The 127,356-nt window shown below is 44.9% G+C and overlaps 3 protein-coding genes, 1 long non-coding RNA gene, 1 other non-coding gene and 2 pseudogenes across 25 annotated transcripts; 3 read left to right on the top strand and 4 right to left on the bottom strand.

Moving 5' to 3' along the window:
* Window positions 1–6,857: 6,857 nt before the first annotated feature.
* Window positions 6,858–10,409, bottom strand: TLE7 (TLE family member 7). The gene is made up of 9 exons (XM_060132266.1): window positions 10,102–10,409; window positions 9,957–9,979; window positions 9,734–9,792; window positions 9,026–9,238; window positions 8,677–8,918; window positions 8,337–8,478; window positions 8,034–8,187; window positions 7,406–7,479; window positions 6,858–7,093 (listed from the first exon to the last, which is right to left on the bottom strand). Exons 1-9 carry the CDS (start codon window positions 10,407–10,409, stop codon window positions 6,989–6,991), a joined length of 1,320 nt encoding a protein of 439 aa, XP_059988249.1. The 3' UTR covers window positions 6,858–6,988.
* An 11,790-nt stretch (window positions 10,410–22,199) lies between these two features.
* On the bottom strand, window positions 22,200–36,205 carry ZNF23 (zinc finger protein 23). Of its 6 annotated transcripts, XM_060130894.1 has the most exons (6): window positions 36,189–36,205; window positions 35,669–35,778; window positions 30,548–30,612; window positions 28,184–28,310; window positions 27,433–27,546; window positions 22,200–24,502 (listed from the first exon to the last, which is right to left on the bottom strand). In XM_060130894.1, the coding sequence occupies exons 3-6, from the start codon at window positions 30,578–30,580 to the stop codon at window positions 22,701–22,703; spliced, it is 2,076 nt and encodes a 691-aa protein (XP_059986877.1). In that variant the 5' UTR covers window positions 30,581–30,612; window positions 35,669–35,778; window positions 36,189–36,205; the 3' UTR covers window positions 22,200–22,700. The 6 variants fall into 6 exon arrangements, with proteins under 6 accessions (XP_059986877.1, XP_059986876.1, XP_059986878.1 ...); XM_060130893.1 differs by lacking the exon at window positions 36,189–36,205 and having other exon boundaries at window positions 35,669–36,115; XM_060130895.1 differs by lacking the exon at window positions 36,189–36,205 and having other exon boundaries at window positions 28,184–28,361; window positions 30,479–30,612; window positions 35,669–36,113.
* A 93-nt stretch (window positions 36,206–36,298) lies between these two features.
* Window positions 36,299–40,433, top strand: LOC132509642 (uncharacterized). The gene is made up of 3 exons (XR_009537094.1): window positions 36,299–36,590; window positions 37,747–37,908; window positions 40,137–40,433. It is a non-coding gene; the product is annotated as an uncharacterized LOC132509642 (long non-coding RNA).
* Window positions 40,434–60,526: 20,093 nt separating this feature from the next.
* Window positions 60,527–117,516, bottom strand: ZNF19 (zinc finger protein 19). 16 transcript variants are annotated; one of them, XR_009537083.1, is made up of 14 exons: window positions 117,308–117,516; window positions 116,685–116,749; window positions 104,478–104,630; window positions 102,277–102,341; window positions 99,167–99,293; window positions 98,482–98,595; window positions 94,036–95,125; window positions 89,207–89,326; window positions 83,961–84,104; window positions 80,349–80,419; window positions 79,438–79,572; window positions 72,822–72,919; window positions 70,184–70,250; window positions 67,195–69,678 (listed from the first exon to the last, which is right to left on the bottom strand). XR_009537083.1 is itself a non-coding variant. In XM_060130899.1 (7 exons), the coding sequence occupies exons 4-7, from the start codon at window positions 102,307–102,309 to the stop codon at window positions 94,032–94,034; spliced, it is 1,368 nt and encodes a 455-aa protein (XP_059986882.1). In that variant the 5' UTR covers window positions 102,310–102,341; window positions 104,478–104,630; window positions 116,685–116,749; window positions 117,308–117,516. The 16 variants fall into 16 exon arrangements, 1 of the variants encoding a protein (XP_059986882.1); XR_009537082.1 differs by lacking the exon at window positions 72,822–72,919 and having other exon boundaries at window positions 67,196–69,678; window positions 104,478–104,645; XR_009537079.1 differs by lacking the exon at window positions 72,822–72,919 and having other exon boundaries at window positions 67,196–69,678.
* Window positions 70,697–73,413, top strand: LOC132509637 (protein enabled homolog; annotated as a pseudogene).
* Window positions 112,178–112,256, bottom strand: LOC132510535 (U6atac minor spliceosomal RNA; annotated as a pseudogene).
* Window positions 117,517–121,702: 4,186 nt separating the features above from the next.
* Window positions 121,703–121,809, top strand: LOC132510539 (U6 spliceosomal RNA). Its single transcript, XR_009537343.1, has one exon. It is a non-coding gene; the product is annotated as a U6 spliceosomal RNA (small nuclear RNA).
* The last annotated feature ends 5,547 nt before the right edge of the window (window positions 121,810–127,356 follow it).

Raw genomic sequence — 127,356 nt, 5'->3', positions numbered from 1 at the left:
AAGCAGTTTTTCCTCTCACTGCATCCTTGAAGTCACTGGCTCAAGAAACACCCAGATAGAGATGGCTTTTCATGTATGAGGCACTGGGATGGGTGCGTGGGGACAGAATCTGAGAAGGTGACCCTGCCTATCTACATGGAGGTTATGATGTGTTGGGTGTCTCAGACACAATCTGTGGTGAGCAGAGAGCTGGAATGGGACGGGGAGGCAGGGGAGGACCAGACGCCAACTAAAGAATGGAGGGTGGGACTCATGGGCATCACACCTGAGTTAAGTGTGAAGAGGAAAGGATTTCAGGACTGAAGATGATGGTACAAAATTCCCGGGGAAAGAGGGAAAACAGGGCCAGGGCCTCCCCGCATGTTCCCTGGTGCCTGCCCTTCCCCTCAGCCCCTCACTGCCCAGCCACCAATGTCCGACTCTTTACAAAGCTCCCTCTCCTGCTGCACCTGCCTCTTCCATAAGTCCTCCCCTACCCGGCCTTGATCACATCTCCTGCAGTCACTCAATCCCAAGCCTGAACCCTCAGATCTTCTGGTCCTTTGTAGGCCTGTCTACAGAGAAATCTCTATGGTAATCAATCAATAAGCTAAAACTAGTTCTTGTGTACCTGCTGCAGAGGATCCAGAAAATTCCAAACCAACCTCTGCCCCAAAGAAAAAGAAATCATCTCAGGGGAAGAGTAGAGGTGCAAGGAAGTGATGGAGAGCTGAACATTCTCTGCTAGTTCTGGGCAGCTGTGCAAGGGGAGCCCAGGCCGGAGGGACTTTGGGGGTGACTGACATCGGATTAGGAGGCGTGGGTAGGTGGCAGGAAGGCAGCAGCAGAGGCTGGGAGGCAGGAAGGCCCTGGGTGGGTCTGCAGGTCAGCGCATAGCCTGACTCATCCGGCTGAGAGGCTAAGGGGTAGCCTTATCGGCCGAATATTTCCCCAAAGCCACTGAGGAGCCACTCAAGACTGGGACACCTTGAAAAGTGTGTTTACAGAGATTCCTGGAACAAACCGTGTCCTTTGCTCTGCAGCTTCTCAAGGTGGCGGGGGTGGTAGGAGGGAGCTCTGGCGACACAGCTCTCACAGCCCCTGAGAACCTGTCCCTCTGGGGGAGCTGTCTGTCCTGCAGCCAGTTTCTTCCTCCAGTTCTCAGGGCAGAATTTGTACCACCCCAGGATGACCGGGAGGGGAAGCCACAAGGTCAAGGCTGGGTAGTGGCTGAGATAGAAGAGATGCCAAGCCCTGACCCCGTGCAGTGCTCTTTGCTCACTGCACAAGCCCCCTCCAGCACTGAGTCTAGGCAGGAGGTGTCAGCAGAGAGTGGCTTGGGGGTGGGGTCCAGAACCTCCCCAAGCATGCTTCTGAAAATGGTGTTTCCAGGGGTGGCTCAGATCCTGCCTGTGGGTCACAGAGCGCTGAGTCAAGGGAGGAGACAGAACTGACATACAGGGAACAATTGACCACAGGATGCAATACTATCACTAAGTGCCCTAGGAAATCAGAACAGGAAGGGGGAACCAAGAGATGACCTGAAACCTGTGTCCAACTGAGCACCAAACCCCTGAAAGGGGCAAGTGGGGAAAAGGGGCTAGACCCACCAGATATGAAAATACATTGTTTCCCCGGTGGAAACAAGACTTCCACAAGAATTCCACAAAAAGAATAAGCTGCCCAGTCCAAGGTAGTAATCCTACCCCATAATAATCGTTGGACACATGGGAGCGGGTACTGATTCGTTTGTAGTCATCCCTTCCGGGCATCAGCAACAGAAATTCCCCTGAAGAAGTAAGGAAGGAATGCTTTCTTAGAGATAGTTATATGTTCTGCTCATCTGTCCATTCATCCATTCATCCATCCACCCTGCATTCTTATGAAAAGATCTAAAACCTTGCTGCTACTCCTCTGCCCTTCAAAATGCGACGCCCTATATGTAATAAGGAAACAAACAGAACCACAAGGTTGAATAAACGACTAAGATAGCAAGTCCAAGACAACCATAGTTTCTCCCTCCGTTTTCCAACGGAATTCACATTCAAGAGTCTTCTGGAATCTTCTCTCCCTTCTCCTACCTCACCTCTACGCCCAATCCCGGACCAGGGCCTGGCAAGTTCACGCCCCCAACTGCTCTGCGCCCCTCTCTCCTCTCTCCTCCTCCTCTCCCCACCTGCCCGCGCCCCAGGGCCCTTCCCACCATTCAGGGGCACCCTCGATGCCCACCTGCAGCCGCTGTCGCCCCCTCCAGCCTTCGTCCACCCGCCGTTTGTCAGCAATACGAGTCTGAGCTCACGCACCGCGCGCTCAAGCGACGGTGGCCGTCTGGGCGGACGCCCTCGGCTCAGACAGCCGCTCGCGCCGCCTCCTCCGTGCGCTTCGCGTCCCTGCTGCCCGGCCTCGCGCCGAAGCCGGGCGCGTGCCTTCCGGGTTCCCTCGGCGCCTGCGCCCTCGCCTGGCCCTAGCGTGTTCTGCCCCGCCTCCTCCTGTTCACCCAGCAGAACCCCACCGGCCGCGCCCCTTCCCAATCCCGTCCCCCGGCACGAGCTGCTGCACGAGCCCACGTCCTCCCCGGGACCCGCTGCGCTCCCGGCAGGCGCGGTCCACCCTCCCACCGCAAGACGGCGCCTCTCGCCGAAGAGCGATCCTCCTTCCCCACGTGTCCGGGGACCTGCCGGATTTCTGCCGGGAGACGCTGACACTTGGGAGGCGGCTTGGCCAGAGGAATGGGCTGCAGGCACTTTCCCTTTATTGATAAGGAAGACTTTTTCTATATTTGCCTTCTTGGTGCAGTGGGAAGCGCGTCAGTCTCATAATCTGAAGGTCTTGAGTTCGAGCGTTTTGCTGCCATTCACAGAAAATAATCTGCATTCTGGGATGGTGTTTACAGAGGCGCCGCGGGGCCCAGCATGTAAAGGGAATTCCACGTGCTGCCAGAGGACATAAGTAAATGCTTAGGTCCACACAGAGCCCATTCAACCGCAAGCCACGGCCACGAGGGACGATCATTGTCCCCTCTACCATAATAATAAGATAAAAACCCGTAAATGTGAAAACGTGCGGCATCGGCGCGACTGCGAGGAAATGGACACTGCGCTGCTGAGTGGTTCAATTCCTCTCGCAACATCCGTGAAAAATCTCGGTCTCCGAGAACACTTCCGATCTCCTTTTTCCCCAGCTTCCTCTACTTGAAGCAAGGCCGTGTCTCCACGTTCTTTTTCGGCTGTCTCCGGAGACTGTAACCTCGCTCCAGTCCAGACCCAGCTTTCAAGACCGGCTGCCAGTGCCGGTCCCCTACGTGGCCCCGGAAAGCAAGGTGGGGCGACATTGATGAGCCGGGAATGGCCAAGCTCTAACTATAGCTTTAGCTGAATCCTTCAGTTTATGATTATTCAGTTTACAATAGCTTCCAGTTACTTCGTGATTTAGCCTCTACTAATTATTTAGAAATATATTTCTTAATTTCCAAAATAGGGAAATTTCTAGTTTTCTATTATTTATTTCTATCTTAATTGCATCATGGTCGTAGAATATATTCTGTAAGAATTAAATACTCTGAAATTTATGGCTCAGTATTTGGTCAGGTTTTGTGTTTCTTTGTTATTATATAATTTTATTTATACTAGATTAATATCAAATTAAACAATATACTATTAATAATGAGTTAATAATAAAACTATGTCAATTATAAATATAAATAATAAAATTTATTAAACTTATATTATTATATATTATTATACTCTATTATTCCAGTATTTTTCCTCTATTAGTTTGGAAGCTGTACCTTTGTTTCATATTCTTTTAGTAATTAATCTTGAAATTACAACACTACTTGATTTATCAAGACTACTATTAATTTGGAGTTTTGCCTTCTTTCCAGAAAAAAAAAAATTTACAGTTGTTTTACTTTATCATTTCCAGTTATTACCCTCCCAACTTACATTTGTTTCCAATTCTCTTGGGTATATATCTAGGAATCGAATTGCTGGGTCACATGGTAACTCTATGTTTAGCACTTTGAAAAGCTACCAAACTGTTTTTCAAAGTGGCTGCGATGTGTTTTACAATCCCACCAGCAAGGTATGGGGGTTCCAATTTCTCCATGTCCTCAGCAACACTTGTTATTGTCTGTCCTTTTTATTCTAGCCATCCTAGCACATGTGAAGTGACATCTCACTGAGGGTTTGGTTTGCATTTCCCTCATGATGTTGAACATCCTTTCCTGTGCTTATTGCCATTTGTATACCTTCTTTTTTTTTTTTTTTTTTTTTTGCGGTACGCGGGCCTCTCACTGTTGTGGCCTCATCCGTTGTGGAGCACAGGCTCCGGACGCGCAGGCTCAGCGGCCATGGCTCACGGGCCCAGCCGCTCCGCGGCATGTGGGATCTTCCCGGACCGGGGCACGAACTCGTGTGCCCTGCATTGGCAGGCGGACTCTCAACCACTGCGCCACCAGGGAAGCCCTGTATACCTTCTTTATAGAAATGTCTATTCAAATCCTCTGCCCTTTTAAAAATTGGTTTACTTGTCTTTTAGTGTTGAGTTATAAGACTTCTTTACACCTTTTGGATATAAATCCCTTACCAGAAATATTTTTGCAAATGTTTTCTCCCCTTCTGCGGGCTTTCTTTTCACTTTGTTGATGGTTTCTTTCGAAGCATTCATTTTTTAAATTTTTTTATTTTTATTTTTTATTTTTTGCGGTACGCGAGCCTCTCACTGCTGTGGCCTCTCCCGTTGCGGAGCACAGGCTCAGCAGCCATGGCTCACGGGCCTAGCCGCTCCGCGGCATATGGGATCCTCCCGGACCGGGGCACGAACCCGTGTCCCCTGCATCGGCAGGCGGACTCTCAACCACTGCGCCACCAGGGAAGCCCCGAAGCACTCATTTTTGACAAGCCTTATTTTTGAAGAAATAAACATTGCAGATAGAGTTGAAGCTCCCTTTATATCCTTTTATGATCCAATTTCTCTACCTCTGTCTCCATAGTTTACCACCATTGTGAATTTGATCTTTATAATTCCCTACATTTAAAAAAAAAAGTGTGTAAAATACACATAACATAAAATTTATCATCTTAACCATTTTAAAGTATACAGGTCAGTGACATTAAGCACATCCACACTGTTGTGCAACCATCACCACCATCCATCTCCAGAACTTTGTTCATCTTGCAAAACTAAGACTCTGTACCCATTAATCTTCCATTTCCCCCTCCCCTCAGCCCCTTGTAACCACCATTCTACTGCCTGTCTCTGTGTATGACCTCTCTTAAGTACCTCATATGAGTGGAATACAGTATTATCCTTTTGTGTCTGACTTATTTCACTTAGCATGTCTTCAAATTTCATCCATGTTGTAGCAAGTGTCAGAATTTCCTTCCTTTCAAAGGCTGAATAATATTCCATTATATATATTTTATATATATAACAATATCACATTTTGTTTATCCATTCATCCATCGATGGACACTTGTTATAGAGACACTGGGAGTCCATTTGTTACTATAGCCCAGTAGGATAGACCTACTGTTGGACTCTACCGTCTGTATTATATTTTTCAATGGATGCTAAATAAATATATCATTTAGAGACACGCTGGCTACAGGAGTCAGCAAACTACAGTCAGCAGACCAAATCTGGCCCACTGCTTGTTTTCATAAATAAAGTTTTATTGGCACACAGTTGCATTCACTTACCTGTTGCCTATAGCAGCTTTCATGCTACAGCAGCAGAGTTGAGTAATTGGGACGAAGACCACAGGGCAAAGCCTAAAATATTTACTATCTGGCCCTTTAAGTAAAAGTTTGCTATTTCCAGGGCTATAGTAACAAATAGGCTCCAACATGTATAACAATTCGAATACAAGTTTCTCTCCCATGAAATAACCCAAAGGGGGAAGTTTTTCTCCACGTGTGATTTGTGGACACGGGATGCTTCCATCTCATTGTTTTGCAATCCCCTCGGGCCTTCACATCACTTGCCTGGAGCTGGTCTAAGGGGACAGAGAGCCTGGAGGGGACACCCCACTCCTTTAGCATTGGCCCAGAAAGGAGACACATTCTTCATTCATGATCCATCAGCAAGAACTAGGACCCAATAATATCTCAATGCAAAAGATGGTACATTTTGTCCCTGGCTTTGTGCCTCTTCCGGTGAACTCTAAGCGACAAACGTTAGTGGACAGCTAGCTGTCTCAGCCATGCCAACACCAAGCAAAGAGGCGGGAGGATGGAAAAGCCCAGAAAGCAGGCCTATATGGCTTGGTTCAGGGAGCTGGGGCTTTTTCAGCCTGGCAAAGGCCAGACAAAATATCACACCCACCAACGTGAGGAAGTTGCCCGGAAACAGAGACAGGCAGCTTTTGACCGGCACAAAATGCCAGAATTAGGATCGGGACTTTGAAAGCCTCAGATAAAGCGAGGTTTCACGAAGTAGGTAGTTAAGAGGACAGCTCTTCCTGGGATATGGTTAGACCAGTGACTGGAGTCTTGACCTGCGTCAAGAGTTGGGTGTTGTTGGTCTACCAACACGCTGATACAATCTGAAAGTTTGTACAGGGACATACGTTGCTTCTTGAGCTTTCTTAAGAGTCCAAGAATTCCAGAAAAGTTATAAACGAAACTAAGTCTGGTCTAAAATTCCTTCCCCAACCTGGAATTTGCTGAAAGGGGGCATAAGCAACCCATCACGATGAGTTTGTTGTTTGAAAGAACTGACCGGGTATCCAAGCCATTTTGGTTTTTGCTTTTCCATTTTATCAATTACAAAATAAAGAAATCAGTGGTAGAAAAAATAACAAAGGAAAAAATCCCTAAGTTACATAATAAAAACCTGGAGAACAGGCCAGGTGTGTGCTGGGTGGGAGGGGAATGGACAGATGACCGGCCAGGGAGGAGAAGGTGGGGCTGTGGGAGGTGTTAGAGTTGCCTGGCACCCCGAGATCACCCTCCGAGCACGCTGGTCTTCTTTGGGTCTTCACCAGCAGGACCGTGGCTTGCAAGTTTCAATACAAGAGCTGGTAAACAGTGGCACTGTTCTTGGAGCCCGTGACCAGGTACTGGTTGTCGGAAGACACATCACAACATAGGATGTCTGTAGACTCCTCTACCTGGAGGGAAAGAGAGGCCACAGAGGAATGATATGCAGGGGCCAGACTGGGGCCAGAGATGCACACTTCACGCAGGTCTGTTTCAGGGCTCCGTGTAGACCTGAGGCCCAGTCTGGAGACCGGGCCAGGTTCAGGGCTCAAGGTGGAGCCCAGGAGTTCCTAGGACCTTGAGTCCTTGTTCCCTCGATGTACTCAATGGCCCTGTTTGCCATCTCAGAGGTACTTTCCAGCACTATTTCTGGGGCCCGACCAACTGGGAGCTGGGGCTGGAAGCTCCAGCTGCCTGGGTTTGGGCACGCCTCCATCCAGTACCTGAAACAATCTTTGTAGAGAAGGTGCAGCTATGCAGCGGATCGACTCATCCAGTGTGGACACAAAATAGCTCCCTGGCGAAGGAAAGACAGATGGAGGGGCCAGAGGCCAAGCCTGCCTTCCAGTCCCAGCTCTCTGCTCCCGACTAGACCAGGGAAAGGATCACTCCTTCTCTGCCTCAGTTTCCCCATCTATACAACTCAGAGACATGACCCAAACCATTCCCTCATCTGCCCGCTTCCTCCTGCCACTCCCGGGATTGTGGTGAGGGGCAATGAACAACTGGACAGCCACATGGGGCTTCAAGCATCTTCTGTCTGCCGATGTCTTTGGGCTGTGGTTCCACATAAGAAGCTACCATTACAGACAGAGCCAGAAAAGGAGAGGGGGTGAGCAGCAAAAGAAGGGAGGAAAGGTAGTCAGGCTGGCAGGGGAGAAACACCGGTGACAGGAGGAAGCAGAGGTGAGGGCAGTGGGAAGGTGGCCCCGGACCTTGGCCTGGCCAGTGCTGGGGCTGGAAAGGGGGGAATTAAGAGCCTGAAATAAGGCTGGGCCCAGACTCTACAGGTGAGTAGATGCCTTGTCAGGTGACAGGGCACCCAGAGGTGTCCCCTGCCTGCTCACTCACCACAGGAGGAAAACTTGAGATTGTGGTGGTAGACATATTTCTGCAGGACAGCCTTAAACTTCTCCCTCCGGTGTGTGTGCAGGATTACGATGTCACTCATTCTCAGGCCCACCAACAGCCACTCCTCACTGGGGTCGTGGGCAATGCTGAGGATCTGTTTGGAAGGAGGTTTGGGGTCAGCGCACAAAGCTGCCAGAGCCATCTTTCGTGGCCACCTCTTCAAACTCGGACTCTGCTCCTGCGGGCACCGACTCCCAGTCCCCAGGGGGACTGCACTCAGCACAGCCGCAGCCGTCCGGGCACCTCATGCTGTAAATCGTGTTGCTGCAGCCTCTGGTAGTTCCTCAGGTCCCAGGAATACAGTCTGGTGTCTTCACCTCCCGTCCAGAACTTATTGCCCGTGATGTCCACACATCGGGACCCGTACATGGGGACTTCGTGCTTCCTGGCGGGAAAACAACTCAGAGGTTCATGCACTGCTTGGACCCTCAGAAGTTTCGGGCCCAGGAAGCCCCTAGATACGTAGCCCAAATGCGTCCTCCACACCAACTCACCTAGTCCTACTGCAGAGGAGAGAGTGAGGTCGGAAAAGAGGCCCAGGCTTCCCCAAGGCCTCACCGTCCAGCCCTCCCCCAGGTCATACCTGATCAAGATTTGGTTCTGCAAATCCCAAATCTCAACAAATCCTTTGAAACAAGCCAAGCAGATCTGGGCGTTGGAGGAGACAGCCAGGGAATAGCACATGGGGCCTGTGGAGGCCAGCTGTGCTCTGATGCGAGGGGTGGGCGCCAGGTCCCAGAGAGTCAGGGTCTGGGACAGACCCCCCGTGATCAGGCTTTGCTCATCAGGGGACAGCTTGCAGGTGAGGACACAGTTCTGACGGTCCTGTAGGAATGGGTGACATTCTCAAATCATCTCCTGGAAGCATGGGCTCCAAGTATTAGGACACAGGTCACATCTAGGCTCCCTGAGCCTTCTGCATGACCCCTCACCTGTAAGTTCAGCTGGGCCTGGGGGGCGTGGTCCCAGGCATGCAGGGCACTCTCATCCCACACCCTGATGTAGCCATGGCCGCACGTGTACACGTGGTGAGTAGAGCTGCTGATGGCCAGGGAGTGGACTTTCTTTCCATGGCGGAGTTTGCCAACCTTCCAGGACTTATGTGGGGTCATCTGCCTGACCACCACTTCATCTGGAACGGGAGGCTGGGGTGCCCATGAAAGGGTCACAGCCTTGACCTGTCCTCATCCATGGGGGACAGCCTTCCCTGTCCTCTGACTCGATTCCTGACCCTGCATCCAACAGCTCCTCTCTGACCCTCAGGCGGGACTGTGTCCTCAGCTGGGGTCCCCAGACCACTGACATCCTTCTGCACTAGCCCAGGATGGCCTCCCTCATAAACAGGCCACATTTTGAGACACTTCTGAGTATAAGCAATGAGAGCAGAGCCTGGCTCAGAGTCTCCTAGGATGTAGCTCTAAAAGTGACCCTGTCAGCTGAGGCCCTACACACTGGTGATGGGAGGAGGGTAGCTTGGGTCCAAAGAAGCAGCAAGTCCAGTGCACCCACCACCTATGGGAGAGAGAGTGAGGATGTGGACACACCGCATGCCCTCACCTTCTTCCTACGGGCTTCTTGTTCCAGGGGTAACAGGAAGGGAAAGATGCCATGTTTAAAAAAAAAAAAAAAAAGACACTTACAATTGCTCTGAGGAATGACAAGACTTCTTCACTGGGACGAGGTGAAGGACAAGGCTGACCTGTAGGGAGACACCAGCGGCCAACCACTCAGAGAGAGGAGGTCTGGCAGCAACAGCGTCACGGGATCCAGGGAGAAGACTGCTCTCTCCACCCAGCAGCTCGTTCCAGGTCTCCCATCCAATGCCCAGCCATGCCTGCCCGCACCGTCCCAGCTGGGACTTACCGACCTCGGATCCTGGTGGGGAGCTGTGACACACAGAGGAGAGAGGGAGGAGTCAGGGCATGAGATGGATGGAGAGCTCTGTGTCAGGATCCCTCTCCCCGAGACAGTTCGCTCCCCCCACCAGTCTTGTTCAGGCGAGACCTACCTGAGGCCAGGCTCTGCTTCTTCTGATTCTGCCTCGGAGAGCTGAGTGGCCTGCAGCTCAGATCTGTCCAGGGCCTGGGGGGCCCACTGCTGTGGGCTCACACAGCTCATCTCCTGATAAGCCAGGTCATGCTGCCTCGGGGAGCATGGGAGCTGCTCGGGGGGACCACACGCTTCGCCCAGCTGGGACTGTGCATGGTGCTCGTGCTGGGAGGAAATGCCAGGGCTCTCGGGCACATTCCTCCTCTTCTCTGGTTCATCATAAATTGTGAGTATACTGAACGAGGCCTCTTCCTTCTCTTCACTCATGGTCTTTGATCGATGAAGTACCTAAGCTACCAGGTTCGAGGGCTTAGAGGAATGAGCCCGTCACTCAGATCCTGGGTTTCCAATTCGTCCCGATGCCCTGTAGCAAGAGAGAGAAAAGATGCTGACATGCAGACACAATGTTCCAGGTCTACTGAGAAGGCTCAGAGAACACTCCTCTGGGGGAGAGGATTCAAAAGATTGGTCACCAACTAACTTGTGATACTACATGTTGGCAGCAATGGTGTTGAGGGTAAAATTTCACACGCACGTTTTGAGATGTTAGTACCAGGTAAGTTATGTTTTTCCTTCTAGACACACAGACTGCATTTCCCATCCTCTAAAATCAAATTCACCCTTTAATCTGACCGTATACTTTTCAAATGAGGGCTCACCCCCAACCCCTGCCACAAGTAAAATAAACAAGAGGTGGGACTTCCCTGGTGGTGTAGTGGCTAAGACTCCAAGCTCCCAATGCAGGGGGCCCGGGTTCGATCCCTGGTCAGGGAACTAGATCCCACATGCATGCCACAACTAAGAGTTCACATACCACAACTAAGGAGACCACATGCCACAACTGCCTGCCGCAACTAAGACCCCATGCAACCAAATAAATAAATATTAAAAAAAAAAGAAGAATGGCTAACTTTTAAAAAAATAAATTTATTTATTTATTTTCAGCTGCGTTGGGTCTTCGTTGCTGCACGTGGGCTTTCTCTAGTTGTGGCGAGCAGGGGCTACTCTTCGTTGTGATGCACGGGCTTCTCACTGCAGCGGCTTCTCTTGTTGCAGAGCACAGCTCTAGGCACGTGGGCTTCAGTAGTTGTGGCATGCGGGCTTAGTTGCTCCATGGCATGTGGGATCTTCCCAGACCAGAGCTCGAGCCCGTGTCCCCTGCCTTGGCAGGCGGATTCTTAACCACTGTGCCACCAGGGAAGCCCCTAGAATGGCTATTAAGAAAGAAAAAGAAACAGGAGGGCAACAGGAAACTGCACACACATGGCAGTGTCTCTTGCCACCCTGCCCCACGTACCCCCCAGAGGGGAACGCATGGAAGAACTCAGCGGTCCTGCAAACAAGACGTTCCCTTTGGATGGGGCAAGGCTGCAGAATGATGAAGAGTCTGGCTGGTGGTGACTTAATCTTTCCCATCCTAGGGGATAATTCTGAGAACTGAATGGAGTCATGCGTGTAGAACACTCATAATTATATCAGGCCAGTGGCAAACACTCAATACATGGCAGAGAGTGCGTTTACTTGGAGGCTGTGCCAGGGGCCAGAGCTTTGAGGATTTAAGGCAGACCAAATGCCTTCCTTCAGGCTGCCCAACAGCTATCCCCAGAAGGCCCTGAGGAGACCCAGTGCTCCATTCTCAGGACGTATTAGCAGCTCCAGGGAGAAGACGATGTGCAAGGCTGGGGAGAAGATCCTCCAACTGGAACCAATGCCTTGAAGACCAGGCTCAATCCTTGGCTCTCAGACACCCGGGGGTACCCAGGCTGCCTGCCCTTGGCAAGATGTGAGGGCAGCTATATGGCCAGACTCCACTCCTCCTGACACTTGGAGGTCTCACTGTGTCTTTGGCCCTGAACCAAATACTTTACATAGTTGGTCCCATTTCATCCACACAACTGTGTGCGCCACATTTTACAGGTTTTAAACACTGAAGCTCTGAGCAGGTGAGCAAATAGCTAGAAAGCACAGAGAAGAGGTTCAAATTCTGCCCTGTCTGGTTCTCAGCAGTCTGCTTCCTACTTCCCCAACAGAGGGAGGAAGGCAATATCCACCACAGTGACAATGCAGCTACCCTCTGACCCAGCACTTCCACTTGCAGGAATTTATCCTAAAGGTGCCCTCAGATAAAAATCCATGTCTAAACGGAAGCATCACAGCATCGCTTACGACAGTAGATGACAAACCCAAAGTCCACAAGAAGGGCCTGGGGAGATAAGTCACAGTATATGCATGAAGTGGAATATGACACAACTGTTAAAAATAACAAGGACACTTACATCTGGACATGGAAAATCCCAAGGTCAGTTAATGGGGGAGGGGTGGATTCAATGCACATAATGCACAGATTTGCTGTAAAAAGATGGAAATTAGAACCTACCTTTGCATATGTTTGTATGCACATAAGAAATTAAGAAGGGCATTGCCCTTGGGAATAGAAATGGGCAAGTAGGAAAGAGGAATGGGAGGAAGATTTGTCACTGCAGAACTTGGGATAGTTTTTGCATATCTGTGGCTATTTAAACCTAAATTAAAATTGTTGGGCCATGAGCCTTTTTCTTCAACCAAGTCCTTTCTTTGTCATCTTCCCCCAACTGACAATTTGGGGTCCTCATGATTCTTAGTTACTTGTTTAAATAATTTAGCAAATTGGCCCAGACACGCAGCAGTCTCCTTGAACTGGGACCCCGGGGCTGCCTCGGCCCCGGGGAGGGTGAAAGCGCGGAGGACACACATTCCCAGCCCAGGGTGAAGAGGATGGGCAAAGAGAGATGGGCAGCAGCCCAGGCTCACGTGTGGGTAAACCTTAAAGACAGGGAGGCCATTTAACCAGGATTCCATGGGTGAGGGGGACTTCATCCTAAGAATAAGACAAGGCTTTCTAGAAAGTGTACAAGGAAGAGTCAGTATCACCGATTCCCCTCTCCACTCTACCCTCAGAGCTGGGAACACAGGCAACGCTTCTTTCTCAAGCTTCAACACAAAATGCTAGGGCTGGGGTCCACCCTGCCAGCAAGACGAGCACTCACCAGTCCCCCACAGCATGCAACTCATGGCAGTGAGACGAGCACTCACCAGTCCCCCACAGCATGCAACTCACCTCTGAAGGCAGGTCAGACCCTGGAGATGGGAGGTCAGAACTGCGCCCAGCTAGTGCGCTGGGAAGACCTTCCTCCAGCCCCGGTCCGCCCTCCCACACCCAGGTACTGCCCCTTCCCCTGCAGTGCTGCTACTTTACACTAATTGATAATCAAGCCCTGGGTCAGAACCTGGGTCAGGTGCAGGGCCCTGAATGGCTCATCAATTACCGGGCGTGGCCTCAGCCAGCACCCGCCGCGCAGCCACTTGCGGGGCTGCCAGTTCTGATAACACTTGAGTCCTGGGATAAGACGGGGTGTACCAAGTAAATTCACAGCAGGAGGCCAGGTGGAGTGAGACATTTTTCAGGGGATGAGTCTTTGGGTTGGATTCTGGGCGCCCCACAAGAGCCAGTGTTTGTGCAAAGATGGGGAGTCGGGTTGAGCTGCACCCAAGAGCAGTTTCAAAGTCTCATCTCCAGGTGAATCCCCTTTGCTTGGGGAGGCCGGCTCAGTCATCTCTCATCTCTCACCAGTGTCTCTGAAAGGGAAGACCAGCGAAGACTTTCTTCTCTGCGGTGGCCTCATCGTGATTCTTACATTGCAGCACTCGGAACTCCCTGGAGGGCTTGTTAGAACAGAGCGCTGGGCCCACCCCCAGGAGATTCTTTTTCTGTGGGTCTGGGGTGGGGTCTGAGACTTGGTATCTCTGGCAACCTCCCCGATGAGGGTGACACTGGGGCTGCTGGTCTGGGGACCCCATTGGAGAAGCACTCTGTCTGGTGGTCCCTTTCTGGCAGGAGAGGAAGGGGTGGTGAGGCCAGATCCTCTCCTGCTCTGCTCCCCTCATTCACCTCCGGCCACTGGCCACCCCTCCCACTGAACGCACTCTTTTTCTGTTTTTTCTCACTCATCGGCTTCCTTCTTTTGAAGCAGAAGTTCTGAACTGGCTGCTGCTTAGAAAGAAATCTTTTACCACCCCTGACCTCCAATCTCTAAAGCTCTCTGTCTCTCCCTTTCTCTCTCCCCCTTCCTGTACACAGCCCTTGTCCCCAAAACTGTAATGGCTGCCTAGGGCCTTCCAGACAATGCCTGTATTTAAGATCCATCCCCATCCAGCGTGTTCTCACTTTTCCTGTGATTATACCCTAACTTGACCCCCAATGTACTTGACTGTACATTTCCACCCTCATGCTGTTCCCTCATCCAGAAATGCTGTTCCCTGCCCATTCATGTATTAAATATGTGCTCCCATATACTCTGAGCAATGTACCACGTCCTGTGCACAGTGTCAGAGATCAGCCTAACACCTGGCCCAAGTCCTTGGGGAGCTTCAATCTGAGAGGAGGGAATAGGGGTTGGCGGTGGTCTTGATATATATACACGTAACCCCCCATCTGATACATGATCCACTTTTGGAAAATTCTCTCTTTTTTCATTCCCATAGGAAACACAACAATGTGGGATACCGGCATGGATTTGATCCCCAATTTAGAAATATGAGAATTAATTTAGGGTGTCAGAAACTCAGAGAGACTTGTCCAAGATCTCACTAAACAGGTGGAAAAGCCAGGATCCAAATCCAGGCCTATATGATGTTTACAAGGAAGTCTGTGGGAAAGTGGGTTGAATCGTAGAAGCTCTTTCTCTATGCTGGATATGAACCTTTTGTCAGCTGTGCAGACTGTGTATGTCTCTACCATTCTGTGGCTGGCTTTCTAACTCTTTTAATGGTGTCTTTAGATGAGCAGAAGTTCTCGATTTTTTTTTTTTTTTTTTTAGCAAAAAAAGTTCTCAATTTTAATTCAATCCAGTTTATCTTTTCTTTTAAGGTTCGTTATTTTAGAATCCTGTTTAGGAAATATTTGCTGCCCCCAATGTCATGATGTTGTGCTCTTTTATTTCTTCTAGCAGCTTCTCTATTTTACCTTTCACATCTAGATCTATGAAATTTAGGAACTTGGCACTATCTAGAAAGGGTTGCAGGGAACACAGAGGGTCCAGGACCGAGGCCTGGGCCTCTCTCAATGGGAGGCAATGGGTGCAGGGGCGAGGAGCCCGGCCCTTCTGTCAAACTGTCATGATTTGAAACCCAGGCCTGTCACTTCCAAGCAGCATGAGTTTTGACAGCTTGCCAGCCTGTGCCTCAGTTTTCTCATCTATAAAATGGAGATGAGGATCTTAGATTCCTCCTCAAGCTGTGGTCAGACCTGGAGGTTAACAGGGCTTTGATGCTGTCAGGCTTCAAGTCAATGCTCATTCAGGGTTAGCAATTCTTAGGAGACTGAGGAAGAGGAAAGAAAGAGAGAGGTGAGAGAGGTCAGTGGGGGAACCTAGTGGTCAGCAAGGCAGCCCGCGGAGAAGAGGGTTTGTAGAAGGGGCCTAGGGTCTGGAGCATAATCCAGAGAGCATTGTCAGGCACTGGACATGCATTTTCTGCATTATCACAGCCCACTCTCAGAGCTGACCCAGGAGGGAGGTTTACACTGAAGCAAACTAAGGCTCAGAAAGCTTAAGTAACCTGCTCAGGACGGCACAGCAAGGAAGGGCTGGAGTTAGGGTTTGAGGCCAGGTCCTCACAACCCCACACAGCCCTCCACCAGGCTGCAGGGAGACAGAGGAGGACGACAGGAACAGGGGGCCACCTGGGTGCAGCAGCCCGGAGGGGTGCTTTCTGGGCACTCTTAGGCCAGACGCTAGATTGCTAAGAGTTGAATTAGATGCTGATAAGAATAGAAGTCGGGGTGCAGAGAACTCAACTGAGACATTCGGACAAAAGAAAAAATGGGGCAGCCTGAGGGGTTACAGGGTCAAGGAGAACAGTGGTTCTGAAACTCAAGACGCAAGTTAAAGTAACCTGGGTGCTTTAAAAGTACCCATGCGCAGGTAGCTGTGTGCCCCCCTTTCCCATTTAATTAGTAGGGATGCAGCCTGGGCATGGGGATTTTTCAGACCTCCTGCTGTGATTCCAATTCCAAAGCTAAGGTTGGAATCTCCGAAGCAGAGGGTTTTGTAGGGAAGGAAATAGGGCAGAAGGTAGAGATAAGTGGTGGGAGATACTGCAGAGGCTGGGAACGGAGGGACAGAAGTGACAAAGGAAGATTCCTGAGGTGCTGGGGATGGCTGAAGTCCAGGGCACAGAAGAGGGAATTTAAGATGGAAAGGAATTTAAAACCCAGATGTGGAAAGATAATATGGACTTATTGTCCCTCAACCATGTCTGTGGATGAAGGCGCTGGCTTGAGCCCAGGCTGTGCGTGGATGAGAGTCAGGTGCATATGGCCAAGTGGCAGGACCAAAATGTCTGAACCAGGGTGGAGGAACTTCCAGGCAGAGGAAGCAGACTGGGGCCAGGTGGGCAATCAAACACATCTACGCATCTACCCACGAGCCCATCACCTTTCCCTCCAAGTGACCAGTCTGCACTGTGTTTTACTGAGATCCAGGCTGTGCTGGGCTCTGAGGATTCAAGGCTGAGCCTACAGACCTGACCTTGACCCTTGTGGGTTTCAGCCTTTGAAACTGACAGTTGAACTGGCAATTACAAATCAGAGGGGAAAGTGCCATGATGAGGGAGGGAGGGCGTGATGGGGGAGCACAGAGAAGGGGCACAGAACCCTGACGTGAAAGGTTATGGGGAGCCAGGGAGGTCTGAGACATGATGGATGGGAGGCCTTAGTGGGGGAGGGGCAGAGGAGAGCACAGGAAGATGTTCTAGGCAGAGGGAACAGCAGGTGCAAGGGTTTGCAGAAGTGTCTTTTAAAGAGTTTTCTAAAGGCTGGAGAACAGAGGGTGTGTGTTTTAGGGGCAGGGAGGGCAGGGATGTGTGCTGTATCTAGGGAGAGTGGGTGGGAGGGCACTGAGGGGTTCTGAACTAGGGGAGACATGATCAGACTTGTGTTTTATAAGGACTCAGCCTACTCTTCAGTGTAAAGATTGGAGGAGGGGGCAAGTCTGAGAAACCAGTTAAAAGAGAAGATGCTCAACATCAGTAATCATTAGGAAAATATAAACCAAAACCACAATGAGGTACCACTTCACACCCACTAGGATGGATGTAACAACAACAAAACTACAAAAAATAATAAATGTTGGTAAGGATGTGGAGAAATTGGAACCCTCACACATGGCTGACAGGAATGTAAAACGGTGCAGCCACTGTGGAAAACGGTTTGGCAGCTCCTCAAAAAGTTAAACATAGAATTACAGTATGACCCAGCAATTCCACTCCTAGGTATATACCTAAAAGAACTGAAAATAGAGGCTCAGATTTTTCTACACCAATTTCACAGCAGCATTATTTACAATAGCCAACAGGTGCAAACAACCCAAGTGTCCATCAACGGATGGATGGATAAACAAGAAGTGGTATGTCTATACAATGGAATGTTAGTCACCAATAAAAACAAATGGAGGACAGATATATGCTACAACATGGATGAACCTTGAAAACATTACGCTATGAAAAAAGCTAGACACAACTGCTCCATATCGTATGAGGCCATTTACATGAAGTACCCAGAACAGGCAAATCCACAGAGAGAGAAAGCAGATGAGTTGTTTCCAGGGGGTGGAAGGCAGTGGGTATGGGGAGTAACTGCTTAATGGGCATGGGGCTCCTCTTAGGGTGATAAAAAAGTTCTGAACCTAGATAGTGGTGATGGGTGCACAACATTGTGAATCTACGTTCTGCCACTGGGTTGTACACTTTAAAACAGGTAAAATGGTAAATTTTACGTTATGTGTATTTTACCACAATTAAAAAACAAACAAAAACAGACATCGTGTCAATGAGTTGGAGGCCTTGCAAGTCCCAGTAGCATTTTTTCCTTCTTCCTCTTTATCCACCAAACCCCAGACAGTTTAGCTGGTGGTTTTCTTACCTTTGCTTTCTCAGGAGAAGAACCAATCATATGCAGGTACCCCTGCCGAGACCCTGGCCAGCTATAGTCAAATGGGCAGGGGCTTGCGCGCCCTCTGGTGGGCAATCGGAGAGCAACCCAATTCTAACTTGACCGTAAGACGTTTGTGCTCACAGCCCAGTGCACTCGATGGTTGTGCTCAGGATACTGCTCTCCCACTCCAGAATTTCTCTTTCTTCACTAGAGCCCCCGGAGAATTGACCTGGGCGCCTGTTGTGAATGAAAATGTATAAACCATATAAACACAGGCAAAAAAACACTTCTTCCCTTACTAATTCACTGACATCATCCGCTCAGAAATTATTCCCAAGCAAGTTCCGGCCTGGCCCAATGCGCTACCCCCAATGCCTTTGCGGTCCACAAGGCGAGCCGGTAAACCAGCAGCTCCAAGTAGAGAAGGCAGAGAGTGGTAAAGACTAGACGGAGGTGAGAGCAGAAAGCTGGCGGAGGACCCAGAGCAGGGGACCCAATGCCAACCGAGGAGACCAGGGAGGCCAGCGAAGGGTAGGTGGCCTTTGTCTGAGCTCAATCTGAAGGGGGAGGGGGAGAGTTCTCCGGGTATACAGGACACTCCTCATTGTTCCCCTGGTTCCTGCGCTTCCTCTCTCTTCCTCCCTCCCTGTCATGAGGAGCCTCCAACTCACCACTCCTTCCCAGGAGCCCTTCCCAGGAAAGCAGGGTGGCGGGTCCCACCTCCCCGATCTTGTACGGTTCTTCCTACCCAGCTCGTGCCCGCGGCCTGGCTATCGAACGCTTGCATTCTGAATCCTGCGTTCCACTTTCCATTCTGGATCGACCTCTTACCTCCCAAGGGACGTTTAAGCAAAGCCCCTGGCCTTCACTCCCAGGGGCCCGCTGGCAACTGCCCCCTCCTCGCAGCAGCTGTACATATGTGCATTTACAATATAGACCTCTAAGCAAGATTTCATGGGTGATGGGGGAGGGGAGTAGGCTGTGCTGCTTTTAAGAAAAGTTTGCAATGCGTTGTGTGCGTTCTTCTGACTGGCCTTCAGGGCACGGGGTCCCGGCCGCAGGCCGGCTCCGCGCGGTCAGGGATCCCTGCAGTCCTCCAGGGCCTCTAAGACCGTGTCCACCACCACCCACCCCCGCCACCCCGCGGATCCACAGGAGATTTTCCGCGGAGAGGTCAAACCGGCTGCCCCAGGACTCCGCGCGCGCGACACTCCGCGGGATCAGAGCAGGGAGAGCCGGCCCGCGCCGAGGGGACCCGGGCAGCCTCGCGGTCGTTTTCTTCCCGCCCTGCAGTGAGCGGACCGGCCGTCAGGGGCAGCAGGGGGCCCAGGCTGGCGGCCAGTGCCTCGTAATGGCTTCTCACGCCCACAGCGCCGGCCTCAGGGCCCTGAACGCGCAGGCCCGGCCTCCCCACTCCGTCTCACCTCGAGGCCAAAACGGGGTCCCAGGGCGAGAAGGCGTGCGCCCAAGGCCGGCGGGGAGGGAGGCGGCAGGTAGAGGCCGCCACCCGTCTGCCAGTGCCGCGCGCCTGTGGCCCAGGGCGGGGGTGGGGGGTGGAACCCAGGGCCTCGGGTCCCCGCCTGGAGCACATGGGCCCTGAGCGCCCGGGCCACGCACGGCTGACAGACGCGCCAAATCTGTGGCAGGACGATCCCTTACCGTGGCGGGCTGAGGAAACCAGCCGGAAGAGGCGCGTGCGGCTGCGCTTCCGGGAGGGCTTCTTGGAGGCTGGCTCGGGCTGAGCGTGGGTGGGATTTCAGTGGCCGGGAGGAGGTGGGGGCCACGCTTCAGGAGCACTGGAACCTCCCAGGCTCTGCCTGCGCGTTCACGGGCTGGCGAGCGGTGGGAGGGAAAGCCAGAGCCGGAGGGCCGGTCAGGCCGCGGGCAGCCCAGGAGCAGGCGCAAAACGCAGGGCCCCGCAAAGGGGGCTCAGACCAGGCGGAAGCCTCAGGAGCCACGTGAGGTGTTGGATTTGCTGAGACCACGTGGTCTGTGGTGTGAATGGGGCCCGAGAGCAGGCGGAAGGGGCTGCGGGGAGCTCGCCGAGGGGAGATGTGGCCGAGGTTCCCCCATCTCAGGTTCCCTGGGACTTGGCAAACCCCGGCCCGTGGAAGGGCGTGCAAATGTTCAACTGAATTGAATGGACTGTGTTAAGGGAAGGGGTGTCCTCAGTTCCTTGTCAGGAGAAAGGATAGCATACAGGGTGGGGCTGTGGTCTGGGGAGAATGGAGACCTAAGAGGCAGAGAGGACAGAAGAGCGTCCAGGTGCCTCTCCTCAGAACTTCCAGACCCATCACCAGGAGAGGGCTGCCAGCCCAGGGAGAGCTGTCCTGAGTCTCTCGTCCCCGCACATGACACCCAAGCCCTGTCTCCACCCACCCACGGACCCTCCCAGCTGTGTTTGGACCTCTCTCACCAGGCTGCCTGGCCCTGCCGGGGCCCCGCAGCAGCCGCGTTTTCCACTGAGCTTGTTTCCCCTCCTGACCTGGACAGGGCAGGACCAGATGTTCTCTGAGGCCCCTTCCAGGGTGATAGGCCAGGGTGGGAGGATGCCCTGTGCTGCAGGGACAGAACATGCTGACCTGGACTGAGGGAGAAACTTGCTTTAATCCTGACCCTTCCAGGCTCATGGCTCCCTTTCAGAAAAGAGGTGCCTTTGTGAGGGGAAAAGGGTATCCAGAGCCACGGCTTCTCTTTGTTCTTCCTCATAAGGCCTCCACTGAATCCAGGCAGCTCTTGGCTGGAGTAGTGAACATCAAGACTACAGGGTGTCAGGAATCCTGGGCCATGGGACCACATGACTTCATGAGAGTTTGCAGGTATCTTCCTTCTTCACCCTCGTATCCTTGGGATCTGAACAGAAGGACCTGCTGTGGACAGTAACAAAGCTACAGAGAGGGAGAAGACCCTCAGGGACCGACTGGGTGAGAAGGGTGTTGAGCCCTGGGACTAGCCCCCACCCTGCACTGAGAAAGAGCCTGAGACCCAGAGGCCAAGGTCACACAGGACATTGGTGGCAGATCTGGAACATCTGGTCCTGTCCTCAGTGGTTCTCAGCCCTCCTAGAGTCCCTGCCTTGGTCCTGCCACAGCAAATAAACTGCCAAACCCCACTGGGAGCCAGGACAGCAGGACTTCCAGTCCCCATCTTCCCTGTCACATCTGGAGACCATCTGGAGGTGATTCATGATCTAGGAAGGTTGGGGTAAGCCATGGCCTTCTGACCTCTCCTCTGGCTTGGGTAATGGACCACCTCAGCCACTGATTTGCTGTGTGACCAGGGGCAGTGCCATCCGTCTCTGGTCTTCAGTTTCTCTATAAGTAAATGAAGGACTTGGACCCCATGGCCCAGGGCACTTCTGGGTCTCTTTGTATGGTCTGGAGCTGCTCACAGGAGCAGGGCCAGATGGTCAGGGGGAAGGACTCTGCTCCCTCCTCTCTGTTCTGGGGGCTCCAGGATCTGCCTCCACCCATATGCAGGTGGGGTGGGGGGAATGTCACTTACACAATGGCCCTGGACACTCTGCTGAGGTCCTATACCATATCAGTAGCTTTCTGACAGGAGTGGCTCCTTTGAGGTACACAAGACAGCATTCCCAGCCAACACGGGCCTCCCGAGCTACAGAGAGCACAACAGCAGGTATGGGGAAAGGGGTGCTGTGGGGATACGCTGTGCATCTATAAGAGGGTCTCTGTGTTTGTCTTGTCAGTGGGAAAGAGGTTGGAGGGCTTCCTATGTGTGACTGTATGCTTGTTTTAAATTTTTACTCCTTAGAGTACTACTGAGACTGAACATCTTCCTTTATTAGTCATTTTTATATCTTCTTAAAAGCTGCTTGCTATTGTCATTTAATTTTCTCATAATTTAAGACCTCTTTGTATGATACTTTTATATCACAAATTTTACAAAGGTATTTCCACTTTTTGTGCTTTATCTTTTAAACTTATTTGGGGTTATTTAAAACAAAAACATAAATATTTCATTTTGAAGTCAATTTATCAATATTTTCCCTCAGGTTGGTTTCTGGCTTTCATCTGATGCTTAGAAAGCTTTTCTCCATAGCATGAAAATAAAAAGATTTACTCATATTTTTTCCTTAAGGAACTCTTTATTGTTTTTCCTCTTTACAAAAGTGATGCATGCTTGTTGTCAAAAGTAAAAGGGCAATAAATTAATTTAGGTAGGTAGTATCTTTATGAGTTTTTCTATCTAAGAACAAGGTATCACTCTCTCTTCCCCCATTTATTTAACTTTCCTTTTGTACCCCTCAGCAGAGATTTATAATTTCTCCACATAGGTCCTAGTAAGTTTATATCTAGAAAATCAACTTTTCTTGATGCTGTTGGGAATGGGATATTTTCTTTCATTATATTTTCTATTGGTTGTTGGTATAAAACAAACTACTTATTTTTGGATGTTATTTTAAAACTGGTTGTCATTCTTGATCTAAAATTGAATAAAATGGAAAAGATTTGTTTCCTTGTGAAGACTCTGCCATATCCATTTCTCTCTCAGGGTTTTCCACCAGCGTGAATCTGAGGATACTTGATCTAGTTCAGCATTAACCTTCACAGTTTTCTACATCCTTATTAGGATTTTCCTTCACTATGGACACTCTGATGCTGACTAAGTTGGAAGCTAAACCTGAAGGCTTTCCCACACACATTACACACATAGGGTTTCTTCCAAGTATGGACAGTCTGATGTATAATACAGTCAGAACTATAGCTGAAGCCTTTGCCACACTCCACACATCTGAAGGGTTTCTCCCCAGTGTGGCTTCTCTGATGCCGAATTAAATGGGCATTAACATGGAAGGCTTTTCCACACTCCTTACATTGAAAGGGTTTCTCTCCAGTATGGATTCTCTGATGTACAATATAGTCAGAACTACAGCTAAATGCTTTCTCACATTCCATACATTTGAATGGTTTCTCCCCAGTGTGTATTCTCTGATGCCTAGTTAGTTTGGCATTGATGCTGAAGGCTTTCCCACATTCCTTACACTGATAAGGTTTTTCTCCAGTGTGGATTCGATGATGATCAAGTAGGTTTCTTTTAGAAGTAAAACATTTCCCACACTCATTACATTCAAAGGGCTTCTCCCCAGTGTGAATCCTCTGGTGCTGCATTAGTTTTGCATTAACGTTGAAGGCCTTTCCACACTCATTACACTCATAGGGCTTCTCCCCTGTGTGGATTCTCAGATGCTGCCGAAGCTGGGAGTTACACCTGAAGGCTTTCCCACACTCTTTACACTCATAGGGTTTCTCACCCGTGTGGATTCTCTGGTGCTGGATTAACTTCCCTTTGACGCCAAAGGCTTTTCCACATTCAGTACACTCATAGGGTTTCTCCCCTGTGTGAATTCTTTGATGCTGAATGAGTTTTGCATTATTACTAAAGGCTTTTCCACACTCCTTACACTGATAGGGTCTCTCTCCAGTGTGGATGCTCTGATGCTGCCTAAGCTGGGAGCTGCACCTGAAGCCTTTCCCACACTCATTACATTCATAAGGTTTCTCTCCAGTGTGGATCCTCTGATGTTGAATTAATTTTGCATTAACATTGAAAGCTTTCCCACAGTCATTACACTCGTAAGGTTTCTCTCCAGTGTGGACTCTCTGATGTGTGATATATGCAGAACTGCAGCTAAAGCCATTCCCACACTCCTTGCACTGATAGGGCCTCTCTCCTGTATGGATTCTCTGATGCCTACTCAGACTCCCATTAACGCTGAAGGCTTTTCCACACACCTTACACTGATAGGGCTTCTCCCCACTGTGGATAGTCTGATGTGTGATATAATGGGAACTGTAACTGAAGCTTTTTCCACACTCTACACATTTGAAGGGCTTCTCCCCACTGTGAAGTCTTTGATGCCAAATTAATTTTGCATTAACGCTAAAGGCTTTGCCACACTCCTTATGCTGATGGGGCTTCTCCCCAGTGTAGCTATCTTGATCCTGATTAAGTTGAGAGTTACACCTAAAGCTTTCCACTAATTCTTCACATTTGAAAGGTCTTTCCCCAGAATTAATTATTTCATGTTGAATAAGTTTTGTGTCAAAGCTGAAGGCTTTCTCCAATCCTGTACACTCAGGGGACTGCTCTCCAGTGGAGATGGTATGACACTGATTCAAGTTTGGACTTTGCCTAAAGAAACACTCCTCCATGGGGCTTATATTGTCTTTCACTGTCCCATCAATGACACTCCTGTTTTCTTTCTCCATACTTCCTACTGAGTGGACTTCCTGCTGTTTCTCTAGAATATAAGTTTCTGAAAAGTCTGTTTCCTGGGAAGAGCTCCTTTGAAGTTCAAATGATGTATTATGTTTTTCTTCATACATTTCCTCTGTCAAATTATTGTCAGTCTGGATATCAATATTTACTATAAAAAACAGAAAACATAAAATATCATGTAAGAACCATGTTAGAAAAAAAAAGAACTGTGATAGAAAGAAAAAAGGATCAGGGTAATCAAGGGTGGGGGGGCTCTTTAAAATCACCAGACTAGGTCAGAGAATCTAACGTTCATCATAAGGTGGAATAACATGCAGCTGTTATAAAATGAAATAAATCTATATGTACTGACATGAAAAGATGTCAAAGACACACTGTTAAGTGGAAAAACAAGTTGAGAAATGGTATGTAGAGTATCTTCCATTTGTGCAAAGGAGAGTAAAAAGGGCTGACATAAACACATATATTTGAATATGCCTAGAAAACTACTGCAAGAATACACAAGAAACTGAGCAAACTGGCACAGGAAGTTTGGGAGACTTCCCCACTGCTCCCACTTTATGCACTTTTTATACTGTTTTGAGCATGTACCAATATTACAAATTTTAAAGTAATGATTTTAAAAGATCACCAGTCTCTAAACCAATAACCAGTAACAAGAAGGTTAAAAGTGACAGCAGTGGAACAAAATTCTAGGTCTTATCTGCCAGATCAGCATTCTTTCCATCACACCATACTTTACTACACTCTTCAGTTTCTATTAATAAAAATGGAAACTGCTTAAGAAGGAGAAGGCACAGAATCCAACAACATGTGGCAACAAGGGATGGCAGGTATTAGCACTAGGAAGCAAATGGGAACAAATCTTGTTTATTTTCTTAGAACTTAAACTCTAGGCTTTCCAAAACTTCTCCTTTAACTCCTTTTTTCTCTACTTCAGAAAGACTTGGTTCAGGCCCATTTGATCCCTTTGATCCCATCTCTTCCCACCCCTCCACAACACTGCAGCATTCTCCTTGCCTTTCCTTCTACCTCTTCCCTCAATCCTAAAATTGGTCACTCCCTAAAATTCTTTCTGTAATCTTATTAGTCTTTCTATAATCCCATAGTCCTAGTAGAACCAATGATCTCTACATTTATTCTCAAATTTCTCAAAATTGGCCCCAAAATGCTTCCTTTATTTTTTCACCTCTCATCTCTCCTCAGCCACATGTAATATGCCCCCTACCCCAGTATTTCATTATAATTGTCCTCAACAGACCCAAATGACCTGGACTTCCCTAGCAACCATTTTCAAAATAATATTGGTCTTTTCCTGATTATAGAAATAATATTCATCTGTAGTATCAGAAACTTACAAAGAAAAAAATTCAAATTACCTGGAAAATTTTTTTAAAAAATCAACTCTGCTGACATGGGTCTTGTGCCCTGTGATTTCCCCTTCTTCCTACCTAGAACCCATTTGATTCCTGACCCCAATTAACCTACATACACTGACTAGATGAATGTTTCTATCCTCACCTGACATCACGATGGGTTGTTCAAAGACTTCAGGACTGTTTGTTGCCTACAGAATGAAATCCAGACTTCTTTGACTAAGAATCTCCACAATATCACTTTCATCCCCCTCTATATGTCAAGCACTTTAAGCTCTCCATTTCCAAAACATGTCTTCCTTGGTCAGTGAACATCTGGTTGAATGATTACAAGGAACAAAAAGCCACTGAAACCATCTTTTAAAAAAAGAGGATTCATCAAAAGGATGCAAGAGTATCTTATGGACCCCAAAGGCAGGAAGTAAAGCTGGGCCTCATGGGAGATGGGAAATCACCTGGCAGCTACTCTGCGTGAGCCAATGAGAACCTCACTATTCAAGAGTGGTCTGGGAACCAGAATCACTGGCATTACCTGGGAACTTAACAGAAATGCAGAAACTTGGCCCTGCCCCAAACTAACTGAATGACAATCTGCACATCTGCAAGATGCCCAGGTGATGCATTTGTTCATATTTTGAGAAGCACCAAATTGATAGCATTACTTCCTCCCACCTTATTTCCTAGAGCTTATTATATATAGCTTTCTCCCCCCCAAATAATAATAATAATAGTAATAATAATAATAAAAACAGAATTTAACTGAGCACACACTATAAGCTAGGCACTTGGTACATGTTATCTCATTTTATCATCAAACCTAGCACCATTACCTCATTTTGTAATTATTATTCCATTTTCAAGGGTGAGAACACTAACTCTTAGAGAATACAGATAACTGACCTGCTCAAAGTCACACAACTAGGAAGTAGCACAGTTGGGATTGGAACTCAGAAAGTCTACTCCAAAGTCTAAGTAAAAAGACTTTTAATTCTGTACCCTTCACATTAAGTGGACAGTGCTTAGAAAGTAGCAAGGACCCAAAAAAAGTACTGAATCCATTCATTTTGTCTGAGAAAGGTAGAATTCCAAAATTAGGATTGAAAATAATTACAATAAAGCATTTGAAAAAAGATCTCTTCTTGGAATTAGAAAGAAATAGCAAACTATGAAAATAGTCAGAAAGGTCTCAACTGTTGCTATCTCTAGAAATCATCAAAAATTATTTAAATGGGGCTTCCCTGGTGGCGCAGTGGTTAAGAATCCACCTGCCAATGTAGGGGATACAGGTTCGAGCCCTGGTCTGGGAGGATCCCACATGCCGAGGAGCAACTAGGCCCGTGTGCCACAGCTACTGAGCCTGAGCTCTGGAGCCTGCAAGCCACAACTACTGAGCCCATGTGCCAAAATTACTGAAGCCCGTGTGCCTAGAGCCTGTGCTCCACAACAAGAGAAGCCACCTTAGTGAGAGGCCTGTGCACCGCAGCCAAGAGTGGCCTCCACTCTCTGCGACTAAAAAAAAGAAAGCCTGCATGCAGCAACAAGGGCCCAACGCAGCCAAAAATTAATTAATTAATTAAAAAAAATTTAAATGTTACTCTGTACGGTTAGCCAATAAATGTGGCACGCTTATATGTTGCTAAAGCTGACTTTCTTCCTAAAGGATTACTTTTTCCAGCATAATGGGCAATGAGTGCCTCCTTACCAGTCCAGAGGCCCTGGGGGCCTGTGCCTGTTCCAGAGGCCAGTGGAGATGGGCCCTCCAGCTCACCTCCTCCCTCCAGCTGTGAGATCACAGTAGGTTTGAGAAGGGGAAATCCTGTTTTGGGGAAAGGAAATAGGAAAGATAGGTGAATGATCTCCCACAGCTGATTTCCTAAACCTCTTCTCAGATTGTGTCAGCAATGGGGAGGGAAGGAAAGAGCCCCAGAGGGTCCCGTGCCTAAGAACTATGGGAAAGTGGCGGGGGGGTGGGAGGAAGAGGCTTGAGAAGATGCGGGAGGAGTTGGGGAGGGCCCAGACTGTGAGACCTCATGCAGGGCAAACAGGGAGATTCTGCCTAAAGGGATAGGTACCATTTTTTGACCAGGGTCTAAAATATTACAAGTACACCGAGATCCTTGGAAACACTCAAGATATCCAGGTAGGGTGAGGGGGAACCTGAAGGTAATGCTGTAGAACAGGAAGTTACTTTTTTTCCACGCTGTGTCCAAAACACAGCCTCTATCGGGTGGATCAAGAGTGCACAACAGTCCCAGTAAAGTCCTATATTGGCCCAAAAAGGGCTTGTGGTTCACCCTTCCCAGCAACCCCGGGTCTAGGGGATTAGGAATCTGCCCCTGAGGTTCCCACTCAGTGAAGGATTACCAGAGGCCCCACCTGCAACCAGTAAGGGGAAAGGAAGCCAGGAAACCCTAATCAGCAGAGTCTGAGTCCCCGGGGGAGAAAGGCCTTACCCAGGGAGGCCACATTCCCATAATTCTCCAGCATCACATCCCTGTACAGAGCCCTCTGTGCAGGGGACAGGCCATCCCACTCCGTCTGGGTGAAGTACACAGCCACGTCCTCAAAGGTCACCGACTTCTGAAACAACAGGTTCCTGCTGCCCTAGGGGCCAATTCCATGGCTCATGCCCTAGGTGAGGGGCAGAGGGCAGTATGAGGGCTTGAGGAGGGGCTTGTGAAGAGCACAAAATTAATAACAGGGGGAAAGATTTGAGAAAAACACTTGGAAGGTAAAGCGTGGAATATCTGACCTGGCTCACAGCAGAGAAACCTCATGCCATATTTCACACTTACAAAGGATGACATAAGTTGAGATGAAAGAAAAACACCTCCCATGACCAAGTTCCCCTAACGCAACTGCTTTCTTTCAGTCAGGCCATGCCCTCACTGGCGGAAGTAGCTCTGGGCCCACCCACAGGCTTTCCCACTTCCTCGCCCTCGCCCTCACCCTCAAACCTCAAGCCGCGCCCAAAGAACAGCCATGGCTTCCATCTCACCCAGCCCCACCTGATTTCTATCATGGACCCCCTACAAAAGGCTGCATAGCCTCTGCTCCAGCGCCTTCAGCAGAGGAAGCTCAGCGCTGCCCAGATCGGCTGGGCACCGTGGAGGTGGAGGGAGGGGTGAGAGCAGGCAGCCCATCCTGCTCGCAAATGGCTCTCGCCAAAAACCCATTTTCTGTTACCCTCTCCCAGTCAAGCCTCATCCTGTCCAACTTCACCCAAGACTTCACTGTCTCTCCAAGGAGGTTTGGGAAAGAAGGGAGGTCAGCCATCTTTTCAGCCGCTCCTCTGCATCACTCGGCGCTCGGCACTCAGCACAGGCTCCACCATCAGGGCTGATGGCCGAGCCGCTCCCAGGCCCACCTCCTCCCCTCCGGGCAGCTGCCACTTCTGGCTGCCCTCGCTCTACCCACCTCGGCCTTCTGTAACAACCTTGGGGACACACTGGCAGCGAGTTGCCTCTCAACTGCTCTCTGCCAGGACCTGTCTTGCTTGATTCTACGGGCCTCCACCCATCAACAATTCTAGTCCAACTTGTGGGCACTTCTGTGAGTCATTCATCGTGTGACTTGGATAAGACAAGAAATTCTTGGTACAAAATTAAATGCCTTCGCTGTCGCCCACCATCCCCTTTTAGCCCACGACTGGTGCCTCCTCCTTAATTCAAACCTCAGCTGGTGTCACCCACCACCATCCGCGAAGGAAAGAAACCTGGGGATTCGTTCCTGACTCCTCCCTCCCCCTTACGCCACCCCAATCTTTTGACTCTTCCTCCTAGAGATTTTTATGTTAAGCATTACTTGAATTGGGTCTCCCTCTTTAGCAACTACTTGCCTTAATGAAGCCTATGTCACCTAGACCAATAGGACTCTTTCTGAAGTGGTCACCTTGCTTTTAAACCTCCCCTCAAAATTAGTCCCCACACAGGCATCAGAAACCTGACCTCGTTAACTTCACTGGCTCCACAGGTGTCATAGGGCTGAACAGTTAAGTCACACAATGACAAGTCACTTCACTCCCCTTTGCCTTTGTTTCTTTTGTGGTAGAATGAACGCAATACAGCGCCTATCTCCCAGGGCGTCTGTCAGGACTGAGTGATACATGTAAAGTGCTTAGTATGGTGCCTGCGGCGTAGTAAGCCTCAAATGGTGTAACTGGAGTTACTGTGACTATGATTATTCCCAAACTGTAGCCCATGGAGGTCCCTGGATGAGCATCAGTGGGGTCCATGAAATCCCTGAAATCGTTTGGAAATTTTCGTTTGCATGTTATTCTGGGGAGAGGATCCAGAGCTCTTATCAGAGACCTAAAGCCTGGCCACTGCACCCCAAGCCCTGAAAGCCTCCCCAGGACACAATGAGACACAGGACTTCCTGTCTTTTTTCCCTCCCTTGATCCCACTCTCCTTATGTCCCCTTCCCCTGGAATTAGAGGCGAAGCCATTCTTTATGTGGATCTGGTCCTGCTAGTCCTCTTTATCTACACCCCCCTCCCTGGAATCCTAGTCCCCTGCTATCTTCTTCCATTCATGGGCAGCTTCCATGTCTCTCATTCACCAAAGCCCTCTGCTGGGGGAGCAAAGCAAACTGGTGTGCAGAAGACTATATTTCTGCCTTCCAGACACTTCTGTCTTGCCTGTCCTGGTCTCTGGCCCCTATCCCTCCATATCATCGCTCTTCCCACAAGCTCCAGTCTGGCAGGCAGAAGCATGGAGGGCCCCTCCAGCTTTCATAGGAAGGCTCACCAGATTCCCTTCTCAGTTTTCTTCAATGTGAAACTGCTCAGAGGAAGAGCTGAAGGACCCACAGCTCACCTGGGGCCAGGCTGTCAGAAGCATGGCTGCCATCACCTGGTCTCCCTCTCAGAGAAGGACTGGAGCTGAGGGAAAACAGGGGGACAGATGTGAGACAAGCCACCCCCACCACGAACAATACAGCCCCTCACAGAAGATCTGAGATGCACGCAGCCAGCATCCAGACAGAAGTGCAAGCAGGAGCTGCCATGGGAAGAAAGGAGCGATCTGTTCACTGGCTCTGTGCCCAGGGCTCCTCCTGGCCATGACACTGACACTGACTGCCACGGACCCTAGGATTTTTACAATTCTGGACACATATCATACACACACACGAGTGTGCATGAAATGCAGGTAGAGTCTAAAGAATAATAAAACAAAGACTCGTGTAGCAACACGATGCTCTAAACGAGCATCCCTCTCTATTATACTGCAAGAGAAGCCAGCTGGACGGGCTGCAGCCCCAGCACATAGGCCTGAGTCAGGCCCCAGGGAGGCACCTCCTGGAGAAAGGGACAGCTGCTCCCTCCCATATGCCCGTTCCCTCACACAGCTGACTGCCCTCAAGAGTCCTGATACCTCTGTAGAGATCTTGGGAGGTTAGGCTCCTGCCCGGCCCAGGTTTACTGTGAGGAAGCTAGGCCACAAGTGAGGTACCGGATGGCTCCTCATACCTTCCAGCCTTCTGATGGCAAAGAAGCCAAGGCTTCAGCTGCCTGAGAGGGGGTCACTATAGCATCCCGTCCCTGGTCCCATGACCCGGCACTCCTTGTTCATTGTATTCAAGACCACATGGACCGGTTATTTTCTAATTTTTAGTGCTCCCAAAGTCAGTCTTGAAATTTTATATTTTCCTAAAATATTGTCTATATCTTCCAGAATTTAAACCTGAGTGTAGAATTATGGGAAACAGTGGCTCATGATTTTTTTCATTTCCTCCATACCTTGAGGTATACCTTGCTTTTCCTACTTCTTCTTTGAATATATATGCTCTCTAGACCTTTTAGCCTTAGTTAATGTTATGGACTGAATGTGTCCCCCCAAAATTCGTATGTTGGAGCCCTAATTTCCAATGTGACTGTATTTGGAGACAGCACCCATGAGGAGGTAATAAGGTTAAACAAGGTAATAATCTGATAGGGCGGGTACCCTAGTAAGAAGAGGAAGAGTCTTCCAGAGCTGTCTCTGCTGTGAGGACACAGTGAAGGCAGCCACCTGCAGCCTCACCAAGAACCACATCGTCTGGTACCTTGATCTTAGACTTCCAGCCTCCAGAACCGTGAGAAATAAATTTCTGTTGTTTAAGCCAGACAGTGTATATTTTGTTATGGCAGCCCAAGCAGACTAATAACATTAGGCTGAACCATGGTTTATCTAGTTTAATGTTTTATTTTCAAAAAACTAGCTTTTCTATTTAGAACACCACTCCCTTTTCTACCTGTTTGTTTGGTTTTATAAAATTAATTAACTTATTTATTTAGTTTTGGCTGCGCTGGGTCTTCGTTGTTGCGCTCAAGCTTTCTCTAGTTGCGGTAAGCAGAGGCTACTCTTCGTTGCGGTGCGTGGGCTTCTCCTTGTGGTGGCTTCTCTTGTTGTGGAGCACGGGCCCTAGGCACACAGGTTTCAGTAGTTGTGGCACACAGGCTCAGTAGTTGTGGCTCACAGGCTCTAGAGCACAGGCTCAGTAGTTGTGGCGCATAGGCTTAATTGCTCCGCGGCATGTGGGATCTTCTCAGACCAGGGCTCAAACCCGTGTCCCCTGCATTGGCAGGCGGATTCTTAACCACTGTGCCACCAGGGAAGCCCCCTCTACTTGTTTTAAATTAAGCTCTGCTTTTTAAAATTTGTTTTTTAGCTCTGTAAGAGACACCTTATGTACCTCACCAAATCCTCTTGTCCACTCTTAGTCCAGTTCCAGAGGCTTTGACCAGCTCTGCACAAGTACAACCTACAAATGCCTCCTCCAGGGTCTACACCACACATGCCTGGCTCCTGCCCTAGGGCTTCTCTGTCCTGTGTGGGACATCTGCGGACACCTGCTGGGTCCTGAAGGATAGGGGAGTTAATGCCTGTGATGCTACCACTGACCAACAGGAGACAGAGGTCAGTGGATAAACGTTTCCCCCTTTAGTCCTCCATGTGGGCAGCCATGAGATTCCAAGGCTCCTCAAAGATCCTGCAAGTCAGAGCACCAGTCGCCTGTGGAGGGGCCAGCCTGACAGCACATCCTTGTATTGGCTGTCCCTCCTTCTCCATTGCACTCTCCTTGTCTTTCACTCTGCCCCTGGGACTACATTCCCAAATAAACTGCCCGCACACAAATCTCTGTCCTATGTTCTGCTTTCGGGGGAAGCTAGACTACAAAAAGCTTTTTTCTACCTTCTTGAGGCTACATGATTCATTCATTTTCATTCTTGCTGTGTAGCAATCTAAACCTATAAATGTTCCTCTGAATACATTATTCCCTACATTCCAGAGGCTTTTCATATTTCATGTTTTAATTACTATTTTATAACTCGTCAGCAACTGTGTTTTGTCTCTGGACAAAGAACTGTTCAGGATAATTTGTTGTTGTTAATTTATTCTCTGGCTTTATTGCATGGTGTTTAAGTAACCTGATCTATTTACTTCTGCTTTACAGATTTTTAAAGGTTTTCTTTTGTGGCTACAGTGTCCATTTTAAAAATATTCCATGGATGCTTAAAAAGAAAACTTATTCCAACATGGATGGACCTAGAGATTATCATACTAAGTGACGTAAGTCAGAAAGAGAAAGACAAATACCATATTATATCACTTATATGTGGAATCTAAAGTATGACACAAATGAATTTATCTGTGAAAGAGAAACACAGACATAGAAAACAGATTTGTGGTTGCCAAGGGGGAGGGCGGTGGGGGAGGGATGGACTGGGAGTTTGGGACTAGGAGATGCAAACTATTATATGTAGAATGGATAAACAACAAGGTCCTACTTTATAGCACAGGGACCTATATTCAATATCCTGTGATAAACCATAATGGAAAAGAATATGAAAAAGAATGTGTGTATATATATGTGCATATACCTATATAAATGAATTACTTTTGTGTACAGTAGAAATTAACACAACATTGTAAATCAACTATACTCCAATAAAATAAATTAAAAAAAGAAAACTTATCCTGTGATGGAAGAACATATAATCTATCTGAATCTAATAAATCAACTCTACCAACTTTATTATATAGATTTTTCTCCATAACCCATGATTACTTTTACCTAATTGTTTAGAGAGCCAGTAAAGAGTGAACTCTCACAAAACACTGAGCCCTTATGTATCATGGGAAAAGCCTTTCAAATCTTTAAGAAATGAATAATTCTAACACTATTTAAACTGTAGCAGAGAACAGCAAAATAAGTTTCCCAGACCTTTTTATGATGCCAGCAAAATATGGATACAAAAACCATAAACTAGTATCATTTATGAATACTGATGCAAAAATCCTAAATATTGAGGACTAGACTCCAGTAGTTCCTTAATGTGACATATCATGACTAAGAGGGATCATCCTATGAATGCAAGTAAAGTTCAATATTAGCACAGATTGTACTTTCCACATTAATAAATCAAAGAAAAACATACTCTCCATCTCAGTGGATGTCAAAGGTGTTGGATAAATTCAATATTCATGCCTAAATTTTAAAACTTATACCCTAGGGAAACTCTCATATGTAGGTGATATACATACAAAATTATTATCAGCAGTATTTTAATAGCAAAAAATTGGAAACAACTCACATGTCCACTGAGAATACACAAATAAGCTGTCATGCCATTTTTACAATGGAACATTACCCAGTAGCAAAAACGAATGACTCACAGCTACACACAAAATATGGATGAATTTAGGAACATTAATATTGAGTTATGCAAGTCCCAGAAGACTACAGACACCATGATGCCATCTTCATAAAGCTCAAAAACAAAATTAATCATATTATTTACATAATATGATTTACATACACATATCATTACATACACAATTGTGTATTTACATACACAATCATATTATTTACATACACATGTATATATGATAAAATTATTTTTAAAAATATGATTAACACAAATATGATATGTGTTATCAAAAATATGATTAACACAAAATTCAAGAGAGTTGTTACCTCTAGGGGTGAGAATGTGGGAACTGGGTTGGGGAGGAGCACACAGATGCAGCCGTATGGGCAGTGCTCTTCTTAATGGTGTGGTGTGTTTAATGCGTGCTCACATTACCACTATGCTCCATAAATGCCATGCTAGATGCATAACATTTAAAATATACATACTTATCTCTATGATATGAAATGATTTTCAGTGTGCAAAAGGTAGTGTGCTATCTTCTGTGTAAGAAAAAAAGGGAGTATAAGAAAATACATGTGTATCTGGTGATTTGTGCAAAAAGAAACAGAAGGAAAAACAAGAAACTAAGGAGAATAGGGGCCTCAGGTGTGGATGGGAAGTAGGTGAAAGGAAGCTGGGAACTGAAACAGGATGGAAGGAAACAGTGCAGAAGGGATGGGGAGGAAATGATACTTCCCTGTGCCTTTTTGTTCTGACTTTCATAACCACAGTAATGTTTCACATATCTATACCTGTATCTATCTATCTATCTATACATATGTATAAAAATCAACCAACCAGAATGGGATGGGGGGGTGACGACGTCCAAAAAATACAAACAACAGTAAATAAGCCTAACTATACCACAGCATAACCACAGTGAAGTGATGGGAAAGAAAAGAACTAAGTAACTCTGCAAAACAGTATTTTAACTAAATTCTCTAAGGCTAAAAAGACCTGTAGCCAAAGACTTCTTGAGGTTGCATGATTTTTAAAATCTATTTTCATTCTTTCCTATTTGGCAATTAAAACCTATAAGGCCACAAAATTTCCTCTGAATACACTACTAGCCACACTTCATGTTTTCGTTACTGTTTTATAGTATTTTTTTTTTGTAAACTTGCTTTCATGACGGTATGAATGAGTCATTCTGGAACTTTTTGTGTATTCTAGGACTAAGCAAATCAGTATATTCTACATTGTAGAAATCATTCCCAGGTCATTGTCATCCCACCGCCCAAGAGAAGTTGGGCCGGGTTACCTTTTGGAACTGACACGGCTCCTGCAGACAGTGCCCTCAAAAGTCGGGCTTCTTCTGTAGCCTGGAGGGGCTCTGCTTTTTCTGCTCCCCCACTGGCCTCGATTCACACCCTGAGTTAGGAGGGCGGGGCGCAAACAGTCCATACTTGAAATGCATTAAACGTGCAGGTAAAAGCCCCTGCACGACCTCATTATGTCAAAAGACTCATATCACCTCAGGCCGCTTCACCCCTGCAAATATTCTAACCCCCGGCTGCTCCAACACAAGTTCCCAAAAGGCGAGCAGCATCTTCCCCAAAGTGCTAAATGCTCGGGGCTTCGTGGCTGTGGCAGTAACCCGGGCTTCGCCTTCCACGAGAAAGAACGTCATCGGCCACCAAGTCCAAAGCGGGAGTCGAGGAGGGGAGAAGAGGACCCCTCCGGCAGGAAACCCACCGCCAACGCAGGGGGAAGGAGCGTCCCTGCCGCACCCAGAGCCTCGGAACCAGGCACCGCCCCCGCCTCCCGCAGCCCGTACTCACCTCCAAAGCGGGCTGCTCGGCGGCGGGCGGCCGGAAGTGCGTCACCAGGCCCCGGCCGAGCCTCTCTAGGAGCAGCTTCGCTCCTTCTCGGCGGTGCTCTGGCCCCGCCCCCTGCAACCGAAGCCCTGGTACTCCGAAGCCTGGCACCCTTCTCCCCGATGCGGGTCGCAACGAGGAAGCAGTTGCTCCTTGCGGTGAGCTAGGGAAGACAAGAATGCGGCGAGCACTGGGCCCAAACCAGGGGTGGCGCCGGGGATTTGTATCTTAGTAAAGCTGCCGTGCAACCAGATTTGGGAGTTTCCGGACTGGACGCCTGGATCGCATGCTGTCAAACCCAAGTCCCCCTTTCTGGAACAAATATTTCCTAATGACCAGCATACTCTCCTGTCATGAAACTCATAGGTAATGGCTTAGAAGATCATAGACAGTATAAACAACCTGCATTATAAAAAGTAATGTTAAAAAAAAAGTAATGTTATGTGCTAACATTTATGTAATAAAGGAGAAATAAAAGGAAAATTATAATTTAAAATATATATTTCAGAACGTATAGGTTTGGTCGTGACTGGTAGAGGAGACCTAATAAGTGGTCAGATCATTTGCTCTACACATAGAAAGTGCCTGAATGCCACAGTGCTGTATCTCATATTGGTATTTCAAAAATCACAAGTTGTTATCCAAAATGGTGAGCACAGGGACTTCCCTGGCGGTCCAGTGGTTAGAACTCAGCGCATCCAAGCTGCAGGGGGCACGGCACGGATTTGATCCCTGGTCCAGGAAGTAAGATCCTGCAAGATGGGCATAAATGGAAAAAAAAAAAAATGGTGATCACAGAATCTTCTCTTGATTATACAGTAGTTATATTTCTGGAGACTCAGTTATGTTAAAACTGTGCAAAGATACACTGCGTTCATCTTGATTTTTTTTAAAAAAAGTTCTAGATTCAGGTAATTTATAAACAGTTTTTACCTATGTGAATGTTCAGCAAGACATATGAAAGTCTGTGAAAACTTTTTCAATAGACAGGTCTGTCTTGTGCATTGCAGGATTTGTGGTACTCCTGGCTCCCATCCAACACCCCCAAATCTTGTGACAAAAATGGCCCCGTAAAATTCCAAAATGAGGCCTGGGGGAGGGGGACAGCACCAAAAGCCACTGGATTGACCACCCTTAAGTTCCCTCCCAACCGTGACCGAGCTGGCCCTTGTTCTTTCAGCTCTGATCCCTCAGTGCTGCTGTACTGGAAGGTGGCCAGCCCTCACTCTCTTCCAGCCTCTTAGCACTCCCATTCTCCTCTCAACTTCAGCCCCACTTGCTGAACATGCTGTTCTCTAAACCTAGAATGTACTTCCCATTCTCACCTTCTGTCTTGACTGTTACTTGAAGCCTCAGCTCATATCCCATTTACCGTGGGAAGCTAGTCTTCCCTGACCACCCAGAATAAGGCAGGTCCCCAGTCACATGCCAACATCACCCTGTACTTTTCAGTACATGGCACATGTGTAATTATTCAATGGTGACAGTTTATTTAAATCTCTGTTTTCTCTCATCCCTCCAGGGAGCAGGAACTATATCTATCTTGTTCAACACCATTGTCCTCAGCTAGAACACAAGGCCTGGCACAAAGGAGGTGTACGATAAACGTTGGTTGCTGACATAATCCAAAGGCTTCAGTCCCAACTCCTGGGTAGAAGCTTTCTTTATTTCTGTGCCACTAGAGGTAGGATACGTCTTATGCCTGGGATCATGACACTGACCAGGAACTCATCTCTGCTTTGCCCTGACTCTGATCATCACTGTTGCCCAAAATGAGCACTTTACATGGCTCATCTCCTTCAGATGGGAAAGTGGTCTCATGATTGGGCACAGCGATAGCTGGGGATTACATTGCTCTTGGCAAGAACTGCTGTTTCCACTTCTTCCTAGATTCACAAAGCAGACCTTTAGCTAGGAATGAGGACTCGTCTAAAGAAATAAGGAATTAGATCACAGTGTCACAGAAATGATGGCCCCAAGTGTTGGATCATAAACCAGTTGCCTAATTTTACACACAAAAAATAAGTCCTCCTAAATAATCATGAATCTTCTACTACTAAGAGTGCTAGGACAGGTGCATGCCAAGTTTCTAAGGCTCTACAGAAGGCCTGCAGAGGCAGAGACCACTCCTCGTTTGCCAGCCTCTGTTCTTCCCTAACAGAATCTCTAGCAAGGCAAAGACAGTCCAGAAAAAATAACACACTTCCCAGCCCCCTTTATAGCAAAGTGTGGACATGTGAGTAACTTCTGGCAAATGGGCTGTAAGAAAAAGCAATGCTTTGGTCTTAAAGAGTCGAGGCATGCTCTCCCTTGCCCCTCAGCCAGGGAATGCTGGCAGGGGTGTGAGCATCTTGGACTATGAATGAGGATGTGGTCCCTGAAGATGACAGAGCAGCCAGAAGGAAGAGTCATGGAGCTGCTATATCAGCCCTAGCAGCCCAAATCCTAGCTAATACCCTTAGAAATAAGGACTGGTGAAAAGAATCACACAATAGTTCAGTGTTCTGCAAGTCCATCTCTATACTGGGCCTATAGCCACTTTTTTTCACACTCAGATCTAAGGCTTATTCTCCTGGACCCTCTGTCCTCGAAATCCCAGGGCTTCCCCAGAGCCCTTCCTCCCTGCCTGCTAGGGGAAACTGACGGTCTTCTCACATTAAAAAATCTCTTTTGGTGTTTCCAGTTTTAAGATGACAGAGTAAAGATGGTTCTGCCTGTGTCTCCTCTTGAAAATTGTGGGAAAGAAATAAGAGCCTGGTTGGGGTTCATTCCAAGAGTTCAAGGATGTTTCAATATTATAAAATCTTCCTTTATTTATTGATATTGTGAATTAACTTAGCAGATCATTCAACTTACTATGTGGAGAAATATAGTCACATGCCCGGTTTTATGTCAGGTCCCCTGGCTTTACATCAGGTGCCCCAACTTTATGTCATGTGCCCTGGTTGGTGTTTTTTGTTTCTTGTTTTTTTAAATAAAACTATTATTATTTGTGGTTAACCAGAATATGTAGATGAAAAAAATAGTCAAAAGGATCTACATACAAGCTAATAGAATTAGTAAATTATTTTAGCTAGGTAGGTCCCTGGGTAGATCAATAAACAAAAATTGTATTTCCATGTACTTACAACAAAAGAATTTGCAAATGAATTTGAAAATGAATTCCATTGTAAGAGCATGAAAAAATATTAAATACCTAAGCATATAAGTATATCCCCCTTATCTGTGGAGGATATATTTTAAGACCCCCCCAGTGGATGCCTGAAATTAAGGATAGTACTGGACACTATGTATAAAGTTTTTCCTATACATACATACTTATGATAAAGTTTAGCTTATAAATTAGTCACAGTAAGAGATTAACAACAATAACTAATAGTAAAATAGAACAATTATAACAATATACTGTAATAAAAGTTATGTGAAAGTGCCCTCTCTCTCTAAATATTTTATTATACAAATTTAATGCCTTTTCCATCTTTTAAGTAAGCACTTATCACACACTGTGGCCGTATCTTTTGCAGCTTGAGGTTCAGCAAAACTAGCACAAATTTCTTTTTCTTTCTTCACAATTTCATAGAACATTTGTTCTTACTAGATGTTAGCAACCTCAGCATAGGATTTTTTTTTTCCTTTACTAAGTCAAGAGCTCTCACCTTTTCACTTAAAGGAAGAACTTTATGGCTTCTCTTTGACATATCCGAATTGCCAGCATCTCTACTCTTGCACTTTGGGGCCATTATTAAGTAAAATAAGGCTTCCTTGAACACAAGCACTGTGATGCTGTAGTAACCAAGCAGGACCTATGGGGTCTTCCCCGGAAAGACCCCTCCCCCCGAGTCCTCTGCTTTGGGTCCTCTGTGAAGTACCTAGCTAACAGTATCTGACGCACATTCCCGAGTTGTTTTACAGATGCTAAAACCACCACTAAATGGATGAAGTTAACTACTTGATGACCATGATGAGCACGTAGCCCCCAGACTGACAGGAGCCTCAGTATTGATAATGTTAACCCCTGTGACACCGCCCTCTTACCTCACATCAACCAATCAGAGAATTGTGTCCGAGCTGATCACCTACCCTGGGATTCCCCTTCCTCAACTTGCCTTTTAAAATGCTCCCTGAAACCCACGGAGGAGTTCAGGTGTTTTTGAACATTAGCTGTCCTGGACTCCTTGTCTGATGCCTTACAATAAACACTACACTTTCCTTCACCATAACCCGGTGTCAAGTAGATTGGTTTTACTGTCCGTGGGCAAGTGGACCCAAGTGTGGTTCAGTAACACAGTGACAGTCGATTTGATAACTATGACGGCTGCTAGCTGAATAACGGCTGGGACAGAGCAGAGGGCGTGAGATTTCATCACGCTACTCAGAAAGGCTCACAATTTAAAATTTATGGATTGTTTATTTCTGGAATTTTCCATTTAATATTTTCAGACTGCGGTTTGGTGCTCTGGTTTTGCATAAATCTCGTCTGTATTACTTAAAATGGCTCAGCATCCTGAAAATTGACCCTGGTGAATTTTAGGGTTTAACTTGCTAGCCACTTGATCTCAAATCCCTGGATTGACGTTGAGTGTCTCCTAATAGTCTGCAGTCATGTGTCAGTTTTATATTGAAGCAAACATCAAACGTCACTTAGTTATGGTATTTGGAGCTTGCTTACTCATAGCATTAAAAATAATTTCAGAGAACTTAACTGAAAATAATAAGACACTACCAAATAAAAATAAATCATGACTAGCTTGTTACCAGGGAAATAAAAATATGGGTCTATAAAACTGAGGCTGGGGCTTCCCTGGTGGCGCAGTGGTTGAGAGTCCGCCTGCCGATGCAGGGGACACGGGTTCGTGCCCCGGTCTGGGAAGATCCCACATGCCGCGGAGCGGCTGGGCCTGTGGGCCATGGCCGCTGAGCCTGCGCGTCCGGAGCCTGTGCTCTGCAACGGGAGAGGCCACAATAGTGAGAGGCCTCCTTACCGCAAAAAAAAAAAAAAAAAAACTGAGGCTGCCTCCAGGGGACACCTCTACACCACCTGGCTCTGGCCTATGCTTTCAGCCCCACAGCACTGTTTATATTTGCAAGTTTTAAAATCTTCTGCCTGAGGGTCTGGCTTCCAATCAGCCTGAATCTAGGTTCTGACTGAGATTCCCCAGCTTTGGAACACCGACTGGTCTTAGCACACCCTCATCTACTACGAGCTATTGAAAATAAAATAGGCTGCTTGGACAATCACTGAGGTTTGAGAGACAACAAGAGTGAGGCAGGATTGAACGGTCAGGCCCATCTCCTGCAGGAGGCCACTGCTTTAAGTCTGGCTGCTTTATCTAATGCATAGAAACCAACAGAGAGTCAAGCAAAACGAAGAAACAAAAGAATATGTTCCAAACAAAAGAACAAGACAAAACCTCAGAACCAAACCTTAATGAAGGTACTTATTGGACTGAAATAGACCTGTTCAAAACACAAAAAATTATTGAAGCACAAGCATTTGTGTGGTTCTGGATTAGATACTAATTTGGACAACCAGCTATAAAACACATAATTGGAACATTTGGAAATTTTATATCATGTTTCAGGTATTAGGTGAGATAAAATTTATTGATGTGTAGAGACCAAGATAGTCAACTGAAAAAAGCATATTATTGTACAATGTGTATGATCTCTATAGTTAAAAATATAATATTACAGAGGTTTATTAGGGCAGTGAAAATGCTGTCTATGATACTGTCATGGTGGATACATGTCATTATACATTTGTCCAAACCCATAGAATGTACAACACCCAGAACAGACTCTAATGTAAAGTATGGATTTTGGTTGATAATGATGTGTCAATGTAGATTCATTAGCTGTAACAAATGTGCAAAATCTCTGTTTCTTCTCAATTTTTCTGTGAACCTAAAACTGCTCAAAAAAATCCTTTAAAAATATAGATACATAAACTTCCCTGGTGGTGCAGTGGTTGAGAATCCGCATGCCAATGCAGGGGACACGGGTTCGATATCTGGTTCGGGAAGATCCCACATGCCACAGAGCAACTAAGCCCATGGGCCACAACTACTGAGCCTGCACTCTAGAGCCCATGTGCCACAACTACTGAGCCCCTGTGCTACAACTACTGAAGCCCGTGCACCTAGAGCCCGTGCTCCACAGCAAGAGAAGCCACTGCAATAAGAAGCCTGCGCACCACGACAAAGAGTAGCCCCGACTCACCGCAACTAGAGAAAGCCCGCACACAGCAATGAAGACCCAATGCAGCCAAAAATAAATAAATAAAATAAATAAATTTATTAAAAAAAGAAAAAGAAAAGAAAACGGACCAGAAGAACTGTTCCCATGCACAATGGATGGCGTCTGTGAAAAGAAACACCTGTTTATTTGGATGCTATTTCTTTATCAAGGTGCTTATTCACTGATCCTTCTTCTAGGAAGCATGCTAAACATATTATGCCAACATATTACATCAGCACAGGAGCTGAGAAGCCAGTTGAACGTTTCTCTGACCAAAAATATCACATTTTCAAGGCAAACATCTCACCTGTGTGTGGGAAGAGGTGGGACTCTGCTTCCAGGCGATACCTATGTATTTTAGTTTGCTTGGGCTGAATTTACAAATACCACAGGCTGGGTGGCTTCCACAAAGAAGTTTTTCTCTCAAGTCTGGAAGCTGGAAGTCTGAGATCAAGGTGTCAGAAGGGTTGGGGAATTCCCTGGCAGTCCAGTGGTTAGGACTCTTCGCTTCCACTGCAGGGGCCACGAATTCGATCCCTGATCAGGAACTACGATCCCACATGCCACGTGGCATGGCCAAAAAAAAAAAGGTGTCAGCAGGGTTGATTTCTTCTGAGGTCCCTCTCCTTGGCTCGAAGATGGCAACCTTCTCCCTGTATCCTAACATGGTCTTTTCTCTGTACATGCCTGTGTCCTAATTTCTTCTTCTTAATTGAGTTAGGACCCATCCCAATGACCTCATTTTAAGTAAATTACACCTTTTAAAGCCCTATCTCCAAATACAGTCACATTCTGAGGTACTGGGGGTTAAGATTTCAACATGTGAATTTTAGGAGATCTAATTCGGATCATAAGACTGTTTGGATACTCATGCTTCCTCATCTCTCTACCATATTCTGAGCAGATTGGGTATTTTGCAGCCAAGACATCAATCACAGTAGTCCCATTTCTCAGAAGCCACATGAATGACTTACAAAGCTGACGATTTTCTGCTGAAAGCCAGAAGACCTAAGGAGAGAAAGATTTTGACTACAAAATAAAGATCTCAGTTTTCTAAGCTCTTATGTGACATAAATATGAATTGAGAAAATACCCCAAACTAGAATCATAATAACAGGAATAATAGTGACCCTCACAGGGGACCAGAGGATGTCCTGACTGTGACGATGACATCCAGTGGTCAGATAACAGGATGTGATGACATTCTGAGTGTGACCTCGGGGGCTACAGGTTAGAGGACAGGATGTGAGGATGTCCTGGGTGTGACCAAGGTGTATGAATGTCCCCTCCCTCCTGTCACAGCCCAGGTCTGAATGTCCCTCCTCCCGTCACAGCCCAGGGTCTGTGTGTCCCCTCCCTCCCGTCACAGCCAAGGGTCTGAGTGTCCCCTCCCTTCTGTCACAGCCCATTGCCTTTCGACAATATTGAAGGTGACCTAAGGTCCAGAAATCCCCTCACCCTCTGAGTCTGGGAAATGGCTTCCTGAAAAGACCCCTCCCCACAAAGACTCTGCTGAGACTCAGGAGCCCCCCTTTCCTGACCAGGCCACACAGACCCAGTCCCTCCCCGGGCTCATCAGCCAGGAGCTGACCCGCTCCTTCCCAGGATCTGTGAGAACAAGGGCTGGTGACCCACGCGTCCCCCTCCTCCCCGGCCCGAACTGCAGCCGCCGGGTCAGAAGCCCTGCTCAGGGCACCTCCTGAGTCGGGGTCCTTGATCCATGTGCCGTCAGGCCACATTTCGTGCCAACCCCTCGCCTGGGTCTTTATACTTGTGTTTATTTACTCCTCTCCACGGAGAAACCGCCTTTGCCCCAACTCTCCAGATGCTTCCAGACCTTGTCTCTTTTCCTCCAGATTATCAGTCTCAAGAGTTACCTGTCACCACTCACAGTCCCTGCAGAGCCCAGAGATTTCTCCTTGAAGGAAAGGTTCTGGAGAAATCGGAGGGTTAAATAAGGAGTGCAGCCATTTCCCACCTGGTGCTGATGCCCAAGAGGGTGAAGAGAATGAGTGTTTTGTTAACGCAAGTTATTGTGTCCGACACACAGTGAGGTCAAACAAACTGAAACATTGGAGTTTGGAGCAGAGAAAGGTTTATTGCAAGGCCATGCAAGGAGTCGAGGCGGCTCACGTCCCCCAAAGCCTCAAGCTCCCGGGAGGGTTTGGCGAAGCATTTTTAAAGCCCAGGGGGTGGGGTGGGGTGGGGTCGGGTTGCAGGGTGTGTGGTCAGCTTGTGCACAGTTCTCTGATTGGCTGATGGTGAGGTAGCAGGGCGGCGCCACAGGGCTAACATTATCAGTCCTTAGGCTCCAGATGGCCTGGGGCTACGTGCTCATGGTCATCAAGTAGTACTTCCACCTGGTGGGGGGGGTGGGTTTCACATCTGTGAAACAACTCAGGAAATGTGCATCAAATACTATTATCTAAGGACTTCAGAGAGGAAATAAAGCAGAGGATACGGCGGAAGGCCTGTCCCGGGAAGGCCCCATAGCGTCCTGCTCCGTTACATTTTCTCGCTAGAATTTTAAAATCCTCCAAGTAATAGATCATTTGGGAGCATCCTGTGTCTTCCTGTTCATTCTAAGAGAATGTCCCTCTTGAATTTTAAGAGGGGGGGAAATTCTTTATCTCATAAATATGCGGAGTGGGAGATCCACTTATAAAATATTATCAAGGTCACTGCAAAGGTTTCCAAAAAACCAGGACACAGCGCCCGGTGCTCAGACACTGGCTAAGAGGTTCCCGCCTGGATCCTCAGGCACGTCGGACGGCGGGGCAGTCACGACCCTCCTCCCACACGTGGGCCTCTTCAAGCGGGCCCAGATTAGCCAATGGCAGGCAGCTGGCTACATTTGCGAACGAGAGAAAACTCCTCAGCAGCCTGGGACCACCCCTGGGCGTGGCCTAAGGAGCCTGGTCCAAGCCAAAAGCTCGTCTGCGGAGCAACGCGCTGCGTCAGGAGCTCCTCTGGTCCGGCGTGTGGCAGGAAACTGTGAGTCGAAAGGAGAAGTGTTTGAGGGGGGGTCTGGGGGGAGCTTTCTCCTGAAAATAACTTCTGCTTCCACTCCTGCCGCCGACTTGGTGTTTGGTCTCCAACAAGCCCCTTTCCCCCTTGGCCTGGGTTTTCTTACCTGTGGAGAAATGCGTTAGATGCCGGCTTATTGAGTTTCCTCTGAGTTTGAGGTGCTCCTGCGAAACCCCCCCAGCCCCACGGCCCCTCCTTCCCACTCAGGCACCTATTGGTTTGGGGTTCTCAGTTGATGCAATTTTAATAGGTTTCCATCATTTCCTGAGGGAAAAATGGGAGGGAGGGTGGTTTGTTGCAGAGACGGATCTCACTGCACCTGGGAAGGCGGGACACTCATTTCCCCTTTATCTCTAATGATAACCCTCCACTTTCATCAGCAGGTGAGTGAATGTGGCTTCTTCCCAATCATGGTACAAAATGTATAATTTCTTCTAATGAAATTTGATTTTAATGAGAGACTAGATCATAGGAGAGAGTAATTATTTAGATGGTATGCACGTGCCAGGTTAATTTTAAATCAGCTTTTAGATCAGTCTGAGTTATTCAATTAAGTGTTTTTGACTAGCGATTTCAATAGTTGTATTAGCACAATGCCTGGCAATGTAATTGCTTTTAAGATCCTGATCATTGTGACATCAAAGTCAGTGCCTGGGCTCTTTCTCTGGGCTGGTTTAAGTGTGTGTGTGAGAGTAGAGTGTGTGAGAGTGTGCACACACACGCTGGGGGGAGGCTCTTTCTCCTGATTTTTCCCCCCTACATTAGGACTTGTTTATTTTATATTTAGTAGTTTGTATCTGCTACTCCCCAACTCCTAATTTATCCTTCCCCTCCCTTTCCCCTTTGGCAACTGTAAGTTTGTTCTCTATGGTTGTGAGTCTGTTTCTTTTTTGTAAGTTCCTTGTGCCATATTTTAAATTCCATATATAAGTGACATCATATGGTATTTGTTTTTCTCTTTCTGACTTACTTCACTTAGTATGATAATCTTTAGGTCCATCCATGTTGCTGCAAATGGCATTATTTCATTCTTTTTTATGACTGATATTCCATAGTAGATATATACCACATCTTTATCCATTCCTCTGTTGATGGACATTTAGGTTGCTTGCATGACTTGCCTTTTGTAACTAGTGCTGCTATGAACTTTGGGGTACATGTATCTTTTCAAATTAGAGTTTTCTCCGGATCTATGGGGTTGGCAGAACCCCAAGGACGTGCAGAGAGGAGGGGTTCATTACCGGGCTCCTCTGACTCTCCGGCCCAAATTGCCTCGCCTCGTAGAGGCGACATAGGTCTGCCTTCAGCACCTGATGGGGCACTTCTAGCCTGGCCAGGTGGCCCACTGGCCGGACAGCCTAACAGGCTTTCTGCGGTCTGACTGCCCTTTGTTTCTCTAGAGGCAGAACTCTAGACCCAGAAATACCTGGCTTCACTCTTGGGCTTGGAGTTTTCAAGCTGCAGGCCTGCGTGGGTTTTGGCATCTGGAAAATGGTGCTGGGGGTCGTGAATACGGAGCATGTAAAAACCGTGGTGTTTTGGTGCGCAGGCTGTGCTCATCCCTGTGCCCGTTCCCTTGAGAGTTCTCCGCAAACTTCCTTCTCCCTTGCCGTCTGAGCCTCTTTCTCCTGTCCCTGTTAGCACAAGTTCATGTGCCTGATGCACAGTGAGGCCAAAGAAACCGAAACGGAGTTTGGAGCAGAGAAGAAGGGTGTATTGTAGGGCTGTGCAAGGAGACGTGGCTCATGCCCCCCAAAACCCCGAGGTCCCCGAAGAGTTTCAGCAAAGCATTTTTTTTGTTTTGTTTTTATTGCGGTACGCGGGCCTCTCACCGTTGTGGCCTCTCCCGTTGCGGAGCTACAGGCTCCGGACGCGCAGGCTCAGCGGCCATGGCTCACGGGCCCAGCTGCTCCGCGGCATGTGGGATCTTCCCGGACCGGGGCACGAACCCGCGTCCCCAGCATCGGCAGGCGGACTCTCAACCACTGCGCCACCAGGGAAGCCCTCAGCAAAGCATTTTTAAAAGCCAGGTGAGGGAGGGGTGGATCAAATGGTATGTGATCAGCTTGTGCACAGTTCTCTGGCTGATGGTGAGGTAGCAGGGTGGTGTCACAGGGGTTAACATTATCAAGGCTTAGGCTCCCGGAGGCCTGGGGCTATGTGCTCATGGTCATCAAGTAGTTCTTCCACCTGGTGGTGGTGGGCGGGGCCGGGGGTTCAGATCTGCAAAACTCAGGAAATGTGCATTAAATACTATCATCTAAGGACTTCAGAGAGGAGCTAAAGCAGAGGATACGGGGGAAGGCCTGTCTCAGAAAGGCCCCATAGGGTCCTACATCCCCACACTCCTCCCCACAGCAGAAGGTTCTCACTTATCCGTCTGTTGAACAATCACTGATAGCCTCTATGCCAAAAGCTATGTTAGGCCCTGGAATCAACAGGAAGTTCCAGTTTTTGAACTCCTCCAACTTTTGTAGGATTGAGGGGCAGGCGTGGCATGAATCAAGGTTAGGTGACAATAAAGCCTGGGAAATTGATATAAACAAAGCCTGTGGTAGTGCCGTAAAGCACGGTCAGGTGCTGTAAAGCAGCGCCAGGTGATGTAAACCAGGGTCGGATGACGCAAAACCCGGGAAATTGATGTAAACAAAGCCTGGGGGTTGTGCCGTAAAGCAGGGTCACCGGCCGTAAACGTTGGGTAATTGACGTAAAAGAAGCCTTGGGGAAGTGCCGTAAATCACAGGTGAGGTAATGCTTGGCACCTGACCAAGCTGGTCTCCTGCTGCAAACCTGGGCACGTGACGTATGAATTGGGATATATGAATACCCCAATTATAACCCAAATCCAAAACTTTACATAATGTTTAGTGCATAGTTTATGGGGATTAAATACATCATTTATGTCAGACGTTACATTCCAACTTGAGGGATCAGATTTCTTTAATAGATACCTGCACAGGCCTTTTGTCCAAGTCCAGACACCAGTATTCATTAGGAAGAAGTTCAGTGGCAGAGAAGAAAGGACACTGGGAATTAGGATATTTGTGTCCTGATCTTGGCACTGCCCCTGGGAAATTGGCATCAATCTTGTGTCTCTGTTTCTTAAGCCGTTAAACAAGGCAATTGGACTACATCTGTATTACTCAGGGTGCTCTAAAAACCGTCTTTGTAACAGCGCTTCTGGGGTCAGGAAACTTGTTAAAAAAAAAAAAACCTGCTTACTCCATGGGGTTTTCAAGCTATAATATAAGAATTCCCTGGATGTCCAGTGGTTAGGACTCTGCTGTCACTGCCAAGGGCCCGGGTTCAGTCTCTGGTCAGGGAACTAAACTCCCACAAGCCGCGATTGATGGCAAAAAAAAACAAACCAACGCCCCCCCCAAAGTATAATATTAAAGTTTATATAGATAATATCTAAGAGATATAGTATATTATGTACATGACATAAGAATTTTAACATGATAAATATTAAAGTTTATCTATAGTATTTATTATATATTGTGATATGCATTCTATTAATATTGTAAAATGTGTAAAACTGAATTTTAGCAACCACGAGGCTCTGAGAAGTCTGTGGGGTCAGAAAAACAACAACGAGCCATAGATAGTGTTGACTACAGACCCTCTCTTCTGAGAAAGCTGTTAGCATCACATAGGCCACCTGGAGGATACTGGATTTGATGAGTGTAATATCCTCTCTACCTCCAACATGCTATGGATATCTTTAGAAAGATCTGGCTTTGGTGAAATGCAACAATGGCTTATCTTTCAGGAGGCTGAGGTGCTTTGTCTTTTTATCTCAAACTGTGCAAACAGTGAGGAGACCTGGAATGTTCAGAGTACACAGTGACGATAGGGAGACTGGTGAGCCTCCTTTTGTTTTCTTCATAGACAACAGCGGCACCGTCGATAGCATCTTCTTTGGCTGTTAGGAAGGCTGCATCAATTCAGGTGTAATCTGCCCTTTCCAATTTTATTTTGACTCTTTGATTTGACGAGGGTGTTGTAATGCGAAGTTTTGTGTTAAAATAGAGAACACATTTAAGTCTTCGGAGGGAGTAGTGGCTCCCTTTCTCCACTTCTCAGCTCCTGGTCCCTGCGGAGAGGATCCGTGGACCCTCCAGCTGGGCAGTGCTGTCCCCACAATGACGTCCCTTCTTGAGTTGGGGATTTGCTCCCTGTGTTGCTCTTGGGGCAGGTCAGCTCTGGGAGGTGGCTCCTCCCACACCCTCACAGGAGTGGGAGGTTCACATCCAATCACGGCGCAGGAGTTTTTCGGCAAGTGCCGGGGGACTGGCAGACAGGCGGAGCTGCAGCCGGAAACTCTCCGATGTCAGCTGTCGTGGTGAGTACCGCCTGCCTGTCTCAGTTCAGAGGCTCGAGATGGGGCGGTGGTGAAGGGTGGTCCGTGTTCCCCTCGGGTCCAGACTCCTCCTTCCTTTCTGAGACCCAGGGGCTGGAGGGGCAGCAGGAGAGCATGGAGGGCGGCGTGGGGGGTGGGGGCCGGGGGGAAGCCTCCACTCGCAGGCTCCGGTGTTCCCAGCGTAGAGGGTAGGAGACCCGCTGGGTCAGAGCCGCTGAGCCGGCAGGAGCCCCTGGACAGTGGCTCACAGGGGGCGTTGACAAGCCCACTGTCCGCTGGGCCGCTAACCTAGTCGGTAGGACAGGTCTGGGTCAGGCAGGAACTGGTAGGCTGAGGCCTCCTTTCCTGTCCTTATGCTGCGGGGACAGGGCCATCCAATCTGGGCAGGTGGGTGTGGGTGAGCATCTGGGGAGCCCACTGAACGTTCAGGGGGTCTGATGAGTACTTGATTGGCCCAGTGAGCATCTTGGGAGCCCGCTGAGTGTTTGGGGAGACTGGTGAACATTTGGGGGGCCCAGTGAGTGTGCAGGAGGCCTGGTGACCATTCGGGGAGACTGCTGAGTGTTCGAGGGCCCGCAGAGTATTCTGGGGGCCTGGAGATTGGGGAGCCCACTGAGCATTCAGGGGCCTGGTGAGCATTCAGGGGGCTGGTGAGCATTTGGGGGGGCCTGGCGAGCACTTGGGGAGCCCGCTGAGCATTCCTGGGGCCCTGGCGAGCATTTGGGGAGCCTGCTGAGCATTCCGGGGGGCTGGTGAGCGCTTGGGGAGCCCGCTGAGCATTCCGGGGGGCCTGGTGAGCATTTGGGGAGCCCGCTGAGCGTCCGGGGGCCCAGGTGAGGAGGACGATGGGAACTCCAGGGGGTTTGCCAGCAGAGAGCACGCCCATCCATTCCTTTACCTGAGAGCTATTTCCTGAGTGTCTACTCTGTGCCAGCCACCACCTGCAGGTGAGCGTGGTCACAGAAGGAGCCTTCCTGCCATGGTCACAGGTTGGCGGCTCAGATGTCTCACCTGGCCATCCAGGAGGGTCAGCGGGACTGGGCCCTTAGCTCATCTCGCACCCGCTGCATTTTGTGAAAGTGTCTCCTTGTGCCCACCTGAGCCCCATGTTGACTGAGGAGGCAGAGGGTGGAGTGGATCCAGCTGAGGAAGTGCTGGGTGGGGAAGGCATCGGGGTGTGCGGGGGGCACCTGGCCTACTCCCAGGGGTGCTGTCCCAGGGCTTGAGGTTGGGGCTGCACCTGGGGAGTGGGGATCGCCTGGCCGGTTCTGGGATTGCGCTACTGCTGAGCACACCTGAATCTGTACTTGGAAACTGGAGAGCTGGGGTCTGCGGTCGAGGGAGAGGGTGGGTAACTCACACCTGTGCACCTGGGAGGAGGTGAGTGCCTGGCAGGTGCAGGATTGGTGTCCACGGGGATGGGACGATTTTCTTCCCACCATGGACAAACCCATGACCTTCTCAGGTGGGGGCAAATGGGAGGATGAGGGACTTGTTACAAAGTGACCCAGATTCTGATGAAACTGGGGGATGTGGGACAGGAAGGAACATGACACTCAGTACTCAAGTGACCTGAATTATGGGGAGAGGCCTGGGGACATGGGGACAGGAGTTGGCAAGACACCCTGAGTGTCGTGTGACTTGTGTTTGGGGAGAGGTCTCCTCTGTGATGGGGATGCAGACACACACCTACAGGTGTCCCCACAGTGGTGACACAGACACACAGGTGCCCTACATGATGGGGGACATACATCCACAGGCGCCTCTGCACCACCCACGCCTGGGGCCTGCAATAAGTGTTTTGCTTTATGTCATCCTTGCAGTCCCTTTAGGCCTATAAAATAAAATCAAGTCTGGGTTAGAAAGGAGACTTTCATTTCAAAAGAATTATTGCGAGGAGGAAGGGGGACTATAACAAGGGGATGAGAGTGTGCTAGTAGGGGGAGGGACTATTACAACAGAGGGGGACCATTGTAGAGAGGGCCTATTACAATAGAGGCAGCACTATTTCTGTAGAGAGGGAACTCTTACCATAGAGGGGGCACTATTACAATAGAGGACGACTGTTGCTGTTGAGAGGGAGCTATTATAGTATCTATCTAGTATCTATCACTGTAGAGGGGGGACTATTACTGTACAGAGGCTACTATTATAGAGGAGGACTATTACTGCAGAGGGGGGACTATGATAATAGAGCAGCATTGTAACTAGAGGGGGGACTGTTACTAGAGAGTGGAGTCTTTAACAGTAGAGGAGCACTGTTACTGTAGAGGGGGGATATAACAATAGGGGAGGACTATTGCCGTAGAGGGGGGACTATGACTACAGAGGGAATTCCTGGCAAGGTCTGGAAGCATCTGGAGAGTTGGGGCAAAGGCGGTTTCTCCGTGGAGAGGAGTAAATAAACACAAGTATAAAGGCCCAGGCGAGGGGTTGGCACAAAAGGTGGCCTGACGGCACGTGGATCAAGGACCCCGACTCAGGAGGTGCCCTGAGCACGGCTTCTGACCTGGCGGCTGCAGTTTGGGCCAGGGAGGAGGGAGACACGTGGGTCACCAGCCCTTGCTCTGACAGATCCTGGGAAGGAGCGGGTCAGCTCCTGGCTGATGAGCCCGGGGAGGGACTGGGTCTGTGTGGCCTGGTCAGGAAAGGGGGGCTCCTGAGTCTCAGCAGAGTCTTTGTGGGGAGGGGTCTTTTCAGGAAGCCATTTCCCAGACACAGAGGGTGAGGGGATTTCTGGACCTTTAGGTCACCTTCAATATTGTCGAAAGGCAATGGGCTGTGACAGGAGGAAGGGGACATCCAGACCCTGGATTGTGGCGGGAGGGGACACTCAGACCCTGGGCTGTGACAGGTGGAGGGACACTCAGACCTGGGCTGTGACAGGAGGGAGGGGACATTCCACAAACCATTTACTCTGGACCCAGCATGAAACCATAGTGTGATGTGCATCACAGGTGGCGTTGGGGCAGACCCACTGAGAGGCTGCAGAGGCAGAAGAGTCTCACCCTTCGAGCAGCTGTCCCAGATAAACAATCACTGTTGTCTTGATAATGACAAGACATTTGTGTTTGGAGCCAGGCCCCACTGGACTCGGGCCTCTCCTCCCAGGAGCAGGGAGACGGGGTTTCCTCCTCCATCACATTTCAGACACACGCCCACGTCTGCAGGAAACATTCTGAGCTGTGGTAGTGTCAGAGGTGTGTTCTGCCTTTAAAAGATGTGCACACGCTTCAAAGAGACAGAGAAGGAATTCCCACACTTTCTAAAGTAAATGTCCTACAAAAGCAGAAGGGAGTCTTCCTTTATTCTCCAGGGAAATTAAGCCCCGTGGTTTGGATTTGGATTTGCTGTACACTGCCTACTGTGCGTCCCGGGTGGACTGTGTAGGAACCGAGTTCCTCAGCCTTCTTTGCAAGTTCATCTGCACTGTGGCTGGATGTTTTTTGTTCTGTCTCAATGTAGATGAGGCCCCAGGAATTATTTCACTCGGTTGAGGATTAAAATTGCAAAGCAATGTGCGAGTACTGTAGTGCAACAATTACCACCACCGTCCCTGCTTCTGGAACAGCTGCCACTAATATTAGTCACAGGCACATCATCAGGTGTGTGTACCTGAGGATGCAGAGCAGGTGGGCGGGCCTAGGGGAGGTACGAGGTAGGTACAGGGAAGGGGTGATCTTTCCGTTTTCAAGGCCACCTTTTTGATGGATTTTCCTGGAGCAACACTGGATCCTATAAATAGAAATGTCTGTGTGCTTCTATGGTACAGGGGTCATCTTAAAAGGTGGGGGTTCTTGTGACTGTACCTGGGAGTGCCATTTGTTTGTTTACTCAACATATTCATGTTTGGGGTCAAGGAGCGTGTGTGAGGGCCTGCAATGCAGGTGTCGGGTGAGCTCCTGTTGGGAGTGACTCTGGAATTTCTCTCGGGGAGGGGCTGGGGTCCCTGTGAACGCCCTGCTGGGTTACCACCAGTTCCTTCCTTCCTTCCTTCTTTTCTTCACTCAGGCATGAGTGAGGCTGAGGTCTGCTGGGGTGACCCTTTCTCCTGTGGTGACAGTGCCCGGACGCAGACGTCCTGAAGCAACAGCATCCTTGTCTGGTTCTCAAGTGAGGGTGTCTGGCTTCACCACGGCCATAATCACGGACCTGCTGGTCAGACACAATGTTTTCCTCCTCTTCTGTCTCGTAGGAGCTCTGCCCACTGCTCTTGCTGATATCTGAACGTGCAAAGTGGCCGTGTTTATCCAGTTTGGCAAGTTGTGGAATTGAGGTGAAAATCTGGAAAATCCATACCCCTGGACACCTAGGTTTTGGGTGTGAGTCCAGCCAATGTTTCAGGGTCTGAGTTCTGCCAGGGGGTGGTGACAGGGTCATGCGCAAGGATGTACTGGCCAATGGTCAGGGCCCTGCTCTCCAGGGAAAGAAGAGCCAGCATGCCTGCACAGTTTATGATCTAAGATGATGTGAAGGACAGTGGTACACAGATAACAAAGATGATGCTGTGCTGATATCATGTGATAACAGATAGCACACAATCCTGGTTCTCAAGGGCTCCCCCAAAAGGTGCATATATGGGCCCATACGTTTATTAGCTAAATTGATACCCAGGATGTAGCGAACAATTAACAAAAAATACTAGTGGACAGGACTTTGGTGTAAATTCCAGAGAGACCAGGGCTTCATGGGATGCTTTTGTGGAGTTTTGCCTGGCTCCTGTTCCCCCACCACCCGTGCTCCCCTAGTCGACACACGAGAGCAGTTCTGGTATTGCTTGGAATTTTCTTGTAATTAAGGAGTAAGACTACGAACTCCACGTGTGTAGAACCTCGCTCCTTCCTCCATGACGTCAGCAGCCTCTGCTGAATCGTGTCCTGGGTTTCGGATGCAGTAGAGTGTTCTCTCGGTCTTTGCAATGCAACACCACAGACACACCCCTGCACATCCGGTCTGCAGGAGTCACGCTTCTCCCATCACTTTCTAAGTCTAGACCATCAACAAAACAATCACCCAAGGCTGGGTGGTGGCATCTGCCGTTTCTGTGGTGTAGCTATTCCCACGGTGGCCAGTTTTGAGTTTCTGATGTGATGTTCGTGAACGCGCAGCCGGGAAGAACCCCAGAGAGAGTTTCCACCGCACACACTATGGGTGGGAGAGGGTAAGAGTGAGCAGAGATGGTAGTAAATGCAGTACGATAACCAGTGAGGTCTACAGTAATGGTAGTGAGTTTTGAGAATTCGCTGCCTTTATTCTGAATATAGTTTATTCTGTGTAAGGCCGTAAGTTAACTGCTCACGCTAGCTGTGGTTGACAGTGGCTCACGCCATTTCTGAAGTTTCCAAGATGGCTTTCATGATGGATGGCAGCCCGCTCCAGCGCCCACTCCCCTTCCAGGTTCAGTGCCTGGAACCCAGATGTTAAACTGAGAAAAGGCAGACTAACAAGAGGGGAAAAGAGATGGAATGTGTGGGAGTTTATAAGGCAGTATTCCTCAAAGAGGCAGTGAAAATTGGGGGCTGAAATACCGTCCTGGGCTGGACAGAGGGAAGGGGTTGGTGGGGCGGGGATAAGCCGTGGGAAGTCAGTCCGGAAAGCCCGGTGAACAAGAGGGTTAGTGGGGCTTGTGATGCAGATTCAAGTTGGTGCCTTTTTTTTTTTTTTTTTTTTTTACTAGTGAGAGTTGTTACGCAGCCTCCTCTTCCAGGTGTGGGAGAAGAGGAGGTCCCTACAAGTGGGCATTTCCTTTATAAATGTGAATTTCCTTTATGGAAGGAATGCTTGTGCCCTGTTCTCAGAGCGTTTCCTGAGTCTGCTGGTTCTCAGTGGCCTTCTATTCAGAATAATCCTTATGCCAAACATGCACATTTGGGTTGGTGAGTCCTGGTTCCTTTCATTTGAAACTCAGTGGTTTTCCCTTAAAAGCAAACTGGGGAAGTCCCAGGAGTCACCTGAGCCCCTCGGTCTGGGATCATTGCGACCTGGCCCAACTTGGATAGGATCCACAAGGGCTTGGATTCCAGCCAGTACTCCAGTTGGCTGTGAAGGGGGCCCACTGGGGTGTGTGGTTGGGAGGGGCGCAGACCCACCCTTGTTCTCCTAAGGACAGCAGAGGTGTGTCTCCCTACACTGAGGCTGACCACACTCCTAATTGGGGTCCCTATGATGCAGCCATCCCACACTACAGAGCCCTGAGTGTGGGGTTTTGGGGTCTGAGCCCTTGCCCTGATCCGCCAGCATTTCAGAAACCTGCGTGGGCGATGTGCGGGCCATTGTAGCTGGAGGGCACTGGGATGGAATCACCCCCGGGTGTGCTGCATGGCAGAGTCCAGCTCCAGCCACCTGGACACTTGGTGCTGGAATGTCACACCCCCCCCAGGTGGCCTGGGGTCCCGGGTTCTCGCCTCAGGGGACATTTATGAGACAGGGTGTGACTGAGGGAGCCATGGGACAGGCTGCGAGAGAAGATGGAGACAGGGGTGCTAGTTGAGTATCTCATAGGTGGGGAGAGGGTTGGTGTCTGTTGCTGCTGAGGCAGAACAAGAACAAAGGGGGGGTTGGCTGTTGGTGTATTTGACGCGGTATAGGGGATGAAAAATTTTTCCTCCACTCTCTTAGGTTCTGTCCCAGGGACCTGCAAATTAAACTGACAACAGATTAACAGGAGCAAAAGGTTTATTATGTCTGTGTACAGAGCCCTGCACAGAAAAGAAGTGGAGATGCAAAGAGACAGTTAGACTTAAGGACTTATGTGCCATGTTAACACAGGGTGATAAGTTTTTGGAGAAGTGACAAGACAAAGGAAAACAGGTTTCAATTTCTAGGGACAGGAAGTTGTGGGAAGGTAAGTAAGTGGGGGAAAATAAGAGGGGACAGAGCTGACTTAGTGAGGTTTGTTATGCAGACTGAAGTCAGTACCATCTCAGATGATAAGATTGTTTCTTCCCTTCCTGGAACAGGAGAGGGAGGGGGACATCCTCGCAAAGGGATCAGGCAGATGGAGGAGGGCAGAGTTTTTCTTTTTGCAGCTTCTCAATCACCTCAACTCCAAATAACCCTTATGCCAAAGTGACATATTTGGGGTGGCAAATTCTGAACCCCCTCAGCTGTATACAAAGAGTTTATAACAGCTGGATGTGGTACCGGCGGATGGGCCTCCTCTAGACTAGAGGGAAAACGTCCCTACCAGAGGAGAGGGTCCAGAATGTTGGGGTGATGGCCAGCATGCTTCATGGTTATTGTGCGCCTCAGTTCTGAGTGCCTCACATGCTTTAGCTCACAGAGTCCACCCTGTGACCCCGTGAGATGGGGCACTGTAACCAATCCCATTTTACAGGTGAGAAACAGAGGCCCGGATGGTGGGGTAACTGGTCCAAGGGTGGCTCGTTGGTGGTGGAACTCAGGTGCAAACCCAGCTCTTCACCGCTCTCCATAGAGGATGCTGTCCGTGTTTCCTGGGGCTGCCATAACAAACACCACAGACCAGGTGGTTAAACAACAGACATTCATTGTCTCCCAGGTTCTGGGGGCTGAAGCTCCGTGTTCAAGGTGTTGGCAGGGTTGGTTTGTCCTGTCGTCTCCCTCTTTGGCGTGTTCTAGAGCTTTCCCTGCATCTGCTGGTTCTTGGTGGCCTTTAGCTCAAAGTAATCCACATGCCGAAGAGGCACATTGTGGAGTGGTGTGTTCTGGTACCTCATTTCTGCGCTGACTGAGCAGGATTCTTGCTGAGACCGGGCTGTGCAGGCCCTGCAAGGATGGGGCCAAGGTGGAGGCCACGGACAGGGTCTGGGTGAGATATGGTTCAGGAGAGTCTTGGTCACCTCGGGTGGTCCTCGGCATGTGCCTGGTGTCTCTGTGTCCTGATATCCTCTTCCTATAAGGATACCTGTCATATGGGATCTGTTACCTTAGAGTGAAGGGGGATTGTGTCTGCCCACCCCAGTGCCACCCATGGAAAGAGACAGCCACATCCTGACCCCAGGGCCTCAGGACATGACCTTATTTGGAAGTAGGGCCTGGTGCTGTAAGTAGTTAAGACAAGGGCATTGGGGTGGCCCTCGTCCTGTGTGACTGCGTCCTTACAAGATGAGGGGAGATAACAGACACAGAGAAGCCACGTGAAGGTGAAGGCAGAGATGGGAGAGATGCAGCCACAGGTCTATGGATGCCTGGAGTCCCCAGAAGCTGGAAGAAGCAGGAAGGACCCTCCCCTGCAGCCTCAGCACTTTGCATGTAGACAGTTGCAGTGGGTGGGCCTGAACTGAAGGCAGTGCTGTGGCCCTTAACTGTTCTGTGTTCCCCACATGGTGCCCTGAGGACAGCTCTCACAGGACACTGACCAGCAAGTTGGTTTCACATGAGACTGCAGGGCTGGTCCTCTAAACATGCAGGCCTGTCTCACCCTTCCTCCTGGGCTCCGGTCACACAGGATGACTGTGCACCGTGGGGGGCTGGGCTTTCAGCTCCTGCACAGAACCCCTGGGTGTCAGTTAAAAATGCAGGTTATGGCCCAAGAATGACAGGAGGTGAATTTCTCATCAGCCCTATACAGTGTGGGCAGGGAGTCACAATAAATTATAGAGTTAAAAGTAAGGGGGCGGGGGCGGGGAGTATTAACTCAGCCATGAAAAGGAGTGAAGCGCTGACATCGGCTGCCACATGGATGAACCTTGAAAACATGATGCTCAGAGAAAGAAGCCAGACACAAAAGGACAATTTATTAATTCCACTAACATGAGACATCCAGAACAGGCAAACCCATAGCGACAGAAAGTGGATTAGTTCTGCGCTCAGATGGCTTCTGTGCTCCAGCCTCTCCCTGTGTTCGCCCCTCAGATCAGCCCTGGTGCACGAAGCAGCCTGGCTGGGTGCTGTAGGAGCCGTCACCCCCCGGCACATGCTGCCGGGAAGCAGGACCTGTGCGCGGTGCTCTCAGCTGCCCTGAGCGTGCTCCCCCGATGTGGCCCGCGGGATGCACTGTCCTTCCTGGGCTTCCATTGAGGCCGCCTCCTGTTGGGGGCCTGGGATGCTGGAATCAGGCCACTTCTTGGACAGGGCTGCACTGCAAGAAGTTCCAGGGTTAGCCCGGGATCCTGACCATCACGTGGCCAGAGAAATTGGTAACGTTTTTGTTTTGCACGTTGAAATGTTTAATGTCAGAAAGATTTTGTTTAGTTTCCTGATGTGGGTAAAGTGTGCGAGCCCAATGTTGATTTATTCTCCCAGAAATGTACATCCTGGTTCCCACACGAGGGTGAGCCCCTGTCCAGAGATGAGAGACCCCACATGTGTGACCTGTGCCTCCTGGGAGAGCAGCCCTAAGCTAGTTTAAACCTGATCAAGTTCTGTCTACACGGTAGGGTTAGACAGTTCCATGTCCTGTCTACACTGAGTATGTTTAGACCTGACCATGTGCTGCCTACAATGAGAATATTTAGACCTGACCGTGTTCTTTGTGCGCAAGGACATGGGGACCTGGCCTGGCCTCTGTCCTGGGAGCTTCAGGGGGACATGGAGACCTGGCCTGGCCTCAGTACTGAGAAGCTCCACGCCTCTGTCCGAACATCAGTGCTCAGACATCTGGGGTCTGGAGCTGAGGTGGGCTTGTCTGGGTGACAGCGCTCTGCTCTGAGTGTGGTTACATGGCCCTCCCAAAGGAGCCATGGTAAGGGCCTTAGTCCTTACCCCTGCAAGGTTCACCTTCCCTGCGGCTGGTGGAGACTCCTCAGGTGGGCTACCTCATGATTATTCCAATTCACCAGCACACGCAGAGCGAGTAGGAAGGCAGGTTTACCTGGTGAATTGATTGCCGGGCACATGGACCTAGGTGTAAGGCCGATCGGCAGCAGGTGAGATGTGTCTCTGTAATCGCCTTCTGGTCAACCATCTCTGCTCAGCAGAGTCCGGACCTGCCCCTCCTCTTTCAGCCCTGCTGTCCTGTGAGTTTTCTCAACACCCCAGCAAATCAGGAGAGGACCAAGCCTGCCAGAACCAAGGTAGTGTGTTCAACTTCAGCACAAAAAAGTTAAAAGCAAAAGTGAAAACAGGAGGGGACTGACTTCTCTGGGGCAAGTGTTAGGAGAGGAGACAGACCCTACACTTCTTTCTCTGGTCCCAGGGACCTGGCTTGTTCCCACGTTGGGGGCTCATGCAGCACAGCCATGGTATCCTGACCAGGGGGATGTGTGACTCTAGTTGCGGTGTCTGGGGATTGTGTGGGGCTCACCCCATCCGTGTGGGTCAGGCTCATGTGCAGACCCCATGTCTGCTCTTTGCCTGCAGTGTGTCTTGTCCCCTCTGAGATTTCCAACATCCGAACTGAGGGTGTTGCCCTGATTAACCTGTGGTCCCTTTTCTTCTCTTAACCTTGTCATGTTCATATGAGGACAGGCACCTTTGAGCAGGGTGGTCCTCCTGCTGAGTGACAACCCTTGGTGGTATCATGTTAATATCATAGCAGATCATATGTCTTATCTATGGGGTCGCTGCTGTCTGGGTTCCCGTGGACAGAACTCAGTTACCAGACTGGCCCCCCCTAATAATGGTCCTCCACATGCCATGTGCCCGAGGTGGGGGACAGTGCTTTGACCTTGCACATTTGTAACAAAGGGGTCAGACTGGAGTCTCAGTTAACCAGACATTTTAAAATTTTAAATGAAATAAAACACACATCACACACCATTTACCATCATCATCATTTTAAGTGCATGTTTCTGACGCATCAGGTACATTCACGTTGTGGAGCCATTACGACCATCTCTAGAAAATTCCACGACCATGAAAGTCTCACTTCCACCCCCTCCCGAAGCCCTGCTGCCAACGACCACTTAGGTCCATGAGTTGTCGACTCTTGGGCCCCTATTTGAGTGGAATCCTGCAGTGTTTGCCCATTGAAGCTCTGCTTGTTTGCATCTGAATACATGTGAGGAAGAGGCTGTAGGAGGGACAGGGTGTGCGGGGCACAGATGAGCCAGGACCTGACCAGCCGCCTCTGGGGCCCTCTGCTCCCGTGTCTTGGGCTGTTGTCATCTGCATCATTGCTGTCCACGCTGGCAGCCCTGGGGCACTGATGTCTGAGTGAGTGAGACTCCTCTGGTGCCCCGCCTTCCACCTGCTCTTCCTGCTGGTTGGGGAGAGGGCTGCTAGCTGGGTGGTCTCTGCTCCTGCAGCAGGAAGGACCCTGCAGGGGGGACCCACAGAGTGTGGAATGCGATCCCTGGAGCTTGGGGGGCGGGCCACAGCGTGAGGGCCGTGATAAATGCTCAGGCTGCCACGTCACTGACAGAATGTTCCCAAGACCCCGCTCAGGAGGGAGTGGTGGGTGGCCCGGGACCCCAGAGACACCCCCTTCCTGTCCTGGAGCTCAGAGAGCGCATCCTCTGTGGGCTCTGGATTCACCCCGTGGCTCACGCCATCTCCCTCTGTCCTGTCTTTGAATGAAGGAAAATGATTTCTCCTGATTAGTGTCCACAATACAGGTCTAGTCCTGTCGATATTATGGTTCTTTAATTTAGGTGTCCTGGAATAGCATCTGTTTTTAGGCCTAAAGAAGAAACAGCTCACGAGTATAAAACATTTTCAGATGAAACTAATATTCAATGACTATGCTACTTCGTTGTTGAATTAGTCATAATTCTCCTGGTTTTAGATCTAATGTGGTGATTATAGAGGAGTAAAAATTTAAATCTTCATAATCTGTGTGTTCATAGCTTCAGTATCATTGATGACCCACAGGTTTTACGTTTAGGGAAGGGTTACTGATTTCATGTATCATGTAAAAGATTTGTAATGAGGATAGGGCAATTAAGATTCGAATGATGGCCGGTACATGGTCCTAATTGTCTCTACTTGTGCATCTATTGTGTGTACATGAGTAAGTTTAGTTGTCAATATTAATGAAATAATACAGAGGGCTAGAGAACTTATTTTAAAAGTGATTATTAATGTACGATCATGAAAATGTAAAAGTTTTTCCATAATAGGTGATGTTGCGTCTAGAAGGCCTAGCTGAAATGGATTTGCCATCGTGTTATACAGTATTTTTGTCTATGATTCAACTTTGACAAAGTTACATAACTTTTTGCTATTATCTCACTTATTAATAAAGACATAATAGTTATGGTGTTGGCTTGAAACTGGTTGAGGATTCAGTTCCTTCCTTTCTTATTTTAAATTTACATAGGTATGATCTTCAAGTATAGAATATGGTAGAGGGCATTCATGTAACCATTCTGGGTTAGTAGTCGTTAGTTCCTCTTCTGAAACTTCTCATTTAGATGCAAATACATCTCAGAATTTGAAGATTAGTAGCATTACTGCTGTTAATGAGATGAATGAGTGAAATATTTCTTGTGTGTGCTTGAGGGTAGCTGGAGTAAAGTCGTGGCATCCCTGAAAAGCCAAGAAAGTGCTGCAGGGGAAAAAAAATCATATTTTCTACTACAAATAAAATTGTGAAGTGAATTTTTGCTCATGTGAAGTGTATAACCTGAGGTTATTGGAAATCAGTGTACAAAGCCTCCTATAATAGTGAAGACTGCTCCCATTCACATTACATACTGGAATGTGCTACTGCATAGTCTGTATTGTGGAAGACAGTGTCCTGGGATGAACTGGCTAAGATGATTCCTGTTAAACCACCTACTGTAAAAAGAAAAATAAAGCATAAGTCTCATTTTGCTATACTAAACCATAATCTCTATGAAGAGTTGTTAATCAGCCACTTTTACTGCTAAAGGAATAGCCATAGTTATGGTAGCTGATGTAAAGCATGCTCATGGGTCAACATCTATTCCTACGGTAAACATATGATGGGCCCACAAGATAAATCCTAAAAAGCCAGTGGACATGGCTCATACTATTCCCATATATTCCCATATATCTGTCCCAAATAGTATGTCACGATATGTGAGATTATTCTGAACCCTGGTAGGATAAGAATATAGACTTCAGGGTGACCACGGAATCAAAATAGCCGTTGGTGTAGGATTGGGTCTCCTCCTGTAGGGGAAAAGAAAGCAGTGTTTAGATTTTGATCTGTTAACAGTATGGTAATTCCGGCTGCTAGAACTGAGAGTGATATAGTAATATGGCTATAACTAGGGCAGATCAAATAATGGTGTTTAATATTGGGATAATGGCTGGTGGTTTATATTAAAGATGGCAGTAATAAAAGTAACAGCACCAAGAATTGAGGAAACATCTACTAAATGTAAGGAGAAAATGGTGAGGTGGACAGAGGCTCCTGCATGGGCCAGACTGCCGGCTAGGGCTGTATATATGGTTCCACCGGTACCAGAACCGGCTTCTACTATTGCTGATACGAGTAGGAGTAAGACTGATGGGGGAAGTAGTCTAAAGTTTATATTATTTATTCGGGGAAATGCTAAATTGAGTGCCCTTCTCTTCTACGGAGAGAAGCCAGTTTCTGAACCTTCCAATCATAATAGGTATAACTATAAAGAAAATTATGACAAATGCATGTTCCGACGACATTATGGATTTGGTCAGCTCCCAGCAGCACTCTGTTGGCCTAGCTCAGCACGGATTAATGGACTTAAAGTGGTGCCTACTATTTCAGTTCAAGCACCAAATAATAAAGTCCTGATATCTTTGTGATTTGTTGAAAATAATCAGCGGTTTGTGAACATAGGTAAAAAAGGCTGAGCAAGTGTTAGACTGTAAATCTAAAGACAGAGGTTATGCCCTCTTTTTGTCAAGCCCTGGGGTGAATCAACAAATTGAACTGCAAATTCGAAGATGCAGACGTTGAGAACGGACTTGAGGACACGGTGGGGTGGGGAAGGGGAGGCTGGGATGTAGTGAGAGAGTGGCATGGACATATATACTACCAAATGTAAAACAGCTAGCTAGTGGGAAGCAGCCGCATAGCACAGGGAGATCAGCTCGGTGCTTTGTGACCACCTAAAGGGGTGGGAGGGAGGCTCAAGAGGGAGGAGATGGGGACATATGTATATGTATAGCTGATTCGCTTTGTTATACAGCAGAAACTAATACACCATTGTAAAGCAATTATACTCCAATAAAGATGTATAAAAAAATTTATTTTAGGGGCTTCCCTGGTGGGGCAGTGGTTGAGAGTCCGCCTGCCGATGCAGGGGACATGGGTTCGTGCCCTGGTCTGGGAGGATCCCACGTGCCGCGGAGCGGCTGGGCCCGTGAGCCATGGCCGCTGAGCCTGCGCGTCCGGAGCCTGTGCTCCGCAACGGGAGAAGCCACAACAGTGAGAGGCCCGAGTACCGGAAAAAAAAAAAAAAAAAAAAAAAGAATTCATAAAAGAGCTCTATTTAATTGACTTAAAAATACGCATTTAAAAAAAATACGCATTTACAAATCAGATATTTCTAATTGTAACAAAAAGCTAACCCAAATTTTTAGAGGAGCATGCGATCTAGGATTAATCTTCAGTACATGAAAATAAGTTTAAGTTGTTGACTTGATTAATAGAAACATGCCTTTAGGGTCATCAGTATGAAGTATAATACGTTTATTTGGTACCTAGGTTTCCTAAAAGTCAATAAGCTCATGCTACCTCTGTTACAAAATTTGTCAACAAGAAAATTAACTTAGTATGGTGGTATTTTCATAAGTAATAAAATTGAGATAAATGGGATAAAAGCTTTTAGGTGAACTCTTTAAAAATGATTATGCTTGGGCTTCCCTGGTGGCGCAGTAGTTGAGAGTCCGCCTGCCGATGAAGGGGACACGGGTTCATGTCCCCGTCCGGGAAGATCCCACATGCCACAGAGCGGCTGGGCCCGTGAGCCATGGCTGCTGAGCCTGTGCTCCGCAACGGGAGAGAACACAACAGTGAGAGGCCCGCGTACCGCCAAAAAAAAAAAAAAAAAAAAAAAAGATTATGCTTTATGGTATGTATACCTAAAAAGTTTCTCCAGATTTCGGGTAACTTGAAACTTTGGAGTTGTGCTAAATTAAATTAAATGATGGGAATTCACTAACTATCCAGATCATTTCCAATTAAGATAAAAATACTAAAACATTAATTGCTCAGCATGTCTAAATTTACCTACTTTGTCTTATCAGAGAAAAACTAAAGATATTTGGGTTTATTGGACACATGTCTTGTACCACAATGAGAAAAGAAATCACGCTATGAGAAAATGTATGTTTCTAAAGGTTGTTGAAATATGTTGATAAGCTTGCCAATCAGGAAACGCTGGTATAACAGTTCACAATGTACTGTTTCTTGGTTTTTGTTAGGGATTAAGGTTTTCAAGGGTTAAATATAATATTTGTAATTAAAGTTAGTAGAAATAATAAGGTAAACTTGAGTATTCAAGGAAAAAAAAGATGTGTGTTTTCAGTAAAAGGAGGATTGAAGAAAGAAAATGGATTTAGTTAATGGAAAATGAAGTGATACTGTCCTGAAGTGTCTCAAAGAGAGAGATATTCAACTAATTATGCTTATTTGGTCATAATTGACATGGGAAGCATTGTCAACATTAAGCCTTCTTTATGTCTATAAGTATATAGTGTAAATGTTCCAGAAATTATATGAAATTCCTGAAAATCTTGTATGTCCTGACATAGAATGTTTCTTTGTCATCAAAATCGAGGCTCACACTAAAGGGACTGAACCCCTGAGTATTAGGGAGATGCTCTGCTCTTTCATGCAAAGGCAACAACACAGCTGATGGCACTTGTAGGTGAAGTCCATTCTGTGTCTACAAAAAATTAACACCTCATTGTCAGGCTTTTGCCATCCTGATGTCCTTATAACATGACAACAGTCTGCTCCTAAATCAGAGAAATTAAGATGGGTCAACAATAGCTGTGAATTAAACAGTCTGGGATATGGGAAACCAAGACAGCTGCTTGGCTTTTCCTGGCTTCCTGGCAAACCCCATTTCTATTTGATGGGTTAAGGCCTTCCCTGGCTGCAAGGCTGATGCCCTCACAATGACAAGGAAACTGTTGGAAAATGTGTTTTCCACTTGGGGTATACTTTCCACAATCTCCAGCGAACAAGGCACCCACTTCACGTGACAAATCATATAAGCCTTAACAAAAACCTCAAAAACTTTAAAAAAATGTCCTCAATCATCAGGCAAAGTCACCAAAACTAATGGGAAAACTGGACTCAAGCAGAACAAAAATTAATTATATGGGATTGAATGAGCTTGTAAATATGATTATAATTTTTATGATTTTTTGTCTGAAATATTACTGGCTTTTCATCTTTGTTTTCCAGATATAAGGAAACCTTTCCCCTTAAGCAAAGTATGACTTACAGCAATTTGGTAAATTATTCCTTTGTGAGCAGAACTGAAGCATTTATCTTTTCTCTCTACCTGATTCCTTCTGAATGTAGAATCTCTTAGGTTCCTCACAGCCTTTCCAGGTGAAAAAGGAAGTCCACTTCCTGGCAGAAATAAGAACCTCAAGATATTTTGGAACATAGTTAGAGAGGAATCCACCTAAATCTGTAGGTATTGCAGGTAGAATCTAATGGCATGGCTTTCCTGGCTTTGAGAGGCCTTTTAAAAGTTCAATTTGAGATCCCTTATGAAAAGTTGCAATAAAGCCAAATTTCAAAGGGCCTATATGATCAGTTACACTTATGTAAGTAACCAGGGTAAGTGTATAGAAACCAGATTTATTCTTCAAACAAATTAGTCTTAATTTGACTATGTTTGGTCAAAATGAAGATAATTTATATAGAAAAATTAAGTTTCAGTGATATACCTTCGTGGATATTGAGGTTTTATATGTACTGAGGTGTTGTACTTAACTGCCTACATCCGAGATGCCACTTTGTTATGTCACATTATTGTAAAGTTTAATTGAATTATTAAAAGGATATTCCAAGCTTGCTTCTGAAGCCGATCACAGTGTTCTATCTTTGGATGAAGACCAGATGCTCCATGACCTGCACCTAGGAGACTGGGCATACTGGAAAAGATACCATTTAAAGGACTATCTCAAACCTAAAAGGAAGGATCCTTATCAGGTACTCTTAACTGGCTCATGCACAGTAAAACTGAAGGGAATTAACTCTCCAATTTTTATTTCTCACTTAAAAAGGGCCTCTGCATCAGACTGGTCTGTAGAGGGGACTGCTGACCTCAAGCTCACCTTAAAACAACCATCAAGCCAGGACGAGAAGACGATGACAACAGTGGACAGCTGACCCAAGAATCCGGGCCAAGCCTGTAAGACCCATCCTACTAGTTCGATTGAACTGTTATTTGAATGTTTGTCTCCCTATCAAAACTGAAAGTTACTCTTCTACTTCTAGCTGTACTTTTGCCTCAATATTGAAGATGGAAAGAAAATTCTTTAGTAAAGTTGTCACAAAGCATAGCTACTGGGATAGGCCCCTCATAATACCTGTCGCTGACTTTTCAGATGTTGCTAATGTTACCGCTCACCCAGACCAACCTCTCTCTGACCTAATCTTTCAGGTTTAAATTCTTCAACGTATTAATATGGCCATTCCTTGTCTGATACTATCTTCAGTCCCTAGAGACTGAGCAATACTTACCCCAGGACCCCCTCCCTCTGTCCCTTACTTAATTGAAAAATGTCTTAATAGCTGACAAATAGAAGGTATATATTTATTAGAATATTACGTTATCCCATTGTCTATACATCAGGAAATAAATGAATCTCCTTTCTCTCTTCATTAAAGAGTCAAGCAATCTGTGTTAGCAAAATACCAAGATACCAGTGGCAAATCTTTTGGGAATCTTGGTTCCTAATGCAGGAGTGTATATAAACAAAAAGATCAGAAATTTATCAGCCACCACTAGTCAAACAGCCAAAAAGACTGCACTGCAGCACAACAGATATCCCTATATTCCTTAGCCCAGGTAGTATTAGATAACTGGGTTGCCTTAGATTTTCTACTGGTATTTGTGCTATTGTTCACACTTATGGGTTAAATTTTTTTTTTTTAATTAGAATGGGGATAATAGTAACCTGTGTGAGCTTGTTATTTCAATTATAATTCCTGAGATAATGGTTAGTAGAATGATAGTAAACACAAGAGGGTTTATTAGTACTGGAAGGATGTAAACCAACATTTTTGGGGTATGGGCCCAATAGTTAGTTAGCTGACTTTACCATGAAGAATTTAAAATTCTTAAGGGTGGGTTCAATTTCTATGATTCTAGAAATAAGAGGGTTTTAAACCTCTATTACTAACTCTATCAAAATAACTCTTTGTCAGACATATTTCTTATGTTTGTGGTGGGATGCCTGATGTGATGACAGGTAGTGAAACTTCTCATACACATAAGACTAATGTTAGTGGTAAAAATTTTTTCATAAGAGATATATAAGCTGATCTTATCAAAATTGTGGGCAGGATGCTTGAATTCATAGAAAGGAGATTGTTAGGAGGAGTGTTTTAATGATGACATTGGCTGTATAGAATTCTAGCATGTAGGGGTTGTCAAATGCTCCTAAAAATAGGATTGTTGTGAAAATATTTATTATAATGATATTGACATACTCTGCTAGGAAGAACAGGGTGACTAAGCCTGCTACATTTTCTACATTGAAGCCAAATATAGGTTAAATCAAATGGGACTCTGTTGGTTTCTGCTAGAGTAGAGATAAATCACATTCTGGCTAGGGGTCAGGATGGGAAAATTAGTCACAGGTATTCTTGTGTAATAATTACTGCTGAAAGTGTAAATGATCATTTATCACTAGAACTGATAAGAGAATAATTGCTAGTGTTACATCATATGAGATTGTCTGTGCTACTGCATGGAGACCTCCGATGACTGTGTATTTTGAATCCAAAACGCATACAGATCAGAGGATGGAAAAAATGGCTAGGCTTGATAGCTAGTATAAATAGTACACCTAGGTTTATGTTAACTAGTGGAAAGGGTAGGGGGAGAGGAATTCATCTTGCGAGAGCCAGGCTTGAGGCTAGACTTGATGCGATAATACAGAAATTGATGAGATTGATGGTCATAGTGTTTCTTTAATAAATAATCTGACTGTATCAGCAATGGGTTATAATAATCCATAAGGGCTGACGATGTGTGGCCCTTTCTGGATTTGTATATAGCCTAGGAATTTCCGTTCCATTAATGTGAGGAATGCTACAGCTAGTAAAAGTAGAATTCGTGAAAGAATGCAGATTATAAATATTTCTGTAGGAAAAGGACTTGAACCTCTGCGGATAAAGGTTTTAGTTTTACACAATTACCGGGCTCTACCACCCTAACAAACCCTGTTCTATAGTGGGGTATGTATAAATTAATTGAATTGAGATTATATCATCAATTAGTTTGAAGACATTTTGTAAAATAGGCCTTATTTCTCTTGTTCTTTCATACTGCAAGAAATATAGAATAGAAACCTAATGGGATTACTCCAGTCTGAACTCAGATCAAACAGGACTTTACTAATCACTGAACAGACCGTTAATAGCAGTTATACTATTGGGATGTACTGATCCAGCATCAAGGTCATAAACCTTATCGTCAGTATGAACTCTACAATTGTGCTGCTACCCCTAGGGTAACTTATTCCACTTATCAATATTTTGGATCATTAATGATAAAGCATTTTGACTAGCTGGTCTAAATCTTAATCACTCCGATGTTTTATTCTCCAAGGTTACCCCAACCAAAATTGTTAATCCATTAAAAGCTATGTTGGGGCTTCCCTGGTGGCGCAGTTGTTGAGAGTCCGCCTGCCGATGTGGGGGACACGGGTTCGTGCCCTGGTCCGGGAAGATCCCACATGCCGTGGAGCGGCTGAGCCTGCGTGCCTGGAGCCTGTGCTCCGCAACGGGAGAGGCCACAACAGTGAGAGGCCCGCGTACTGCAAAAAAAAAAGCTATGTTGGAGGCTTTCAAGACGGCAGAGTGGAAGGACCTTGAGCTTACCTCCTTCTCATGAACATACCAATATCACAACTGACTGCTGAACAACCATTGATTACAAAAAAGACTGGAACCTACCAAAAAACATCTACATCTAAAGGCATAAAGAAGAGACCACAATGAGATGGTAGGAGGGGTGTACTCGCAATATAATCAAATCTCCCCACCCCCGCCCGTGGGTGACCCACACACTGGAGAATAATTACACTGCAGAGACTTTCCCACAGGAGTGAGAGTTCTGAGGCCCCCATCAGGCTTCCCAGCCTGGGGGTCTGGTGTTGGGAAGAAGAGCCCCTCAGAGCATCTGGATTTGAAGACCAGAGGGGCTTAACTTAATGCAGAGCTCCACAGGAGTGGGGGACATAGAGACTTAACTCCTGAAGGTATATGCACCGGGACCAAGAGCAAAAGCAGTAACCTCATAGGAGCCTGGGCGAGACCTACCTGCTGGTCTTGGAGGGTCTCCTGGGCAGGTGGGGGGTGGCTGTAGCTCATGCTGGGGTCATAAAAGCTGGCGGCAGAAGGGGATTGTTCATCTGCATGAACTCTCGTTGAGGCAGACATCATTAGCAACAAGACCCAGCCCCACCCAACAGCCTGTAGGCTTCAGTGCCAGACGCCTCAGGCCAAACAACTAACGGGGTGGGAACACAGCCCCACCCATTAGCAGACGGGCTGCCTAGAGACTTCCTGATCCCACAGCCGCCTCTAGACATGCCCCTAGCCCTGCCCACCAGAGGGCCAGGACCCAGCTCCACCCACCAGTGGGCAGGTATCTGCCCTTCCCGCCAGGAAGCCTACCCAAGCTTCTAGACCAGCCTCACCCATGGCGGGCAGAAACCAGAAGGAAGAAAACTATGATACAGCAGCCTGTTGTCTCAAACACAGGCCGGACATTACCCTGCGGCCCCTGGCCCTTGGGTGACGAGAGAGGAGTGCACTGCTGGGACACACAGGACGTCTCCTACAGAGGGCTACTTCTCCAAAGTCGAGAAAGGTAATTAACCCAAAATGAGGTGGCAGAGGAATGTGTTTCAGATGATGGACCAAGATAAAACCCCAGAAGAACTAAGTGATGTGGAGGTAAGCAATCTACCTGAGAAAGAGTTCAGAGTAATGATTGTAAAGGTGATCCAAGAGCTTGGGAGAAAAATGGATGCACAGATAGATAAGTTACAAGTGTTTTTTAACAAAGAGTTAGAAAATATAAAGAACAACCGAACAGTTGAACAGTACAATAACTGAAATGAAAAACACACTAGAAGGAATCAATCAATAGTAGAGTAAATGAAGCAGAATGGATCAGTGAGCTGGAAGACAGAGTAGGGGAGGTCACTACTGTGGAGCAGAAAAAAGAATGAAGAGAAATGAGGACAGTTCAGGAGACCTCTGGAACAACATAAAGCACACTAACATTCACATTATAGGGTTCCTAGAAGGAGAAGAGAGAGAGAAAGGCCCGAGAAAATATTTGAAGAGATAATAGCTGAAAACTTCCCTAACCTGGGAAAGGAAACAATCACCCAAGTCCAGGAAGCACGGAGAGTTCCATACAGGATAAACCCACAGAGGAATACACCACGCTGCACTGTGATCAGGATGACAACAATTAAAGAGAAAATATTAAAAGCAACAAGGGAAAAGCAACAAATAACACACAAGGGAACTCCTATAAGGTTATCAGCTGATTTTTCAGCAGCGACTCTGCAGACCAGAACGGAATGGCATGATACTCTGTTCACTTATTTTAAGTGTGTCTGTCAGGCAAGAGCTGCTGTGATGGTTTACAATGATGCCAATAAAAAGTGGGTACCAGCTGGTGGTTCAGCTGGGTTCAGCACAGTTCATATATATCGTCATACATGGAAAAACACATTGAGTGGTGGGCAGGAAGATTCAGGACCATCAGGTCGTGGTAAATTGTGCCATTCCTAAAGGGCTGAAGTACAATCAAGCAACACAGACGTTCCACCAATGGGGGGACACTAACTAGACAGGTGTACGGTCTCAACTTTGGCAGCAAAGAAGATGCCAGTGTCTTCGCGAGTGCCATGATGCATGCCTTAGAAGTGTTGAATTCACAGGAAACGGCCAACGTTGCCTAGACAAAATTCACAGAGCTACCTGCCCAAGTTCAGAATGGCCCATCACGAGAAGAATTGGAAAGTCAAAGAAGGCAACTACAAGAACAGCAACAAAAGGAGCTGGAGTGGGACAGGCTAGAGGGAGAGATTGGAGAGGGAGAGGTTAGAAAGGGAAAGGCTGGAGAGGGAAAGACAAGAGCTGGAGGGGCTGGAGAGACGGGCCTGGGAAAGGCCAGAACAAGAGCGGCGACAGCAGCTAGAAAGGGAGCAGCTGGATTGGGAGCGAGAGCCAAGAATGGCAAATGCCGCTGCCCCTGCCTCTGTGGAGACGACTCCTCTGCTTCTGAGCCAGACTTGCAGGCAACCTCTCTGCCGGCCAAGACTCCAGCCCAGCAGGACATTGTCTTGGGACCACCTGCACCCCCACCCCCTCCTCCACTCCCACCAGGTCCTGCCCAGGCATCAGCTGCGCTCCCTCCTCCCCCAGGACCCTTCTGCCTCCTCCACTTCCAACCTCAGGGCCCCCGCCTCTGCCTCCTCCACCACCTCTTAATCATATACCCCCTCCTTCTCCACCACCTGCTTCTCCCCTCCCTGCATCTGGATTCTTTTCGGGATCCCTGTCTGAAGACAATCGCCCTTTAACTGGACTTGCAGCTGCAATTATTAGAGCAAAACTTAGGAAACTGTTGCGCATGGAGGATGCCTCCTTCCCAAGCGGAGGGACTACCATTGGTGTGAATTCAGCGTCATCTAAAACAGATACGGGTCGTGGAAATGGACCCCTTCCTTTAGGGGTAGTGGTTTAATGGAAGAAGTGAGTGCCCTGCTGGCCAGGAGGAGGAGAATTGCTGAAAAGGGATCAATACAAAAAGAACAAAAACAGGACAAAAATGAAAATTCAGAGTCTGTAACTTCTAAGGCCTCTTCAACAAGTACACCTGAACCGACAAGAAAACCTTGGGAAAGAACAAATACAATGAATGGCAGCAAGTCACCTGTTATTTCCAGACCAAAATCTGCGCCCTCGTCACAGCCCAGTGCCAACGGAGTCCAGACAGAGGGACTGGACTATGACAGGCTAAAGCAGGACATTCTAGATGAAATGAGAAAAGAATTAACTAAGCTAAAAGAAGAGCTCATTGATGCAATCAGGCAGGAACTGAGCAAGTCAAACACCGCGTAGAGAAACAAACTAAGGAGAGATAGGACTTCAATCTGGAGTGGAAAAAAAAAAAAACCCTACAAACAGCAACTGTTAATAACAACAAACCTCTACATTTTGTGAGCTGTAAGAAGAAAATGGAAATAAACAGAAGGAGGGAAAAACCAACATACTTTGAAAGTCTTCAGACATTACTACTCTGGCGATAAGCCATTTCCCTCCCAGTTTGTTGCTTTTTTCTGACCTTTACAACAGGATGGAAGAGAGTCGCATAGGAGTTCCTGTATCAGTTTTGCAGAAAATACTAAACGTATCAGGCAAGATGACTGCAATGAAATATTTTCATGTCAAGAGAAAACCGCACATTTTCCACAATCCATTGCTAAAATAAAAAGGAGAAAGGCTTGAGAAGTTTTTTTCAGAGAATGCTGATGAAGAATTTAGCAAGTTATGCTATTGTATTGTAAACGCTTCTCTCAGGTTTGTCTTCCTATCATATTTAATATTCCATGAATAACTGAGATCAGCCCTATGTAGTTAAGATCATAAAGTGTGGAACCAAAGGAATTGTATTTGCTTTCAAAGGGTGATATTTATAAGAAAGAGTCCTAGAAATGATTTGTCCAGAGTGAGGAATTTTAGAATGATAGGAAGTCTCTCGAGTTAGCCTTCATGCAATTTTGTAGATTCAAACATAAAATTCATCCAGAATTTAAAGATTTAGATGCCTTCCTGAATTGTTACAGTGCTTTACCAAATCTATGACTTCTACGTAACACAAACCAGTGGTCAAATGTAAAACAATATATTGTAGATTTACTGTAGGTTTTTGACCTTTTTTAGATTAATGCCTGCAGACGTTTTTGTAATGTAATTACAACCTCCACAAAATTAGTTTTTTAAATTGCAGACAGTAATGCATGTCAAACTAATATACAGTGGCCTTTTCAAGGCTTAGTCCCAGGGAAAACATTTTGTAGAGTATAGGGGAGTGGGAGGAAGGGAAGGAATAATTTTTTATTTAAAGTTAACTTCCGTACTATCTTTTTTCTCAATTATCTGCATGAATAATAATGAGGAATATTTTGTGACTTTGATAAATATGTTAACAGAACCAAGTACTTAATCTTCTACGTCATGTCTCTGGCTATTTGTATTTTAACTTCAGTAAGTTCAGTGGTCTGAAACATGATTCTGAGCTTCATATGCATTGTATCTTACTGTGGAACTCAAAAGTTCGATCCCTGAATTTGGCTATTATTATTACCTAGGGGCCCTGCAGTTTTACAGGTGTTCAGGTGCACGTTCCTGACTACAAAGCTGCTTTTGAATTTTTGTTAGGTTGAAATACTAAAAAAGTAACAATGATGGCAGCAATTAATGTTACAGAAATCATTAAAGGGAAAACGACGGGTCCTACATAATTTTCTTTTAATAGACTTAGGTGGTGGGAGGAAGGAACTAGATACTCTACTTACCGCCGTGTGCATGTGTGTGTGCGCGTGCGTGTTTGTGTGGGCACTCGTGTGTGTGTATGTTATCCACTCCCTTTTCTTTGAGACTTCTAAGATTAAAATAGGGGAGAAATCCTGTATGTTGCAATGAGAGAATTTTTTGAAAATTCAGGAAATCAGAAATTCTCCAGGCTCTCCATCCTGATTTATGCTTGAGTTGTTATGTGCCATATTTGCTTTGAAATCTTTGGTTATCAGTAGTTGTACTAAAATTTTGAAGAAATAATCCACTTTCATCTGCTTTCTAGATTTCTTAATCTAAATTCATAAGACAGATCTTGTTGATAGCATAGTTTTCTAAATGCTGCAGGTTTGCAGCCATTACCACTTCAAAGAGGTTTGAAGGAATTTTTTTTCCTTGTTAAGATAGTTCCTGTTTCTGTAGAAACTTCGTTTTTAGATTAATTTGTGATGGATAAGCTATCATAATTCAAGTATACATTCCTTTTTTTCTACCAACTATTCATTATCATCCAATAGTAAAGACATTAAAGATGCAGCAAGCTTATGAAGTATTAGTTTCTAAAAGAAATAGGCATTTTCATCTTTATTATTGTACTTTTGGTTATGCAAACACTTTGATATGAATTTTTTTAATTAAAGATTTATTTATTTTTATTTTTGGCTGCATCAGGTCTTAGTTGCAGCATGCAGGATCTTTCATTGTGGCGCGCAGGCTTCTCTCTAGTTGTGGTGGGAGGTTCCAGGGTGCGTGGGCTCTGTAGTTTGCGGCACACAGGCCCTAGTTGAGGCGCGCGAGCTCAGTAGTTGGGGCGCGTGGGCTTAGTTGCCTTACGGCATGTGGGATCTTAGTTCCCAAACCAGGGATTGAACCCGCGTCCCCTGTATTGTAAGGTGCATTCTTTACCACTGGACCACCAAGGAAGTCCCGATGATATAAATGTTTATGTCCCCCATAAATCTAGTCAGAAATCACTTTGGATTTTGTTGATTAAGTTAAACAGTCTATAGTAGGATAGAGTATTGGGTACAAGTGGGCCAAAGTAAGAGAAAAGACTACGATAAGAATGCTAGATATTAAAAAAGAAACTGGTTTATGCACTAAACGTTTTGTGCCTTGGTCTAATAGTAACATGATGTCTGTGTAAAAACGACAGAAAGAACCAGTGTTGAATCACGTTTTATTTCCTATCATTCTGCTTTATCTCAGATTGCTAAATGTGTTCTTTCCAAGAAGTTTTATCGAATTACTGTATACAGTTACTGTCCTGTGACAGTTTTGTCATTGTTAGAGATTTCAGTAATTAAAATGGGAAACAGAAGCTTATTTTCCTTATCAAAACTGTTACTTGGACCCACATTATTATGATGGTTTTCATGCCCTTGTACATTGGATGTCTTAAGCTGAGTGCAGTTTAGGGGATCCTTTCTAATTACAGGAAGGTGATCTGACCTGTGAGAAGTCTGTACTATACACTATGTAAATAGCTAACAACTCAATTGCAAACCAACTGAATGTCCAAATCTTAGTGCTTGTACTGAAATCTCTTCAGAAGAGTCATTATGATCTCAAAGTTTGTTTCAAAATTTGCAAGCATTAAGTGTCAAACAAAACTGAAGATGAAACACTAAACACTAATTCTTGTGCTTTAGGTGTACTTCCTTTTTAGAGTTTTTGGTTCTCTGCTATTTTTACTGTACTGTTTCATTTATATTTCCTACACATGAACTTCGTTTGTGCAATTGAAATAAAACTGCAGTATACACATGTTAAAAAAAAAAGACTATGTTTTTCCTTAAAGTACAGTTATTATTTTTTTGGATTAATTAAACCTCCATAGGGTCTTCTCATATTATTCCTGCCTCTTCACAGGAAGGTCAATTTCACTGATTAAAAGAGACAGTAATACTCTCGTGTGATCAGTTATACAGGTCCTTGTTTAGAGAAAAAATGACTATGCTGCCTTTCCACACTCAAGATACCATGACCATTAAACAGATGTCACTGGGCAGGCAGTGCCTCTAATACTAGAAGTGCCACAGGTAATGTTTTTTATGAAGGAGCAGGGTTTGTGATTGCTGAGTTCCTTTTACTTTTTAAAATCTTTCCTTAAATGCATGCCTGTGTTGGGTTTAACAATTGTTTTAATAAATAACTAGGTATTGGTTTAGGTTTATTTTACTATTAACTCTCAGTAGGTTAATGTTCTGATATAAGCATATGCAAGGAGCAATACTACTTGTTACTCATACTGACAGTATTGCTTCTATTAATAGATTAGTCCAGTATTAAATTAGGGTTGGTTTATTTACTATTGGTATTTAAGATGAATGTGTGGTCGACCTTGAACACTTTTGCAATTGGTGGCTGCTTTTAAGCCAAGTATTGTTTATGCTTACTCTCTGGGGAACTGTGTATCCTGATACTAAAAGCTGTACCTTTTTCGAATAACATTTAAAGTTATAATAAAAGTTATGTTTCTTAAGTAATATTTAAAGTTGAACTAAAATTCTTTTCTAGACAACCAGCTATCATCAGGCTTGTTAGGCTTGTCACCTTTACCCGAAAATCTTCTATTTTGCCATATAGGTGAGTTTGTTCTTGTAAACTGTTCATAAGTAGCTCATCTGCTTTCAGGTTATCTAACTTAAGTTCTCTATGTTAAAGTTTTCTAGTTAAATCATTATGCAAGAGGTAAGCTTTGCTTTTTGGTATTTTGAGTACTTCTTTCATCATTCCCTTAGCATACTTTATAACACCAGATTTAAATTTCTGTCTCCTATACTTTAGATGTTGAATGAATGTTTAATTCACTTATGGTAGTTGAATTCGGTGGGAAGTTTGGGCTAGTTTCAGTACAAAGTGTTCATGCAGTATGAAATCTCCTGGGTGTAAACCAGGTACTTTTCTTTAAGCTACACTTTGATTCATCCAAGCGTACTTTCCAGTATGCTCACTTATCTCCTCTTGTATGTTTGGAACTTATTACTGGGATATGAAGTTATCACTTTGAGGGGGGAGTCAGTGTGTGTGTGCGCGCGCGCGCGTGCGTGCGTGCGTGTGTGTTAGTTACAGTATTTTATATATTTTATGTTCCTGAGGTACAAAATATAGCCCATTTCTTCCCCTCCCAGAGGTTACAATTTGATCTAACGTTTTGATGTCTGATAATTTTGCTTACTATTGTTTACCAAAGTTTCCTGAGGATGACAATACTTAGGGCTGGTGAGGTTTATCAGAGTTTATCAATTACATAATAGGTTCCTCTAGAGGAGTATGAATCACTGCCAAGTCTTTTGACTTTTAGGTTGATGCGGGTAGTATTCTAGCAAATCATTTTATTGTTATAATTATTTGAATTTACGGCTAAGCATAGTGGGATATCTAATCCCAGTTTAGATCTTAGCTGTCATGTAATCAGAAATGTGAAAGTCACTTTCATAGTTTATTTTTGTTTTAGCTATGGCTTTTTACAGCTTAGCTAGGACTTCATTTTATTTTGAAGTAATCTTTAACACGCTTTTCACTGGATTTTTATTAACATGGGTTAATCTTATGACCAAGGTGGCTGACACGAAATTTATCAACCCTCATTAGTTAATATAACTTACTCAAAAACTTTTGTTTGGGGCTTAATTTTTATCACTGCCATTTCCCATAAGGGCGTAGTTAAGTTGTTTTGAGCTACTTTTTAGTGTGCTTGATGCCTGCTCCTTTTAATCTTTTTTGATTTAAAGGATATCCTCACTGGGATGCAGATACTTTCATGTATAATTTTATTTGAAATTAATAGAAAGGGTAGGACCGAATCTGTGGGTTTATGGCGTTAGTAAACTCAACTAGGTATTTACGGTGCCTCGCTTTAATTATTAAGCTTCATCATTAGGCTGAGTAGGATTTTGTATATATCATATTTATGTAATTAATTGACAATGTGTTAAAATAATTTTTTTCTTGTGGAGATTATTAAAATGTAATTTTAATTTTGTTTGAGGTAAATGACAGATCGAGGGAGATGGCTGTCTATATAAGCCTTATATATGTACATAATTCAATGGTATAGTTAAGAGGCAAGTTTGGAGTTACACTTACTTTGGGTTGGTGAAGTGACAGCAGTATGTTAGGTGAGTTAGTTGAATCTTATATGCTTTGACTTGTTTTGGGGGTTTGGCAGGGTGATAATGGTATATAAAGTATGAGAATTAGTGGGGTAGGGGTTTGATTAAGCAAGCTGTTTACCAGATATGAGTGTGCCTGTGTGGTATGTGTGTTACTGCTCTATATCCTGTGACCATTGACGCAATAACATATTATGGTAGATGATGTTGGAAAATAATACTCAATTCAAGCTCAGCTACAAGTTTCTCGGCTGTGTTAAGACCTCTGATGGCCAAAGCTGAGTCACAGCATGCCCCCCAATTTAAAAATACCAAAAGCATGAAACCAGTTATGTGTGAACATGGCTGATTAGCCATTAGCCCATCGAGGTATATTATTGAAGAGGAAAGAGTAGGCAATTTTAGGTGAGATGGTCCTGAAGTAATAAGAGCCAGATGCCAGATACAGTTCATTTATAGCAATCCTCATGGTTCATTGGCCTAGAACGAGGAGAGAGACATATTTGTGGATGGGTTGATTGTGCCTTGATTATTAAGCTCTGGTTATCGGTTATGATAAGCATGATGACTGGAAATGATTTGACTTTATGTGATATGTATAATTAATAAACATATGTCCTGTATAATATCAATCACTTCAATTACCCCTGGAATCTAATGTGAGTTGAACTGTTTAATGTGTATGTAATATCAATAGGCTGATGTACTTGTTTATATACATGGGATAATTCATTTATGATTACATATCATGTATTATGCATAAGAAGGTATATATACTTACACATGTGGAAGGGCACAAAATGCACAAAGTACACAGTAATGTTAGTTTTCAAGATGTCACTTTTAAATACTTACATAGTACTTAAAGACAGTGTTAATGTCCCATAAGCAAGTTGTTCAGGGAATCGTTGAAGTCGAATTTCAGCTTCGGGTGTTGATGGTGGGGATGGAGCTTCTTCCTCGAGTCTTAGGGAAAAATGTTTTCCTTTTCTGGTTTAGAAGAACAAAGTAATAAATATACTATAAAGACTCTTCATTTTAGGAGGTTATTTTCAATAATGCTTGTTAGTGGTATAAGGACTATAATTATGAGAAAGTATAGAATAGATGCTGTTTGTCCGATGATAATAAATGGGTGATCAATGGTTTGTCTTCCAATTCATGTTACTGTTAATAGGTCCCCTACAAGTACTCAGAATAAACGTTAGCTAAGAGGTCATAATGTTATACTTCATTGTTTCACTGTATGAAGTACTGGGACAATCAATCAAATTAGGAATGAGATGGTTAATACTAGTACACTTCCTATTTGTTGTGAATAGATCACAGAATTGCATATGAAAATAAGAGGTGTCATTCTCGTTTGATGTGAGGGAGAGTGCTGAGGAGGTTAGGTGGAGTATAACTTTCTCTACCTAGAAGGTCAGGTGAGACTAGTACTAGTATTAGTAAGATTACAAATAGGAACAAGGCACCCAAGATATCCTTAATTGTGTAGTATGGATAAAATGGGATTTTGTCCATATAGGATGAGATCCCTGTTGGATTATTAGAGCCTGTTTCATGAAGGAATAATAGGTGAAGAACTGCTAAAGCTGCAATAATGAATAGGAGGATAAAGTGGAACGTGAAGAATAGGGGAAGGGTGGCTTTATCAACTGAGAATCCTCCTAAGAGTCATTTGACTAGGTTAATGCCAATGTAAGGAATTACTGAAAGGAGACTTGTCATGACTGATGCTCTTCAAAAGGATGCTGGACTATTACCTTAAATAGTAGGACGATTCCGTTGTTTCATATTTCTAGGAAGGTGTAAGATCCATAACACAGGCCTCGCCCTACATGGATAAATAAGCAAACAAAGAATAAGAATAGGAAAGGTCCGTCTGCATATACATATCAGATAATTCATCCATGGTTTGTTTCGGTAGATATGAGTTATAGATGAGAAGGCAGTTACTGTATCTGATGTATTAATGTATTGTTAAGAATAACCCTGTTGGGCTTCCCTGGTGGTGCAGTGGTTAAGAATCCGCCTGCCAATGCAGGAGACATGGGTTCAAGCCCTGGTCTGGGAAGACCCCACATGCGGAGCAACTAAGTCTGTGCACCACAACTACTGAGCCTGCGCTCTAGAGCCTGTGAGCCACAACTACTGAGCCCGTGTGCCACAATTACTGACGCCTGTGTGCCCTAGAGCCTGTGCTCTGCAACAAGAGAAGCCACTGCAATGAGAAGCCTGCGCACCGCAACAAAGAGTAGCCCCTGCTCACCACAACTAGAGAAAGCCCACGCACAGCAACGAAGACCCAACGGAGCCAAAAAATTCAAAAAATAACCCTGTCAAGATTTGTAAAATTAAATATAAAGCAGGGATGAAATTTTCATCATGAGCTATTTGATGGGGCTGGTAGATCATTATATGCATTATTAACAATTCTGATTAATGGGTGGGATTTTAAAATGTTGGTCATTAGTGTTTCTATAGCTGAAATACAATGATGATTTTTCAGATCATTGGCCATGATTACATTGCATTTAAGAATAATGATGACACACATTGTATTTGTTTTAAGTACTATTTTGGTAGTTTTGTAGGTCTTTGTTCAAAACCTTCACAAATTTATGGCGGGCTTGGGTTAACTGGGTTAATTGAGTGGTTGTGATATTGTAATGAATTTTGGTGGATCGTTTTTGTGCTTAATGGTTTTTAAAATTTGTTTAAAGAGAAAGTGAATAGTTTTTGGTTATACAACAGCTATGTCTACTAAGCAGTGTCCTGAGGTTTGAGAGTCTAATAAAACCCTCTTAGGTATATTTCTTTAATGTTATGATGGACATGCAAATTAAAACCACAAAGTGACATCTATTCACATATAATAAATGATTATAATCAAGAACAAACAAAAATGCTGGCAACAATGTAGAGAAATTGGAACCCTTACACATTGCTTGTGGAAATGTATAGTTTGGCATTTCCTCCAAAAAGGTAAAATACAATTAGAGTCTGGTTCAAGAACTCAATGCCTAGATATGTGCCACAAAGAATTGGAAACAGGAGTTCAAACAAAAACTTGTACATGAATATTCATAGCAGCATTGCTTACATTGGCCCAATGGTAGAAAAAATTCAAATATCCATCAGTGGATGAATGGAGAAGCAAAAGAGGGTAGATCTATAAAAAGTTCCATATTATTCTGCCATACATAGAAATATAGCAAAATGGTGCCATCTGCTGTGGAAAAACAGTATGGCAGTTCGTCAAAAACAAAGTATGATTCATCACTTCCACTTCAGGGTATATACCCAAGAGGTTTGAAAGGAGGGAGTTAAACAGATATTTTACACCCATATTCACAGCAGCATTACACTGGCCAAAAGGCACAAGCAACCCAAGTGTCCATGGATAGATGAATTGATAAGCAAAATGTGATAATATACACAAAGGTACATTATTCAGCCTTAAAAACTAAGGAAATTCAGACACATGCTACAACATGTATGAGTCTTAAAGTCATTATGCTAAGTGAAATAACCCAGTCACAAAAGGACGAATATTATATGATCCCACTTCTATGAGGTATCCAGAGAAGTGAAATTGAGAGACAGAAAGTAGAATGTGGTTGACAAGGGTTGAAGGGAGTTAGTGTTTAATGGATGCAGTTTCACTTGGAATAAAACAAGTACAGGAGATGGATGGTGAGGATATTTGTACAATAATATAAATGTGAATGTCATAGAACTATATATTTTAAATGGTTTAAGTGGTAAATGTTATTATGTTCGATATTTAATCACAATGGAAAATGTGAATGAAGTACTGATACAAGTTACAACATGTATGAACATTGAAAACATCCTAAGAGAAAAGCTATGCAGAAAAGGCCACCCAGATCATACTCATCTTGTGTGCTTTAAATCCATCAAGGCTGTGAAAATGAGGGGAAGTCTCAAGACTGCTTCCAGAAAAAGAAAACTGGAATGTTTTCTTTTTGGAAACATTGGAAAAAGGTTTGGAAACATTGGAAAAAAATGGAAAAAGACATTTTCATGCTTTGGGGCAGGTGATGGAAGTGGAAGTGGAGCCAGTGGATGTAATGATTTCTCATATGGGGGTTATAGGGGTGTTCCCTGGGAGAGTGTCCCTTTTTGGGGTGGAAACACAATGGAAACAGTCATTGAAATTGGCATATGTGGTAAAACAGTGATCACTGGGGAATCTAAACTTACAGATAAAGACTACATTGTACTGCTACTGCAAGTTTTCTGTATGTTTGAAGTTAGTAGAAAGTAAATAACTTTGCAAAACATGTCAACACCATGCCAGAAGAATAGATAAGACATCAAACTTCATGATGAGGCCAAGCCCTACCCAGATTCATTTCACCCAAAATGGTTAAGCTAACTGCTCTTGTAGGAATCATATATTATTAAGAGGTGCTATGGGAAGATTATATTATTAGCAGTCACTGTGTCTTGGGGGTTGTGGATGACCTGGGATGTGGTAGAAACAAAGGGATTTTTGAATTACAATTTTCCACATCAAACCGCCAAAAGTTACAAGTAGTACATGAATTTAGTAAAGTTGCATGATACAAAAGCAATACACAAAAATCATTTGAGTTTCTATACACTAATAAAGAAGTATCAGAAAGAAAAATTAAGAAAACGACCCCATTTGCAGCTGCATCAAAAAGAACAAAATACCTAGGTATAGATTTAACCAATGATGTGAAAGACTTGCACAATGAAAACTGTAAGACACTAATAAAGAAACCGAAGAAGACACAAAGAAAAATATTCGTGATCAGGCACTGGAAGAATATTCTTAAAACGTTCATCCTTCCAAAGCAGTGTACACATTCAATTCAATCTCTAACATAATTAAAGTGGCATTTTTCACAGAAACAGAACAAACAATTCTATATATCCTGTGTGGAACCAAAAAGGACCCCAAATAGCCAAAGCAATCCTAAGGAAGAGAACACAGCTGGAATCAACTTGCCCCCTGACTTCTAACTACACTGTGAAGCTACAGGAACCAGAACCAAAACCAAAACTTGGCATAAAAACAGGCACATGTACCAGAGGAACAGAACAGAGAACCCAGAAATATACCCACATGTATGTGGTCACTTAATTTATGACAAAGCTGCCAAGGACATACACTGGGGTAAAGTCCCCTCAATAAACTGATGCCAAAGAAACTAGATACCACACACCAAAGAAAGACACTGGAAACTGTCTACACTACACACAAAATGACCTGAAATCCCCACATTTCCACATCAAGCCGATTGTCTGCTGGCTTCTCTGAAAACAGACCCCCTTTCAGCAGTCAGCCGCATACAGGAAGCTTCTCCCCACTTTTTCTTTACCTTTTACTCCTGTGGCGGTGCCTCCCAGCAGGTCCTGAAGACACTGGCTCCTGTCTGCATGGACTAGTATGTCCGGAGGAGACCAACCTCCTGTCTATGTTGACTCAGCCAGTCATTGTCCGGAAGCCAAAGCCCTGGAGAATCCTGAAAAGACCAAGCCCCGGTCAGCTGCATGGAATCAAGTCCTCCGGCTGAACACGCACTAGCCTCGAAAGTCAGAGAGGTGGACTTGGCTCCACCTGCTGGCCAGTTTGGAAGTGCAAGCCTCAGCCACTTACCTTCCACTGGAGGCCCTGCTCTCAGCTGGCAGGTCTGATGAATCCACTAAATTTGAAAATTTAGACTCAAATGGAGCCCCAAATCCCATGATAAGCCACAAACGGAAAGAAAAAGATTTGCAAAACACTTATCTGATAAAGGATTTGTACTCATTATATCAAGAACTATAGAACAAACAACCCCATTAGAAATGGGTAAAATCTGAATGGAGACCTGGCCAAAGTAGATAGTAAGTAAGCATACAAAAATATACTCAACATCATATATCATTAGGGACTTACAAATTAAAACAATGAGATAGCACTGCACAACTATTAAAACTGCTGAACTCAAAAAAAAAAAGACACTACCAATTGATGGAGTGTGAGGAACAATGGGAACTATACATCACTGCCAGTAAAATAAATATACAGCTACTCTGTAAGACATTTTGGAAGATTTTTCCAAAGCTAAACAAATCTCACCTAAAGAGCCAACATCCTGCCTCCAGTATTTAGACAACTGCTCTGCAGAACTAGGTCCAAACAAAAATGAGGATGCAATTAAGCATAGCATCTCTATTCAGAATGGCTAAAAACTTAAATCAGTATGCCCTTCAACAGATGAACATATAAGAAAACTGGGGTACATCCATGTTGGGGGAACAGAATATGCTACCCCAAAATATGCCTGTTTGGTGTAAGGATTATTTTGGCTTGATTGATTGTTTTTAAAAGAGACAATTTCTGAAAACCAAGTCAAGATTACACTTTTGTGAAGGAAATTTACATTTATAAGGGAAATATCCATTTAAAAAGTTGTCTCCCTCTCTGTACCAGGAATAGACAGATGACTAAATCTCATGAAACACTTATCAGTAGAGAAGGCCAGGACTTAAATCTGCGTTTTCTTTTTTTTAAATTTTTTTTAATTTTTAAATTTTAATTTATTTTAATTAATTTATTTTTGGCTGCATTGGGTCTTCATTGCTGCGCGTGGGCTTTCTCTAGTTGCAGCCAGCAGGGGCTACTCTTCGTCGTGGTGCACGGGCTTCTCATTGTGGTGGCTTCTCTTGTTGCAGAGCACGGGCTCTAGGCTCACGGACTTCAGTAGTTGTGGCATGCGGGCTCAGTAGTTGTGGCTCACGGGCTCTAGAGCGCAGGCTCAGTAGTTGTGGCTCACGGGCTTAGTTGTTCTGCAGCATGTGGGATTTTCCTGGACCAGGGCTCAAACCCGTGTCCCCTGCATTGGCAGTCAGATTCTTAACCACTGTGCCACCAGGGAAGCCCTTCTTTTGTTTTTAGGTGAAGATGGTATTTAAGGTGATGACTTAGGCCATTTCAGGGACTAATTTTTCCTGGGCATCGCCCATGCATATAGGAAGTACAAATGTTATTAAACTTCTCTTTGTTTTTCTGATGGTAATCTTTTATTATGGGGGGCACTTCTCAACCAAGAACCTAGGAGGGTAGAGGGAAAATTATTTTTCCTCTCATACACATGCAATGGGATACTATTCAGACATAGAAAGGAATAAACCATCAACCCTTGCAAAAAACATGGATTAATCTTACAAGTATACAGTATTGCTAAGTGAAAAAACCCAGTCTGAGGAGGTACACACTGTATGACCCCACTTATATGACATTCGGGAACAGGCAAAACAAAGATGGTAGGGCTTCCCACTGGTGGCGCAAGTGGTTAAGAATCCGCCTGCCAATGCAAAGGTCACAGGTTCGAGCCCTGGTCCAGGAAAATCCCACATGCCACAGAGCAACTAAGCCTGTGTGCCACAACTACTGAGCCTGCGCTCTAGAGCCTGTGAGCCACAACTACTGAAGCCTGTGCGCCTAGAGCCCGTGCTCCGCAACAAGAGAAGCCACTGCAATGAGAAACCCGTGTACTGCAATGAAGAGTAGCCCCTGCTCACTGCAACTAAAGAAAGCCTGCGCACAGCAATGAAGACCCAAAAATAAAATAAATAAATTTATTTTAAAAAAAAAAGATGGTAAACAAGTTATGGTGTGGGGTTTGAAATGTTCTATATGGTACTTTGATGGATACTTGCCACTATGCATTAATCTAAACCCATGGGTTTTTACAACCCAACAAGTAAATCATAATCAAATTTATTTAGGATATGGGAGTGTCACAGGATGGAATACAGATGTGACAAAGAATCTAACTGATTTAGAAATGTACGGAAAAAACTCAGTTGGTAGGGCAAAAGGTGCTGACTTAAGTAACTATGGAAATAAATGGACTCTGCAGAGCAAAGGCAAAATGTGCTATACATAAATACTGGACTCTAAGTTCTTTCCCATGGTGGTAATACCTAACAGTAGTAATACTACTATATCTGTAATCTAAAGGGAGCAAACAATGAATTCAATGTAGGACAGAGGTGGTAGGTTGGCATCTTACATTTGGAATCGTTAGTTACAGATAAGCAAAGCCAGAAGGTTACAATAACCATGCAATAATGGATAGATTATATTTCCTCAATTTTAAAAACTTTTGTGCATCAAAAGATGATATCCAAAAAGTGAAAACACAGCCGGCAGAAAGGAAGAAAATATTTGCAGATTGTATTATATCAGACAAGAATCTGTTCTTCAGAATATATCAAGAACGTTTACAAAACATCAACAAAAAGACAACACAAATTTTAAAATGGAAAATGACTTGAATAGACCTGTCCCCAGACAAGAAAAGCAAATAATCAACAAGCACGTGAAAAGGTGTAAAACATCAGTTGTTGTGCTGGAAATGCAAAGTAGTACCATAATTCAGTACTCCTTCACACATACTAAAATGGTTATAATCAAAAAACAGAAATTAACAAATGTTAACACTGTAGAGAAAATGAAACCCAACATTGCTTGTGGAAATGGAAAATGGTGCAGCTTATGTGCATAATAGTTTGGCATTTCCAATAAAAGATAAAAATACAATTATCATATGGTACAACAACGTCACTCCTATAGACCCCAAAAAATTGAAAACAGGTATTCAAAATATTGGAGAGGATGTGGAGAAAAGGGAACCCTCCTACACTGTTGGTGGGAATGTAAGTTGGTGCAGCCACTATGGAGAACAGTATGGAGGTTCCTCAGAAAACTAAAAATAGAACTACCATATGATCCAGCAAGCCCATTCCTGGGCATATATCCAGACAAAACTCTAATCCAAAAAGATACATGCACCCCTATGTTCATAGCAGCACTATTCACAACAGCCAAGACATGGAAACCACCTTAATGTCCATCGACAGATGAATGGATAAAGAAGATGGGATACATATATACAATGGAATACTACTGAGCCATAAAAAAGAATGAAATAATGCCATTTACAGTGACATGGATGCAACTAGAGATTATCATACTAAGTGAAGTAAGTCAGAAAGATAAATACCATATGATATCACTTATATGTGGAATCTAAAATATGACCCAAATGAACCTATTTATGAAACAGACAGACATGGAGAACAGAGTTGTGGTTGCCAAGGGGGAGGGGGGTGGGGGAAGGATGGAGTGGGAGGTTGGGGTGAGCAGATGTAAGCTATTATATATAGAATGGATAAACAAGGTTCTACTGTATAGCACAGAGAACTATATTCAGTATCCTATGATAAACAATAATGGAAAAGAATATTTAAAAATATATATATGTATAACTGAACCACTGCTGTATAGCAGAAATTAACACATTGTAAATCAACTATACTTCAATAAAAAATAAATTAAAAAATAAAAACAGGTGTGCAAACAAAAACTTGTACACAAATATCCATAGCAGTGCAGTTCACAATAGCCAAAAGGTAGAAACAAGTAAAATGTCCTTCAAAGGGTGAATGGATAAATAAAATGGGTAAATCCATAAACTAACCTATACCATATAAAGAAATAAAGTAAAATGGTGGTGCCACTCTGGAAAACAATATGGTAGTTCCTCAAAAACTTAAACAGACAATTAATATATGATCTGTCAATTCTACTTCAGTATATATACTCAAAATATTTGAAAGCAGAAACTGAAACAGATATTTGTACAACCATATTCATAGCAGCATTATTCATAGTAGCCAAAAGGTGGCAGAAACCCAAGTACCCATCAACAGATGAATGAGTAAACAAAATATGGTATGAACAAATAAACACAATAGGACATGATTCAGCCTTTAAAACTAAAGTAATTCTCATATATGCCACAACATGGATGAACCTTGAAGTCACCATGCTGAGTGAAATAAGTCAGTCCAGAGAAGTCAAATTCAGAGACAAAAAGAATGTGGTTTCCAGGGGCTGAGGGCTGTGAGTGAATGGATACAGAGTTTCACTTGAGAAAAATTTTTAAAGTTCTAGACATGGATGGTGAGGTTATTTGTACAACAGTATGAAGGTAGCTAATGCCACAGAACTGTACACTTAAAATGTTTAAATGGTAAATGTCATGTCATGTATTTTTAATAACAGTGGGGAAAAAATGAATTAAGCAGTGATAAGTGTTACAACATGGATGAACACTGAAAACATCCGTACTGAAAAAAGCCATACAGAAAAGGCCACCCTGATCACATACTTGTCTTGTGTGCCTTAAATCCATTAAGGTTATAAAAATAAGGGAAAATCTAAGTAATCATTCCAAAAAAAAGAAAACCGGATCAGAATGGAAAAAGATACTTTCAAACATTCGGACAGCTGGTGAAAGTTAAACTGGGCTTGTGGATTAAATTATAATGTGGGTACCATATAATTTCTTGATTTGGGGCTTATGTGCTGGTTCTCAGGGAGAGTATCCCTGTTTTGGGTAAAACACACTGGAGTATTTTGTGTGAAGTGGCAAATGTGAATACTTTTTACTTTTGTGGAAAATTTTCTGTATGTGTGAAATTACTAGAAATTACTTTTCAAAACAACCATGTCAATACCATGCCAGAAAAACAGAACATATTGAACTTCGTTATAAATGCCAAGACTTACCCAGATCCAGTTCAACGAAAGCTGTGATGTTAATTGGCCTTGTAGGAGTCCACATGTTATTAAGAGACACCGTAAGAAGATTACACTAGGAGCCACCATGTCTTGGGTGTTATGGATGACCTGGGATACAGTAGAAACAGTGGGATTTTAGAATTACAACTTTCCACATCACTCCACAAAAAAAACTGTTGGAATAAAATTTAGTGAAGTTGCAGACTATAAAATCAATATACAAAAATCAGTTAAGTTTCTATGCACTAATAATGAACCACTAGAAAGAGACATTATGGAAATCCCATTTATAACTTCATCAGAAAGAACAAAATACCTAGGAATAAATTAACCAAGGACATGAGAGACCTGTACTCAGAAAACTATCAAGCACTGATTTTAAAAATGGAAGACACAAATAAATAGAAAAATATTCTGTGCTCATGGATTGGAAGAATTACTATTACTAAAATGTCCATTATACCCAAAGCCATCTACAGATTCAATGCAATCTTGATTAAATTTCCAATGGCATTTTTTGTAAAACCAGAAATAATAATATTTGTATGGAACCACAAAGGATCCTGAATGGCCAAAGGGATTCTGAGAAAAAAGAAAACAGTTGGAGGCATCTCCCCCTCTGACTTCAAACTGTATCACAGAACTAAGGTAACCAAAACAGTGTGGAACTGCCACACACACAGATACACGGAATAAAGGAACAGAATAGAGAGCCCAGCAATAAACCCACATATGTGTGGTTAGTTAATTCATGACAGTAGGGCCAAGAACATACAACAGGGAAAGGACAGTCCCCTGAAAAAATGGTATTGGGAAAACTGGACACTACTCTCCAAGTAATTAACTAGAAAACATGGAATGAAATGAATATAGACATAAACTTTACAACTTATACCCAAACTCACCCAAAATTGTCCACAAACTTAAATTAAAAAACTATAAAAATTCTAGAAGAAAACGGAAAAAAAATCTACATGACCTTGGGTGTGGAGATGACTTAACACACACCACCAAAAGCCTATCAACAAGAAAAAATTTAATAATGTGGATTTTATAAAATTAGAAAAACCACAAATTGAGAGAAAAATATTTGCCAAGCACATAGCTAATAAAGGATTGATAATCAAATTTTCCCAAGAACCCTAGAACAAAAAACCTCATTAAAAATGGGCAAAGATCGGAACAGACTCCTGGCCAAAGAAGATACACAGAGTGTAAACAGGCATACAAGAATATACTCAACTTCATATACCATTAGGGAAATACAAATTAAAACAACGATGAGCTAGCACTGCACACCTATTTGAACTGCTAACTCCAAAAAATGACAATATCAACTGGGGGAAGAACAACAGGAACTTTCCTGCTCTGCTGGTGGAGTACAGGTACAATCACTCTGGAAGACAGTTTGGCAGTTTTTTCCAAAACTAAAAAAGTCTTAGCATAGGATAGAAAAATCAGACCTCTAGTATTTAGACAATTGCTTTGAAAAACTGTTCAAACAAAAACTACCATAAAATTATACGCAAGTTCTATTCATAATGGCTAAAAGCTTAAAGATATTAGGATGTTCTTCTGTAGATGAACGCATAAGATTATTGGGGCACCTACATGTCAAGGGTAAGAGCATATGGACCCCCAAATATGCCTGTTTGATGTAAGAATTATTTTAGGCTGATTAATTTTTTTTCAAAACTGCGAACATGGAACAATATAAACGCATTAGAAGTTGCTTTTTTATGAGGTCGTTACAGGGTGGGATCTGAACCAAGAACAAAGAAGGGTGGAGGAAAATTTATTTTTCCTCTCCTATATATATGCAATGGAATACAATTTAACAATAGAAAGAAATGAACCACAAGCCCAAGCAAAGACAAAGATGACTCTGTATATATTGCTAAGTGTGTCAACCAGAAACAAAATAATGCAGGAGACAACAAACAGGAAAATAATTTATTTGGGGTCTTTAAGAATTGCTGTTTGGGAGACACAGATTCAGGTAACCCTGAAAGTGAAAGGTTCTTGCCTCGCCCCAGGCAGAATTCACAGATGAGACAGGGAGGTCAAGAAAGTAAAGTGAGGATTTATTTAAGCTATAGTACGCTCTTGGGGAGAGCGGGCAGGCTCAGGTGAGTAAGCTGCCCTGAGTTCTTTTGGCAAGCCGGTTACATGGGGTGTAATGTTCATTGGGGAGGGAGGGATTTGGGGGTCATATTCCCTGATTTTCACCCCAGCGCCACCTTCCCGGGGGGAGGAGGAATTTTTGTCCTTATTTAGCCTTGATCAGAAGTGTCATGGCTTCTGTGCATGATGGGTACTTCTTATCTGCAAGGCTAATTTTATTGTAAGGAGAGCATAATGAGCCAAAGGTTACATTCAGACACCAGATTCCCACCTTTTCCTACCTTTCTTTGCCTCCAGGACACTTATCCCAAAATGTATGGTTTCCTGCCAGTTTGGAGGTTCCAAGGACCCCACCCCACCCCCGCCTTTTACAAGACGCATGGTTTCCTGCCATCTGGCCCATGCCCCACCCCCCCTTCTCTGCTCACATCTAGCTACCTTCCTGCTTTAACAAAAGAATTTCTGGGGAAGAGAAAGAGGGGCTTTTAAAAACAAAAAAGCAATGAGGCTGATAAAAGTTGTCTGCCAATAAATGCAACTGACTGTTGGAAGTCTGAAGATATTTGTCCTTAAAGAATTGCCAGTTGTTACAGGTAAAATAAGTTGATAGATTTTCATGGATTATTTTAGTGTAGGAGTCCAATAAGTATACAGACTGTCAGGAGTTCCTGGCAGATGTTCTGGATGATTCCAACAGGTGAAAAACACCCCCATTTAATATGGAAAATACAAGCAGACCAATTAACCATCCTCTGACCCCTTCTCCTTGCTAGTTCTCTCCGTGTTCTGGGATTTCCCCCTCCTGGGACACAGAGGAAACAGGAACAGAGTTGTTTGGCAGCTCCCCTTAAATCTGACCCCACCCAGTGTCTTTATCTTCCCCAGACATGCCCCGCCCAATGAGGACACCATGCCAGAGGGAGTCTCAGGAATCAATGATCCTGATGTGGGCTTCCCTGGTAGCGCAGTGGTTATGAATCTGCCTGCCAATGCAGGAGACACGGGTTCAAGCCCTGGTCTGGGAAGATCCCACATGCTGTGGAGCAACTAAGCCCATGTGCCACAACTACTGAGCCTGCGCTCTAGAGCCTGCAAGCCACAACTATTGAAGCCCGAGTGCCACAACTACTGAAGCCTGCACGCCTAGAGCCTGTGCTCCACAATGAGAAGCCATTGCAATAAGTTCATGCACCACAATGAAGAGCAGCCCTCACTCACCGCAACTAAAGAAAGCCTGCATGTAACAATGAAGACCTAATGCAGCCAAAAGTAAATAAATAAAATTAAAAAAATGATCCTGATGTGTCAGGACTTACTTGATTACAAGGGACTAGACACGCTTACTCAAGTAAAATAAATATTTTAAATGACAGAAATTAATCCTTACAAGAGACAAGATGAAAACTGGGTTCAGAGGTGTCAGGTCCAAGGGCTCACATGCTTGTAGTGTGACCTGGTCCCTCTCCGACCATCAGCCTGCTGTCTTGTGGGCTGAGTGTCTTGTGGTCCCATTCACAGGCACAGTTTCTCTCATTGCATCCACCAACTCCAAAATGACACAAGCTTAAAGTCCATACTGGGAATGGTTTCTCCTTCAGTAGGCTTCCTTGAAAACTCATGGCTTAGAATGCCTTTGGCCTGGCTTGGATAACATTCTCATCCTTGCACTGATCACAGCAATCAGAGGATGGAAGATGGGATCGGCCAGGTGGGTGGAATGTGGGGTCAGCCCTCTGAAACTATTTGGACTGGAAGCAGGTAAGATGTAGCTCCCAAAGGAAAGCTGAGGTGCTGCACTTGGACATGAGGACAGATGCTGGCTCGGTGAAAGCAGCAGATTCCCTATCACTGACCACCCACTGCACAGCACAGAATCTGAAGCACAAGGTAGAAAGGGATTCACTTAGGGTTAGGGGCTGCAGCCACCCATCTAATGTTCTTGCTATCCTTTCACGACAGCAAGAAGCTTTTCCATTTGCTGAAAAGCAAGGTTGATCATGATGGTAAACTCGAGGCTCCTGCCTTGGGCATCAGGTCCTTGCATAGCTCATGTGCCCTAGGAAGGCACACAGACCTCACTCTTGTTCCTGGGGGTGGGGGTGGTAGCCCAGAACTCATGCCTGCCCCCCAGCCACATTAATCAACCACTCCTGAAGAACAAACATTGCTCATTTTTCCAGTCTCCTCTCTCCACGACAAAGAGCAGACACCAAATGCTAAGGGTGGCAGAAAATTCTTGTTCAGTGAAGTACTGGGAGGTTCGAGGATTATTCAGTACCATGGAATTCATAATTGGCAGGCTTTCCAAAGTCCACATGGGTGCACGTGGCTCTCCAACACCATTCGGCCACTGTGAAACTGCCCATTAGGAGGCCCAGCTGCTTAACGAGTATGAGTGAATAAGATCTTAATGAGTAGGAATGTCAAAAGTTTGTTAACAACTGGAAGGCGAAAGGATTGCCAGGCCACAGTCTGCCATCTGGTTGTTGTGCCAGGGCCACACTCACCATTTACAAGGTTATTAACTCTTGCCAAGTCTGGGATTCTAACTGGACTATCTTGGGTTATCTACTGACATCTGAACCAACAGCTATAGCTTGAGGGAAGGAACCTGCAGCTGAGCTGGGGCTGTGTCACAAATTCTACCCCTGAGTGGAAGACGGAATCCAAAAGGAAATTTAGTGTACTATTACCAGTAAAAGGGGGTAAAAAATTCTGGGAGGCCAAAACATCCAACATCCAGCACTGGCTTCTCTCCAGGGTGGATATGATCTAGCTGGGAAGAAGTCCTAAAGGTTTTTTCATACTTGACATATTCACAGGTTTTCTCTCTAGTATGGACTCTTTGATGCTGAAGCAGATTTCTTTTGCTAGTGAAGACTACTCCACACTCATCACACACATAGGAAGTCTCCTGAATATGGATTCTTAGATGCCTTTTTAATTGATCCTGAGCACTAAAGGCTTTTCCACAATCTATACAGTCAAAGGGTTTCACCTCACTGTGGACTCGCTGGTGCCGATTTAGTTTTGTATGAAAATTGAAGGCTTGCCCACATATTTTACAAGGATAAGGCTTTTCCCCTGTGTGAATACGCTGATGCTGACTAAGATGAGAAGTCCGTCCGAAGCTTGTGCCACACTCATTACACTCATAAGGTTTCTCTCCAGTGTGGATTTTCTGATGTCGCAGCAGTGGTGAATTACCAACAAAAGCTTTTCCACACTCATTACACTCATAGGGTTTCTCCCCAGTGTGAATTCGCTGGTGTATAACAAACTCAGAACTACTGGTGAAACCATTTCCACACTCCGTGCAGAGATAGGGTCTGTCCCCACTGTGGATTCTCTGATGCCTGATCAGATTTGCGTTATCATTAAAGGCTCTCCCACACTCTTCACACTGATAGGGTTTCTCTCCAGTGTGGATTCTCTGATGTCGAATTAATGAAGAATTGCCATTAAAGGCTTTTCCACACTCATTACACTCAAAGGGTTTCTCCCCAGTGTGGATTCTCTGGTGTCTAACATAGTAAGAAAAATAGCTGAAGCATTTGCCACATTCCTCACATCTGAAGGGTTTCCTATTATAGTGGATTCTTGGAACCTTTCCTCTAATGTTTTTCACTGTGGGGATTTCCTGGTGCTTCTCCAGTTCACATGTTTCTAGGAAGCTGTTTCTCTTAAGAACATTCTTCTGTGGCCCATGTAACATCATCATATCTCTTTCTTCAGAAACTCCCCATGTTGGTGTTAACTCATTGTCAGTGTTGGTCCCAGCATCTGACATAACAAACAGAAAACAAAAATGCCACCTGAGGATTATACTAGAAAACAAAAGAACACTGAAAATTATTGTCATCCCCCCTTATCTGCAGTTTCCCTTTCTGTAGTTTCTGTTTCCTTGTCAACCACGGTCTGAAAATATTAAAGGGAAAATTCCAGAAATAACAATTCTTCAGTTTTAAATTGTGCACTGTACTGAGTAGCATGATGAAAACTAGAGCCATCCCACTGTGATCAGATGTAAATCATCCCTCTGTATATGCTACCTGCCTATTACTAAGTAGCTGATTCAGTTATCAGATTGACCATTGCGGTATTGCAGTGCTTGTGTTTAAGTAACCCCTATTTTACTTCATAATGGCCCCAAAGTGCAAGAGGAGTGATGCTGGCAATTTAGATATTCTCTTACTGTGCCTAATTTATAAATTAAACTTTATCATAGGTATGTATGTATAGAAAAAGACATGGCATATACACAGTCAGTCCTCTGTAACCACGAGTGAAGAACCCGCAGTTACAGGAGGCCTGCTGTACTATGCCATTTTATGTATGAGACTTGAGCATCTGCAGATTTTGGTATCCACAGGGGTCCTGGAGCCAATCCCCGACAGATACCCAGGAACAACTACATAGGGTTCAGTATTATCCACAGTTTCAGGCACCCACTGGGGTTCTTAGAATGTATGCCCCACAGATAAGGGGGGACTACTGGATAGAGATTTTAGAGATTACTGAAACTCCCAACATCAGCCTGCTATTGAGACAAGACTAATAAAATGAAAGTGCCAAATATTCAAAAGCAGAGAACAGTTGAGATGGAAAGTTGTTTATATATTTCAGATACTAGTCTCTGTCAGATATTATGCCAGAAATTGAAGTGGATCTTCTATTCCCTTCCTCCAGTCAGACTACCTTCCTTTTTTTCCCATCTGCAACCCATTCTTATCTGTTGAACTCAGAATAAATGGCCCTGCCACTGAAGGAGCATCACCTGAGCTTCTAAACTGAAATTACTCTAACCTCTCCTCCTGCTATGCTTCACAGCCCACTGCCTATATATCAACAACAGCACTTGACACACATTTTGCAGCTCTAAACATCTGTCTCCATAACTTATATCCTCCAGAGCTTCTAAATCAAAGCTTGGCACATGGCAAGTGCTCAAAAACTGCTCCTGAATAAATCTATCCCATCCAAGGAAGGAGGGCCTCTGAGACAGGCAATGATGAAACTCAGAAAGGAGCAATGGACACAAAAGTTAACTCAAAATGGATTAAAGACTTGAACATAAGTAAGAGCTGAAACCATAAAACTCCTAGAAGAAAACATAGGCAGTAACCTCCTGACATCTAGGAGATGATCTTTTGAACCTGACAGAAAAAGCAAAAGCAACAAAAACAAAAATAAACAAGTGGGACTACATTTAACTAAAAAGCTTCTACACAGCAAAGGAAACCAACAAAATGAAAAGGCAACCTATGAACAGGAGAAAATATTTGCAAACCATATATCTGATAAGGGGTTAATATCCAAAATATGTAAAGAAGTCATACAACTCAATAGCAAAAAACCCCCAAACAATTCAATTAAAAAATAAGAAGAGGCTTCCCTGGTGGCACAGTGGTTGAGAGTCCACCTGCCGATGCAGGGGACACGGGTTCATGCCCCAGTCTGGGAAGATCCCACATGCTGCGGAGCGGCAAGGCCCGTGAGCCATGGCCGCTGAGCCTGTGCGTCCGGAGCCTGTGCTCCGCAACGGGAGAGGCCACAACAGTGAGAGGCCCGCATACCGCAAAAAAACCCCACAAAAACTAAGAAGATCTGAACAGACATTTTTCCAAAGAAGACAGACAGCCAACAGGCACGTGAAAAGATGCTCAACATCACTAATCATCAGGGAAATGCAAATCAAAACCACAATGAGATATCACCTCACACTGATTAGAATGGCTATTATCAAAAAGACAAGAAATAAGGTGTTGGCAAGGATGTGGAGAAAAAGGAACCCTTGTGCAATGTTGATGGGAATGTAAACTGGTACACCCACCATGGAAAACAGTATGGAGGTTCCTCAAAAAATTAAAAAGAGGGGCTTCCCTGGTGGCGCAGTGGTTGAGAATCTGCCTGCCAATGCAGGGGACATGGGTTCGAGCCCTGGTCTGGGAGCATCCCACATGCCGCGGAGCAACTAGGCCCGTGAGCCACAACTACTAAGCCTGCGCGTCTGGAGCTTGTGCTCTGCAACAAGAGAGGCCACGGCAGTGAGGGGCCCGCGCACCATGATGAAGAGTGGACCCCGCTGGCCGCAACTGGAGAAAGCCCTCGCAACAGAAACGAAGACCCAACACAGCCAAAAATAAATAAATAAATAAAGAAGCTTTAAAAAAAAAAAATTAAAAAGAGAACTACCATGTGATCCAGGAATTCCAAAGAAAATGAAAACACCTAGTATTTAACCAAAGAATATGAAAACACTAACTAGAAAAGATATATGCACCCCTATGTTCATTGCAGCATTATTTATAATAGCCAAGATACTGAAGCAAGCTAAGTGTCCACTGATGGCTGAATGGATAAAGAAAATGTGATTGATACATACATACACACACACACAGAAGAATGTTAATTCAGCCATAAAAAAAGAAGGAAATCTTGCGATTTGTGATAACATCGATGGACCTCGAGAGCATTACGCTAAGTGAAATAAGTCAGACAAAGAAAAACAAATACAGTATAATCTCACTTATATCTAAAAAAAGGAAACCACACACACACAAACAAATAAACCAAGCTCACAGTTACAGAGAACAGGTTGGTGGTTGCTAGAGGCAGGGGTAGGGAGTGAGAGAAATAGGTAAAGGTACAAACTTCCAGTTATAAAATAAGTCATGGGAATGTAATGTACAGCATGGTGACTAGTGTTAACAATACTGTACTGCATATTTGAAGGTTGCTGAGAGTAAATCAAAAGTTCTCACTGGAAGAAAAAAAAATTTTGTAATTATGTATGGGGACGGTCGTTAACTAGACTTCTTGTGGTGATCATTAACGCAACGTACACAAATATCAAATCATTATTTGTATACCTGAAACTAATTTGTTATATGTCAATTATACTTCAATAAAAAACATTTTTTAATTAAAAAAGAAGAAAGGAGCAATAGATTCGAGAATTATGAGATGTGTTAATTGGAAATATGTTAGGAAGAATTAAAATTGGTGGAAATGGTTTCATATTTTACCTATTTTGAGAAATTACCTGTTTTATTTAAATCCTTCCCAGCATGGTTCACTTTAAAATATACTGCTCTGTAAAGCTCTGTAGCTGCTGTTCCTAAACCTGCCTCACTTACTTTTACAGATGTCTTTGGTCCCCTGTGCAGGGGGATCATCCCGTGTCTCCAGGCCCCAAGGCAAATCCCCTCTCTCCAGAAGTGAGACCAATGCAGGTTTGGGAACTGGGTATCCTGAAAAGGGGTAGAAAATGGCACCTTTCAGTCCTGTGTCTGCTGTGTCAAAAGAAGGAAAAGCTCAGGAGTCTCAGTGATAATAAAACAGATCCACAGAATAGGGCTCAGGACTGGGGAAAGCCAAGATTTTTGCTCAAGTGGAAACTGAGCATTTGTGACCTCTTCCTAAAACAACAAGTAAGAGTACGTAAGTTAGTGATCCTGCAGGACATATGCAAACACAGGGAAGGGGTCATATCCTTCCCTAGACTACGGGGAGACAGCAACAAGCTGAGAACTTATCTGGCAATGGATGCTACTTATTCCTTACTGTGCAGAGCCCCTGGGAGGACAGATCATACTCTTACCAGGCGACAGCAATTCCCTATATTGAGACCAAACTGACCCAAGACTTGTCCCTACCCAGCAAGCTCTCAAGTGGGTCATTTGGTCTCAGTCCCAGAACCATCAGTGAAGGATATAAGAGATGACTCCTCCCTTTCCACACCACACCTCCGGCTGATAAGGAGGAAAAAAGGAAGGAAATGGGAAAGCATAGATCTGAGTCCCAGGAGAAAAGTGGCCTTACCCAGAGACGTCAAGTTCCCATAAATCTCCAGCATCACACTTCTGTACAGGGCCCTCTGTGCAGGAGAAAGGCCAGCCCATTCTGTCTGGGTGAAGTATACAGCCACGTCCTCAAAGGTCACCACCTCCTAAAATAAGACGTTCCTGCTGCCCCGGAGCCAATTCTATGGCTCAGGGCCAGAGTGTGGGGTACAGGGGACAGTATGAGGGAGGGGTCTTATTAAGGATGAGTAATGAGAAAATGTGAAAGAAATGAGTGTTAAATGACTATTGCTACAACCAAAAAATCTGGAACTTCTCTCACTACCAGAAGAGTTTCCATTTGAACACAAAATTTAGTGTCATAAAACACGACACATTTTGAAAACCCTGGAAAGTCTCCCATTAATTAATATTCCTAGAGCAAAATCTCTGTGATTTTATAAAACTTTGTCTTTTATTGTTGCAACTACAAGGAAACAATTAGCTTCAGTCTCTCCAGACACCACTCAGAGGTAGCATCTCAGGACTGACCTGTTCCCCCTTCACTGCCCCAAGTGCCCAGTCAATCCATCTGTTCCCCACACATGCTCATTCTACCCTAAACCTCAAGTCCACATGACAGGAACAGAGTCACATTTTTGCCTTGATGACTGGTCTCATCCAACCCTCATCTGTTGCTTGAAGAAGGGGTTGTACAGCCTGTGCTCAAGAATGTCCAGTAGAGACAGCTCAGTGCTGCCGGGGGCAGTCTATTATGCTTCCTGATGCGTTTTCCTGGGAGAAGATGCTTCTGGAATCAAATTGCTGCTGGGTAGTTTTTTTAACTGCTTTTCTTTATACCTCCAAGACAATCTGTAATTGTTTCTGCCAACTAAGGCTCATGCTTTTTTAATAGTCACCCTTTCCCTTCTCTGATGGTCCCAACTCTACCTTCCCAGAGAGCTCAGGATCTGGTTTATAAAACTCTTATTCATTCCCCAGACTTTGGTATCAAACCTGGTTACCTGAATGCACAGTGAATATCCTGCCACCTTCCAACACCTCAACTGATTCTGCAGATCTCCCCAGCACTGCCTCAGACTCCCTGGGGGACCTAACACATCTGACCCATCTAACACCAAACGCATCCCCCCTTCCTGCCCCCTGCCAAACTGACTCTATTTTCAATTCACATAACTAACTGGCACAGTGAGTGACAGTGCTGTTTCTCATTTAACAGTGCGAATTTCATCCCAGTCTCCTAAGTTAGAAAATTGAAATTCATACTAGACTAACTTGCCCTAGTCACTACTCATTTCCGATAAATAGTCAGTAATCAAATCCTGCCAATTTCATTGTCTATATGTTTCTGGAATCTGACTCCTCTTCACTATGGTACTATCAGTACAGTAGTATGGGCTGGGGATACTTAACTCCAATTCCAGGCCTGTCCTGTTCTGAATCCATCCTCAGCCAGCCATACAATCAACAACTTAAAATGACAAACTGACTCAGTCAACTGAATGACTTCCTTGAATGAGTCACGACTAACTACAACAGTGGTTCTCCAAGTGTGGTTCCCCAGAGCAGCAGCAGGATCACATAGGAACTTGTTGCAAAGGCAAATTCACAGGCCCCAATCCAAAAGCAATTTGTGCTTCCATAAGCCCTCCAGGTGATTCTGACGCACACCAAAGTCTGAGAACCCTGGACTACAGGATAAAATCCGAGCTCAGGAAACCAAGCTCTATCAGGTAACAGTTGGAGATGGGAAAGCACAAGACTGTACACAGAGAAACTATCTGGGAAACTCTGCAAACAAAATCCCAGAAAAGGAATGACAAACCCTGAATGAGGGCAATATAAAAGATGGGACAAGTGGAAGAGATAGTAGGCAGAAGCAATGAGACTTGGTAACTCTCTGAAAGTGGTATCAAGGAGGAAGAGAGTCAACAATTACTCAGCAACCTAGAAACTGAGTGGTCAGGATTGCGACACGGTGATACCAGTAACTCACTAACAACTTACAGAAGATCAGAAGAGGACGGGAGCAACAAGAAAGATAATGTCTTGGTAAGGCAGTAGGCAGAAGGACCTGCCAGACACCAGAAATCCAGGATTGGGACTTAGGATATAGTTCATAGATGATAAGTTACTGGATAAATAAGTCCCAGGAAGAAGGAAATGGTTAAGGAACACCCAGCAACTCATCAGTCTCAAAAAGTAAAATCAACTCAAGAAATCAATTTCCCTGTCCCACAAATGTAAGGTACTTAATGTTCACCTCACAGATGAAGTTAAGGTGCAAAGAGGTTAAGTGACTGGCTCAAGGCCACAAAGCCACTGAGGCTTTACAGGATCCCTCACTTCAGTTGTTCTGTCCTAGTGCAGATTATTCCTATTATAGCCCCCTGCCTTGATTAGCCAACAGCACTGACCTCAAGGAAAATATATTTTCCCTGATTCTGAAGCCAACTTCTTTTTTTTTTTTTTTTTTTTTGCGATACGCTGGCCTTTCACTGTTGTGGCCCCTCCCGTTACGGAGCACAGGCTCCGGACGCGCAGGCTCAGCAGCCATGGCTCACGGGCCCAGCCGCTCCGCGGCATGTGGGATCTTCCTGGACCGGGGCACGAACCCCTGTCCCCTGCATCGGCAGGCGGACTCTCAACCACTGCGCCACCAGGGAAGCCCTCAACTTCTTTAATAAATGGGACAAGCCCACTTTTTCTTGTCTTCTTCCTGCCACCGCTCTGCCCCTACTTCCCAAGAACCTTGTGACCTCGCTAATCTCGATTACTCTCACTGTGTAATCAATACCTACAGCACCAGCCTGAGTCCTTCATTCTCACAGGTCCCTCTGTAGGAGGAACCACTGAAACTGGGAACCATCTAGCTCAACAGAGATCCTCAGAGTGCAGGAGCCTAGGCTTCTGCTGCCAAGGACACTCTCTCCAGCCATCACTTGCTGGGCTTCTGGCTGTTCAATCCCTCATCATCAGCTTTCCCTGGCATCCAGTCCTACTGATGAGAATCAACAAGGGTCTTCCTACTGCTTTGGCTCTAAGACTTTTGCCAGAATCATCTCTCTCATCCCCCATTTCCTTCAAATCAGATCTCTCCAAGGCTGACCTGAGGGAATCACAGCTCACCTGGTGCCAGGCTCTCAGGGGCATGACAGCCATCACCTGGGCTTCCTCTCAATGAAGGGCAGGGGCTGAGGGAAGAAGCAAAGAGAAACAAGAGTGAGCCCAACCCAGACAAAGGCTCTCCTTTAAATCAACAAACTTGCCGGTAACAGTAGCAATCATTTACTAAATGCTACTTGGTAAGTGGTGTATGAATATTTCCTCTTTTAATCCACACTATGCCATGAAGTTTGAATTCTGAGGAAACTGAGAATTTGAAAGGTAAGTAACTTGCCCTCAGCACCACAGGCTGTACTCACCAACATCATGCAATGCTGCCTGTCCTAAGACAAGAGTAGAGGGGAACATGAATACACAAAGAGCAAAACAAGCAAAAGACACCAGAAAACTCAGAGCAAACCCTAACAAGAGGAAATCCAGACCTTCATTTTTTAAAATAGAAGTTTACTGAGAAACATAAAAAGTAAAAAAAAAAAAATAGAAACGTGTTTTTGGAGGAAAAATACATATTCTCTCATTCAATCTCCACAATAATCCTTTGAACCTTTTCTTTTTTCCAAATAAGAAAACAAGTCTAAGACAATAATTTTCTCTACCAAGGTCAGTCACCCAGTGGATGAATGAACTTGGATTCCCAAACCAGATAAGCCAGATTCCAGAAGCCAAGCGTTTAATAACTACATCCAAGTGCTTCCAATAGTAATCCCAACAGGATATATTTTTTTTTTTAGAACTTGATAAAGTGCTTCTAAGGTTAATATGGAAAAACAGGTAAAAGTAGCCCCCCCAAAATCAGAAAAAGAATCTTAGAGTAAGGTTTCCTTTTCTTGGACCTTGGGGCAGGCATTTTTTTGATCATCACCCCACTCTACACCCAGTAATAACCAGAAACAAATTAGCAAAGGACCCTGAAGAGGCCACAAAACATGCCAAAAGGTCTGGGTTATTACTTTAATTATATCATCCCCTACAGACACTTTGTATTCTTGTTAACCGGTCATATTCTACCAAAAAGCCAGCATCTTCCAAAACTCATTGCATGCTGCAATTTCCTGCTAGCCTCATCTTCTTTCAGTTTATCTACTATGCTAATTCAGGATCTTTGTACCTACTGTTCCTCTGCATGAACCACTCTTCTCCAACCTTAGAACCTTTGGAACTGACAGTCTCTGTGTGCAATACTCTCCAGCAGCCTGACCTCTCTTCTTCTACGTAAGTGCCTGCTCACCCTTCAGATCACCGCCTGTCTCCACAGATCAGGTCGGGGGCCCTGGGTTACACACTCCACTAGCACTGGATTCCCTTTCTTGTATACCACCTCTCCCAGTTTGAGATAATACACTGATGTATGTTTTCTTCATCCCACAAACATTTATCACATATTTATTTCATTCCAGGCCAAGCATGAGACACAGGAGATAACAGTGGAGAGAGAAAGGTTTGATCTCTTCCATCACGGAGCTTAGACTAAAGAAATCAAAGATTCTCATAGTTAGCTTTAAGACCACAATCGTGATTAGTGCCAGGGAGAATTTATCCTAGATGGGGAGGCTTAAGAATAGGAATTAACTAGGTTGAAAGAAAAATCTTTCCGAAAGTAACAGCATGTGCAAAAACATGTTCCCGATATGAAAGTCCAAGAAGACTGTAGCAGAGCCAAGGGAAGTGTGCTGAACACGAAGGTGAAGTTGCAAGAGGCCAAGTCCCCCATGGCCTCTGCACGTCAAGGACTTCGTCTTCATCCTAAAAGCAACAGACCGCAACTACAGGGTTCAGAGCAGGTGGAGTGAAACGATCGCACTGGATTAACAGGGGGTTTTCCATTAAACTGAAAGCTCCCTGGGGGAGGGGCCCACGGCCGTCTCATTCGCAGCTACATCCTGGGAACCTACAAGAGCAGCTGGCATTTAGCTGCTCAGTAAGTAGTTATTGGACCAGGGAGCAGGGGAGGCTGTGGCTGTGTCGGGTCAAAGGGCGTCTCCTTTCCATATCCAGCCTCCATTTCCTAAGGCAGCCGCAGCGGGCTGGGGAAAAGGCGCCAGGGCGGGCTGGACTGCCGGGCGGGCGCCCTCGCTCCCCGGATCCGGTGGCGCCGCCCGACTCCCTCCTCCTCGGCATCAGGGACTAAGGGGACAGCCTCCTCCAGGGGAGTAAAGAGCGTGGCCCCAGCACTTTTGCTGGGGCCACAAACCCCCAACACTCACCTCAGGAAAGGTGCAATGTGCGGCGTGACCGGAAGTGCGTCACTACGCCGGCTGCGACGCCCAAGCTTCACGAGCTTCCTCTCTAGGAAGCCAGAACGCTCCTCTCTGTGGACTCTGCCTTTCTACCCCTGGCGCACGTTTTTAACCACGGACCTAGAATAGAAAAAACTTATCCTTGTTTAAGCTAACCTCTAGCTGAAACTTAGCATTTCCTTCAATTATATGTTGGCAAAAACCACAGTAGTATCAGCAGTGCCTTGCAACTTTGTCAACAATAGAAATCATAGATGTTTTCATATCACATTGCAATTGATGAAGTTATAGTGGAACTTAAGTATCATGCACCGTCATTTTTGCCTTGGCTGACAAAAAATGTAAAGTTAACCTAATGTTTTGTTGCAGTACCTATATTGACTATATTTGATGTGATTATCTCCTTGCTGCTGAAAACATACTTAATGGTGAGAGAACGCCTTCCCTGTAAAGTTGGCAACAAGGCAGGTATGTCCGCTCTTCCCACTACTATTCAACATCCTCCTGGGAGTCCTAGCAAGTGCAAGAAGGCCAGAAAAAGAAATAAAAGGCATAGAGATTGGAAATAAAGAAATAAAATGGTTACTATTTGCAGAGGACATGATTGTCTACACAAAAAAATCCCAAAGAATCTACAGAACTTCTAGAACTAACAAGTGAGTTTACCAAGGTTGAAACAGGAGGGAAGGGGCCAGGGTACAACCTTCAAAGGAATGACAGCTGTTGAGGATACGACATAAACTGGTTAGAACCAACTAGGTCTGGACTTCCCTGACCAGCCAGTGGTTGAGACTCTATGCCCCCATTGCAGGGGGCACAGGTTCGACCCCTGGTGGGGGAGCTAAGATTCCGCATGCCTCACAGAGTGGGAAGGAAGAAAAAAAAAACTCCAACTAGGTCCAAGATAGCAGAAGATTCAACTTCCCGTAAACCTCGAGTCTCATTATACGCTCATTATAACACACTGCCATATGCTAATGACACACCCACAGGTGCCATGACAGTTCCAAGGCTAACCCTAAAAGGCCAAAAAGTGAGCAGTGGCCCAACTCCTGGAAATCCCCACACCCTTCTCCAAGACAGTTGAAATAATCCTCCCAGTCATTAGCCTATGAAATTACCCAGCCCATAAAAACTAACCACCCCATATTTCAGGGCCTCTCGCCTACTGAGATGGCCCATATTCTCTCTGTGGAGTGTGTATTTCTCTCAATAAATCTACTTCACCTCTCGCTGAATTCCTTCCGCTCAGAGACATAAAGAACCTAAACTTCAGTAGGTCCTGAGACCAGGTGTGTGATTTTTATTAAAAGACAGTGGGTCAAGGGCTTCCCTGGTGGCGCAGTGGTTGGGGGTCCGCCTGCAGATGCAGGGGACGCGGGTTCGTGCCCCGGTCCGGGAGGATCCCACGTGCCGCGGAGTGGCTGGGCCCGTGAGCCATGGCCGCTGGGCCTGCGCGTCCAGAGCCTGTGCTCCGCAACGGGAGAGGCCACAACAGTGAGAGGCCCGCATACCGCAAAAAAAAAAAAAAAAAAGACAGTGGGTCAAGTCCCAAACTGAGTTGTGTGGCTTCAAGGTCACAGAGTTAAAGTAAAGGTGCAAAAAAGATCAATTGTTGGAAACCAAAATTTCCAGCAATAAAATTTCCTGCAACCTTAATAAATTTTAAAAAATAGTACCATTTACAACAGCATAAAAAACATGAAATACTTAATGCCTAACAAAATATGTACAAGATATGCATGCTGAAACTATAAAATAATCACAAAAGAGATGAATGTATACCTAATAAATTGAGATACTGTGTTCATTGATTGAAAAACTCAGTATTATTAAGATGTCAGTTATCCCTCAAATTGCTCTATATATTCAAAGCAAGCCAATCAAAATCCCAGCAAGACCTTTGTAGAAATCAATAAGCTTATTAAATTGCATGTCAATCATTTATCAGAGCTGAAAAAAAGCAGTGGAGAAAGGAGGAATTTTTCAATAAATTATGCTGGAACATTTGGATATCCCAATAGAAAAATAAGATTCTTACTTCACACCATCACTAAAATAAATTCCAGGTGGACGAAAAATCTAATTGCAACAAATCTACATCTTTGATGAGAAAGTATGAGCAGTATGATTTCTACAGATGTGTTAATACTGTCTGCCCACACATGTGATGCCTGAACTCTGTAATGGATACAACACGGGGCTGCTCAAGCTACAGTCCAGCATCCCTGGCAGATGGACGTGGTGTCTTCAGGGGCATCTCGCATGGCCTCCCTGTACATGTTTGTACCCACTTGCCACCAACCTTGCCATAATGCCCAGTGGCACTGATTACCTCTTCATGTCCTGTGTTGTCTCCTATGACTGCCCCTCCTGCCCTTCTGTAAGCCAAGGAGAAAGGCCTCAGGAGAAATCAAACCTGCTAACACCTTGATTTTGAACTTCCAGCCTCCAGAATTGTGAGAAAATAAATCTCCGTTGTTTAAGCCTCACAGTCTGTGGTATTTGTTACAGCAGTACGTGCAAACTACTTTAGACATATAAAGTTAAGACATGTTGGCAGTGTTAGAGGCTGCTAGTTGCCTGTACAAACATCTATTTGTCCCTCTTATTTAGTAACAGAAAAGTTCATCAGGGGTTGGCACCTTATCTCTCATCCAAGGACAGTTCTTGCCATCCTTGTAAGTCTGTGGCTCTCCCAGGACTAAGTTCTGCACAGTGAAGTAGAAGTGGAAGTGTTCTCAGCACTTACAGGATATTTCCTTGAAAGGAAGGTGACATGCTCTTCTTTTCCTCCATCCTGCATCCTGGAATGGCTGGAGCTCTAGCTGTTGCTTTAGACTATGAGGATATTGCCCCATCTGATGGATGGCAGTGCGGTGAACTGGAAGGAGGCAGGATTCCCGCTGCCAGTGTGCAGCTGCCTATCTCCAGATCTCTTTTATTTTTATATATATTTTTTCAAATTAATTAATTAATTTATTTTTGGCTGCCTTGGGACTTCGTTGCTGCGTGCTGGCTTTCTCTAGTTGAGGCGATCAGGGACTACTCTTCATTGCAGTGCCCGGGCTTCTTACGGCAGTGGCTTCTCTTGTTGCGGAGCACAGGCTCTAGGCGCGTGGGCTTCAGTAGTTGTGGCACGTGTGCTCAATAGTTGTGCACGGGCTTAGTTGCTCCGCGGCATGTGGGATCTTCCCAGACCAGGGCTCGAATCCGTGTCCCCTGCATTGGCAGGCAGATTCCCAACCACTGCACCACCAGGGAAGTCCCCAGATCTCTTTTTAAAAAAGGAAAAATCAACTCCATTCTTGTTTTAAGCTCTATTATTTTGGATTTTCAATTATGTGCACTTGAACCTAACCAAGCCTGATCCAAAGACAGTAAGTCAGTTAGAGGGGGACTCCAGCAGTGGCACCTAGGTCACATATCATGGATAATCTGCTAGATACTCAAGTTCAGGAAGATGGAGCTACTCCGTTACCTTAGAGATAAGAGACACCTTGGGGGTCCAGCTGTCTGGCTCAGGCACTTACTATGAAGGTACTACTTTCAAATAGTTGTAGCAACAAAAATGCCAGTGCCACGCAGCCACTAAGCCTTACTGGGGAATCTAGGAACGAGGTCCTCTGCCTCCTAGAGCTGTATTTTCAACTTCTGCACATGCTACCTCCCTGACAACAGCAGTTTTGAGACTGTCAAACACAATGAGCCACTCTGTACTAGATATGCCTCGCTGTTTTATCTCAACTCATTCACCGCCCTCTTTTCTCCAAAGCCACTATACAGCCTCCCTTTGCCTTGATCTGATCCCCAGTGTCTTCCACTCACAAAGCGCATAGCAAAGTCACCTCAAATGTGTCTTTTTGGTCACTGAATTACATTTGTTACAGATCTTGCTTCCAGACTTTAGGGCATCACTCTGTGACAGTTAGAGCATGGGCTCTGAAGCCAGACTGCCTGGGTTTGAATCTCTGCTCTTCCAGTTACTAGCTGTATCTTTGGGCAACCTACTTAACCTCTCTGTTCCTCACTTTCCTAACTGAAACAAGATAACAGTACTTCAAAGGCTGTTAGGAGTTAGTAAGTTAATGCATTGTGGAGCACCTAGCAGAGATAAGTGCCACAAAATGTTACTGGTTAGTAGCATTTATTAAAGAACAGCTATGGCAAATTAAGGGCTAGTATTCTGTTGGGGAAGCAACAACAGGAACTAACAAACCTCAACTCAAGTGACTTCAACCATTTCTTTATCTGAATCACTTTGGTTTCGGCAGAATTATAAGTCCACTACTAAAAATGATTCCCCTCCCCAGGCAGGGGTAGATTGCTGTCAAGTAAAGAGGAAGTGGTGAAGTCATTCTCTCAGGGCCAGATTTCAGTCAACAGGTTAAATCTGGAACTGAAAAACTGCCATGACAGTAGATGACAGTACAAGGTGGCCTGGGAAGTAACAAGGCACAGGTTGACAGGCATCCAAAGAAGAGAACTTCCTCCTTATTTTTACAAAAACATATCCTCAGTATCTCTTTAGACCAGTGGAAACAATTTTGATTGTTATGAATGAGGGTAGGGGAGAACATCACAAATAGTATCTAGTGGGTAGAGGCCAGTGGGTAGGCTAAACATCCTACAACTCACAGGACAGTGTCCAGCAAAAAACTAACAGGTCCTAAATGTCAATAGTGCTGCGTTTGTAAAATCCTGCTTCAGACTGAGAACCAAAGCCATTTCCTTGGGTGTAAAAGCCCCCTAACCAGATCAAAGGGCAGGGCAAACATGCTATGCCAGGCATTATAATGATAATATCAAGCTTTTGCACGGAAATATGAGTAATAAAAATCTTCCTATAGGTTTTATAGACAAACAAACAGGAATGACAAGGGGCATATTTGAAAATATTTTTTAAAATAAGAAAAATAACTTGGGTACAATGCTAAGCTAATGATTTATAAATGTCAGTGGGAAATTATACGTTACCAACATTGATTCAAGAAGAAATAGACAATGTAATGGACAATGCCAGGGAAGGAATTACTAAAGTAGTGAAAGTTCTACTCTGCTCTACACTACCCCCAACAAAAGCAACTGGTCCAGGCAGCTTTACAGGTGAACTTTTTTCAAATCCCCAAAGAACAGATAATTGCTAGGCTTTTGAAACTGTTCCAAAGCACAAAGAATAGTCTCCTAACTATTTTTAGCAACGTGGTATAATTCAGGTCCCAAATCTTGACAAAGAGTGAAAAAAATTACAGGCCAATCACACTTATGAATATAGATGCTAATATCCTAAACATATTAATATAATCCAGCAACATTTAAAGAAACTTAACAACACTATACCCAACTAAGATTATGAGAACATAAGCATGACTCAATATTAGGAAAAACATTAATTAACTATATAAATAGGTCAAAAAAGAAATATCATCTTTAACAATCTAAAATAAGATAAAATTCAGCATCCACTTCTATTAGAAACTGAGTAGGAAATAAATACTTTAAAAAATATTTTCTAATTAATACATTCATCTACCCTACAGAATATTCGATAGAGATTTTGTTTTATAATAACTTGAAATTTTCATCAAAGTGCTTAAATTGCTGTAACTTCCAACCATTTAGGATGCCTGAATGTTGACTTGGCTTAATCGAGGGTTAAAGGCTTTCCCACATTCACAACACTTGAATGGTTGCCTCTGTATGAACCATCAGAATCATAGCTACATCTTTTCCAATACCTCACTCACATGAAAGGTTTCTTCATAGTGTGGAATCAGTGAAGCTAAATCAAGTTTATGTTAACTCTGAAGGTTTTGAAACATATGAGACATTGAAATGGCTCAATATCAGTATGGATTCTGTTACAAGTGAAAGAAATCCCAACTCAAAACTATTTAAGCAAAGAATTTAATTTTTTGATTTACATCACTGAAAAATCCAGAGGCAAGTTTAGTTCTCTGCATCTCTGTTTGCAGGGCTGGCTTTCTTCTCAGCCTTCACGTGGGTCAAGGCTAACATCCACGTCCAGCAGAAAAGAATGTCACTTCATGGTAGGTTTTGCACAGTCAAAGGGTCCATTCTGATTGGATGAACTTGGGTCACCTGAACCCACCATTGTGGTGGGTGGAAGGAACAGTACAGATGGGCCAGACTAGGCTACATGTTCCACCTTTGCAGTAGGGAACAGAGCTCCACCCAAACCACATGAACTGTTGTGTTGGGGCAGAGTCATATTTCCCCCAAAAGTAGGGCAGTAATTACCATGAAAATGGGGTAAAAAATGCTGGGAGGCCAAAAGAACCAAGGTCCAGGACAGGCTTCTCTCTAGGGTGGGCATACCCAAGATGATGTAGCTGGGAGGAAGTCCTAAAGGTTTTCCCACACTTGCTACACTCATATGTTTTTTTTCCACTGTGGATTCTCTGATGCCGACTTAATGTTGACTTAACAGCAAAAGCTTTCCTGCACTCATAACATTCATTTTTGGCTGCGTCAGGTCTTAGTTGCGGCCCGCAGGACTTCCTTGAGGCATGCGGGATCTTTCCTAGTGGCGCACGGGTTCTTCATTGCAGTGTGCGGGTTTTCTCTTTAGTTGTGGCGTGCAGGCTCCACAGCACGTGGGCTCTGTAGTTTCTGGCACGCAGGCTCTCTAGCTGAGGCGTGCGAGCTCAGTAGTTGTGGCGAGTGGGCTCAGTTACCCCGCGGCATGTGGGGTCTTAGTTCCCTGACCAGGGATTGAACCCATGTCCCCTGCATTGTGGGGTGGATTCTTCACCACTGCACCACCAGGGAAGCACAAAATTTAACCAATATTTCTAAATTTTTGAGTTGTTAAAAAAATAAATTTTATATTCAAGTGTTGATCTTTATCAATTTGTACACTTTTGTTAATTTGTATTCTAAAATATTAGCTTTTTATATCTTTTGCAAAATAAAACTATGTGCTGAACACCTGCTTTATTTTTCCTTTTCTTTACAAATTAGCTGACCTTGATCTTAAACCACTAGAACATAAGCTCCATGAGAGCAGGGACTTTGTTTTCTTTCCTGCTATCTTGGGTGTCTTGAACAATACCTGGCACATAGTAGACAATAAATAAGTATGATAAATAAATGATTGAATAATTGTTTGTTACTCTGTATAAATAGGCATACAACTCACGCACTGCAATAATAAAATTATTCTGGCTCAAAAATAACTGTACAATTCCAGACCTGACCTCTCCCCAAGATTACAGAGCTGCATTCTCAACAGCCTGCTATACCCAGGGAGGTGGGTGTCCCAAGGAAACTCAAACTTCGTGGCATTAAGTCTAGTGTCATCTACCATAAAAACTGTTTTTATATCAGGACTCCCCTACGTTACCCAATTCACTGACACTTTTACTAAGCTCTGTAGGTGGTACCAGGACATTTCTCACAATCCTTTCCATCCCTACATCACCCTGTCCCCAAACTTGTGTAGGCCTCCAAAGTTATTAATTGCAATATAATGACAATGGAATAGGGGTTTATGCCTTCATTTTCTCCTCAGTCCAATCAAATTACATACTATTTTGAGTTAGTATTTCTAAAACAGAGCCCATTACGGAACTCTGTCACGATGGCAAAGGCACCGCGGTGGGGCCCCTGCTCCACACTCCCATTTGACTGCTCTCTCATTTTCTGAATACATGTTGTCAGGTCCAAGGGCCTCTTCCATCCTTGTCAAGGGGACTGCTAACCTTCTCTCCTTTCATACAACATGACTGCTCTCTCATTTTCTGTTCCCATGCAGTAAGTTCCCTAGGACAGAACTCTTCAGGTCAGCCATAAACTCTGTGTTCTAGACTTTCCACATGCACCAACATTTATGCACGGATGGCTAAGTAAGGGGGCTTAAGGATATGCTCTGCAGTAGAAGAGGGATGTCCAAAGAAATATAATGTGAGCCATAAATGCAAGCTACATATGTAATTTAAATTTTCCGGTGGCCACATTAAAAAAGTAAAAAGAAAATGGCAACATTAATTTTAATAATACATTTTATGTAATATATTTAATATATTTAAATAATATATTTTATTTAACCCAATATATCCAAAATTTTATTTCAACATGAAATCAACATAAAGATTATTAATGAGGTCATTTACATTTTTTTACATTTTACTTTTTTGGCCATGCCGCGTGGCATGTAGGATCTTAGTTCCCTGACCAGGGATGGAACCCACGCCCCCTGCAGTGGAACCGCAGAGTCTTAACCACTGAACTGCAAGGTAAGTCCCCTCAATTACATTTCTTTATACTAGGTCTTCAAACTCTGGTACTTACAGCATCTCTCAATCTGAATCAGCCCCACTTCAAGTGCTTAAGGGTTTAATTTAATAAGCACATGTAGCTAGTGACTACCATGATAACAGCACGGAAGTAGAGAAAAGAAAATCTTATTAGGTTTTCAGTCCTAAGCCCTATGCTTTTGAATGCTTACTAAGAAAGTCAGAAGAATGAATGCTTGAAGGAGAGACCCAGAAATATCTTTTTTTTTTTTTTTTTGCTGACAAAGCAAAACACTTTATCGGGAAGGGGGCGCCCGGGCAGAGAGCAGCTGGGTAAGGGAACCCAGGATAACTGCTCTGCCACGTGGCTCACAGCCTCAGGGTTTATCAGAAATATCCATTCTTACAACTAACACAAGAAACTAACACAGTATTGTGAAGCAATTATACTCCAATAAAGGTCTATTTAAAAAATATATCCTGGGCTTCCCTGGTGGCGCAGTGGTTGAGAGTCCGCCTGCCGATGCAGGGGACACGGGTTTGTGCCCCGGTCCGGGAGGATCCCACATGCCGCGGAGCGGCTGGGCCCGTGAGCCATGGCTGCTGAGCCTGCGCGTCCGGAGCCTGTGCTCCGCAATGGGAGAGGCCACAACAGTGAGAGGCCCGCGTACCGCAAAAAAAAAAAAAAAAAAAAAAAAGGGGGGGGGTGGGGGGACTGTGAAGCCTCTGCTTGAGCCCCTCCAGCAGATTTCCCTCTGAACAGCCTACTCAACTCCGGATGGTCTTCCTAGGAGAAGGTGCTTCCTGATTCTAATGGCTGCTAGGTAGCTCCTCGGGCCGTCTCTCTTTATGCCCCTCACATAATCTGTCCTCTGCCAGACAAACCTGCCAGCAGCCCAACTCTCCCTTCCCATACAGTGCCATGATCTGATCCCCTGGTCTCTTTGGTGCCTTCCCTGTGCAGTGATGACCCTTCCATCTCCTCACTCCAAGGTCTCATGAGGTTCTGGCATCACCACATGGCTAACTCAGATGCCCTGATGACTAAAGAAAAAAATATTGTTGCCTGCCATTCCAGTTTTACAAGGATCAAGCCATTAGCCACTGCAGTCTTCCACCCACAATGCGCCTGAGAGGAATTCAGGATGGAGAAGAATTCAGGATGGAGAAAAACAGGAATCGTTCTGTGCTCTGGATACAACCCCTAGTTAGTTAAGATACATATCTAAGGAAATTTTTCAATGACCCCAAATTCTTGAATCTTCCCATGCAAAGCACTAAAATCATTAACTCAAGATGTCTTTGTGTTTAGGAGTAATCTTTTGATGTTTGACATGTTTTTTTTTTCTCCCCCATGGCAAATATTCATATACATCCTGGCTCCTTCCTTATCTCTTCAGAACAGTTTCTCAGAGCTGAGAGGCTGTCTCCTGGGCTACAGTCCTTAGTAAAACACTGAATAAACTCAACTCACAGATCTTATGTTGTGCTTTTTTTCCTTTAAGCTGATACAACCTTCATCCCAGTTATGTTCCTCATTCATATGAGCCACAATCCAGTTTTGAACTCATCTCCCTTCCTAAACTGGCTCCTTTGCTCCTCCAAATTCATACCAACTGCTCAGTACGTGAGAAACAAATGGTGAGAAACAAATGCTCAGACATGATGTTGGTTCTGATTTTGATCCCTTGTCTCAGTGAGTTAGTACCAACACTTTCAGCCTGGTCTCCTATGCTAGAAACCCGAGAATCCCTCTTAACCATTTCCCTACTCACTGCTCAGTTCTGACACACAATCAGTAATCAGATCCTGCCAATTTTATCTCCTAAGTATTTCTTGGATCTGACTCCTACTCTCCATCATTACTCACCATATAATTTTTCAGTTCCTCAGCAACTGTCCTGTGGAGCACTGCAACACTCCCTAACTCCAGACTCATCCTCCAAGTCCACCTTCTGTCCAGCACATAGAATGATCTATAGAAAATGCCAACCTGACCTCAACTCTGTGGGTTAAAACACTTAAATGGATCACCACACAACAGCAAACTTAAGCCCAAGATCCTGACCCTAAGCTCCACAGGCAACAAATGTCAGAATATTAGAGACACTTTTTTTGAATAAATTTATTTATTTATTTGTTTTTATTTTTGGCTGTGTTGGGTCTTCACTGCTGTGCACAGGCTTCCTCTAGATGTGGCGAGTGAGGGCTACTCTTCGTTGTGGTACGCGGGCTTCTCATTGCGGTGGCTTCTCTTGTTGTGGAGCACAGGCTCTAGGTGCACAGGTTTCAGTAGTTGTGGCTCACGGGCTCTAGAGCGCAGGCTCAGTAGTTGTGGCACAGGGGCTTAGTTGCTCCGCAGCGTGTGGGATCTTCCCAGGCCAGGGATCGAACCCGTGTCCCCTGCATTGGCAGGCGGATCCTTTTTATTTTATTTTATTTATTTATTTTTGGCTATGTTGGGTCTTCATTGCTGCCTGCGGGCTTTTTCTAGTTGCGGTGAGCAGGGGCTACTCTTCGTTGTGGTGCACAGGCTTCTCATTGCAGTGGCTTCTCTTGTTGTGGAGCATGGGCTCTAGGTGCGTGGGCTCAGTAGTTGTGGTTTGCAGGCTCTGGAGCACTGGCTTAGTAGTTGTAGCACATGGGCTTAGCTGCTCTGTGGCATGTGGGATCTTCCCGGACCAGGGCTCGAACCCGTGTCCCCTGCATTGGCAGGTGGATTCTTAACCTCTGCACCACCAGAGAAACCCAGGGCTTCTCACTTTCTGAGATGGCCCACACTGTCTCTGTGGAGTGTGTTTCTCCTAGGGCCACTCTCGCCCTTTGAGATGGACCACTTTCTGTCTGTGGAACTGTAACCCAGCAGGACTCCATGGGGCCTTCCTGGGACAGGCCTTCCCCCGTATCCTCTGCTTTAGCTCCTCTCTGAAGTACTTAGAGAGTAGCATTTGATGCACATTTCCTGAGTTGTTTTGCAGATGTAACCGCTCCCCCACCCCAGGCCTCCTGGAGCCTAAGGACTGATAATGTTAGCCCTGTGACCCCATCCTGCTACACCATCAGCCAATCAGAGAACTGTGCACAAGCTGACCACACACCCTGCACCCCCCTCCCTCACCCGGCTTTTAAAAGTGCTTTGCTGAAACCCTTTGGGGAGTTTGGGGCTTTTAGGGCATGAGCCACCTCATCTCCTTGCACGGCCTTGCAATAAACCTTTCTCTGCTCCAAACTTCAACGTTTCAGTTTGTTTGGCCTCACTGTGCATTGGGCACAGGAACTTACATTAATAGAATGTGTATCTCTACAAATAAATCCACTTCTTACCTATCACTTTGTCTCTCACTGAATGCTTTCTTCGAGGAGACATAAAGAACCTGAGTGTCATTAAATCCTGAGACCAGGTGTGTGATCTCAATTAAAAAACAGGGAGTTCAAGTCCCAGTCTGGGTTTCGGCTGGATTCAAGTCCCATCTGAGTTGTGCGGTTTCAGCACAGGCCCCCCTTTTCTTGCCTTCCTCCTGCTGTCCCTCTGCCCCCACTTCCCAAGAACCTTGTGATCCACACCACTAGCCTGAGTCCCTCATTCTCACATATCCCTCTGTGGGGGAAACTATTGAACTTGGAGATCCTCTGGCTGAGCAGAAATCCTCAGAATGCAGGAGGCCGTACTTTTGCTTCCCAGGACATTCTCTCCAGCTATCTCCAGCCATCACTTCCTGGGCCCTGGGGTCTCTGCTGCTTAGCCTCTCACCATCATCCAGTCTCACTGGGGGAGGAGGGGAGTTGGATGAGGGATGTGTGAACAGGGGTCTTCCTACTGCTTTGGCTCTAGGACTGTGTCAGAATCACCCCTCTCATCCTCCATTTCCTTCAAATCATATCTCTTGAAAACACATCTGAGGGATCCCATGCTCACCTTGTGCCAGGCTTTAAGGGGCCTGATAGCCATCACCGGGGCTCCCTCTCAATGAAGGGCAGGGGCTGAGAGAAGAAGCAAAGAGAAACAAGAGTGAGCCCAACTCAGTCAATACCTTACCTTTAAACCTGCAAACCTGTATTAGCTGCGAATAACGACAGGTGACATTTACTGAAGGCCTGCAATATGCCAGGCTCAGAACTCGGGCACTTTACTATGTACTAGGAGATATGTAATACTGTTGTCCTCATTTGACCAAAACAAAGAAATGAGCCTTAGAAAGTTTAATTATCTTAGGCCACAAGATCTGTATTCATAACCACTAAGTAATGCTCTCTCCCGCGTGAAACAATAGAGCAAAAAAATACACGTAAACAAAAGCAAGATGTCAGGCCACACAGGGCCCATGAACGTTAAGAACATCGTCTTCTGCCCCCAAACAATGGGGTTATTACGAGCAGGAGCAGCGGTTATGATCAGACTTGATTAATATCGACTTTCCCATGAGGCTGAAAAGTCCCCGCGTCCGTCTCAATCACAGTTGCGTCCCCGGAACCTGGAACAACACTGCACTTAGTAGGCGCTCGATACGGTCACTTTCTAAACCGTAGCGTGTCACTTACCGGGGCCACCCCTTCCAAGGCAGTCCACACCCCCGCCCCACTCCCAAAGCGGCCGCGGCGGGGGGTTGAGGGAGTCCGGGCAGGGCTGGACTGCCCGCAGACCTCCTCGCTCGATGCGGCCCTGTGCCACCGCCGGACCCCCTCCCGGGTCCGCCTCCCCGGGGCCTGGGGGAACCTGTGGCGCTGCCCGGCCGGAATGTGGAACAAGAACGCCTGTTCACCTTGCACTCACCTCCGACGGTGGGCGGCGACGCTCCGGCGCTCCGGCGCTCCGGAAGTACTTCAGCAGCTGGCGCGCTTTATGGAGCCTGCGCTTCCGCTCTTGTAGAACGCCCGCGCTTCTCTGGGGGCTTCACTCCCTTTCACCCGGACCAACTCCTACGAAGAGCAGGCTGCTTTTTTTCCCGGTGGCCTATGGTGGCACTGCCTTTCAGCATTTTGTATGGGGCGGAGGAAGCCAAAGGCCAGCCTCGATGAGCACTAGCATTTGGGGATTCTCTTGTTTGACTGCAGTCAAGCTGGCTGTGCTCATTGGATCGGGTCAGATTTCGCTGTAGGTCAATCAAGTTGCAACTGCAGTATGAAGAATGGATTTAAGCTGGGCAGGAAAGCAGTTAGGAGGCTATTAAAAAGGCCCAGTCACGATAAAGAACAGCTGGATCAAGGCAGTACTGTTTATAACTCTTTGTAACGAGAAACAGCTGTAACTGTAGATACACACAAGCTCATTTATATAAATCACCTGTACATTTATTCAGCCTTCTGGATGGTACTGCTCTAGAAATTAATATTTAGATATTCTTAATTTCCCATCACACATAATTAGCATCCAGACTACTTCAAAATTGACAATGTTTATTCTGTCCCAGTGCTCTTGGCTGACAACAAAATATTCTGAGATATGCCTTCTTCATTTAAAGATCACTCCAGGGACTTCCCTGGTGGCGCACAGTGGTTAAGAATCCGCCTGCCAATGCAGGGGACGCCAGTTCGAGCCCTAGTCCGGGAAGATCCGGCATGCCGCAGAGCAACCAAACCACTGCGCCACAACTAATGAGCTTGAGCTCTAGAGCCTGTGAACCACAACTACTGAAGCTCGCGCGCCTAGAGCCCATGCTCAGCAACAAGAGAAGCCACCACAATGAGAAGCCCGCACACTGCAACGAAGAGTAGCCCCTACTCGCCGCAACTAGAGAAAGCCTGCATGGAGCAACGAAGACCCAACACAGCCAAAATAAATAAATAAATAATTTTAAAAATAAAATAAAGATCACTCCAAGGACCTCCCTGGTGGTCCAGCAGTTAAGACTCCGTACTCCCAAAGCAGGGGGCCCGGGAACTAGATCCTGCATGCTGCAACTAAGACCCAGCATGGCAAAATAAATTAAAAACAAAACAAAACAAAAGTCAGCCCTGTTTAAGGAAAAAAAAAATCACTCTGTTATTTCAACGAGGAAATGGAATCCTAGAAAAAGGAGACATATCTGAGATCTCACAGCAACCTAGGCAGCTTTCTGGCCACCTTTGCAGTATGACCCTGGCTTTTATCTCCATTCTCACTGCTTCAACTCAGTCACTGAGGGCCTTAACATCTCCTGGGGCTCTGCAAACACTTCCAGTTCCACTTTTCCTAGACAGATAATTATCAGGCCCTGATGAGGCTGGACTGTAAACTCTGTAATTCAGTTCAAATTCAACTAGTAGGAAAAATACAAAGGGGACTTAGACTCTAGGCAGAATTCTTCAGCCCAATTTATTGCTCTGGATACAGACAGAAGGTCTTTTCTGGGGGGCTTCTGGCTGGACAGATCTTCCATAGAGAGGCTGTGATACTTGGCTTCCAAGGATGGGGTTGAGGGCATCTATTCATGTTGTTGGAGGCTCAGGATCTCGGGTGCAGGGGAGCCCTGGCTACCAGTTAGTGGTCCTTTAGGAATATTGAGGGGGAGAAAAAATAGAAAAAGGAGAAGGTTGACCAAATAACACTAGGATACTGGAGAGCCTTCAGTTTACACTTGGAATAGCCACAACTTAATGGTTTTCAATTTTTCCCCCTATGTGGCTTCACTAGTGATGTCATTTATATTGTATCTGAAGCTTTCCCACATTAATTCCATAACATTGTTTCCTATATCAGTGATTTCCAAGGTCAAGGGTTAAGGGAGGATTTAACTACAAATGGGCAGCAGAGAGTTTTATTGAAATGATAGAACTGTTCTGAATCTTGATTGCAGTAGTGGTGATTACATAACTATGTGATTGTCCAGGCTCATAGACCTATACAACCAAAAAAGAGTAAATTTTACTGTATGTAAGTTTAAAATCAATAAAAAGCAAAAGTTTACAAACATCCTTATAAAAGAATATGTAAACACAGAAAATTCAAATTCTATAAAAAAGTACAACAGGGAATGTAAATTGATACAGCCACTGTGGAGAACAGTATGGAGGTTCCTTAAAAAACTAAAAATAGAATTACCATATGATCCAGCAATCCCACTGCTGGGCATATACCCAGAGAAAGCCATAATTCAAAAAGACACATGCATCCCAATGTTCATTGCAGCACTATTTACAATAGCCAGGTCACGGAAGCAACCTAAATGCCCATTGACAGATGAATGGATAAAGAAGATGTGGTACATATACACAATGGAATATTACTCAGCCATAAAAAGGAACAAAATCTGGTCATCTGTAGAGATGTGGATGGACCTAGAGACTGTCATACAGAGTGATGTAAGTCAGAAAGAGAAAAACAAATATTGTACATTAACACATATATGTGGAATCTAGAAAAATGGTACAGATGAACTGCTTTGCAAGGCAGAATCAGAGACACAGATGTAGAGAACAAACATATGGACATGAAAGGGGGAAAGCAGGGGAGGGGGTTAATGATGGTTAGATGAATTGGGAGATTGGGATTGACATATACACACTAATATGTATAAAATAGATAACTAATAAGAACCTGCTATATAAAAAATGAATAAATTTTAAAAAATAAAAAAATATATATCAGCACCATTATAAAAAAGTGGTTAGATGAACTAAAAAAAAATTTGATAAGTTAGATACAAATAAAAGACCTATGGAATAATTTTTAAAAAAAGTATACCAAGCAATGTAAAAATTATTAGAAATCCCACGGAAAACAGGAGAAAACAATATTTGGTAAATACCTTTGTAGAAATCTTTCCATGCATATAAGCTCATATGCATATTACATGACCATAAATTCAATTTTATAGAAAATATTGTAGTAGATGTATTCAAGCTCCATAATTCTCATGGGATCAACATGAAATTAGTTCCCAGCTAAGACCACATCTTTGCCTAGCTTTTTCCCTGGTCCTGTATCTCCTAAGCACACTCAATTAATCACTTGCACAAGAATCCCCATCTCAGGCTCTGCTTCTGCAAGAATCTGGCCCAAAACAGGTATCATACTATGTATGCTCAACCATAACTTACTTGTCAGTCAACAAGGTATGGGCATGTCTTTTTCATATTAACAGTGATTCCCAATATTGTTCTAAGTGACTGTACAGTATTCCACAGCAGTTATAATAATTTATCTAATCACCTATTGATGGATATTGATTATATATCCACCTATTGATGGATATTTAGGTCATTTCTAATTTATCATTAATATAAACTGTATATAAAGCTACAAGAAATACTCTCATAAGTATATTTCTGAATACAATTTTATTATTACCTGAGAGTAAATTTCTAGTAGATGTGGAATTTCTGAGTCTAAGGGGTAGCATATTTAAAATTTTACTACATACACTGCTAGCAAACTGCCACCCAGAAAGTTCATCATCAATTTATGGTCACAACAGAGCACAAGAACGCCCATTTCCCCACACCCACACCCAAAACTGGATTTGCCAATATATATATTTTTTTTTTCGGTATGCGGGCCTCTCACTGTTGTGGCCTCTCCCATTGAAGAGCACAGCTTGACAGAGATGGAAAATATAAAACCATGATATTAAACATCAGTGAAAATGAATGAACTTGAGCTATGTGGTTAAATCTCAAGTCTATAAAGTTGAATTTAAAAAGTAAGCTAGGGGGCTTCCCTGGTGGCGCAGTGGTTGAGAATCTGCCTGCCAATGCAGGGGACACGGGTTCGAGCCCTGGTCTGGGAAGATCCTACATGCCGCGGAGCAACTGGGCCCGTGAGCCACAATTACTGAGCCTGCACATCTGGAGCCTGTGCACCGCAACAAGAGAGGCCGCGACAGTGAGAGGCCCATGCACCGCGATGAAGAGTGGCCCTCGCTTGCCACAACTAGAGAAAGCCCTCACACAGAAACGAAGACCCAACATAGCCATAAATAAACAAATAAAGTTGTAAAAAAAAAAAAAAGTAAGCTGGTGCTCGCTTCAGCAGCACATATACTAAAATTGGAATGATACAGAGAAGATTAGCATGGCCCCTGCACAAGGATGACACGCAAATTCATGAAGCGTTCCATATTTTTTTCAAACTACCACTGGCATTTTTCACAGAACTAGAACAAAAAATTTCATAATTTGTATGGAAACACAAAAGATGCCGAATAGCCAAAGCAATCTTGAGGAAAAAAAACGGAGCTGGAGGAATCAGGCTCCCTGACTTCAGACTATACTACAAAGTTACAGTAATCGAGACAGTATGGTACTGGCACAAAAACAGAAATATAGATCAATGGAACAGGATAGAAAGCCCAGAGATAAACCCACACACATATGGTCACCTTATCTTTGATAAAAGAGGCAGGAATGTACAGTGAGAAAGGACAGCCTCTTCAATAAGTGGTGCTGGGAAAACTGGACAGGTACATGTAAAAGTATGAGATTAGAACACTCCCTAACACCATACACAAAAATAAACTCAAAATGGATTAAAGAACTAACTGTAAGGCCAGACACCATCAAACTCTTAGAGGAAAACATAGGCAGAACACTCTATGACATAAATCACAGCAAGATCCTTTTTGACCCACCTCCTAGAGAAATGGAAATAAAAACAAAAATAAACAAATGGGACCTAATGAAACTTCAAAGCTTTTGCACAGCAAAGGAAACCATAAACAAGATGAAAATACAACCCTCAGAATGGGAGAAAATATTTGCAAATGAAGCAACTGACAAAGGATTAATCTCCAAAACATACAAGCAACTCATGCAGCTCAATAACAAAAAAACAAACAACCCAATCCAAAAATGGGCAGAAGACCTAAATAGACATTTCTCCAAAGAAGATATACAGATTGCCAAAAAACACATGAAAGAATGCTTAACATCATTAATCATTAGAGAAATGCAAATCAAAACTACAATGAGATATCATCTCACACCAGTCAGAATGGCCATCATCAAAAAATCTAGAAACAATAAATGCTGGAGAGGGTGTGGAGAAAAGGGAACACTCTTGCACTGCTGGTGGGAATGTGAATTGGTACAGCCACTATGGAGAACAGTATGGAGTCCTTAAAAAACTACAAATAGAACTACCATATGACCCAGCAATCCCACTACTGGGCATATACCCTGAGAAAACCATAATTCAAAAAGAGTCAAGTACCAAAATGTTCATTGCAGCTCTGTTTACAATAGCCAGGACATGGAAGCAACCTAAGTGTCCATCCAGAGATGAATGGATAAAGAAGATGTGGCATATATATACAACGAAATTATCCTCAGCCATAAAAAGGAACAAAACTGAGTTATTTGTAGTGAGATGGATGGACCTAGAGACTGTCATACAGAGTGAAGTAAGTCAGAAAGAGAAAAACAAATACCATATGCTAACACATATATATGGGAAAAAAAAAAAAGGTCAGAAGAACCTAGGGGCAAGACGGGAATAAAGATGCAGACCTACTAGAGAATGGACTTGAGGATACGGGGAGGGGGAAGGGTAAGCTGGGACAGAGTGAGACAGTGGCATGGACATATATACACTACCAAACGTAAAATAGATAGCTAGTGGGAAGCAGCCGCATAGCACAGGGAGATCAGCTCGGGGCTTTGTGACCACCTAGAGGGGTGGGATAGGGAGGGTGGGAGGGAGGGAGATGCAAGAGGGAAGAGATATGGGGACATATGTATATGTATAACTGATTCACTTTGTTATAAAGCAGAAACTAACACACCATTGTAAAGCAATTATACTCCAATAAAGATGTTCAAAAAAAATAGATTATCTACAAGGACCTACTGTATAGCACAGGGACTCTGTTTACTACTCTGTAATAATCTATATGGGAAAAGCATCTGAAAAAGAATGGATATATGTATATGTATAACTGAATCACTTTGCTCTACACCTGAAGCTAACACAACATTGTAGATCAACTCTACTCCAATATAAAATAAAAATTAGATTAAAAATTTTAAAAAGTAAGCTGCAGAAGAAAATATCAAGTATACTATTTATATACATTAAAAACATGTAAAATAATGTTATGATGTTTATGGAAATAACCATATACAACAAGTTTTAAAGCATCTATGAGCATGAATAACAACAAATTCATATGGTAACTACCTCTGGAACCACAGAGAGGTAAATGCAATTCAAAAGATGTATACAGGGGACTTCAATTCCATCTGTAATGCTTTAGTTCTAAAAAACACATGGAACAGCCATGACAAAATGGTCAGATATGATAAAGCTGAGGGGAGGTACATGGGTGTTTGTTATTCTCTTAATTTTTCTACACTTGAAGTATTTTAAAGAACTTTAAAAAAAATTTCAATAGTTCCACTAGTAGAATAAAACCAGGAGAAATACCTTTTAAAAAATTGAGAAAAGAGAGGGACTTCCCTGGCAGTCCAGTGGTTAAAACTTCACTTTCCAATTCAGGGGGTGCAGGTTCAATCCCTGGTCAGGGAGCTAAAATCCCACATGCCTTGAGGCCAAAAAAACCAAAAAACATAAAACAGAAGCAATATTGTAACAAATTCCATAAAGATTTTAAAAATGGTCCACATCAAAAAAATCTTTAACAGAAATTGATAAAAGAGCAAAGAAAGCAAAAGGGACAAAATAGGACACAAGTAATCATTAAAAATTAAAAGCATTCAAGATGACAGATGTCAGACCAAAATTTATCACAATAAATGTAAGTTGGTTAAAACATTCTTAAATGCATCAATACAGGAAATGTATGAAACATACTCTGCCTAGATAATTGGGCTACTTTCCATAAATCCAAGGGTAAATAAGCCTGTGAATAAGGAGATTGCCTTTACCTAGACATCCCTCACAAACCAGAGAGCTTCTGTTTATAATTACCTGGAGAGCCCTTGTTCTTTTCACTGAGGACAAGACCCCATATACTCATGAAGTACACTATCCTAAACAGAAATTTCTGAATTACTAATGCAACAAATTAAAATGTTAGTGAGGTCTCACTAATCATTTTCCTCTATTCCGTGTACAATATGTGCTTTCCTGATATTTCTTGCCAAAGCCCAGGAATCATTAAAGACTTTGGGGAACGATAACTTCTGTGCTACATGTGGTGTACCAAACTGCTGGGTTTGGACGCTCCAAAACAACTGGACACTTCCACAGCCTTGGTTAAAGCCTCAGCTTTCAGTGACAGAACCCAGGGGGCTGTTCTGTCTCTCAGGGCCAGGAGGTTTCCTCATTCTAAAACTCTGCACGGCCTCCTTGCCTCTTTCCCTCTCATGCAGGGCAGTGCCATCTGCACACACTTCCCTCGAGCTCACCATCCCCAGGCTGCTCTCTTTCCAGCTCAGGCTGCAGTAGTGGAGCTTGCAGCTGTGTGGCCTCCGACAGCGGGGTTGGGGTGGGGGAAGATAGCGCAGGTCCGAGGCAGAGACCCAGAGGTGGGAACCGCTGCACGGGGAGACCCTCCACCAGGAGCTTTGAGGCCGGCGCCCTCCCTGGTGTCTTCCTTGGAGCTTGGACAACCTCAAGCACTACCCGGCTCAAGGGATGCGGAATGAATCATACGCATGAGAAAATCAAGGTTCAGGGAGTTTTAATAAGGCCACAGTAATCATATACTGGGATCAGGAGAGGAGAGAAATGAACAATTTCAAACACTTGAAGGCTTCCCTCGGTCCTGAATATTAAATAGAACACCTGAATGTCAGCTACATTTTCCACAGCACAATGGTGACATCTAGTGTTAGCTGGGTAAATATCAGCCTTGCAATTGACCTGAAATTCAGAGTCTTGGTGTCTCCTTTCGCCTCAGGATTCTCACCTTGGCTTCCTGCAGGACCAAGAAATTTGTTTTTGTTTTTTTCCAATTTCTAACTTGCCTTTTAATTTTCTTAACAATTGCTCTTTTACTTTTCACACTGTTGAAGTAAAAGTGATGTACAATAGACTGGATATTTAAATTTTTTAATTGAAATATATTTGACATAACATTGTGTAAACTTAAGGTGTACAACATGCTAATTTGATACATTTATATAGTATCATATGATTGCCATTGTAGTGATTATTTGCACCTCTTCCACATTACGTAATTATCCTTTCTTTTAGTGGCTGGAACAATTAAGTTCTAGTCTTTTAGCAAGGTTGATGATTATAATACTGTTGTCTATATTCACTACACTGGGACTACTCTAGGACTTATTTACTACTTGTTGCAAATTTGTAGCCTTAAACATCTGTCCTATCCTCCCACCCAAATTGGACATTTTTAGGGTGTACAACGTGGTGAATTTTGACCAGCAGAGAACGAAACAGACAAAAATTCCTGTCCTCGTAGGCTTGCATTCTTTTTAAAAAAGTATTTATTTATTTATTTCTAACTTTGGCTGCATTGGGTCTAAGTTGCGGTACAGGGGATCTTTCATTGCAGCACGTGGGCTTCTCTCTAGTTGTGGTGTGCAGGTTTTCTCTCTCTAGTTGTGGCGTGCAGGCTCCAGAGCACGTGAGCTCTGTAGTTACAGCATGTGGGCTCTCTGGTTGTAGCATGCAGACTCAGTTGCCCCTCGGCATGTGGGATCTTAGTTCCCTGACCAGGGATTGAACCCACGTACCCTGCATTGGAAGGCGGATTCTTAACCACTGGACCAGCAGGGAAGTCCTGGCTTGCATTCTTTTTTTTCCGGCTTGCATTCTTAATGGCCAGAATTATGCCACATGGCTACTCCCAACAGCAGAGGAATTTGGAAGGCAAGTTTTTAGCTTTTTGGCTTCCACAATAGAAAGAAAATGGAAAGGGTGTTTTGTGAACCAACTTACAGTTCCTGCCACAATGGGACTGAGGAGCATGCTTGAAATGTGTAAACGCTTATGTACACCAGTTAGGTTTAAAGCATGTTTCAAAAGTATTGACATACCTACTCCTTCAGCCAGCCCCATTCATTATTATTATTACTACAGTTAGTCATACCTACTCTTTCAGCCAGCCCCATTCATTATTATTATTACTACAGTTAGTATTAACTTAGATGTCTTATTTGATTACATGTAAATAGATCCCCTAGCACAAGACCCTAGCCCACAGGGGACCTCCATTCAATGGTAGATACTATCTTGGCACCAATAAGGTACCCCCCAATGGCCCTCGAGTGTTGTTTAGACCTTCCATTACCTCAGGTCCCTTTCATTAGCTCACTGTAAAGATTCCTTGTTAAGTTACATGCTCAGCTGGCTTTGCTAACCTCTCATGATGTTCACAGCCTCTTTGTTTTCTAAAGTCCCCTTAATAGAAAGAAACAGATGTTTACTAGATAGGATGAATGGAACTGCTCATCTGGCTCAGAATATACTCATTTTTACTGAATCAATATTAAATCACAGTTTATAAAAACCCACTCCAAAACTCCTGGGACTCTCCACCAGGATAAGCTTCCCAAAGTAAATTCCATCAGATCACAGCTCTTAAACTGGAATGCACATTGGAATCACCTGGGAAGATTTTTTTAAACTGTGATGCCTGGGTCTTGCCCCCAAAGCAGTGATTTTCAATTGGGTGATTTGCTCCTTCCACCAGGAAACACTTAGCAATGTCTTTTGGTTGTTACAACCGGGAGAGGGTGTGACTGGT

Source organism: Lagenorhynchus albirostris, chromosome 19, assembly GCF_949774975.1.
Source record: "Lagenorhynchus albirostris chromosome 19, mLagAlb1.1, whole genome shotgun sequence".
Lineage (NCBI taxonomy): Eukaryota > Metazoa > Chordata > Mammalia > Artiodactyla > Delphinidae > Lagenorhynchus > Lagenorhynchus albirostris.
This window is presented reverse-complemented; position numbering and strand designations above follow the sequence as displayed.

Bases quoted from the DNA above. Each gene is read 5' to 3' on its own strand.
- ZNF19 (XM_060130899.1), bottom strand. From the start codon at position 102,309: ATGGCTGTCATGCCCCTGAGAGCCTGGCACCAG. The intron at 99,294-102,276 runs GTGAGCTGTGAT...GTCTTATTTTAG, and splicing joins CCCTGAGAGCCTGGCACCAG to GAGGTGGTGACCTTTGAGGA. The intron at 95,126-98,481 runs GTAAGTGAGGCA...TTGTTATGTCAG, and splicing joins GACCAAAGACATCTGTAAAA to ATGCTGGGACCAACACTGAC.
- ZNF23 (XM_060130894.1), bottom strand. From the start codon at position 30,580: ATGGCAGCCATGCTTCTGACAGCCTGGCCCCAG. The intron at 27,547-28,183 runs GTAAGGCCTTTC...TCCCCAAAACAG, and splicing joins TGGGAATGTGGCCTCCCTGG to GATTTCCCCTTCTCAAACCT. The intron at 24,503-27,432 runs GTAAGGAGGCAC...TGTTTTTTATAG, and splicing joins CCCCCAGGGCCTCTGGACTG to TAAATATTGATATCCAGACT.
- TLE7 (XM_060132266.1), bottom strand. From the start codon at position 10,409: ATGAGTGAAGAGAAGGAAGAGGCCTCGTTCAGTATACTCACAATTTAT. The intron at 8,919-9,025 runs GTGAGGGGTCAT...CCATTCCTACAG, and splicing joins AGGCCCAGCTGAACTTACAG to GACCGTCAGAACTGTGTCCT. The intron at 7,480-8,033 runs GTGAGTGAGCAG...TTCCTTCGCCAG, and splicing joins TCTCAAGTTTTCCTCCTGTG to GGAGCTATTTTGTGTCCACA.